The sequence below is a fragment of the Aulonocara sp. 'chitande type north' Nkhata Bay genome, linkage group LG23 (assembly GCF_057382095.1).
Source record: "Aulonocara sp. 'chitande type north' Nkhata Bay isolate Kocher_YH1m ecotype deep benthic linkage group LG23, A_spYH_male_GT1.1, whole genome shotgun sequence".
Taxonomy (NCBI): domain Eukaryota; kingdom Metazoa; phylum Chordata; class Actinopteri; order Cichliformes; family Cichlidae; genus Aulonocara; species Aulonocara sp. 'chitande type north' Nkhata Bay.
Window position 1 is genome coordinate 20,305,326 of NC_141365.1, and position 142,253 is coordinate 20,447,578.

The 142,253-nt window shown below is 42.4% G+C and overlaps 4 protein-coding genes, 3 long non-coding RNA genes, 20 other non-coding genes and 1 pseudogene across 31 annotated transcripts in view; 13 read left to right on the forward strand and 15 right to left on the reverse strand.

The window, feature by feature from the left end:
• The first annotated feature begins 6,058 nt into the window (after nt 1-6,058).
• On the forward strand, nt 6,059-29,570 carry LOC147301592 (hydroperoxide isomerase ALOXE3-like). 2 transcript variants are annotated; one of them, XM_086283400.1, is made up of 14 exons: nt 6,059-6,205; nt 6,296-6,498; nt 6,661-6,738; nt 6,979-7,101; nt 7,196-7,299; nt 12,981-13,147; nt 13,278-13,421; nt 15,015-15,218; nt 17,579-17,665; nt 17,776-17,945; nt 25,160-25,281; nt 26,563-26,663; nt 29,105-29,275; nt 29,391-29,570. In XM_086283400.1, exons 1-14 carry the CDS (start codon nt 6,059-6,061, stop codon nt 29,568-29,570), a joined length of 2,001 nt encoding a protein of 666 aa, XP_086139526.1. The 2 variants fall into 2 exon arrangements, with proteins under 2 accessions (XP_086139526.1, XP_086139525.1); XM_086283399.1 differs by having other exon boundaries at nt 6,296-6,494; nt 6,654-6,738.
• Nucleotides 29,571-37,865: 8,295 nt separating this feature from the next.
• Nucleotides 37,866-37,937, reverse strand: trnaw-cca (transfer RNA tryptophan (anticodon CCA)). The gene has a single exon. It is a non-coding gene; the product is annotated as a tRNA-Trp (tRNA).
• Nucleotides 37,938-39,715: 1,778 nt separating this feature from the next.
• trnas-uga (transfer RNA serine (anticodon UGA)) lies at nt 39,716-39,798 on the forward strand. The gene has a single exon. It is a non-coding gene; the product is annotated as a tRNA-Ser (tRNA).
• Nucleotides 39,799-40,425: 627 nt separating this feature from the next.
• LOC147301595 (uncharacterized) lies at nt 40,426-41,914 on the forward strand. Its single transcript, XR_015127156.1, has 3 exons — nt 40,426-41,201; nt 41,287-41,398; nt 41,479-41,914. It is a non-coding gene; the product is annotated as an uncharacterized LOC147301595 (long non-coding RNA).
• Nucleotides 41,915-43,703: 1,789 nt separating this feature from the next.
• trnam-cau (transfer RNA methionine (anticodon CAU)) lies at nt 43,704-43,775 on the reverse strand. Its single transcript has one exon. It is a non-coding gene; the product is annotated as a tRNA-Met (tRNA).
• Nucleotides 43,776-45,080: 1,305 nt separating this feature from the next.
• trnaw-cca (transfer RNA tryptophan (anticodon CCA)) lies at nt 45,081-45,152 on the reverse strand. Its single transcript has one exon. It is a non-coding gene; the product is annotated as a tRNA-Trp (tRNA).
• Nucleotides 45,153-45,911: 759 nt separating this feature from the next.
• On the forward strand, nt 45,912-45,994 carry trnas-uga (transfer RNA serine (anticodon UGA)). The gene has a single exon. It is a non-coding gene; the product is annotated as a tRNA-Ser (tRNA).
• A 918-nt stretch (nt 45,995-46,912) lies between these two features.
• Nucleotides 46,913-46,984, reverse strand: trnam-cau (transfer RNA methionine (anticodon CAU)). Its single transcript has one exon. It is a non-coding gene; the product is annotated as a tRNA-Met (tRNA).
• A 1,305-nt stretch (nt 46,985-48,289) lies between these two features.
• trnaw-cca (transfer RNA tryptophan (anticodon CCA)) lies at nt 48,290-48,361 on the reverse strand. Its single transcript has one exon. It is a non-coding gene; the product is annotated as a tRNA-Trp (tRNA).
• A 759-nt stretch (nt 48,362-49,120) lies between these two features.
• On the forward strand, nt 49,121-49,203 carry trnas-uga (transfer RNA serine (anticodon UGA)). The gene has a single exon. It is a non-coding gene; the product is annotated as a tRNA-Ser (tRNA).
• Nucleotides 49,204-51,498: 2,295 nt separating this feature from the next.
• trnaw-cca (transfer RNA tryptophan (anticodon CCA)) lies at nt 51,499-51,570 on the reverse strand. Its single transcript has one exon. It is a non-coding gene; the product is annotated as a tRNA-Trp (tRNA).
• Nucleotides 51,571-52,329: 759 nt separating this feature from the next.
• Nucleotides 52,330-52,412, forward strand: trnas-uga (transfer RNA serine (anticodon UGA)). Its single transcript has one exon. It is a non-coding gene; the product is annotated as a tRNA-Ser (tRNA).
• Nucleotides 52,413-53,330: 918 nt separating this feature from the next.
• Nucleotides 53,331-53,402, reverse strand: trnam-cau (transfer RNA methionine (anticodon CAU)). Its single transcript has one exon. It is a non-coding gene; the product is annotated as a tRNA-Met (tRNA).
• Nucleotides 53,403-54,707: 1,305 nt separating this feature from the next.
• Nucleotides 54,708-54,779, reverse strand: trnaw-cca (transfer RNA tryptophan (anticodon CCA)). Its single transcript has one exon. It is a non-coding gene; the product is annotated as a tRNA-Trp (tRNA).
• Nucleotides 54,780-55,538: 759 nt separating this feature from the next.
• trnas-uga (transfer RNA serine (anticodon UGA)) lies at nt 55,539-55,621 on the forward strand. Its single transcript has one exon. It is a non-coding gene; the product is annotated as a tRNA-Ser (tRNA).
• A 918-nt stretch (nt 55,622-56,539) lies between these two features.
• trnam-cau (transfer RNA methionine (anticodon CAU)) lies at nt 56,540-56,611 on the reverse strand. The gene has a single exon. It is a non-coding gene; the product is annotated as a tRNA-Met (tRNA).
• A 1,305-nt stretch (nt 56,612-57,916) lies between these two features.
• On the reverse strand, nt 57,917-57,988 carry trnaw-cca (transfer RNA tryptophan (anticodon CCA)). The gene has a single exon. It is a non-coding gene; the product is annotated as a tRNA-Trp (tRNA).
• Nucleotides 57,989-58,747: 759 nt separating this feature from the next.
• Nucleotides 58,748-58,830, forward strand: trnas-uga (transfer RNA serine (anticodon UGA)). Its single transcript has one exon. It is a non-coding gene; the product is annotated as a tRNA-Ser (tRNA).
• Nucleotides 58,831-59,741: 911 nt separating this feature from the next.
• trnam-cau (transfer RNA methionine (anticodon CAU)) lies at nt 59,742-59,813 on the reverse strand. The gene has a single exon. It is a non-coding gene; the product is annotated as a tRNA-Met (tRNA).
• Nucleotides 59,814-61,118: 1,305 nt separating this feature from the next.
• trnaw-cca (transfer RNA tryptophan (anticodon CCA)) lies at nt 61,119-61,190 on the reverse strand. The gene has a single exon. It is a non-coding gene; the product is annotated as a tRNA-Trp (tRNA).
• A 759-nt stretch (nt 61,191-61,949) lies between these two features.
• Nucleotides 61,950-62,032, forward strand: trnas-uga (transfer RNA serine (anticodon UGA)). The gene has a single exon. It is a non-coding gene; the product is annotated as a tRNA-Ser (tRNA).
• Nucleotides 62,033-65,039: 3,007 nt separating this feature from the next.
• Nucleotides 65,040-65,111, reverse strand: trnag-ccc (transfer RNA glycine (anticodon CCC)). Its single transcript has one exon. It is a non-coding gene; the product is annotated as a tRNA-Gly (tRNA).
• Nucleotides 65,112-77,368: 12,257 nt separating this feature from the next.
• On the forward strand, nt 77,369-82,585 carry LOC147301614 (uncharacterized). Its single transcript, XR_015127076.1, has 3 exons — nt 77,369-77,477; nt 81,953-82,109; nt 82,362-82,585. It is a non-coding gene; the product is annotated as an uncharacterized LOC147301614 (long non-coding RNA).
• A 7,751-nt stretch (nt 82,586-90,336) lies between these two features.
• On the reverse strand, nt 90,337-93,710 carry LOC147301615 (uncharacterized). Its single transcript, XR_015127238.1, has 4 exons — nt 93,544-93,710; nt 92,431-92,522; nt 90,821-90,978; nt 90,337-90,394 (listed from the first exon to the last, which is right to left on the reverse strand). It is a non-coding gene; the product is annotated as an uncharacterized LOC147301615 (long non-coding RNA).
• A 7,775-nt stretch (nt 93,711-101,485) lies between these two features.
• LOC147301616 (hydroperoxide isomerase ALOXE3-like) lies at nt 101,486-106,673 on the forward strand. The gene is made up of 10 exons (XM_086282438.1): nt 101,486-101,632; nt 101,851-102,055; nt 102,214-102,298; nt 102,441-102,557; nt 102,642-102,745; nt 103,389-103,485; nt 105,181-105,299; nt 105,386-105,486; nt 106,177-106,347; nt 106,494-106,673. The coding sequence occupies exons 1-10, from the start codon at nt 101,486-101,488 to the stop codon at nt 106,671-106,673; spliced, it is 1,326 nt and encodes a 441-aa protein (XP_086138564.1).
• A 9,625-nt stretch (nt 106,674-116,298) lies between these two features.
• On the forward strand, nt 116,299-135,864 carry LOC147301617 (polyunsaturated fatty acid lipoxygenase ALOX15B-like; annotated as a pseudogene). The gene is made up of 14 exons (XR_015127216.1): nt 116,299-116,445; nt 117,176-117,380; nt 118,068-118,152; nt 118,435-118,548; nt 121,939-122,039; nt 122,260-122,426; nt 122,594-122,741; nt 126,906-127,109; nt 127,303-127,389; nt 127,473-127,642; nt 129,889-130,010; nt 130,087-130,187; nt 134,844-135,014; nt 135,155-135,864. The product of XR_015127216.1 is annotated as a polyunsaturated fatty acid lipoxygenase ALOX15B-like (transcript).
• A 588-nt stretch (nt 135,865-136,452) lies between these two features.
• LOC147301618 (uncharacterized) lies at nt 136,453-138,642 on the reverse strand. 2 transcript variants are annotated; one of them, XM_086283050.1, is made up of 3 exons: nt 137,633-138,642; nt 137,044-137,240; nt 136,453-136,954 (listed from the first exon to the last, which is right to left on the reverse strand). In XM_086283050.1, the coding sequence occupies exons 1-2, from the start codon at nt 138,486-138,488 to the stop codon at nt 137,233-137,235; spliced, it is 864 nt and encodes a 287-aa protein (XP_086139176.1). In that variant the 5' UTR covers nt 138,489-138,642; the 3' UTR covers nt 136,453-136,954; nt 137,044-137,232. The 2 variants fall into 2 exon arrangements, with proteins under 2 accessions (XP_086139176.1, XP_086139175.1); XM_086283049.1 differs by having other exon boundaries at nt 137,044-138,642.
• Nucleotides 138,643-139,907: 1,265 nt separating this feature from the next.
• The window catches only part of LOC147301619 (T-cell surface glycoprotein CD4-like), a 33,505-nt gene continuing 31,159 nt past the window's right edge, over nt 139,908-142,253 (forward strand). For both annotated transcript variants that reach the window (XM_086282184.1, XM_086282186.1), the window contains exon 1: nt 139,908-140,063. The gene's annotated coding sequence lies outside the window, so the exon portion shown is untranslated. The remainder of the gene's footprint in view (nt 140,064-142,253) is intronic.

Below are 142,253 nucleotides of genomic sequence, written 5' to 3' on the forward strand. Positions count from 1 at the left end.
ATTAATATTAAATAAATTCTAACAACAGCTGATCAAGCTTAAACGTGCTGCTGTTGTTTAGCGCGACATCCGCTGGTTTCCTCTTTCTGGCGCAAAGTGAGCGATAAACAAACAAGAGAGCCGATCAGCTGATCACTGATCAGTTTTCATGATTAAAGTAGAAACGGGAGAGGGAGGGGGGAGAATGAGAGAAGAAGAGGCAGCTGTGCAGCGTAAAGACACAGAATAACTCCAGCTTTGTGTCTTTTTCATTGTAGCTGAATTACGGGACAAACTGTTCCTTTTTACCTCAATAAGAAACGCGTAATATTTTCTCTGAATACCAGACGGGACGGTTGGCAACTCTAATAACTTATGAACAAAATAAAGTTAAAACATCATTAACTTCATAGCACCCACCCAGCTGTATAGAAACTCCGTCATGCTAGCTAGCACGCAGTACGGAAAAAGTCATAATAACGAAAATAAACTCCACCTAAACTTGGTTCATATCTGACCCAGAGAGACTGCAGGTCATAACTTCTTACCTGAAGTTCAGTTCACACTTGGACCGGAGGCCGCCTCGGGTCTCTTTTCCTTCTGCGTCCCTTTTCCTTCATCCACCTGCTGGCTTCCACCACTTGCTAATGTTACTGAATCTGTGGAAGCTCCGCGATAGCCACCACACGAAGTAACGAGTAACGAGCCTATCTAAATCCCAGTAACGAGTAACGCGTTCCTGATTTTGGCATAATAACTAGTTACCGTGCTCGTTACCACAATAATAACGTAGTTACTGTAACGCGTTACTTAATAACGCGTTAGTCCCAACACTGCTTATAAGACCCCCTTAAATCATATGTTCCATCTCTTAGTTGAAATATACTTAAAATACAAATTGGAACATTCTTTTTCATCACACGATATATAATTTCTAAAGTTTTAGAATATATAATGTCCATGAATTTTAACATAGATGATCCTACAAAAAACTGGTTGGTGGACTCCCTATATCCAACTTTATTTATTATTCTAATAGCTCTTTTTTGCAATTTAAGTATTGAATCCAAATATGTTTTGTATGTGTTCCCCCAAATTTCTGCACAGTAGGTCATATAAGGCAAACAAAGGGAAGTATACAATAAATAAAGGCAGTTCTTATTCAAAAAATCTCTTGTTTTATAAAGAATAGAAATAGACTTGGATAATTTTCGTTTCACATGTTCTATGTGGGGCTTCCAACAAAGTTTATCATCAATAATTACTCCTAAAAATTTTGTCTCAATTTTACTTTAATATTACTTTTACTACCTCCAAATAACATAAATTTTGTTTTACTTTCATTCAATGATAGTTTATTAAATACAAACCATCTATTTAACTTCATGAGTTCTGTTTCCACTGTTTTCAGTAATTTCTTTATGTCAGGGTTCCTCTGCCTACCCGGTCGGCTCAGTATGGCTACATATGTTTTGTATTCTTTTTTTATTTTTTCCCTGCTCTCTCCCTTCCCCTCTTTCCCTCCTCCCTCTGCCTGGGCGGAGCTCACCTGTGGGCTCCTGCCCTTGGCCCACGCACCTGTGGCTCATCACGAGTGATCCAGCTCCTTTATAAGATGACAGCCCCGTGTTTCTCGTCGCTGGACCGTTGCCAACCCTCGTCAGTGTAACCCCAGCTCAATTACTTCTGAAGTGTTTTCACAGCGATTTACCTTACTATCCCTTCGTGTCTCTGTGTACAGATTCCCTGGACCTACCTACCCCTGTGTTACCCGAGTGAGTGGAGTGTGAAGAGGAGTGGACGGAGTGTGTGTGTGTGTGACTATCGGCGTCTTTCCCATTCGTGTGTGGACCCCCGGAGCCCGGCTTTCCCCTCACTTTTGTAAATAATCACCTGGTGTATCATAATAAAGACTCTTGTGCTTTCAAGACCTAGAGCCTGCGCGTGAGTCCGTTCAGTCCTGTTGTGACACTTTATGTCTTTTCCAGAGCAAAATAAGTTTGTATCATCAGCAAACATCACAAATTTTAAAGTATCACTGGCTGTACAAATATCATTTATATAAAGTAAAAATAACTTAGGTCCCAAAACAGATCCTTGTGGAACTCCACAAGTTACTTTTCTAAGTTTAGATTTCATGTTATTAATACTCATATATTGGAACCTATTATTCAAGTAACTATTTAACCAAAATTGTACAACACCTCTTAAACCATACCTTTCACACTTCCGTAAAAGTAAAGAATGATCTATTGTATCAAAGGCTTTACGTAAATCAATGAACACACCTATTCGAAACTGTTTTTCATCCACAGCCGTTGCAATATTTTCAATAAATTCCATCACAGCTAGAGATGTTGAGCGATTTCTTCTGAACCCATACTGATGATCATTCAATAAATCATATTTATCAATAAAAGAATCTAGTTTGTTTGCAAATAGTTTTTCAAGAATCTTTGAAAACTGAGGCAGTAAAGATACTGGTCTATAGTTTGACACAATCTGTTTATCACCAGTTTTATATAGTGGGATCACTTTGGCAATTTTCATTTTATCTGGAAAAATTCCAGTTTGAAATGATTTGTTACAAATATATGTTAACGGCTGAAGGACACTATGAAGAACTTCTTTAATTAGTGACATGTCAAGGTCGTCACAATCCATGGATTTTTTACTCTTGAATTTACTCACCACTTCTACAATGTCAGTCTCACAGACTCCACCAAGAAACATTGAGTTACATTTACAAGAAGTAGAATCTAGTTTATCATAATTTCCTCCTGGTACAGAAATTTCTTTTGCCAAGTTGGGACCTACATTAACAAAGTAATCATTAAATTCATTATCTTTGCTCTCAGTATTCTCAATCACTACATTACCTCTTGTTACAATACGTGTTGGAGAACATGTATTATGTTGATTTTTTATTATCCCATTTAATACACTCCAGGTAGCCTTAATATTACTTTTATGTTTTTGAAGCAGCTGTTCATAATATCTTTTCTTTTCATATCGCATAATAGATGTTAATTTATTTCGATATTTTTTATATTTGTCTTCATTTTCCTTTGTTCTATGTGCCAAAAAAATCCTGTATAACCTTTTTTTTTTTTTACAGGCTCTTTCCAGACCTTGTGTAAACCATGGTTTTTTCTTTTTATAATTTTTAGAAAACTTTTTAATTGGACAATGGCTGTCATAGATTGACAAAAATATATCCAAAAACGCATTGTATGCATCATTAGTGTCTTCCACATAAACTTTTTGCCAGTCATAATTTTCTAAGTCTGTTTTAAAAGCCGCAATTTGTTCTGGTGTTTTTATTCTACCACTGTAATCCATTTGCTTTTCCTCTTGAAAATGAAGTTGATTGTTCATTTCAATCACTGAAAAGACAGGCAAGTGATCACTTACATCTGTGACTAACAGTCCACTATGTATCTTGCTGTTTATCTTATTGACAAAAATATTGTCGATCAAAGTGGCACTATCCATCATTATTCTGCTCGGCTTTAGAATCAACGGATGGAATCCAAAACGAAACATTTTGGATTCCACAATAAATTCTGAAGTCTTATTATGGTCGTTTGCCTTCAATAGATCGATGTTAAAATCACCACAAAAAAAAAGTCACCTTCTCCTTGTGTTTTTCCAATATTACAGAAATTTCTTTAGTAAACTGATCTATACAGGATGCAGGTGTACGATAAATGCAGCTAACTAATATGTTTTTTGAGCTTTCAACCTGAATTTCAATGGTTAAACATTCCATCAATCACAGCAGTCATATTGTTAACAACTTTACATTTAAGATGTGAAAAAACAAACATAGCAACACCTCCTCCTCTTCTATTCTTCCTATTTTGCCAAAACATTTCATAGCCCTCTAGTCCATCTTGCAATTCTTTGTCGTCATTCAACCATGTTTCTGAAATTGCTACCACTGCAAACTTATTTTGAAATTGATCAAGATACGCTTTGATTTTAGAAAAATTACTGTAAAGACTCCGACTGTTAAAGTGGATTAATGAAAAACCTTTTATCTTGGGATCCAACTCTTCCCCATTATAATATTCACATGTCATATCAACATTCTGATAGAGGTGGATATCTGGATCAATACTGTTGTCCAACTCATAAAATTTATAATCATGAGATCCAAACTATTCCATTTTTTGCCTTTTTTTGTTCACACATTCACATGCATAGTTATTTTTCTCACACTTATCAGATATTGTTCATATCACAGTCAGCAACACAATTCTTTTCTACATTGAACTCTATTTCTTTTGTTTAAATCTCTCAAGATCTGCAATGTCTCTGACAACAATTACTTTAGCTTGTTCTGGTGTCCCATTAAGTCTTATGAATACCTTACAGTTCCTGGTCCAGGTATCTTGGATGTGCCTTTCCTTCTTCAATAGTCTTGCCTGTCGTGCAATTTCAGCATTTCTCTTGGTGAGATGCTCATTCACATATACGCCGGTTCCCTTTAACTTCTTTCCCATCTTTAACAGTTCAACTTAATATTTCCTGTTCACAAATCGTAGTATGATAGTTGGCATCTTGGTATGTTTTTGTGGAACAGTATGACATGCAGCTATGTTTTTGCTATCCAAAAGAATGTCTTTGTCTTTGAAAAACTGAATAACTTGCTGCTCAATCAAACCCTTTTCAGCTCTTGGTGCATCTTCCCCCTCCTTGTCACCTGCTGTACATACACACACACACACACACACACACACACACACATATATATATATATATACACACACACACACACACACACACACACACACACACATATATATATATACATACACACACACACAACCTTTTTAAACTGGTGATATGTTGACGATTTGTCACCTAGCGTAAAATGTGACGCTTTGAGAGTGAGAACGTGTTGTCTATCGCTAAACGACAATAGTATAAGTGACAGAACTGATCATATCAGCACCACACTTGAACTATGCAGCTGATGTTTTTGTTTGTCATTGTTATCCTGCTCGCATACTGTTACTGATATAAAGAGTGTCAGCCCCACAACTAAAGCAGACATCTTATCTGCACTTAATGTTAGTCTAAGAAGCCAAGTAAGATAGTGAGATAAGATAATTATGATAAAATGCAATAAACAAAAATATTCCTTAAAAAATAAAAAGAAACACCTCAGTGGTTGCTTGGACTCCTGCACCCACCACTTATCTAACTGCACTGACTTCACCTATTAAGAATACGTCTATGAACCTGACCTTGCCACCATAGCCTTATCCCATCATTAAAGAAGCTGTTCAACTTGAAATCTGTCTCAGGTTTGAATGAGATAAAATGGCTCAATAAATTAAGACTTTCACTGTTGTTCAGCTACATTCACAAGTGCAGTTACCATATTGAACATCCCAAGTTGTTCAGAAATGTCTCTTGGAGCCATAATGAACTCAATAAGAAGAGGAAGTCAGGCATTTGGATTTTACAGAATAAAATTAATACGATTTAATAATTTTTCAGGATTTTTACTTATCAAACTCCTTCTGGAACATCAATATTTCAAAATACAGATCAACGTAAAGATGAAGGGAATAAAAACTAACTTAAATGAAAGGGACCTCTAACAGGACTCAGGAAGGAGCAGCCATCTGCAGCAACCAGTGGAGAGATGAGAGGGGAAGAAGGAGAGAAAAGAGACAAGGATAAAATGCATAATTCATTCTAATTTAATAAAACAGTCCTTGACGATAATTCCCTTCTAACTCTGTAGTATGCATAGTTTTTGCAGGTTCTGCCGGTTCATACTTTTGTGATCAGCAATGACTGATGCAGCTTACTGAGCAGTCCTATAAAACATAAAGATATTAGTGGTGACTTTTTTCATATCAACATTTCTTCAGAGGATGTTCTTGGTCTCATTTGCTGAGATAAGGCAGATTATTTATGAAACTATTTCAATCTGCAATAATTGGACTGCAACTTATGATGGAATAAAGTACTAATTTGAATTAAATGTTCGGTCAAATGATGCTGAGAATGGTTATTAAAATTCTCTCTTCATCTGGGTTTTTCTACTTTAAGGGTGACAATGATTAACTATGAAGTGACCGTGTTCACTGGCAATCTGGCCTTGGCCTCCACTTTCAATAACGTCTACATTACACTGGTCGGGACAGATGGAGAGAGCAAACGCATTGATCTCACAAGCTGGAAACCATCTTTCTTCAGAGGGCAAGTGAGTCTGAAACCCCTCTGCATATTAAAACTATTTAAAACTACATGTGATGTGGATCTTTTGTTTTTATTTTTGTTTTGTTTTTTCCAGGTATCTCATTTTATTGTGTCCTGCCCCAAATCCCTTGGAAAGCTGGTGATGATAAAGTTAGACAAACAGAAAAGGTTTCTCCAAGACTCTTGGTATCCTGCCAAGGTGGAAGTGAAATCCCCTAAAAACAAAACCTACCACTTCCCCATCTACCACTGGATTACTGACAGTGAGGTCTATTGCTTCAGAGAGGGGACAGGTTTGTGGAAATGTGCTTGTCTTATTTATACGTTTCAATGACACCCAAAAAGATAACCAATAAAGAGGCAATAAAGGTGATCAAGCAAAACTGCAATGATACTGTATTTTAAAAGATGATAATATACTATTTTTTATCTTTTTCAAATCTTTTATGAAGCTCTCAGAATCTTTGATGACAGCAACAGTCATCTTGGTGGGTGCAGTCGGCAGCAGGAACTTAAGCAGCGACAGAAAGTCTTTTGGTAAGAAATTAGAGTATTTTTACATTTTGCATCTTAACATTAAGTTGCCTGAAATCAAAATTTGGTGTATATTAATGAAATATGGAAACAAATAAATATCACATAAAATCCACCAGGATTTATAAAAAATATCATGTAAAATTTAAGTGTGTTAGGTTTATATATAATCTTCATTGAGACTGCAGATACATTGGTAATTAGGCTCTCCACTCACCACTCTGTTATCGCTATCGTGCCCAGCTGGGATGTATATGCACAGGGGATACCGCACTGCATTAAGGGAAACAGCATTCAGTCTCTGCCCTATGATGTCCATTTTTCCTTGACCAAGACAGCAGAGATGAAATACACTGCAGTCACAGGGTGAAGTATTCATGTCCTGTTACACATCTCTTTTTATCTCTACACATCTAATGAAATTATAAGCATCATAATAAGTAATGTTTTTCTTTTCTAGACTGGTAGAGTTGGAACTGATTGAAATGGCTGAGTTAAAGAAAAACTGGACTCACATAGATGATATTAGTCATCTTTTATGCGCTCATCGAACTCAAGTAACAGGTAACAAATCATCAGAAGTTCATTCACTCAAACATTGCTCATACTTCACGATGTTATATAATAATAATAATAATAATAATAATAATAATAATAATAATAATAATAAATTTTATTTATGAGCGCCTTTCAAGTCACCCAAGGACACTTTACAATAGGATAAAACACTTAGTAAAACAATGGCAGAATAAGAACAATAAAATAAAAGCACAAGATGAAATTAACAAACAGTGGATTCACAGTGAATATTCAGATTTGGACAGATGAGTTTTGAGTTGGGATTTAAACTGGGGGAGAGAACCAATGTTTCTTATTTCTGGGGGCAGAGAGTTCCACAGCCTGGGAGCAGAGCAGCTGAAAGCTCTGCTTCCCATGGTGGTGAGGCGGAAGGAAGATACAGTAAGCTGGATAGAAGAAGAAGAACGAAGTGAACGGGCAGAACAGGTGGTGGTTAACAGGTCAGAAAGGTAAGGATGAGCGAGGTTATGAATGACCTTGAAGGTGAGCAGAAGAAGTTTGAAAATTATCCGGAATTTCACAGGCAGCCAGTGAAGTTTCTGAAGAACAGGGGTGATGTGCTGGTAAGAGGGGGTTCTGGTGATAATGCGAGCAGCAGAGTTCTGAACCAGTTGAAGCTTATGGAGGGATTTTTGGAGGAGACCATGCAAAAGAGAATTGCAGTAGTCAATACGGGAGGTAACAAGACTGTGGACAAGAATGGACGTAGACTAGGTGGAAAGAGAAGGAAGCAATCTGTTAATGTTACGTAGATGGAAGTAGGCAGAACGGGTGAGATTATTGATGTGAGATTTATAGGAAAGTGAACTGTCTAGGATGACACCAAGGCTCTTAACCTGAGTAGAATGGAAAACTGTGGAGTTATCGATGGTAAGTGAGAAATGGTTTGCCTTCAAAAGGTTGGATTTGGTGCCAATAAGGAGGATATCAGTTTTATCCTCATTGAGCTTTAGAAAATTAGAGGTACACCAGGATTTTAACTCGGATAGACACTCTGTAAGGGAAGAAGGTGGGAGGGAGGAATCAGGTTTGCAAGAGAGATATAACTGGGTGTCATCAGCAAAACAGTGAAACTGAAGATCAAATTTGCGGAAGATGGTACCTAGAGGGAGGATGTATATTATAAAGAGAAGAGGGCCTAAAACTGAGCCTTGGGGTACACCAGAGGTGACGGGGAATAGACGAGAGCGGAATGATCTTAGTTGAATAAACTGGGAACGGTCGAGGAGACATGATTGAAACCAGGCGAGGGGTGTGTCAGAGATGCCGAGAGAGGAAAGTCTGCTTAGAAGGACAGAGTGAGAAATGGTGTCAAAGGCTGAGCTCAGATCTAAAAGGACGAGAATGGTGAGAAGACCAGAGTCAGCTCCGATTAGAAGATCGTTAGTGACTTTAAGTAGAGCAGTTTCGGTACTGTGACATGAGCGAAAACCAGATTGAAATCTCTCGTAGATGTTATTATTAACCAGGTGTAAATGAAGTTGAGCTGCAACCACTTTTTCGAGTATCTTAGAAATGAAGGGTAGATTGGAAATCGGACGGAGGTTGCTAAAGTTGTTAGGATCTAAAGAAGGTTTTTTCAGTATAGGAGTGACTAGAGCAGTCTTCAATAAGGAGGGAACGATACCGGTGGTGTGAGAAGAGTGAATGATAGCAGAAATGAGTGGGAGTAAAGAAGAGAGGCAGGATTTCACAAGCCCTGTGGGCATGGGGTCAACATGACATGTGGCAGGCTTTGATTTACATATGAACTCGGAAATATCAGATAAATCAGGAAGATGAAAAGTGGAAAACGGCTCAAAAAGGAGAAAAGGTTCTGGAGAGGGCGTAGACACAACATTTGATCTGAGTTGCTGGTGGATGTTATTGATTTTCGTAGTCCTGAACAGCATCAAGGAGTTGCAGGTTTCAGAGGAATAGAAGTGTGGTGGTAAAGCGTTGGGGGGTTGAATTAGTTTGTTGAGAACTGAAAACAGAGTCCTTGTATTACCCTCATAAGAACTGATAATACCAGAGTAGAAGCTTTGTTTGGCCTTGTTGATGGAGTCTTTATACTGAAGTACGTGGTATTTATAGATTTCTGAATCAACAGTTAAACCAGATTTCTTATATTTACGCTCTATCTGCCGAGCTTTGGCCTTCAGAGCTCGGAGGTCAGAGGTAAACCAGGGAGCAGAGCGAGCGAAGGAAACAGAGTGGGTTTTTACAGGAGCCAGAGAATCAAGGACAGTGCATAGACAATTATTATAATATAACAACAAATCATAAGGAGTAGAATAGAAGTCCGGAATCTGAACATTGTCCAAACTGGTAGTGAGAATGTCCATATCAATGTTCTTGATGTTGCGGAACAAGATGAGACGGGTTGGCTTGGTAGAAGAGCAGCAGAGAGTAAGGTTAAATGAAAGGAGGAAGTGGTCAGTTATGGGGATTTCAGTAGCAGAAAGATTCAAGGGAGTAAGACCAGAACAGCAGACCAAGTCCAGGGTGTGTCCTTTAGAGTGAGTGGGAAAGTCGATAAATTGTTTAAATTCAGAGCCTTCGAGACAGAAGGAAAAGTCTCTGGTGAGCAGAAGGTCATTATTGTCCATGTGAATGTTGAAATCTCCCACCAAGATCACATTTGGGGAGAGAGATGAAAGATGGGTTAGTAGATTAGCAAAGTCACTGAGGAAGACAGGGTTAGGTTTGGGGGGGCGGTATACAGTAGCTATGATGGTGGGAATGGGTCCAGTCAGCTCACATGCAAGGACCTCTAGAGAACTAAAGGTATCAACGTTAACTGGCAGGACTTTCAAGTGCTGGCGAAAAAGGATTGCGAGACCACCCCCACAACCTGAGCAGCGGGGTTTAGAAAAGTAAACAAACCCCAGAGGAGCAGATTCTTTTAGCTGAGAAAAGTCATCAGGTTGTTGCCAGGTTTCAGTTAAGCAGAAAAAGTCAAACTTACGGTCAGATAGGAGGTCTTGGGTGAGAGGTCCCTTACTTGTCAATGAACGAATGTTTAGAAGACCGAAGTTGAGTGGAGTATCTTCTTTTTTGCTAATCGCGGTGGGCGCCCTGGGCAGGTGGGCTAGAGATCGATGGTTAACAGCCCGATCAGGGTTCCTGCGAGGGCGGCAAGTAGCAGACCAGAACGATTTAGTTCCATTGGAGTTATGGAAAATCCTGCGGGACCCGCGATGGATGTATCTCCGGCGAGGCTGGAAAGTGATGCCGGGTGGTAGTGGAGCTCCGCCGGCGACGGGAGCGATAGCTGCCCGCGAAGGCGCAGGAGCTCAGCGGCTGTATAGCGGAGCAGTCCAGCCGTAGGATGGTAGACGAGCATCAGGAGAATCCAAAATAGTGCCGACCAGCTCAGGAACATCTTGGTCCACATCTTCGATTATGTGGAGGAAAAGGAGCCAAGCCGGCCCGAGCAACGAACAGGTAGGCTAAAATAGCTCAAACAGTTACGCTAGTGCAGCTCACTGAGAAGAAGACGTGAGAACACATTCAGCTGAAATAACAGAAGTTGAGGACAAGCGTTGCAAGTCAATCTCTGGCAGAGATCGATCTGGTCCTGAGTGTGAATGTTCCTGTTCATTCAAATCTGAATCCAAATAATCCAATTAATCCAAATAAATCCAAATAATCGAAAAATGTACCGGTGAGTACACCGGAAATCAAATATATTCAACTACACTTAAAAACAAGAATGGTTTCTAGTCTGTTTCTTGTGTTGATTTTTGGACTCTTAGTCAATGTATGTCAGTTTCCTGTTTATTATTCTAGTGTTTGAACGTTTTGATCATTTTTAGTCTTTTTCAGTTGTGCTTTTATCATACAAGTAAATCTGAGCATTAGTTCTTGTTGTATTTTTTGACTTCCTGTTCACAGTTCAGTTTAAAATGAGCTTTGAGTACAAACCTAGATTGCTCTACTGTTAAAATATTAGTTTTGAATTCCTTATTTGTATAGCCTGAGAAATGAATAACCTCACAGGACACAATTACTGGGGTTCTTAATGTGCAGTCTTTTGTTTTCGGTGAAGACAGAATAATCAAAAATGGACCAGAGAAATAAAAGAGGTAAAATAAATGAAATATATACAAAGAAGAAATATGGCAGTGGCCTCTGGATTCCACAGCAATATTTCAGCAAACCTGGATACTGGAGAACACATATGATATCACAACTTATCCCCTACACACAGAAAATAGCCGCCCTAAGGTGCACGTGCAGGTCCTTTGCATCATTGATTTCTTGCCAATGATATCACCTTTTTGTAAAAAACAGTAATTCCCAAGATGCATTTTTTCTAAGTTTTGGTAAAACTGCAGTAAACTCTTAAGCACTGCCCCCTGGTGACCAAAATATGCAATGACACAAATCACCAAAATGAACAAATTAAAGTGCACACTACATGCAGAAAACAGGAAACTGTGTAAACAATGAAATTAAACTACTCAATAACATTTTTGTTTTAACATAAATATAAACAAAGAACATGCATTCAAAGAAATTTTTAGAGCTCTTTTTTCACCTTAAACTGATATTTTTTTAAACTAAAGTAGAAAATATTATTATCTGTATACTTGTACACTTGGCTACATTTGTATTAAACCACAGTTTATTGTTTGAGTTTGTAATCTTTTGAGTGTTCAGCTCCCTCAGTGTGTTATTATCCGCCCCTCCTCTGCCTTCTGTTCATCCTCAGACTCTTCATGTTTATTTTATTCTGTACTTGATGTTTGGCCATCTGAATTCAGGTTTGGGTTGTTCCTTTTTTTTATTTTGTTTTCATTTGTGTCCAACATCAGTTTGACTTCCTGCATATGCTTTGTGTTAGTTTTCACTTGTTATGTGTGTTTATGTGTGTGCTTGTGCATAAATAGGCCTGACCTCCCTGTAGACTTTGCTGGATCATCTGCTGTTAATCCTCTGTGCGTTTCTTTGCATGTGATTTTGAAGTTACCTCTATCTTCATCTTAATGCAGTGATCTGTGCAATCCATCCTTTTCTGACTGTGAACTATGGTTTCAGAGTTGGAAGTTCCAATTCTGAGCCCAACCCCTTTGTACTAAGCTGTAGACCACCCCAGTGCAACTTAGTGTTTGTTCCAGCTAGAAGTTTTTTAACAACAGACAAAGGTTTTTGGAGATCAAAAAACTTCCTTCAGGGAAATCCCCAATTGTCCCTGTGTCATCGGAGATTTCTGGGCACTATGTTGTCTTTAGGTAGGATCAAAAAGTTGATTCTGTTCATCTGGACGTAGCGTTTTCAGTGGGAGAAATGTTTCATCACCCATCCAAGTGACTTCTTCAGGCTCAGCTGACTGCAGATTTCCACAAACTTATAAACAGTACTTTTGCACCGCGACTGTTCATTAAGTGGTCATGACAATTTGCATAGTAATGATCATGATCAAGGAACTGAGTCAGCCAATTGTTCATTCAGTGGTGCTAGTTTCAGTTATTGTGCAAATGTACTGTTTAGTTGGGGAAACCTGCAGTCAGCTGAGACTGAAGAAGTTATTTTGATGAGTGGTTAAACGTTTCTCCCACTGAAAACGCTATGAACAGATGAACAGAATCAACCTTTTGGGGATGATATAGCATGCATCAAGACTCTTTAGGTGGTGATTCCTGTATTCCAAAATCAAGTAAAAAATATTATTTTTCCAGACTTTGTTCATAAACATTGGAAGGAAGACTCTTTATTTGGCTATCAGTTTCTCAATGGTGTCAACCCCATGTTGATCCGATGCTGTAAAGCACTCCCAAAGAACTTTCCTGTCACTGGTGACATGGTCTCTCTCCATGGTCGGGGAAGTCTGGCAGACGAAATGATGGTAAGTGTTTAATTCTCTTGAACTAATGATGACTGGCTGATCTTACTGGTACATTCACTTCATAATTGTAATATTCAAACTGCATGCATGACATAAAATCATCAGTAATGCTTTCTGGAATTCCAAACAGAAGGGCAACATCTTCCTGTGTGACTACAAGCTTCTGGATGGAGTGCAACCAAACACCATCAACAAAAAGAAGCAGTATCTGATGGCTCCTCTTATTCTGCTTCAGAAAACCCCTGATAATAAGCTGATGCCAATTGCTATTCAGGTGAGTTCAACACTCAATAATACTAATGCTTGACAAAGTTGACAAAGTCAAAGGGTGCATCTTTCATCATCTTACAGTGCTGTGATTCCATTCCCCAACTCCCTGAACAGCAATCATGGCTGTAATTCAGTGGTCACGACACTTTGCATATTAATGATCAAGAAACTGACCTCGCAGCCCATCGTTAGTCAGTGGTGCTAGTTTCAGTCATTGTGCAAATGTACTGTTTATAAAGTTGGGGAAACCTGCAGTGACTGAAGAAGTCACTTGGATGAGTGATGAAATGTTTTTTCAGACCTGAATGATTTAGCATGCATCAAGAGGGCACACTTTCTTCTTAAGATGCAAAAAAACCCATAAAAGGCAAAGCAAAAAAGAACACAAATGGATTTCTAAAAAGAAACAGAACACACGGCAGAAAACTAAACAGCAGCAATGTTTGTAGCATTATTGAAATTGGGCTAGCTGGCATATAATGGTTTGCTACGTGGTGGCTACCTATAGACCTATGGTTAGAAAAATATAAACAATAGCACATTGAGGATGGAGGATGAGCATCAGCCCCCCCCCCCCCCAAAAAAAAAAAACAAAAAAACAAAAAAAACAAAACAAAAAAAGACAATGTGAGGGTCCCCGATTTCCCTGCTGGGAGAAGATACTGAACATTGCCTAAATTTGAGTCAAGAGAACATCTGAGATTATCCATGCCCAATCCAAGGTTAGCCAGTAATATCTAACTACTACATATTTTGGATGACTCACTATGAGAAATTGAAAAATTGCTGATCCTGAGCTCTGACTCTTCTCTGAAGCATTCAGATATTTGGTGTATTGGTAAACTGTTAGCCCATTGACTGTAGTTACATCATAAGGTTTTAAAAACTGAGCTTGAACATGTGCTGCATATAAATGATGCTAATAAAAAACCAGAGAGGTTGCCAATTACCCCAATGATGAGGCTTCATTATATTAAATAAAACAAGATACAAAGTGTTACAGCACATTAAAAAGAGCAGCCTGAATGAATGCATTAAGACCTTGGGCCCAGAAGTAGGGAAACTTACAGAATCAAGGGGATAAACACCACATCTTACTGAGACACATATTTCTGAGAATATAAGCATCCGCAGGAAGTTTCTACAAAAGCATGAGCAGAATCAATCAGCTACAGTGTAACCAATACAGACTGAGGAAGCAGCGGCATAAACATGACTCCTACCTGTGACAGCTACGGAAGCCACATGAGCAGAGACCTGGATGTATAGGGCAACAGGTAAGTAAGAGAGGGATGCTCAGATAGCAGCTATTTATAATGTGACTGCATAATTTAATTGGCCATCAAAAAAGCAATCAGCAATACATTATTAAACGAAAAATTAATTCTGCTAAACTCAAACAGTATGGGATGAGTTTAACTATATGCCAAGCGTCCGGAGCGGGACACAGACAAAAACACTTAACCCTCTGAGTCAAGACCCAGGAACATGACAAAACTCACCTAAATAAGTAACCAAAATATGGTTATTCATCAAATAATGAGGATAATAGATCAAATGCAATGAATTAAAAGCATATCTCTTCCTTCTTCTTCAGCTAAAGCAGAAACCAGCAAAGGACAACCCAATCTTCCTTCCTACTGATTCTGAGTATGACTGGTTGATGGCCAAAATCTTTGTGAGAAGTGCAGATTTCAACTTCTATGAAGTCAGTGTTCACCTGCTACGCACACACCTGCTGGCTGAGGTTTTTACAGTCTCACTGCTGCGTAACCTGCCCATGGTGCATCCACTGTACAAGGTAACTGAGGCTAAACAGTCTAAGTCTTTTGTGCCTTGGAGTTGAATATAGCACTAACTAGTGCCAGTCAATTTCTCAAAAAGGAAAAGATGTGGAAAGTCAATGCAGCAGCACTAATGTAGTGTCCAGTTCCTCTGGCTCATCACTTCTCCATCACTCTGCTTAACAGTTAGTACAAGGTCTTTGTGCTGACAATGCACAGCACCACATTTGACAAAATGTGGTGCTGTGCATTGTCATCAAACATCTTTACTTTAGTCTCATTTGTCCAAAGAACATTATAAAAATAACTCAAGTTGAGAAAAAAAAATCAGGAACTCTCAAACAGCCAGAGGGAGAACACAAGGCACCAGAGACAAAAGACCACCAAAATAAAATGGGAAAAAACCGAATGCATGAACAGAAACATAGACTTGAAACAAAAACAGAAAGGTAAACAAACACTGAGACGAGAGTGACTTCACAAGAATGCACAAGGAACACGGGAGGCATTATAACAGAAATATGAGATCGAATATAAACAAAACTAAGACCTGGATAACAAAACTGAGAAGTCCAGAGAAAACAAACAGGAAACACAGAGCTGTAATAAAGGACTGAACTAAAAAGAATTGCGACTATACTGAGACCAGAATCCTAAAACAAAGATAATCCAAAATACAATGCTTAAACAAAATTCAAAAACATCTCTCAAAACCTCTTGGCTTTGTGCATTTCATCAGCAGCAACTGGGTGCCACTGGCCCTCTTATTAAGAGGTAGTCAAAGTCAAAGTCAAAGTCAACTTTATTGTCGATTCTGCCACATGTACAGGACATACAGAGAATAGAAATTGCGTTACTCTCAATCCCTAGATAAATAGCAAATGAACATTTAAATATATTTAAATATAAAAGTGATTAAAAATGCAAGTAAAATAATTAAAAAGTAAAAATTTAAATAAATACAATTTTACATATAACAAGAAAGCTATACAATATACAATATAATGGGTAAGTGACATTGAGTGTAAACCAGGCAGAGTAGTGCAAATAGGCAAATAGTGCAAATGGAGATTTAGTAGTGTACGGTAAGAGAAAGTGTAACAACAAAGTCTTATGAGGTAATGGCAGTCCAATGCTCCACAAAGTGACTGGTAACTGGTGCAGGCCAGTGAGTGAGTCAGAGAGTGTGTGTGTTTGTGTGTGTGTGACAGAGTTCAGTGAGACCGTGGAGGAGAGAGGGGAGAGGGGGCAGAATCGGGAGGGAGTTAAGCTTCCTGACAGCCTGATGGATGAAGCTGTCCTTCAGCCTGCTGGTCCTGGCCTGGAGACTCCGCAGTCTCCTCCCCGACGGCAGCAGCTTGAAGAAGCTTTGCATTGGGTGCGTGGGATCAGCCGCTATGCAAAGGGCTTTTTTAGTGAGACGGGTGCTGTAAATGTCCTGGAGGGAGGGGAGAGAGACACCAATGATCCTCTCTGCAGCTCTCACTATGCGTTGGAGGGTTCTATGACAGGACGCATTGCAGGCTCCAAACCACACAGTGATGCAGCTCGACAGGATGCTCTCGATGGTGCCTCTGTAGAAAGTGTACATGATGGGGGCTGGTGCTCCTGCTCTTCTTAGTTTGCGGAGAAAGAAGAGACGCTGCTGTGATTTCTTGGCCAGTGCTGTGGTGTTGTACGTCCAGGAGAGATCCTCTGTGATGTGCACACCCAAGAACTTGGTGCTGCTCACTCTCTCCACAGACGCTCCGTCAATGGTCAGAGGAGCATGTTGGGTGTGCATTCTCCTGAAGTCCACAACAATCTCCTTCGTCTTCTCCACATTCAGAGAGAGATTGTTGTCAGCACACCACGTGGCCAGGCGTCTCACCTCACTTCTGTAGTCGGTCTCATCCCTGTTGCTAATGAGACCCACCACCGTTGTGTCGTCCGCAAACTTGATGAAGAGGTTGGAGCTGTATGATGGAGTGCAGTCATGGGTCAGCAGAGTGAAGAGGAGGGGGCTCAGCACACATCCCTGCGGGGCCCCCGTGTTTAAAATGATGGTGCTGGATGTGTTACTGCCGACCCGTACTGCTTGAGGTCTTCCGGTGAGGAAATCCAACAGCCAGTTGCACAGTGAGGTGTTGAGCCCCAGCTGGACCAGTTTTTGAATGAGCTGTTGGGGGATTATGGTGTTGAATGCTGAACTGAAATCTATGAACAGCATTCGAACATATGAGTCATTTTTGTCCAGGTGTGTGACAGTGTAGTAAGAATTTCACAAGACTGCATAGAAACCTGTTTAAAAATTCTTTTTCACATGACTGCGTTGAAATCATCAAATAAGGAAGGAAAAAGTTATTTTCTTACTAATAAATTTCTCCCTTTCTGCCAGCTTCTGATGCCTCACACTCGCTACACACTTCAGATTAACGTCTTAGCTCGGCAACTTCTAATATCTAAGACGGGAGTTTTGACTCGGGTACGAAAAGACCAACACACTGAACAGACCAAAACCTAAACAACATTTTCTTTTTTACTATTGTGTACAGTATTTGCTTCTCACTTGTATTTGTTGTATCTGTTCTCTAGTATGCAGCTTCTGGTGGAAAGGGTGTAATCACAATCCTGCAGAAATCGTTATCCTCCCTGACCTACAGCTCCCTCTGTATCCCAGATGATATTGCAGAACGTGGGCTGAAAGATGTACCAAATTTCTACTACAGGGATGATGGATTGAAGCTTTGGGAAATCATCTTCAGGTTCTCTAATTCTCCCTCTGAGTGCTTACTCGGGTCAACTTTATTTTTAGCGTTTTCCATTAGGTGGTATACCAGATACTTTGTTTAGTACCTACTCGGCTGGCGTTCCAAGCAACCTGAGTTGATCTAAAAATGTGACATCAGTAGACTGCAAAAATCAAAACTTCCATATTTGAAACCTGGAAATGAGGGAAAGGGCAACACAAAACCCAACACCGTGGTTTCCTCAGTCTGACAAAAAGAAAAGTCAGAGGGGCAGTATACCATCGCCTTGACATCCTCCATTGCTTTGTTTGTGTTGAATACATATTACATAATGGGAGCTTCTGCCACATTGCTCAACCCCCCCCCCCCCCCCCCCCACCCATCCACCCACACACTGTACTCATTTGCGAAGGAAAATGACCAAGACAGAGTAGAATCAAGTCGGTAAAAGGGGAAAAGAGGTATTAGTCTAACTATCAGGTTAGGCCTAATTGGTCAGTTTGTGGAGCAGTGGGGAAAAACTCACTTTTTTTTCAAATAAAAAGCCTTATCAGGATGCTCATGTGTTAAATTTGGGTCAAACAGTTTATTACAGTATGGTGGTAAATATAGAGCTATGTCTAGAAATATATGGAGTGTAACAACATTTTTATAATATTGTCTTACTACACCACAGCAATGGATTTTAAATCAGTCCATCAAGATGTGCAGACTTTCAGCTTTAACTCTAGGGGTTAAGCACAAAGTATTGAACTAGCTGTTTATACATATTTTATACATGTTTAAACATAGTAACTTGTTGTCAGGGGCTTAAAATTAATTTGAATAACTTAATTTTAAACACAGGTGCAGATTTTAATGCTTGGGTCCATTGCTGCCAATGACTGCCTGAAGATGAAAAGCCATGGAGATCACCAAATGCTACGCTTTCTCCTTGAGATGCTCAGGCCTTTACCACAGTGATCTTTAGTTGCTTCTTGTTTGTAGGTCTGTCTACATTCACTTTTGTCTTCAGTAACTAAAAAAGCATGCGCTGTTGGCTTAGGATCAGGTGAAGGCTGTGGTTAAGGAAGAAAATCTAATTTCTTTAGCTTAAAATAGTTCTGGGTTTCTTTTGTGATTATCTATTTACACTGTGAAACTGTCTGATCAGTTTTGCAGCATTTAGCTAAATCTGAGCAGCAAGCACAGCTTTATACATTTCCCAACTCATTCTGGTACTTCTATCAGCAGTCTTATCATAAATACTAGTGCTCTGGTTCGGTTGGCACCAAGGTTATTATTGTTAACGAATACTAACGAAATAACAAAAACTAGAAGTGAAAAAACATTTTCGTTAATGGAAATAAAACTAAAAACGAGACTTTGCGAAAAAAAGGAAAACTAACTAAAACTGTAATGAGTGTTCACAAAACGAACTAAAATTAATTGAATTTATAGCAAAAATGTGTTTAGTTTTCATTGATGTGTGTGTGTCATACAATAGTCAAGGGTGAAAATGAAGTTTAGTTTCCAGGTTTTTCTCTTGCTGTGTCTCATTATGCCAGCAGGTGGCAAGTACGTTAGTCAAATCGTCTGTGTTGCTGCTCCGTCCACGCGCAGAATCATGTCAGGAAAAGTCAGGAGAAAGCGCAGAGGTCCAATTTGGGATTACTTTGAATATGACTGTGTTTTGGATAAAGCAAGTGTCTTGTAGTGGAAAGCGACAAATTATGAGTAGGGATGGGTACCGGTGTCGGTTCTGACATAAACGGTAGTAACCAGACCGAAAAGCAGCGCACATTTCGGTGCTTTATTTCGGTGCTTTTTTTTCCTGAGCTGTGATACACTTCTAGCCAATCATTTTACGTTTCCGAGGATAGTAGGTGGGCCAGTTACGTACGTTCCTTTAGAGCAAAGCTACAGATTAAAAATGCCCAAGGCGAAGCGGTCAAAAGTCTGGCTGTACTTCACAGCAAAATATGCAAACTCAGCAGCCTGCAACAAGTGCTTTAAGGTGATACTGTGATACTGTCAAAGGAGGTAACACCTCAAATCTGATGAAACACCTGGCGACGCATAGCATTTTTTTTAAAAGCCCAGAAATGTGCCGTATTTGATAGCTTGCTACGAGACCTCACACCGAGCACATCTACTGCGGGTGGGTTGCCTGTTATGCAACATCCCCCAAAAACACGAAGAGGAGAGTCCTGGCCCCTAGTCCTGCCAGTGTAGCAGAAATGATGAGGATGATGATGATGATGGCAGCAGCAGCCGTTCTTCTCTGCGTGAGTAGCTTAATGTTGTTCGTGTGTAATTTACGTTGAGTAGGCTAACCACGTTATTACATTAATGCATGTAAGGTGAACTAGCAAACATCATCATAGCTACATGCGGCTGTCCTCTTGTTTGATGGCAGATACTCCCTTCACCCTGGCCAAAAAGGCTAAAATGACCAAAGAAAAAGTGGAAAACAGTTAAACATGAGAGGTTTTTGGACCAATTTTGTGTTCTCCATTCTTTAAGCACCGGTTTGAGCACCGTTTGAGCACCGGCACCGTTTAAAAAGTACCGATTTGGCACCGGTATCGGATAAAACCTAAACGATACCCATCCCTAATTATGAGGGACATTTCTATAAGGAAAAAAATCCCACAATCCTTAAACTGCACTTGAAAAGCTCGCACAAGAAGGCTAACCTAGCTTACCTTGAGAAGGTAAGGGAGCACACTCAACCCTAATCCCCAGAAACAGAATCTAACCCCAGGCCAGGCAGTGTGATGCATCCCGAGACAACAGGACGGGGATATCTACACAACTGTGTGAGCCTTCAAGAAGTTTATCAATTCACTTGAACCAAAATATGAACACCCGGTGCTGCAAGAGTTAATAGTCTCATTCGGGCTAAGATATACCTTTTATAGTTCAAATCAAATCAAATCAAATCACTTTTATTGTCACATCACATGTGCAGGTACATTGGTACAGCACATGTGAGTGAAATTCTTGTGTGCGAGCTTCACAAGCAACAGAGTTGTGCAAAATACAATAATATAAACAAGTTGCCTGGTATCAATGGTTGTTCATCTGCCCTAATTTATTTATTTATTTATTTAAAGAACCCATAGGTGGGAATGTGAGTTGTCTGTCTCTGCGTGTTAGCCCTGCGACAGACAGGCGACCTGTCCAGGGTGCAGGGTATGGTAGCTGGAATAGCAACATACCCAAGGATAAGCAGAAGAGCATGACTGATATGATGAAACTGGGATTTTGTTTCACTTAATTATTGCAAACAAAACTAAAACTATAACTGAAACTAATCAAAACTAAACTGAAACTAAGGATTAAAAAAAAAGACGAATCTAGCAAACAACTGGTAAAAACTAATTAAAACTGATATAAAATTGAAAATCTGAAGTCAAAACTAAATAAAATTAAAAACTAATGAAAATTGCAAAACTATTAAAACCCTGGTTGGCACCCATAAATGCCCATGCTACAACGCTGTCAATCAATCAATCAATCAATCAATCAAGGCTTTATTCGCCACGTGCAGAGTTCAGCTGAGACAGTGTCCTTCGCCCTGTTAGGCTAAGTAAACAGTCTTCCAGCCAGCCCAGGTGGCCTTGCGTGGACTGGGAAGGAACAGTCTAAACACAGTCATTATCAGGGTGTTTTTGTTTGGCTCCAGCCTTGAGACTGCAGCTGGCGCCGAAAGGGTATCCGCATGAAGTGATGGTGTTTTTTACTTTAGTGCGAACAACTCATATGAATTTCAAAGCTGTTCTAACAGTCCAACACTGGTCTCTCAATCTCCCGTTGGAGAGCCATGAGCTTCTCTATGATGTTATCAAACTTGCTCTCCTTGATGTTGTCATTCTTGTGCTCAAAGAGCCAATTCTGAGAACTCACGACCACAGTGAGCTTCTTCAAGATGTAATCCAGTTTGCACTCAGAGATCTTATTGTGAGTTCTCATTGAGAAAGGGGTGTCAATTGCATTTAGGGACCAGTTGATCAAATCCATGATTCCACTTTTAGGTTTTAGAGAACAGACTGTGAGAGAGTGTTCCAGGGAAAAGTAATACAAAAAACACGAGACTAGACAAGGACATAAGAGGCTAAGCAGGGAAGCTAAGGGAGAGGAGGAGAGGAGAAAAGTGCGACCGCCTTCGTCAAGAGCAAGAGCAGAAAATGTTTGGCAGATGCTTTGGATCAAGAACCGTTCCATTCCTTCTCTGAAGGCCATCTTGTAGTCTAATGCCCTGCTTTCTGATCACCAGCCTCTTCCTTGGCCACTGCATGGAGTATGCCTCAACAGCTGGTTCCTGGTTTTTCCTGCCTTGTTGTTGCTGGCCACCATGATAAACTGCCCCACTCCACCCACTGGCTTTTAGACCACCTGTGAAGCCTCTGCAACTAGCCATTGCCAAACCTCTGGAGGGGTCCAGTCTCCTTGACCGTCACTAGCCCCCTATCAAGCCACAGGAGGGGTTCCATCTTCTCTTCTGGTCTCTTGTCTCGAGGCCATCCACAAGGACTGTGTCTATTATTGCAAGCCTCTAGTGTGGCTTCCCCACCTTAGCTGGTCTCCTTCTCAACCTCCAGAGAGGTTCTCCTTTGCTACTCCTCCTTAAGGCCAGTCCCCAGAACTGTCTCTCACATTATTCCTCCTCCAGACCGTCCATTTGGGACTGCATTCAGACTCAATCTCCCTTTGTGTTTTTTATTTGTGGCTGTGTAACTGGATGTAGAGCAACATTTTGGAAAAAAAAGAAAAAATAGAACTCAAATCTATTTGTTGTGGTTGAGAATGGGTTCACTGGCATGCATTAAAAAATCCCTCAGGAGATTCTGATACACTTTTTATTACATTTTTTAAATCAAGAAGAAGATAGATGAGCAAGTATGGTTATTGAAGTTATAATTAGAAAACTAATTTCTTTCTATCCTTCTAGAGAAGTGGTTCTTAACCTTGTTGGAGGTATCAAACCCCACCAGTTTTGTATGTGCATTCACCGAACCCCTCTTTAGTGAAAAATAAAATCTGATTTTTTTTTTTCAAATTCAAGACATAGATGTGTTTTTTTACTGGTGCACACAATGATCCGTGCATGAACATCACCTTGTTCAAAGAACAATACCAACACAATGAACAAACTTACAACAAATTACATACCTGCAAATCAGTGTGACTTCTGCTGTTGCCTTTGAGAGACCAGTTCAGATATGCGTGGCTTTACCTTGGCAAGTGCCAGTCTCATGTCATTTTCACAGCAAAGTCTGTTCCTTTTCTTTGTTTTTATGTCCAGCATCCTCGAAAAGGATTGCTCGCAAAGATATGTTGTAACAAATGGCATAAAAAAATCCAGGGCTTACTTAGCAATAACTGGATACTTGTCCATTTGTCGACACCAAAACTTTGAGAGCGTTGTTGTTCTGAAGAGTTGCTGTTGAACCTGGCTCTGCTGAAATTTAATGATTTCGTCAAAGTATTTATCATTGACATCTGCTGTCTAATCAGCAAAAGTGAATGGCTGTCTCACCCATGCTGGATATGACTCTCTCGTAGGAAAATATCTGTCGAGAGACATTGCAAGCTCATCTAAGTGCGTTGCAATAGTTTGCTTCAGTTCCGTGAATACAGAAATATCTCCGATTCCAGACACATCTTCGATCTTACTTACACAGTTGTCCAGAAGGGGGAAGTTTGCGAAGTTGTTGTTCTCTGTTCGTCGTTTCCATAACGGTAGCTTTTTTTGAAAAGCTAATCCGGCTTAGATTAGCAACGTCTGTGCTCTCATCGAGTTGATGGCTGAATTTTGCTGGGCTTGAAATCAGATCTGCGAATACTTGAGCCAAGATGTCTTTACTCATGTCTTCTATTCTGTTGCTGATGGTGTCATTTGAAAGAGGAATTTGGAATCATTTACCTTCGGCCGCTGTTCAGAGTATCAGATTCGACATCTTTAATGCAGCTGGTTTCACGAGTGTTTCACCAATGGTGTGTGGCTTGCCCTGCTTTGCGATCAGGTAAGCAACTTCGTACGATGCTGTGAGGATCGGTTTGTTAACAGATACAAAATTCAAGAGCAGGCAGAGTGGGCCTTTCATCGAATCTGTCTCTCTTCATCCTTGAATTCAGCAAGTGTTGTGTTCTTGTATTCAATGTCTCCTTGCAGCTTCAAGAAGTGTTCCTTTAGTTTTGCTGGTGCGAGACTAGAGTTGTTCAACTTGGCGTTGCAAATCATGCAGAGAGGACGCTCACTCCCATCACGTTCCGTGATACATGTGAATCCATATTGTACATATTCGTCCAACCACTTTCTTCTTTTTCCCGACATAGTTAGTATGGATTAAAATATTAACAAAAAAATCACACGAACTACTACCACGACAGTCACACGTTGACTACTGCGCGCTAAATTCCGCCAAGCAGTGTAGCATGATCATCTGCAGCCAGTGATGGCCAAAAGGGGCCGTGTCATCACAAATTTACACGATAATTCGGGTGTGTCCGGACCCCGCGGTGGAGGCTCTGCCGAAGCCCTGAGACCGACTCACCGAACCCCTATGGTTCGATCGAACCCAGGTTAAGAACCACTGTTCTAGAGTTAAGGGAGTTTGATAAACAGGAATAGCCAGGCTGTTTTTCAGGCCTGTGGCAGCACCAAAACAACTGCTCCAAAATAGATGACAATTAAATCATTGGAGTCTAAAACGCCCTGAGTAACCTTTTCAGACCTCCAAAAAATAGTTAGAGTCCTTTCACACTACCATTGATCAATGGCAATGTCACTTTACTTCTTAATGATCATGAAAGTGACCTGACAGCCCCCAACACATGTGATAGTCAGTGGTACAAGTTTCGGTCACTATGCACAATTATTGTTTGGATGAGTGACAGAGCGATTCTCCCACTAAAAACGTCACAAGAAGATGATCAGAATCAGCTTCACGAGGGTTCTTATAAGACTTTTGTTTTTAGGTTAAGGTTAGGGTCTAGTAGACTTGAGGTACTCCCATGGCTTGGTTTTCTTGAAAACAACCTTAAAAAATTCATACCCTGCCTCCTTTACTGTCATCCATTACTATGTAGAAAATAAAAGTTTTCATATAAAAAAGATCCAAAGGTTGGGGAAAAAATAGCACATTTTATACACATTAACAAATTTTATGGTCTAGTGTGTTTAAGAAATCTGTATTTAAATTGGGATTGTGCTTCATTGCTTATGGCTCTATATTTCAAAGGTTTGTGAAAGAAATTCTCACCTCCTACTACAAGACTGATGCTGAAGTCCAGAAAGACTCTGAACTGCAGAAGTGGATTCAGGACATTTATGAACATGGATTCCTTTCACAAGCAAGCACAGGTGAGCTTTATTTTGGACTTACTCTGCTCATTTAAAGCTCTGTGATTTTAGATTTTAACTCTACTAGAATTTAAATGCCTGATTTGCAGTTCAAATATATAGATCCAAGTCGTTTGGTCCATGATCTATTCGAGTTCACAGGTTATTGTAATACCTACCAAAAAAATAACATCAAAGTACAGAAGCAAAGTTATAGCTTTTTTTCTGTCATTCACTGGCTATAATGCACAAACTAATGAGAAATAAAATCCTGTAAATCAATTTAGGACAACTGGTTCTCATTCACCAACTATTATTGACCACTAAGATATACTTTGTCAATGGTGTGGCCCAAGTTTTTGACCAGCTCTAAACTATCTTACATTTTTATACCATAACTAAACTTAATGATGGCATTTATGTTTCAGTGGTAAAGGGGTGCAAGAATGCATTCATTTTCTGAACATCACAGTCCAAACTAGAACTTTTATCAGTACAGATTTTAGTGAATGTGAAAAACTGCCTGTAAAAATGACAAGAAGATGACCTTGACATTGAGCAGAATTTGGGTGAAAACCCAACGTGATTTACGGTCCCACAAATGTGTCCGTCTGCGTACATGTTTCAGTTTAGAAACCACTGCAAATAAGCTCCCATGCAGTCAACCAAAATCCCATAAGCAGTTTGCTGAGCATGAATGGCCATGGTCAAATTCTGATTGGTTCACAAGGGGCTGGGAAACAGAAGGGGGAGACAGCAGAAATGTAGAAGAAAAATCAAAGACTAAAAATATAAAATGAACAATACAGACACTGGCTGTGGTGGAAACATTTTTTTTAACATTTTGATCCACTTCAGCATTTTGTATGTCATAACTTCACTTGTCTCTTCCACTGGCTAAAAGATCAACAACAGCAAAATCAGGAGTACCCTACTTCCTTGAAAACAACAGGTAGATGCAGGTAGATGGGCAGTCTGTTACTGCCTGTGGATTACCTTTGTGCTACTCCCACTTTAGCATTAAAAAAAGTGTAAGTAGTGTTTAGTTTAGTAGTGATCCCTACTATTGGACACTTTACCCCATCCTAAAAAATGTGTGAATCTGAGCATTTAGAGCAGTTTAAAGTTTTTGGCATATTTGGACTACCTATATATTATATACACTGACCAAAGCATGATGTGAGACTTTATTATGATAATAGAACTTTATGTGCACCTACAATATTGTAATTTTGATACAACTTTACTTTGGTTTCCCCAGTGTATTGAAGTAATGCCATTTCTTTTTGTTCTGATCATCAGGAATTCCACAGAAATTCAGCACTGTGGATGAGATGGTCAAGTTCGTCACCATGGTGATCTTCACTTGCTCTGCCCAGCACTCAGCTGTCAACTCTGGGCAGGTGAAACCTTCTAACATCATTTAATTTCATTTATTTAGGTTGTAATAGTTTAAGGCCATGCAAGAACCTTCAAGACCTTAAAGTGGTAAGATTAACCACCTTACAATATATCAGAAATAAACTACAATCACTTTACAAATTTCAATTGCTAAGCCCCAAAAGGTTGATTCTGTTCATCTGGACGTAAAGTTTTCAGTGGAGAAACGTCACTACTCCAAGTGACTTCAGTCTCAGCTACCTGAACACATCCTGGACAGGGAGGAACACAGGGAGTCAAGGAGGCCATTTACACAAGAAGGGAAAAAACATCTCTGAATCGAGAAGGAGGCCTAAGGGTACATCTTTCACCGCCTTACAATGCTGTGATTGAAGCCATTCCCCAACTCTCATTAAATAGTGCTCATGGCCATTGATCAATGGTCTTAGATCAGTGGGCTTTGAAAAGTTGCCTTTGATCAAAGGTCATGACAGTTTGCATATTCATGATAAACGAACTGACCTCACATCCCTTTCAGTTGCACTAGTGTCAGTAATTGCGTAAAGGTTGGGGAAACCTGCAGTCAGCTGAGACTGAAGAAGTCACTTGGATGAGTGACGAAATGTTTCTTCCACTGAAAATGCTACATCTAGATGAACAGAATCAACCTCAATTTACTTACCTGGATGATATAGCATTATTCAAGACATTAAAGGCAAAGGAGCATTGTTTAGTTAGCAAAATAAATTATTGCCAACTCCATGAATACTTTTCTCTCAATTTGGGAAAACACTTCAGTTAACAAGTGTTCCTTTGTTAGTGGCAGGATAATTTATAAAAGGTAAGTTTACTTAAGTCCTAAGAGAATATTAATTTTAGAGTCTGGCTTGACTGATGATCTCAGGTCCATCTTGCTTTTCACATTAAATTTTTAGTGATGGCTGAAGCTCAGGTGGTAGAGCAGGCTCCGTACTAGTTGGAATTTTGGTGGTTCAAACCCTGTCGAGTTCGAGTTTGTATGCCAAATATCCTTGGGCAAGATGCTAACCCTAAGTAACTCTATGATGCATCCAGTGGAGTGTGAATGTTAGAAAGCACTTATGGAGACATAGGAAAATGTGCTTTGAGTCTCCAGGAGAGTAGCAAGTGCTACATAAGAACCAGTGCCCACTCACATCCTGGGCCATTTGACCTAAGGCTATGTCCACACGAATGCGTTTTCAAACGAAAATGCATCGTTTTCCAGACTGAGCCGGCATTTTCCTCAAGGAAAAACACAGTGTTTTGGAAACGCTCTCGAAAATGGATACATTTCAAACTGGAGGTGTCCTGTCGCAGTGTGGGCGCTGGAAAACGCAGACTTTCTAAAACGATGACGCATTTTAGTCATGTGATGCAGTCATGTGACCAATTGAACAAAGGGCATTATACAGCAGTTGTTTTGATTGCTCTCAATTTTAACAGCCCTATTAAAGATTAATATCAGTATTTACATGCTCCAGATAGCTTTTCTTCAAATTGTTTAATTCTCACTCGCTTTTGTGCTTGAATATAGGCGTTTTTGGCCATTTCAATGTGGATGCACAACTCTTTGAAAACTACTGAAAACGGTAGTGTGGACACAGAGCGTTTGCTATATGTGGAAGGAAATCGTAACCTAGGACAAGCTGATGGCATAAAATGTAAGCACAACTCCTCCGGTTTCATATGCAAAAAAAAAAATTTGCGGTAGCTTACGTGTTTCCAGTTCTACAGGGATTTAAAAATAGTTAAGCAAAATGGAGCGTGCCCACTCTGACCAATTTAAGATGGTTAAAGTGTCTGGGAAGGAATCTCAAAATTGGATTATAGATGGCAGACAGTTGGTGTCATAAACCACCACCTCTGTTCAAGGATGATCATCCACAGTGGACAAAGATGAATTCTTTCATTACTCATCTGTCTTCTCTGTCCAAAATGCGAACATTGGCATCCTCAAAAGAGTGACCTTTGTTGTTCAGATGCAGAGGAACATCTTGAACGTCTTGCCTGTCGACGTGACTCTTCTATGTTGTCCCATGTGTTTATGAAGTGGCTGTAGAGATCAAAAGAGTTAGGGTTGATGGTATTCACATTTTGGACAGAGAAGACAGAGATGGTTTGAAAGAGGAGTGAAAGAAGCCATCAATGTCCACTGAATGACCAATAAACAGGGGTGGTGTTGGCTACCTACAATGCAATCTTGAGATCCCTTTCTAGTCCAGTCACCTTCATTCAAGCTCTTAAAGATCTCTTCATCAAATATTTCTAGTTTTTGGGTCAGCAATTTAAGGATGCACTCTTTTCCTTCATGTTTGTCCTTAATCAAGTTAGAGCCTAATGTGTATTACACCCCTTGACTCTCCAGGCTTGACCAAACACCAATATCACACTGCTATGTGCTTCAGAGCCTATTAATGACCTTTCCTTTACTCCTTCAATGTAGTATGACTTTGGGGCCTGGATGCCCAATAGTCCTGTCACCTTGCAGCTTCCCCCACCAACTAAAAAGGGGAAAGCAAGTGAAAAAAGCATGATAGATACATTCCCCAATATTCAAACAACAGTTCATGGCATGGCCGTCATGTGGCTACTCAGCAAGCAGTCCTCTGACTCTGTAAGTGTTCAAGTTATGTAATGTACATCAAAATGTCAAATTCAAAAGTCATACAACTATGCATTTTGAGTGGAAGAAGCAAAACATGCCAGTGATCTCATATCTATCTCATCAGATCTTTCTTGGCCAGTACCCAGAGGAGCATTTCACTGAGGAGGTTCCCTGCCAAAAAATAAAGGATTTCCAAGTAGAGCTCAAAAGGCTGAGTGCAGAGATCAAAGCCAGAAACTCAGTGTTGGACCTGCCATACACATACTTGGATCCTGACGTGACTGAAAACAGTGTGTCCATTTGAATATTAGAAGGCAGCTTCTCTTCCTTTAGTTCAGTAACAAAAACAGAAAAGAAAGTGAAGTTTGAGCTCTGCCTGAAACTCATTCTATTGATTTAACTTTAGTTTATCAGCAATTTCTAAAATATTCTTCTGAGTTAATACAATGACCAGGTTTTATGTTTCAGGTTTTATGTTTCATAATTAGAAAATATATCAGTGGAAAGAGTGTTTCTGATTTATAATGATTTCTACTTTTTTAATCATAATTTTAAAGCTGTTTCTCTCTTTGATAATGAAAAGGTAAATACGTAGATAGAAAGCTGCTAGGGTGAGAAGGGCTTTAAGAAATAAGGTCTCCTTTGCACTTCTCTGGTTTTTAATTCTCAATTTTGTTTCAATACAAGCTTTATATAATCAATATTTTTGTCTTATTGCAGTGTATTGCATGAATCCATAAAAAGTGTACCTACTTTGAAATAGGAAAATTAATAGCTATCTATATCATTTTTAGAGATCATAGAGATTTAACACAGATATAGACAGACATGAATGCATAACTTTATGATGTTTCATTTAAAATTCTTAGAAATTTCTGCCTGTGAATACATGATTTAAAGGGTGAAGAAGGAGCTTACTATGTTATTTTTCTGTGTGAACTATACTTAGGCCCTGTTTATATCAACTGATTTTTAAGCTTGCCTGACATAAATGATGATAATTTGATCTCTTTCTGAACTGTTTTCTGTATGTAAAAGATGGAATATAAACACTGACCCAGTCAAAATCCTCGTTTTATTGCAGATTGCTTTTGTCATATTTAGATGAAGGCGTGGAGTCCTAAGATATTAGTAAATACTAGCAGTAAGGACGAAATTAATAAGAATTTAGCGATTCTGATTCCATTATTGATATCATTTATCGACTGGATTCCTTATTGATTCTCACTGACTCCACTTTGAGAGTCACCACCACCACTAAGCAGAATATCAAAGACATTACTTACATTCATGCAAATTAATTCTGTGTGGTCAAATATTTGTGCATGTTGGAGGTATGTCCCTCTTTGTTGCGATCAGTGTTGGGACATTACTCAGTAAAGTAAAGTAAAAAGGTTCCTACACAAAACATTTTTCTTAAAAGTAATGCACTTAATTACACCCAGGAGAAAGACATTCATTATACTACCTGTTACATTACTTTCATATTGCTTAAAAAAAACAAAAAACCTGAACCACACTCATAATTACTATTTGACAGTATATACCTGAGGCTCCAGCCCCACACAACAACACAAATCCCTATAATAATGAGGACACACATGATTTTTCTCTTAGTACTTAGGTATGAAAACAAAGCCAACAACACTGTATTCAACACTGTATTAACTGTATTCTAGATATAAAATGGCAGAAAACTTTTTGCAGCTTAACCAGGGCAAAAACTGAAATTTTAATCATCGGTCCTGAGGCTCAGAAAGAGAAACTCTTGTCTAAATTACAGGCATTTTCACTATGTCCTTCACTACAAGTGAAAATGCCTGGGTGTTATTTTCGACTCTGAGCTTGGTTTTATCCCACATATTAAACATGTAACCAAATTTGGATTTTATCATCTAAAAAATATAGCCAGAGTCCACCCTATTCTCTCTCGGGCCAACACGGAGATGCTGATGCATGCTTTTATTACCAGTCGCATTGATTACTGTAATGCCCTGCTCTCTGGTCTTCCCAAAAAGAATATTTCACCTTTACAACTTTTACAAAACAAAATAATTCTGGGTTCTTGGCTAACTTAGCATTAGCAAGTGGAGGCGAGAAGCCAAAGTTGTGTTAACAGTATACTGCAGTTGTTTCTGTCCTGGAGCAGTCTCCACTTCATACTCTCATCCTTTTGTGCAATAAAAATAAAAGTATTGTCCATATCCACAAGCTAAAATATCCAAAGGCCACACAGGTTTGTTTGTTTGTTTGCTTGCTTGCTTGCTTGTTTGTTTGTTTGTTTGTTTGTTTGTTTAAACATGTCCTGCCAGTTGTAACAGGCAAAATTATGGTCTGAATGTTTTGTTGTGCCAGACATATTTGGTTTCCCTAGAGGAGCACCGTATACTTTCTGTAGACAAATATACAATTTTGCTGTGTGTGTGTGTGTGTGTGTGTGTGAGAGAGAGAGAGAGAGAGAGAGAGAGAGAGAGTTACAGACAGAGAGAGAGAGAGGATGTGTGTGAGTGTTAGTAGCAGAATGTACTAAAGGAGACGCCGGCCGCCCACAGCAACCAAGAGAGCTGAATAGCCACTACAATATTCTCCTGAACGATAGGTGTTGCCACTCAGAGAGTACCACCACATAAGCGCTGATATAGCAGGAGAAGAATCTTTTTTTCCTCTTTTCATCTCCCTTTGTATATTTTAATATTTCTCAGCTTCTGGAATGTCATTAAAATGGCTATAAAAACTGACATGATCACACCATAGGATGTGACATCATCTTCGCCATGCTGTGCTGTCCAACAGGGGCTCAGAGGTGAGAAATAAAACCCTACAAGGCTGCCACCTGAACTGTGTAGCATCAGTTTCACCCGCGATAGCTCTGGCAAAACAATCACTCTATAATAGAAAATGGCAACCAGAACCCAGGCCCCAGGAAATCTCTGGGAGAAAAGTCCCACCCCTAGCTGCTCTTTTCCAGAGAGGACAATGCAGGCAAGACAGCAGATCTGAGAACAGACTGCTGCAGGTTGTAAACTCTTAATTTTAAGTGTGGCCAGAATGCCAAACGGCATCAACACCAGCTGCCACTGGAGACAGAGTGCTAAAAATAAAATAGTCCTATTATTCTGCATTTAATGATTGCAACTGTAGGAATGATGTTTCCTACACAGCAGCTGGAATTAAGAGGCGGTTACACTATAAACCAAAGTGTGGGTAACCTACAATAAGGTGCAGACATGCAGCTTACCTGTAGCTGTTGTGAAACACAATCAAACCACCTGAGTTTACCACCACAAACTACTGACAGCTAACATCATCCTCCAGAGAAGGAGAGAGAAGAATCAAAGCAGAGAGCACAACCCACCCAACCACACTTATAATTCAGTGTAATTCATTTCAATGAAATCTCAGCAGAGGGTTGCTGAGCTAATGAACAATCTTTAGGGTGGATTCACTTGATTTGTGTGTGTTGCAGAATGTGGCATGGTGGAAAATTGAGAAAATCCCCCACTAAGCATTGGGTTGGTATTATTTTTCATTTTAATAATCGCATGCTGTGTTTTTGTGTGAGCTGTGAGGTGTGGGCCACAACCATGTGGAGTGGAGATTCTACTCTAGTCCAGCTGCCAGCTCTTTGGAGTGCACTGTTACAGCATGGAAGCCAGTTGACATGAGACATGAGAAAAGTGCACATTTCAAAGGAAATTATTTTTAACCTAACCTGGAAGTTTTTGCTTTTAAAATAATCAAATGACACTGGAGGGAGGACTCGTTTTAATCAGGATTCCTGTGGATTTGCTGTGATAAAATTACTGGAGTGGAGATGCTCGGTGTGCTGAGTTCATGGAGGAATAGCCTACTCTGGAATTAAAAAGTAACCAATGAGAGGAAGTTGGTAAAGACTTCAGCTCTCAAACTTCTGAAGTTTGAGAGCTGAAGTCCCAGGATCTGGTGTGGAAACCTACTCCTTAATAACAGAAGCCCTGATAAGGTGGATGGAAGGCCTTTCTCAGAAAAATGCAAGATTGATATGTGTTTGGCTGCTCTTTCCCTTGACGTACCACTTTTTCCTGTGTGTAGCCAGTCTAACATTTCTAACCATGGCAGCTTTGGGCCTTTGATTGCAGTCCAGAACTTTGTCTTCAGCCACTAGTCTGCTTTAGAGGAAAAATAAATCTTGCGTTACTCCATTTTCAGTGTGTGTGGTGGTTTCCTACTGGTCACTATTAGAACTTAACACATTCTTGTAAGGAGGCTGTGGCGGAGGTGTGGCCCTGGGCGCGGCTGCAGGGAAGGAGTGGTGCAGTGAGCTCAACAGGGTGGTTCTGGAGAGGCAGGTGAGAACACAGTTGATGGAGTTTGGGCTGATGACGGTTTCCTTCTCCTTTTTTGTGAGACGGGAGAGGAGCGGAGGGGAAGTGGGGATCAGCTGAGACGGGAGCTGTCCAGACGGTGGACTGTCAAAACGAATAAAAACTCAGAATAAACGTTGCATCTGGCAGTAACAAACTGTGTTTGTGTGTGTGTGTGTGTGTGTGTGTACGTGGGTGAAGTGCATCTCACAGAGGCCATTTTGTGGCATACATAACATGTGTTCATGCATCATTACAATGACAACAAATCTTTTGATCTTGCTTGCTTACTATGCTTAAAACTGATTCTCAGTCTGGGACTTTATTTATTGTAAACATCACTCTGAGGGGAAAAAATGTGCTGGACTGAATCTCTTTGTGAATTCAGAGTTTAAAAAAGCCCCTGGCTGGGCCTTGGGGGCTTTGGTCTTGGTTGGTGTGTTGCCGGGGTTGTAGGCGGGTGGGTGTATGGGGACCCAGCCCTGGCGCAGGGTGCCGCCGGTGCGTCGAGCCACCTGGGGGGCTCTTCAACTGGTGAGGGAGGTTGTCACATCTTGCAGGAGCTTTCCTCTCTTCAGGAACTCTCTCTGCAGGAGGGGGAGATACAGGAGAGGTGGAGGAAGATCTCAGCCTGGGCGTCTATTGTCTTATGTAGTCTGGAAGATGAGTGGATGATGGGGTGGGTGCAGTTTTCTCTGTGGTGGGGTTGGGTGGACTGTCCCGGGCTCTGTGGGGCCGGGAGGCGCTGCTGCACTGGGCCCAGGCCCATCTGGCGGGTCGCGGAGTATGGGGGTGCCTACTGGGGTCAGCGGGGGAGATGGCCCCAGGGAGGGGTCACTTGCCCCTCCCTTCCTTCCCTCCCCATCTCCAGCTGCCTCCCTCTTCCCGCTCCACCACAACCACCCACACATGCAGGGCCTTGGAGTAAAGGTGTGTCACCAGGGTGCAGAGGAGGCATCCCCCCCTCTGTCCCCTTCAGGCTGCCTCTGCCTCAATTTTATCCCACAACTTAGACATCCACATTACTCACACTCTCATTACACATACATATAGGATCTTGGGGGTGGGCACGAAACACGGAATCCAAATTACCATCAGGGTGTACACCCCACCCCTGGCGTCGTTGCCCACCTCTCAATTTTAAATACACGTAGACATTGAGGGCTGCTATCTGGCAGGTAGCTCCATGCCCTCCTGGGTTTTAAATGCACCCCCCCCCCCCCCCCCTGGCTTCTGCTCTGCGGCTGCTGAGTGACCCCTGGGACTCTCCTCAGCTCTTTCTAGGACAGTGGCGCGGCTACTTTACCAAATTACATGAAGGAACCTTTTGAAAAAAACAAGCGCGTCCATGCTCACAGGTGTACACACGGGTGATCACACACACAAACTACACCCTTTTTGGCTCCTACCTTAAAGCACACTGTGTGCTGTCGATATTACGTGCTGCACAATAATGTTTAAGACTTAGTATTTACTGTCATATTCTCATATATCATTGTGATGTTGTTTATTCTATTACTCTCGTTTTCTTCTGCTTGTTTTCTTTTTTTTTTCTCAACAGGTGATCCAGGTGTTTAAAAAAGTATAAAAACCTCACATCTGAGGTTAATCAAAAAAGATCAACAAAACTATAAAGCATACAGCATGTGTAATGCTTAAACAACGTGATATGATATATCAGGATAACACAAAAAATATTTAATAAACAAACACATAATCAGCCGAAAAAGAACTTTGGTTTGAGGTATCAATGCTTTCTTCTCATCAGCACTCACGTACACTATTTTGAAGTGTCTAGTTGCTCTTTCACTCAGCCGCATTTTTTCGCAGAGAAAAACAGGTGGCTGATTACCACCTGATCACCACCTGTTTTTAACATAGTGGGTGATGAAATTGAGCCCACATCTCCACCTAGTGGACAGAGAAAGAGCTACAGTTTTACATTGTACTACATTTACCCTTCCTCTTGTGTTAGGGTCGGCACTGACCCGTTTTAAATTTTAAATGCATAAAAGAATCACATAAATGTGTTTATTGTATCAAGGCTTTTTGACTTTGTCAGGAACCTCTATTTTTTTTTATATAGAATAGCATTTATTATTTACCAAAGTTTTAAAGATATTTTCTTAATTTGCATGTTTTTTATTCTTTTTTATTCTTTTTTTTTTTTTTTTTTTTTTTTTTTGCCTGTCCCGTTTGGTTCTTTTGCCATCAGAATTATTGTCTAAAGGCGAAGAAAGATGCTCAACCGATTTACTTTACCAAATTGACCATCCCAGTCTTGCCGTGATGGTCTATTTGATTCACCTTTTCTTGTTTCTTTTATTTATTTTTTTATTTTTGCTTGCTAGATACGGGACAGACGTGAATGAGGAAAAGAAAAGGGAGAAAGGAAGGGGGGGAAAAACTGCGGAGAAGAGGGACGGGGATAAAGGGCAAGAAAACAAAAACCAACTAAATAAGCAGACAAAAAATACATATATCAATCACCTGGATCACCTGTTGAGAAAGAAAAAAGAAAACAAGCAGAAGAAAATGAGAGCAATACAATAAACAACATCACAATGATATATGGGAATATAACAGTAAATACTAAATATTAAACATTATTGTGCAGCACGTAATATCGACAGCACACAGTGTGCTTTGAGGTAGGAGCCAAAAAGGGTGTAGTTTGTGGGTGTGATCACCCGTGTGTACACCTGTGAGCATGGACGCGCTTGTTTTTAAAAGGTTCCTTCATGTAATGATCTGCTAGAGGGTATGGGGGGGCCACAGCCCCGTCCTCCAGGGCATGAAGCAGGTATGGAGGAGATCAAGACTCCAGACATCCAGAGGCCCTCAGAACACAAGAGACCAAGGAAAACCAACAGAGGGGCAAACGCGCCACTATCCCAGAGAGAGCTGAGGAGAGTCCCAGATGCGTGGTCACTCAGCAGCCGTGGAGCATTAGCCAGGGGGGGTGGCAGTGACGTGCCCGTGAGCTCCGCCGGCAGCCAGCTGTGCCTGAGTGAACGAGCCCCAGGCCGAGAGGCTGAGGGCACCCCACCCCCGAAGTGGCCCGAGCGAGCCCCAGGCTCCAGGCCCCAATAAGCAGCCAACAAGGGGTGAGCCACAAAGAACCACCAACGCAATAATATCTGAGGGCGTCTGCCACTGGCAGGGGAAGTGGTAGGGGGAGATAGGCCTCCATACCTTTGAGGGCCTGAGATGTCCCCAGAGATGTGGCATCTGATACCCAACCTGACATATAGACACAGACATACAGGCACACACAGATACAAACATCCATTCCCACCCTCATGCTCTCATATGCAATTACTCAACACTCAACCAACGTGGAGACAGACATAGAGATACTGTACACACAGTTACACTCCCCAAGCATACTCTAAGCCCCGGGTCTAGGCCCCTGGAGGGGGAAACTGCACACAGACCCAGGTGGTGTTACCCTTTTCCCTGTGGTGGGGAGAAGCAGACCACCCCGACTCCGCAGCAGCAGAGATGCCCCACACTCCAGACCCCAGTCGGACGGCCAACTCCTCCTCCTGGCCCCCTGCTCCAGCAGGTCGCAGAGAGCGGGGGTGTGAGAAGACTCCAAACCTCCCTCCGCCCGCTCATATGTAGTGTTAATGCATGTGTGTTTTAAGGTGCATTTAAAACCCAGGAGGTAAGCGCATAGCCCCTCCTGATAGCCATCAGTGTCTACGTGTATTTAAAATTTAGAGGTGGGAAACGACGCCAGGGGTGAAGTGTACACCCTGATGGTCTGTGTGTTTTGTTTGCCATTTTTATTCAGTTCCATTTACAGAAGCCCTCTTATTCAGCTACTATTCACACCTATCCAATGTATTCACACCTGGTGCTTTCAGAAAACAATGGAACGTCCAGCTACCCGGGCCCCCTCCCCAGACGGTCAACACTTGCGGCTCCCCCATCACCTCTACCACTCAGTAAAGCTCACAAATTTCTCCATGTGCCTTCACACCTCTTTCCATACTTGAAAGGGATGTAAACAGACTCTCTAAGACACAGGACCCATGCAAAGCAGCTGGGCCAAATTCGGTGCCTCCATCCACCCTGAGGCACTGTGCTGATCAGTTGTCTACAGTGTTCACTGACACCATCAACAACTCACTGGAGACACGTCATGAGTCATGGACCTGAATTTCTGGACAGACGGACGAGTATGCCACAAGCAACTAAAAACCTCATATTGGAAGGGAATCACAGGCTGCAGTCCCCTCACTCTCGGCTGACCTTGACGTGATTTGAACACGCAACCTTCTGATCTGGAGTCAGATGCGCTACCATTGCGCCACAAGGTCCCACAAACCTGCCCCTCTGCTCAAAACTTCTGAAAATCTCTGAGAAGCCAGACCATCTTTCCACACAAGCAATTTTTCTGCAACTGGAGGTTGTTCAACTTGTGAATGCAAAGAGGTTGTGCCAAAGACGCATGTCATTTCAGACCATGCATGTCAACATGCACACGTAGAATCTCTCTTTATACTTGAAAGGTTCTCCTCTTTGAGAAAAGAATACAAATCGAGGTTTGAAGTGCGCTTGCAGTAGTCAATCAAAGGCCTAATATAGTGTCTGTCATTCAGTGCTCACGCTCTGATGAGCTTTGCAAGCCAGCTAGACAAATTCTTAACAATGCATATTTGTTACTGATGCTTGTCAGAGAAAGACAAAGTCCTTGGACAGTGTCTAAAAATAAAAGACCTTCCTCTCACACACACCTGAAAAGTGATTGCTCAGAAGGGAGTGCTTTTGTACGTGATGATCTCCTGTCTCAAACACAAGCTGCTCTGGAGAGGCTCCTTGTGCCGTCTGCACCAAAATGCTATTCATGGGGGTAGGAGACCAGTGCTGTCAGCCTTGAATGAAATCTTACCTGACTCCACCACTTCCCCTGCCGGTGGCGGACTCCCTCAGGTGTCGGTGTGTTGGTGGTTCTTTGTGTCTGGGGGTGGGCGTCCGGGTACACACCGGCTCACTCCTTGGCGGCCGCTTGTCGGGGCCTGGGGCCTGGGGCTCGCTCGGGCCCCTTTGGAGGTGGGGTGCCCCTGGCCTCTCGGCCTAGGGCTCGGTCACTCAGGCGCAGCTGGGGGCCGGCGGAGCTCACGGGCGCGTCACTGCAACTCCCCCTGACTTCTGCTCCGCGGCTGCTGGGCGAGCCCTCATCTGGGACTCTCCTCAGCTCTTACTGGGACAGTGGCGCGGCTGCCCCTCTGTTGGTCTTCCATGGTCTCTTGTGTTCTGGGGGCCTCTGGATGTCTGGAGTTTTGATCTCCTCCATACCCGCTTCACACCCTGGAGGACGGGGCTGTGGCCCCCCCACACTCCCTAGCAGATCATTACATGGAGAAACCTTTGGAATGCAAGCATGCTGATCCACACAGGTATGCACACATGGGTATTCACAGACGCGGACTAAAGCTTTCTTGGCTGCTGCCTCAAAGCACACTGTGCGCTTTCTATCTTGCGTGCTGCACAATATCGTTTATTACTTAGTAAATACTGATATCTATGACTAGCTAGTTTATTGTGATGGTGCTTTGTTTTCTCTATTATTATGTAGCTCTTTGTTGTTTGCTGTCTCCTCTGTTTGTTTTTGTTTGTTTGTTTGTTTTTTTTCTCCATACAGGTGACCCAGGAGTTTGTTTTTTTTTTGTCTCTCTTCCCCCCCCTTCTCACCGTCTCTTCTCCCCTTTGGTTTTCTTTCTTTCTCTCCCCCTCTCTCTCTCATTCATTCCCCCTGTCCTATTTATTAAAAAAAAAAAAAAAAAAAAAAAAAAAATGACAAAGGATGAACTGAAGCTCTGCCATCACGTAATGTCGCATACTGCTGTTTCTGATGTCATTTAGAAAAAAAAAAAAAAAAAAAAAAAAAAAAAAAAAAAGAAATCTTACCTGACTAAACGACCTTACACTTCACACACAATGGTCTCTTCAACGACTGTTAATGGTATTTACCAGAGAAGTGACTTCTGACTAGGGAGTGTTCTGGCATGTGATGATCTCCAAAAGAACCAGCGCTGTTGGAGCAGGGAGCAGGCATCTCTCACCACAGGCCAAAAGGTGCAGGTGAAGTGGAGGAGCTGTGATGGCCGAGAGGTTAAGGCGTTGGATTTGAAATCCAATGGGGTGTTCCCCGCGCAGGTTCAAACCCTGCTCACAGTGAAAATGCGTTATGGGTGATTCTTTTTCTGCTAAGATAAGGTTGCAATTAGTCGGAGGGGCTCATATACAAAAGTTGCAACGGTGCCCAGGAGCATTGAGTGATTGACAGTTCTCCAATCACCGGTTCACACCACTGTACTTACATACTAATCATTCATGTACAAAATGTGCTTGTCTCCAAGGAGAGTCCCTCTTCTTCTCTCCAGGCTTTATAAACAAAAACGGTGGGAGATGTCGATCAGTGGCATGTGCACAGACTTTGAGTCACATATTAATTCAAACAGGCTGCAGTCCTGTCACTCTTGGTTGACCTTGATGTGATTTGAACACGCAAGCTTCTGATCTGGAGTCAGATGCGCTACCATTGCCCCACAAGGTCCCACAAACCTGCCCCTCTGCCCAAAACTTCTGAAAATCTCTGCAAAGCCAATCCATCTTCTTTCCACACAAGACATCAAAATTGTTGCAGGGGGCTACTTGTTATCACTGCTATAGAAAGGCTAGAATGACAAATCTTAATCCTTTCTGGCTACGTTTGGTTTTCAGTTAGGCGGCAGTACCTGGGCCCTGTTTCAGGAAGCCGGTTTAGTGGAAAAACTGAGTAAGTATACCCTGAGTTAACGAAAACTCTGGGTTTTCGGTTTCACAAAGCGAGTTCAGCTGCAGCCTGAGTGAGTCACTATGACGACACACTCCGTGAAGCTAACCTGCCCCCTAGCAGGTTTACTACAACTAACCCTGACTGTCTCCGCCCCTTTGTCGGAAACCTGACAGTAGGAAGTGTCGGACATGGCGTGCCACTTCCTTGAAGAGCCAGTAGATCGTGAAGCCCAAATTCTCCGCAGAGCTCTCCGCCGGGAGAGAGTGATCAGAGCGCGTTTGGACATTTTATCATTTCCTGATGATTTTCTGTGCGAACGTTACCGTTTCTCAGCACAATCTATAAGTTATTTGAATAACATCCTCAGGCCATATATTACGCATGTGACACATCGCGGACATGCTCTCAGTTCTGTACATATTATTTGTATTGCACTTCGGTTTCTTGCAAACGGGAGCTTTCTGTATAATATTGGTGACGCTGAGCACGTTTCCAAGGCTACCGTCTGTCGGGCAGTCAGGAATGTTACAGTTGCACTGAAACGTCTCCTGTACTCGTTTGTGGTGTTCCCCGGTCACAGACCCACAAGATTTATCAAAGAGGGATGCCACAAAATTGCAGGTATCAGGATGACCAAAACTTAATTTATGATGTGGTGATACTTGGACTACTACTTAAATTTTACATTTATTTTCAGGATTCCCAGGCGTGTATAGATGGCACTCACATTCCAGTCATTGCTCCTTTAGTAAATGAAGGAGACTATGTGAACAGGAAGTCTTTCCACAGCATTAATGTACAGGTACATAGTTCCCTGTAGCATTTCAAACTAACAAATTATTTTATCATAGTAATGGATGCTAATTTGTGTTCTCTGCACTGTGAAGATCATATATGATGCTGCCAACATTATCACAAATGTGGAAGCCAAGTGGCCAGGCTCTGTCCATGACTCACAAATATTCCGTGAATGTACACTGAGCACAAAATTTGGACATGGTGAGTTGAGAATACTTTAAAATATATAAAGACCAATTGCTTCAGGGACATTTGAACTGAAGTGTATCCTTCTGTCTTAGGAGAGTTCACTGGCTACTTGCTTGGTGATAGGGGGTATCCATGTTTACCCTATTTGCTTACCCCTTACCCTGACCCTGAACCGGGCCCACAGCAGCGATATAATCTGGCTAATTGCAGGACAAGAGCCAGAATTGAAATGACTATCGGAATGCTTAAGGCCCGGTTCCAGTGCCTGCAAAGACTCAGGGTCACCCCAGAAAGGGCATGTGACATTATTGTGGCATGTGTGATTCTTCACAACATTGCCACAATTAGAGGAGAACACTGTCCTTCTGAACCAAACATCAGCAGTGATCCAAACCATGAACATCCTGACCCTCCCACGGACATACAAGATGGAAGAGCAGTCAGAGACACCATATGTCACAATCATTTCTTTTGACCCATCACCTCAACATGTTGAAAGAAGAATAAACAGATTTTTTGTTCAACTGGCTTTATTGGTCGCCTGTATTTCCTGTACACAAAGTATTAAAAGATGTACACCTCATAAAGTGTCTCTGTTGCTTCCTCCTCTGTAACAGCTGTCAATGTTTCTTCATTATTTTCCTGTAGTAAAGAAATAAACAACATTGCTGTTCTACTGTACACTCATATAATCTGTGGAGTATTACTCACAACTGCATGTTGGTCTGGCTCAACAGGAGGCTGCACCAGATGCAGTACACCATCACCATCAACTGATAGAATATGAGGTTTATACAGGTCACTTATAACTTACAAGGGACCAAATGGCAATTAACAAACATACCAATCACCTTACACTTCATTGTCATTATGCTCTCAAAGACAACCAAGCCTGAGGGAAGGCAAAATCAGTAGGAAAATAACTTCACTACAAAATAATCCATTATGGTAAAGAGTTTATCAAATGAATGAGTCGCACTGCAAAGGTGACTGTGAAGAAAGGATGTATGCACATCATGTATTATTTTGAATTTACCCCCTATGTAGGCACTTGTGTCTTGCGGGGTTATTGACTCAGAGGATGTCCCCGCAGAGATGCCTTCGGCCACAGGGCGCCCACTGTTTTGGCTGAGGGCCAACTGCTCAGCCTCTGTGAGTGGTGGTGGTGGAGGACCCCCACCTGTTTTTCGGGCCTCCGCTTTTTTTCTGTTGGCTATAACGGGCCACATTTGAGCATACAGAGTAAGCAAATATGTACTTGTAATGTGCTCAGATAATTTCAATAAGTGCTTACAGAAAGAAAATTAATGTAGCCTCTAACTGCAATTGATTTACATCGGACAAACAGACCAAGCACTATGGCTCATAATACAATTACACCTTACCTGTTTGGACTATATTTTTATATTTAATTTTTACTTGCTGCCAGGAACGTTTGGGGCCTGTTGGGTTGCACCTGCGCTCACATCACATCACAAAATAAAATGTATAAAATAACAAATAAAATAACATATGATAAAATAACGTGTTAAATGGGTGGAAATCCCTAGATCAATGTTTATATTAACACTCACGCATTGACTCTGTCGGCTATGTTTTGCCATGCATGCTCCCTTTCTTTCGCAGCTGTGGCTGTGTTACTTTTTTCCGCGGAATTTGCGTGTTATCGGCATATGCTGCCATCAGAATTTCGGCCTCAAGCGCTGTAAAATACATTGATCACGCCTTCTTTCCCTCCGTCTCCATGGTGACTCGCTTAATCTGTTCTCCGCTTATCAGGGCTTTATGTATCCTCGTCCGCGCGCTTCACTTGGGGTTAAAGCAACTCCGCGTTGACTGAACTAATTGTTATCAGCCTTTCTGAAACCGAATATTCCGAGTTGGACAGTTCGGGATTACTCAACCCTGCGTATCGTTTTTCACTCTGAGTTTTCTAAACCGGCTTCCTGAAACAGGGCCCTGGTCACTGGTCTCCCGGCAAACACAGCCAGCCATTTGGGTACACCCAAAGCAACACAGTGGTCCAACCGTTTACCGTCACTTTAGCAGCAGGTACACCGTTGCCTCCATTGTTGTTCTTGTGTTGCAAACAGGTGATGTCACGCTGTTGAGGTAACAAAGTGAATGGGCTTTGAAGAAGATGTGGCGAACAGGTTATATTCACTAGGATTTGCTTCTTAGTTAGGCAACTTCTGGGTTTAGTCTGTTTTGTCCAGTTTTTGGAAGGTGAATGGCTTCTTCCTGGAAACCTATCCCAGACTTGTAAGCAAGCCTTTCGGAGCACAGTTGTTTAGTACGTCCTGAAAACAGACGAGCCTAGCAGAGGATGGTTTCGATCCATCGACCTCTGGGTTATGGGCCCAGCACGCTTCCGCTGCGCCACTCTGCTCCACACGTACCACAAGACTAGCGCTGCTTAAAAGTGGGCCTTCAATAACATCTTGCATGAACAAACTGTGGGAATTCTGAAGGTGGACGGTACCCGTTTGAACACTGACTTTTATAAATCTTTGTCACCTCAGCGTTCAATGCTTCAAAGCTTCTTGGACTGCTTGTCAGGTCTCGTGTGCGGCCCAACAGATTTTAAGCTAGGGTCAGCCAACCATTTCCTCGTTAGCTGCTAACTCGAATCACTGAGCTTATTGTGTGAGCCACTGAGTCGCATAGTCACGTAAACGCTTAGACGTGAAAACACTGACACTTGGTGTTGCGTATGTTTACTTCCTAAATAAACCCATGAACTCTCTTCAATGAACCTTATTTTACCTTTAGTTAACTAAAATCGACGTTCTGTTACACGAACACACTCTGCTGATGCACTTCGATGCTCTTAATACTTCCCGCTGATTGTCAATGGTAGTTCTTATCGGTAGAGATGTAATACCGTCTGTAATCACAAGCACCAACATTAGACACGAAATCTGAATGTATCCAACACAGCGGACACAGTGACATTGTCCACAGTGAAAAACTATCCTGGATATGATGAGCTTGCTTCAGAATGCCAAGCCCAGCTCTGAAGCTGCTTTTAGATTTCATTATCATTCAAAACTGTTTGTTTGCTCGGAATGAAAAACTTATACTTGATATTTGAATGTTTTTTTCTTTACAATAATTTTGTGAGTTTCTCTTTGGTGCAGTCTTTACTTCTTTCAACTATGTGTTTACATGTATCTCATGGCATGGTTCTCTGTATACCTGCAGCATGCGAGTGTTTTGTTTGCCATTTTTATTCAGTTCCATTTACAGAAGCCCTCTAATTCAGCTAATATTCACACCTATCCAATGTATTCACACCTGGTGCTTTCAGAAAACAATGGAACGTCCAGCTACCCGGGCCCCCTCCCCAGACGGTCAACACTTGCGGCTCCCCCATCACCTCTACCACTCAGTAAAGCTCACAAATTTCTCCATGTGCCTTCACACCTCTTTCCATACTTGAAAGGGATGTAAACAGACTCTCTAAGACACAGGACCCATGCAAAGCAGCTGGGCCAAATTCGGTGCCTCCATCCACCCTGAGGCACTGTGCTGATCAGTTGTCTACAGTGTTCACTGACACCATCAACAACTCACTGGAGACACGTCATGAGTCATGGACCTGAATTTCTGGACAGACGGACGAGTATGCCACAAGCAACTAAAAACCTCATATTGGAAGGGAATCACAGGCTGCAGTCCCCTCACTCTCGGCTGACCTTGACGTGATTTGAACACGCAACCTTCTGATCTGGAGTAAGATGCGCTACCATTGCGCCACAAGGTCCCACAAACCTGCCCCTCTGCTCAAAACTTCTGAAAATCTCTGAGAAGCCAGACCATCTTTCCACACAAGCAATTTTTCTGCAACTGGAGGTTGTTCAACTTGTGAATGCAAAGAGGTTGTGCCAAAGACGCATGTCATTTCAGACCATGCATGTCAACATGCACACGTAGAATCTCTCTTTATACTTGAAAGGTTCTCCTCTTTGAGAAAAGAATACAAATCGAGGTTTGAAGTGCGCTTGCAGTAGTCAATCAAAGGCCTAATATAGTGTCTGTCATTCAGTGCTCACGCTCTGATGAGCTTTGCAAGCCAGCTAGACAAATTCTTAACAATGCATATTTGTTACTGATGCTTGTCAGAGAAAGACAAAGTCCTTGGACAGTGTCTAAAAATAAAAGACCTTCCTCTCACACACACCTAAAAAGTGATTGCTCAGAAGGGAGTGCTTTTGTACGTGATGATCTCCTGTCTCAAACACAAGCTGCTCTGGAGAGGCTCCTTGTGCCGTCTGCACCAAAATGCTATTCATGGGGGTAGGAGACCAGTGCTGTCAGCCTTGAATGAAATCTTACCTGACTAAACGACCTTACACTTCACACACAATGGTCTCTTCAACGACTGTTAATGGTATTTACCAGAGAAGTGACTTCTGACTAGGGAGTGTTCTGGCATGTGATGATCTCCAAAAGAACCAGCGCTGTTGGAGCAGGGAGCAGGCATCTCTCACCACAGGCCAAAAGGTGCAGGTGAAGTGGAGGAGCTGTGATGGCCGAGAGGTTAAGGCGTTGGATTTGAAATCCAATGGGGTGTTCCCCGCGCAGGTTCAAACCCTGCTCACAGCGAAAATGCGTTACGGGTGCTTCTTTTTCTGCTAAGATAAGGTTGCAATTAGTCGGAGGGGCTCATATACAAAAGTTGCAACGGTGCCCAGGAGCATTGAGTGATTGACAGTTCTCCAATCACCGGTTCACACCACTGTACTTACATACTAATCATTCATGTACAAAATGTGCTTGTCTCCAAGGAGAGTCCCTCTTCTTCTCTCCAGGCTTTATAAACAAAAACGGTGGGAGATGTCGATCAGTGGCATGTGCACAGACTTTGAGTCACATATTAATTCAAACAGGCTGCAGTCGTGTCACTCTTGGTTGACCTTGATGTGATTTGAACACGCAAGCTTCTGATCTGGAGTCAGATGCGCTACCATTGCCCCACAAGGTCCCACAAACCTGCCCCTCTGCCCAAAACTTCTGAAAATCTCTGCAAAGCCAATCCATCTTCTTTCCACACAAGACATCAAAATTGTTGCAGGGGGCTACTTGTTATCACTGCTATAGAAAGGCTAGAATGACAAATCTTAATCCTTTCTGGCTACGTTTGGTTTTCAGTTAGGCGGCAGTACCTGGTCACTGGTCTCCCGGCAAACAGAGCCAGCCATTTGGGTACACCCAAAGCAACACAATGGTCCAACCGTTTACCGTCACTTTAGCAGCAGGTACACCGTTGCCTCCATTGTTGTTCTTGTGTTGCAAACAGGTGATGTCACGCTGTTGAGGTAACAAAGTGAATGGGCTTTGAAGAAGATGTGGCGAACAGGTTATATTCACTAGGATTTGCTTCTTAGTTAGGCAACTTCTGGGTTTAGTCTGTTTTGTCCAATTTTTGGAAGGTGAATGGCTTCTTCCTGGAAACCTATCCCAGACTTGTAAGCAAGCCTTTCGGAGCACAGTTGTTTAGTACGTCCTGAAAACAGACGAGCCTAGCAGAGGATGGTTTCGATCCATCGACCTCTGGGTTATGGGCCCAGCACGCTTCCGCTGCGCCACTCTGCTCCACACGTACCACAAGACTAGCGCTGCTTAAAAGTGGGCCTTCAATAACATCTTGCATGAACAAACTGTGGGAATTCTGAAGGTGGACGGTACCCGTTTGAACACTGACTTTTATAAATCTTTGTCACCTCAGCGTTCAATGCTTCAAAGCTTCTTGGACTGCTTGTCAGGTCTCGTGTGCGGCCCAACAGATTTTAAGCTAGGGTCAGCCAACCATTTCCTCGTTAGCTGCTAACTCGAATCACTGAGCTTATTGTGTGAGCCACTGAGTCGCATAGTCACGTAAACGCTTAGACGTGAAAACACTGACACTTGGTGTTGCGTATGTTTACTTCCTAAATAAACCCATGAACTCTCTTCAATGAACCTTATTTTACCTTTAGTTAACTAAAATCGACGTTCTGTTACACGAACACACTCTGCTGATGCACTTCGATGCTCTTAATACTTCCCGCTGATTGTCAATGGTAGTTCTCATCGGTAGAGATGTAATACCGTCTGTAATCACAAGCACCGACATTAGACACGAAATCTGAATGTATCCAACACAGCGGACACAGTGACATTGTCCACAGTGAAAAACTATCCTGGATATGATGAGCTTGCTTCAGAATGCCAAGCCCAGCTCTGAAGCTGCTTTTAGATTTCATTATCATTCAAAACTGTTTGTTTGCTCGGAATGAAAAACTTATACTTGATATTTGAATGTTTTTTTCTTTACAATAATTTTGTGAGTTTCTCTTTGGTGCAGTCTTTACTTCTTTCAACTATGTGTTTACATGTATCACATGGCATTGCTCTCTGTATACCTGCAGCATGTGGGTGTTTTGTTTGCCATTTTTATTCAGTTCCATTTACAGAAGCCCTCTAATTCAGCTACTATTCACACCTATCCAATGTATTCACACCTGGTGCTTTCAGAAAACAATGGAACGTCCAGCTACCCGGGCCCCCTCCCCAGACGGTCAATACTTGCGGCTCCCCCATCACCTCTACCACTCAGTAAAGCTCACAAATTTCTCCATGTGCCTTCACACCTCTTTCCATACTTGAAAGGGATGTAAACAGACTCTCTAAGACACAGGACCCATGCAAAGCAGCTGGGCCAAATTCGGTGCCTCCATCCACCCTGAGGCACTGTGCTGATCAGTTGTCTACAGTGTTCACTGACACCATCAACAACTCACTGGAGACACGTCATGAGTCATGGACCTGAATTTCTGGACAGATGGACGAGTATGCCACAAGCAACTAAAAACCTCATATTGGAAGGGAATCACAGGCTGCAGTCCCCTCACTCTCGGCTGACCTTGACGTGATTTGAACACGCAACCTTCTGATCTGGAGTCAGATGCGCTACCATTGCGCCACAAGGTCCCACAAACCTGCCCCTCTGCTCAAAACTTCTGAAAATCTCTGAGAAGCCAGACCATCTTTCCACACAAGCAATTTTTCTGCAACTGGAGGTTGTTCAACTTGTGAATGCAAAGAGGTTGTGCCAAAGACGCATGTCATTTCAGACCATGCATGTCAACATGCACACGTAGAATCTCTCTTTATACTTGAAAGGTTCTCCTCTTTGAGAAAAGAATACAAATCGAGGTTTGAAGTGCGCTTGCAGTAGTCAATCAAAGGCCTAATATAGTGTCTGTCATTCAGTGCTCACGCTCTGATGAGCTTTGCAAGCCAGCTAGACAAATTCTTAACAATGCATATTTGTTACTGATGCTTGTCAGAGAAAGACAAAGTCCTTGGACAGTGTCTAAAAATAAAAGACCTTCCTCTCACACACACCTAAAAAGTGATTGCTCAGAAGGGAGTGCTTTTGTACGTGATGATCTCCTGTCTCAAACACAAGCTGCTCTGGAGAGGCTCCTTGTGCCGTCTGCACCAAAATGCTATTCATGGGGGTAGGAGACCAGTGCTGTCAGCCTTGAATGAAATCTTACCTGACTAAACGACCTTACACTTCACACACAATGGTCTCTTCAACGACTGTTAATGGTATTTACCAGAGAAGTGACTTCTGACTAGGGAGTGTTCTGGCATGTGATGATCTCCAAAAGAACCAGCGCTGTTGGAGCAGGGAGCAGGCATCTCTCACCACAGGCCAAAAGGTGCAGGTGAAGTGGAGGAGCTGTGATGGCCGAGAGGTTAAGGCGTTGGATTTGAAATCCAATGGGGGGTTCCCCGCGCAGGTTCAAACCCTGCTCACAGCGAAAATGCGTTATGGGTGCTTCTTTTTCTGCTAAGATAAGGTTGCAATTAGTCGGAGGGGCTCATATACAAAAGTTGCAACGGTGCCCAGGAGCATTGAGTGATTGACAGTTCTCCAATCACCGGTTCACACCACTGTACTTACATACTAATCATTCATGTACAAAATGTGCTTGTCTCCAAGGAGAGTCCCACTTCTTCTCTCCAGGCTTTATAAACAAAAACGGTGGGAGATGTCGATCAGTGGCATGTGCACAGACTTTGAGTCACATATTAATTCAAACAGGCTGCAGTCCTGTCACTCTTGGTTGACCTTGATGTGATTTGAACACGCAAGCTTCTGATCTGGAGTCAGATGCGCTACCATTGCCCCACAAGGTCCCACAAACCTGCCCCTCTGCCCAAAACTTCTGAAAATCTCTGCAAAGCCAATCCATCTTCTTTCCACACAAGACATCAAAATTGTTGCAGGGGGCTACTTGTTATCACTGCTATAGAAAGGCTAGAATGACAAATCTTAATCCTTTCTGGCTACGTTTGGTTTTCAGTTAGGCGGCAGTACCTGGTCACTGGTCTCCCGGCAAACAGAGCCAGCCATTTGGGTACACCCAAAGCAACACAGTGGTCCAACCGTTTACCGTCACTTTAGCAGCAGGTACACCGTTGCCTCCATTGTTGTTCTTGTGTTGCAAACAGGTGATGTCACGCTGTTGAGGTAACAAAGTGAATGGGCTTTGAAGAAGATGTGGCGAACAGGTTATATTCACTAGGATTTGCTTCTTAGTTAGGCAACTTCTGGGTTTAGTCTGTTTTGTCCAATTTTTGGAAGGTGAATGGCTTCTTCCTGGAAACCTATCCCAGACTTGTAAGCAAGCCTTTCGGAGCACAGTTGTTTAGTACGTCCTGAAAACAGACGAGCCTAGCAGAGGATGGTTTCAATCCATCGACCTCTGGGTTATGGGCCCAGCACGCTTCCGCTGCGCCACTCTGCTCCACACGTACCACAAGACTAGCGCTGCTTAAAAGTGGGCCTTCAATAACATCTTGCATGAACAAACTGTGGGAATTCTGAAGGTGGACGGTACCCGTTTGAACACTGACTTTTATAAATCTTTGTCACCTCAGCGTTCAATGCTTCAAAGCTTCTTGGACTGCTTGTCAGGTCTCGTGTGCGGCCCAACAGATTTTAAGCTAGGGTCAGCCAACCATTTCCTCGTTAGCTGCTAACTCGAATCACTGAGCTTATTGTGTGAGCCACTGAGTCGCATAGTCACGTAAACGCTTAGACGTGAAAACACTGACACTTGGTGTTGCGTATGTTTACTTCCTAAATAAACCCATGAACTCTCTTCAATGAACCTTATTTTACCTTTAGTTAACTAAAATCGACGTTCTGTTACACGAACACACTCTGCTGATGCACTTCGATGCTCTTAATACTTCCCGCTGATTGTCAATGGTAGTTCTTATCGGTAGAGATGTAATACCGTCTGTAATCACAAGCACCGACATTAGACACGAAATCTGAATGTATCCAACACAGCGGACACAGTGACATTGTCCACAGTGAAAAACTATCCTGGATATGATGAGCTTGCTTCAGAATGCCAAGCCCAGCTCTGAAGCTGCTTTTAGATTTCATTATCATTCAAAACTGTTTGTTTGCTCGGAATGAAAAACTTATACTTGATATTTGAATGTTTTTTTCTTTACAATAATTTTGTGAGTTTCTCTTTGGTGCAGTCTTTACTTCTTTCAACTATGTGTTTACATGTATCTCATGGCATGGTTCTCTGTATACCTGCAGCATGCGAGTGTTTTGTTTGCCATTTTTATTCAGTTCCATTTACAGAAGCCCTCTAATTCAGCTACTATTCACACCTATCCAATGTATTCACACCTGGTGCTTTCAGAAAACAATGGAACGTCCAGCTACCCGGGCCCCCTCCCCAGACGGTCAACACTTGCGGCTCCCCCATCACCTCTACCACTCAGTAAAGCTCACAAATTTCTCCATGTGCCTTCACACCTCTTTCCATACTTGAAAGGGATGTAAACAGACTCTCTAAGACACAGGACCCATGCAAAGCAGCTGGGCCAAATTCGGTGCCTCCATCCACCCTGAGGTACTGTGCTGATCAGTTGTCTACAGTGTTCACTGACACCATCAACAACTCACTGGAGACACGTCATGAGTCATGGACCTGAATTTCTGGACAGACGGACGAGTATGCCACAAGCAACTAAAAACCTCATATTGGAAGGGAATCACAGGCTGCAGTCCCCTCACTCTCGGCTGACCTTGACGTGATTTGAACACGCAACCTTCTGATCTGGAGTCAGATGCGCTACCATTGCGCCACAAGGTCCCACAAACCTGCCCCTCTGCTCAAAACTTCTGAAAATCTCTGAGAAGCCAGACCATCTTTCCACACAAGCAATTTTTCTGCAACTGGAGGTTGTTCAACTTGTGAATGCAAAGAGGTTGTGCCAAAGACGCATGTCATTTCAGACCATGCATGTCAACATGCACACGTAGAATCTCTCTTTATACTTGAAAGGTTCTCCTCTTTGAGAAAAGAATACAAATCGAGGTTTGAAGTGCGCTTGCAGTAGTCAATCAAAGGCCTAATATAGTGTCTGTCATTCAGTGCTCACGCTCTGATGAGCTTTGCAAGCCAGCTAGACAAATTCTTAACAATGCATATTTGTTACTGATGCTTGTCAGAGAAAGACAAAGTCCTTGGACAGTGTCTAAAAATAAAAGACCTTCCTCTCACACACACCTAAAAAGTGATTGCTCAGAAGGGAGTGCTTTTGTACGTGATGATCTCCTGTCTCAAACACAAGCTGCTCTGGAGAGGCTCCTTGTGCCGTCTGCACCAAAATGCTATTCATGGGGGTAGGAGACCAGTGCTGTCAGCCTTGAATGAAATCTTACCTGACTAAACGACCTTACACTTCACACACAATGGTCTCTTCAACGACTGTTAATGGTATTTACCAGAGAAGTGACTTCTGACTAGGGAGTGTTCTGGCATGTGATGATCTCCAAAAGAACCAGCGCTGTTGGAGCAGGGAGCAGGCATCTCTCACCACAGGCCAAAAGGTGCAGGTGAAGTGGAGGAGCTGTGATGGCCGAGAGGTTAAGGTGTTGGATTTGAAATCCAATGGGGTGTTCCCCGCGCAGGTTCAAACCCTGCTCACAGCGAAAATGCGTTACGGGTGCTTCTTTTTCTGCTAAGATAAGGTTGCAATTAGTCGGAGGGGCTCATATACAAAAGTTGCAACGGTGCCCAGGAGCATTGAGTGATTGACAGTTCTCCAATCACCGGTTCACACCACTGTACTTACATACTAATCATTCATGTACAAAATGTGCTTGTCTCCAAGGAGAGTCCCTCTTCTTCTCTCCAGGCTTTATAAACAAAAACGGTGGGAGATGTCGATCAGTGGCATGTGCACAGACTTTGAGTCACATATTAATTCAAACAGGCTGCAGTCCTGTCACTCTTGGTTGACCTTGATGTGATTTGAACACGCAAGCTTCTGATCTGGAGTCAGATGCGCTACCATTGCCCCACAAGGTCCCACAAACCTGCCCCTCTGCCCAAAACTTCTGAAAATCTCTGCAAAGCCAATCCATCTTCTTTCCACACAAGACATCAAAATTGTTGCAGGGGGCTACTTGTTATCACTGCTATAGAAAGGCTAGAATGACAAATCTTAATCCTTTCTGGCTACGTTTGGTTTTCAGTTAGGCGGCAGTACCTGGTCACTGGTCTCCCGGCAAACAGAGCCAGCCATTTGGGTACACCCAAAGCAACACAGTGGTCCAACCGTTTACCGTCACTTTAGCAGCAGGTACACCGTTGCCTCCATTGTTGTTCTTGTGTTGCAAACAGGTGATGTCACGCTGTTGAGGTAACAAAGTGAATGGGCTTTGAAGAAGATGTGGCGAACAGGTTATATTCACTAGGATTTGCTTCTTAGTTAGGCAACTTCTGGGTTTAGTCTGTTTTGTCCAATTTTTGGAAGGTGAATGGCTTCTTCCTGGAAACCTATCCCAGACTTGTAAGCAAGCCTTTCGGAGCACAGTTGTTTAGTACTTCCTGAAAACAGACGAGCCTAGCAGAGGATGGTTTCGATCCATCGACCTCTGGGTTATGGGCCCAGCACGCTTCCGCTGCGCCACTCTGCTCCACACGTACCACAAGACTAGCGCTGCTTAAAAGTGGGCCTTCAATAACATCTTGCATGAACAAACTGTGGGAATTCTGAAGGTGGACGGTACCCGTTTGAACACTGACTTTTATAAATCTTTGTCACCTCAGCGTTCAATGCTTCAAAGCTTCTTGGACTGCTTGTCAGGTCTCGTGTGCGGCCCAACAGATTTTAAGCTAGGGTCAGCCAACCATTTCCTCGTTAGCTGCTAACTCGAATCACTGAGCTTATTGTGTGAGCCACTGAGTCGCATAGTCACGTAAACGCTTAGACGTGAAAACACTGACACTTGGTGTTGCGTATGTTTACTTCCTAAATAAACCCATGAACTCTCTTCAATGAACCTTATTTTACCTTTAGTTAACTAAAATCGACGTTCTGTTACACGAACACACTCTGCTGATGCACTTCGATGCTCTTAATACTTCCCGCTGATTGTCAATGGTAGTTCTTATCGGTAGAGATGTAATACCGTCTGTAATCACAAGCACCGACATTAGACACGAAATCTGAATGTATCCAACACAGCGGACACAGTGACATTGTCCACAGTGAAAAACTATCCTGGATATGATGAGCTTGCTTCAGAATGCCAAGCCCAGCTCTGAAGCTGCTTTTAGATTTCATTATCATTCAAAACTGTTTGTTTGCTCGGAATGAAAAACTTATACTTGATATTTGAATGTTTTTTTCTTTACAATAATTTTGTGAGTTTCTCTTTGGTGCAGTCTTTACTTCTTTCAACTATGTGTTTACATGTATCTCATGGCATGGTTCTCTGTATACCTGCAGCATGCGAGTGTTTTGTTTGCCATTTTTATTCAGTTCCATTTACAGAAGCCCTCTAATTCAGCTACTATTCACACCTATCCAATGTATTCACACCTGGTGCTTTCAGAAAACAATGGAACGTCCAGCTACCCGGGCCCCCTCCCCAGACGGTCAACACTTGCGGCTCCCCCATCACCTCTACCACTCAGTAAAGCTCACAAATTTCTCCATGTGCCTTCACACCTCTTTCCATACTTGAAAGGGATGTAAACAGACTCTCTAAGACACAGGACCCATGCAAAGCAGCTGGGCCAAATTCGGTGCCTCCATCCACCCTGAGGTACTGTGCTGATCAGTTGTCTACAGTGTTCACTGACACCATCAACAACTCACTGGAGACACGTCATGAGTCATGGACCTGAATTTCTGGACAGACGGACGAGTATGCCACAAGCAACTAAAAACCTCATATTGGAAGGGAATCACAGGCTGCAGTCCCCTCACTCTCGGCTGACCTTGACGTGATTTGAACACGCAACCTTCTGATCTGGAGTCAGATGCGCTACCATTGCGCCACAAGGTCCCACAAACCTGCCCCTCTGCTCAAAACTTCTGAAAATCTCTGAGAAGCCAGACCATCTTTCCACACAAGCAATTTTTCTGCAACTGGAGGTTGTTCAACTTGTGAATGCAAAGAGGTTGTGCCAAAGACGCATGTCATTTCAGACCATGCATGTCAACATGCACACGTAGAATCTCTCTTTATACTTGAAAGGTTCTCCTCTTTGAGAAAAGAATACAAATCGAGGTTTGAAGTGCGCTTGCAGTAGTCAATCAAAGGCCTAATATAGTGTCTGTCATTCAGTGCTCACGCTCTGATGAGCTTTGCAAGCCAGCTAGACAAATTCTTAACAATGCATATTTGTTACTGATGCTTGTCAGAGAAAGACAAAGTCCTTGGACAGTGTCTAAAAATAAAAGACCTTCCTCTCACACACACCTAAAAAGTGATTGCTCAGAAGGGAGTGCTTTTGTACGTGATGATCTCCTGTCTCAAACACAAGCTGCTCTGGAGAGGCTCCTTGTGCCGTCTGCACCAAAATGCTATTCATGGGGGTAGGAGACCAGTGCTGTCAGCCTTGAATGAAATCTTACCTGACTAAACGACCTTACACTTCACACACAATGGTCTCTTCAACGACTGTTAATGGTATTTACCAGAGAAGTGACTTCTGACTAGGGAGTGTTCTGGCATGTGATGATCTCCAAAAGAACCAGCGCTGTTGGAGCAGGGAGCAGGCATCTCTCACCACAGGCCAAAAGGTGCAGGTGAAGTGGAGGAGCTGTGATGGCCGAGAGGTTAAGGTGTTGGATTTGAAATCCAATGGGGTGTTCCCCGCGCAGGTTCAAACCCTGCTCACAGCGAAAATGCGTTACGGGTGCTTCTTTTTCTGCTAAGATAAGGTTGCAATTAGTCGGAGGGGCTCATATACAAAAGTTGCAACGGTGCCCAGGAGCATTGAGTGATTGACAGTTCTCCAATCACCGGTTCACACCACTGTACTTACATACTAATCATTCATGTACAAAATGTGCTTGTCTCCAAGGAGAGTCCCTCTTCTTCTCTCCAGGCTTTATAAACAAAAACGGTGGGAGATGTCGATCAGTGGCATGTGCACAGACTTTGAGTCACATATTAATTCAAACAGGCTGCAGTCCTGTCACTCTTGGTTGACCTTGATGTGATTTGAACACGCAAGCTTCTGATCTGGAGTCAGATGCGCTACCATTGCCCCACAAGGTCCCACAAACCTGCCCCTCTGCCCAAAACTTCTGAAAATCTCTGCAAAGCCAATCCATCTTCTTTCCACACAAGACATCAAAATTGTTGCAGGGGGCTACTTGTTATCACTGCTATAGAAAGGCTAGAATGACAAATCTTAATCCTTTCTGGCTACGTTTGGTTTTCAGTTAGGCGGCAGTACCTGGTCACTGGTCTCCCGGCAAACAGAGCCAGCCATTTGGGTACACCCAAAGCAACACAGTGGTCCAACCGTTTACCGTCACTTTAGCAGCAGGTACACCGTTGCCTCCATTGTTGTTCTTGTGTTGCAAACAGGTGATGTCACGCTGTTGAGGTAACAAAGTGAATGGGCTTTGAAGAAGATGTGGCGAACAGGTTATATTCACTAGGATTTGCTTCTTAGTTAGGCAACTTCTGGGTTTAGTCTGTTTTGTCCAATTTTTGGAAGGTGAATGGCTTCTTCCTGGAAACCTATCCCAGACTTGTAAGCAAGCCTTTCGGAGCACAGTTGTTTAGTACTTCCTGAAAACAGACGAGCCTAGCAGAGGATGGTTTCGATCCATCGACCTCTGGGTTATGGGCCCAGCACGCTTCCGCTGCGCCACTCTGCTCCACACGTACCACAAGACTAGCGCTGCTTAAAAGTGGGCCTTCAATAACATCTTGCATGAACAAACTGTGGGAATTCTGAAGGTGGACGGTACCCGTTTGAACACTGACTTTTATAAATCTTTGTCACCTCAGCGTTCAATGCTTCAAAGCTTCTTGGACTGCTTGTCAGGTCTCGTGTGCGGCCCAACAGATTTTAAGCTAGGGTCAGCCAACCATTTCCTCGTTAGCTGCTAACTCGAATCACTGAGCTTATTGTGTGAGCCACTGAGTCGCATAGTCACGTAAACGCTTAGACGTGAAAACACTGACACTTGGTGTTGCGTATGTTTACTTCCTAAATAAACCCATGAACTCTCTTCAATGAACCTTATTTTACCTTTAGTTAACTAAAATCGACGTTCTGTTACACGAACACACTCTGCTGATGCACTTCGATGCTCTTAATACTTCCCGCTGATTGTCAATGGTAGTTCTCATCGGTAGAGATGTAATACCGTCTGTAATCACAAGCACCGACATTAGACATGAAATCTGAATGTATCCAACACAGCGGACACAGTGACATTGTCCACAGTGAAAAACTATCCTGGATATGATGAGCTTGCTTCAGAATGCCAAGCCCAGCTCTGAAGCTGCTTTTAGATTTCATTATCATTCAAAACTGTTTGTTTGCTCGGAATGAAAAACTTATACTTGATATTTGAATGTTTTTTTCTTTACAATAATTTTGTGAGTTTCTCTTTGGTGCAGTCTTTACTTCTTTCAACTATGTGTTTACATGTATCACATGGCATTGCTCTCTGTATACCTGCAGCATGTGGGTGTTTTGTTTGCCATTTTTATTCAGTTCCATTTACAGAAGCCCTCTAATTCAGCTACTATTCACACCTATCCAATGTAGTCACACCTGGTGCTTTCAGAAAACAATGGAACGTCCAGCTACCCGGGCCCCCTCCCCAGACGGTCAACACTTGCGGCTCCCCCATCACCTCTACCACTCAGTAAAGCTCACAAATTTCTCCATGTGCCTTCACACCTCTTTCCATACTTGAAAGGGATGTAAACAGACTCTCTAAGAGACAGGACCCATGCAAAGCAGCTGGGCCAAATTCGGTGCCTCCATCCACCCTGAGGTACTGTGCTGATCAGTTGTCTACAGTGTTCACTGACACCATCAACAACTCACTGGAGACACGTCATGAGTCATGGACCTGAATTTCTGGACAGACGGACGAGTATGCCACAAGCAACTAAAAACCTCATATTGGAAGGGAATCACAGGCTGCAGTCCCCTCGCTCTCGGCTGACCTTGACGTGATTTGAACACGCAACCTTCTGATCTGGAGTCAGATGCGCTACCATTGCGCCACAAGGTCCTACAAACCTGCCCCTCTGCTCAAAACTTCTGAAAATCTCTGAGAAGCCAGACCATCTTTCCACACAAGCAATTTTTCTGCAACTGGAGGTTGTTCAACTTGTGAATGCAAAGAGGTTGTGCCAAAGACGCATGTCATTTCAGACCATGCATGTCAACATGCACACGTAGAATCTCTCTTTATACTTGAAAGGTTCTCCTCTTTGAGAAAAGAATACAAATCGAGGTTTGAAGTGCGCTTGCAGTAGTCAATCAAAGGCCTAATATAGTGTCTGTCATTCAGTGCTCACGCTCTGATGAGCTTTGCAAGCCAGCTAGACAAATTCTTAACAATGCATATTTGTTACTGATGCTTGTCAGAGAAAGACAAAGTCCTTGGACAGTGTCTAAAAATAAAAGACCTTCCTCTCACACACACCTAAAAAGTGATTGCTCAGAAGGGAGTGCTTTTGTACGTGATGATCTCCTGTCTCAAACACAAGCTGCTCTGGAGAGGCTCCTTGTGCCGTCTGCACCAAAATGCTATTCATGGGGGTAGGAGACCAGTGCTGTCAGCCTTGAATGAAATCTTACCTGACTAAACGACCTTACACTTCACACACAATGGTCTCTTCAACGACTGTTAATGGTATTTACCAGAGAAGTGACTTCTGACTAGGGAGTGTTCTGGCATGTGATGATCTCCAAAAGAACCAGCGCTGTTGGAGCAGGGAGCAGGCATCTCTCACCACAGGCCAAAAGGTGCAGGTGAAGTGGAGGAGCTGTGATGGCCGAGAGGTTAAGGTGTTGGATTTGAAATCCAATGGGGTGTTCCCCGCGCAGGTTCAAACCCTGCTCACAGCGAAAATGCGTTATGGGTGCTTCTTTTTCTGCTAAGATAAGGTTGCAATTAGTCGGAGGGGCTCATATACAAAAGTTGCAACGGTGCCCAGGAGCATTGAGTGATTGACAGTTCTCCAATCACCGGTTCACACCACTGTACTTACATACTAATCATTCATGTACAAAATGTGCTTGTCTCCAAGGAGAGTCCCTCTTCTTCTCTCCAGGCTTTATAAACAAAAACGGTGGGAGATGTCGATCAGTGGCATGTGCACAGACTTTGAGTCACATATTAATTCAAACAGGCTGCAGTCCTGTCACTCTTGGTTGACCTTGATGTGATTTGAACACGCAAGCTTCTGATCTGGAGTCAGATGCGCTACCATTGCCCCACAAGGTCCCACAAACCTGCCCCTCTGCCCAAAACTTCTGAAAATCTCTGCAAAGCCAATCCATCTTCTTTCCACACAAGACATCAAAATTGTTGCAGGGGGCTACTTGTTATCACTGCTATAGAAAGGCTAGAATGACAAATCTTAATCCTTTCTGGCTACGTTTGGTTTTCAGTTAGGCGGCAGTACCTGGTCACCCGGCAAACAGAGCCAGCCATTTGGGTACACCCAAAGCAACACAGTGGTCCAACCGTTTACCGTCACTTTAGCAGCAGGTACACCGTTGCCTCCATTGTTGTTCTTGTGTTGCAAACAGGTGATGTCACGCTGTTGAGGTAACAAAGTGAATGGGCTTTGAAGAAGATGTGGCGAACAGGTTATATTCACTAGGATTTGCTTCTTAGTTAGGCAACTTCTGGGTTTAGTCTGTTTTGTCCAATTTTTGGAAGGTGAATGGCTTCTTCCTGGAAACCTATCCCAGACTTGTAAGCAAGCCTTTCGGAGCACAGTTGTTTAGTACGTCCTGAAAACAGACGAGCCTAGCAGAGGATGGTTTCGATCCATCGACCTCTGGGTTATGGGCCCAGCACGCTTCCGCTGCGCCACTCTGCTCCACACGTACCACAAGACTAGCGCTGCTTAAAAGTGGGCCTTCAATAACATCTTGCATGAACAAACTGTGGGAATTCTGAAGGTGGACGGTACCCGTTTGAACACTGACTTTTATAAATCTTTGTCACCTCAGCGTTCAATGCTTCAAAGCTTCTTGGACTGCTTGTCAGGTCTCGTGTGCGGCCCAACAGATTTTAAGCTAGGGTCAGCCAACCATTTCCTCGTTAGCTGCTAACTCGAATCACTGAGCTTATTGTGTGAGCCACTGAGTCGCATAGTCACGTAAACGCTTAGACGTGAAAACACTGACACTTGGTGTTGCGTATGTTTACTTCCTAAATAAACCCATGAACTCTCTTCAATGAACCTTATTTTACCTTTAGTTAACTAAAATCGACGTTCTGTTACACGAACACACTCTGCTGATGCACTTCGATGCTCTTAATACTTCCCGCTGATTGTCAATGGTAGTTCTTATCGGTAGAGATGTAATACCGTCTGTAATCACAAGCACCGACATTAGACACGAAATCTGAATGTATCCAACACAGCGGACACAGTGACATTGTCCACAGTGAAAAACTATCCTGGATATGATGAGCTTGCTTCAGAATGCCAAGCCCAGCTCTGAAGCTGCTTTTAGATTTCATTATCATTCAAAACTGTTTGTTTGCTCGGAATGAAAAACTTATACTTGATATTTGAATGTTTTTTTCTTTACAATAATTTTGTGAGTTTCTCTTTGGTGCAGTCTTTACTTCTTTCAACTATGTGTTTACATGTATCTCATGGCATGGTTCTCTGTATACCTGCAGCATGCGAGTTTTTTGTTTGCCATTTGTATTCAGTTCCATTTACAGAAGCCCTCTAATTCAGCTACTATTCACACCTATCCAATGTATTCACACCTGGTGCTTTCAGAAAACAATGGAACGTCCAGCTACCCGGGCCCCCTCCCCAGACGGTCAACACTTGCGGCTCCCCCATCACCTCTACCACTCAGTAAAGCTCACAAATTTCTCCATGTGCCTTCACACCTCTTTCCATACTTGAAAGGGATGTAAACAGACTCTCTAAGACACAGGACCCATGCAAAGCAGCTGGGCCAAATTCGGTGCCTCCATCCACCCTGAGGCACTGTGCTGATCAGTTGTCTACAGTGTTCACTGACACCATCAACAACTCACTGGAGACACGTCATGAGTCATGGACCTGAATTCCTGGACAGACGGACGAGTATGCCACAAGCAACTAAAAACCTCATATTGGAAGGGAATCACAGGCTGCAGTCCCCTCACTCTCGGCTGACCTTGACGTGATTTGAACACGCAACCTTCTGATCTGGAGTCAGATGCGCTACCATTGCGCCACAAGGTCCCACAAACCTGCCCCTCTGCTCAAAACTTCTGAAAATCTCTGAGAAGCCAGACCATCTTTCCACACAAGCAATTTTTCTGCAACTGGAGGTTGTTCAACTTGTGAATGCAAAGAGGTTGTGCCAAAGACGCATGTCATTTCAGACCATGCATGTCAACATGCACACGTAGAATCTCTCTTTATACTTGAAAGGTTCTCCTCTTTGAGAAAAGAATACAAATCGAGGTTTGAAGTGCGCTTGCAGTAGTCAATCAAAGGCCTAATATAGTGTCTGTCATTCAGTGCTCACGCTCTGATGAGCTTTGCAAGCCAGCTAGACAAATTCTTAACAATGCATATTTGTTACTGATGCTTGTCAGAGAAAGACAAAGTCCTTGGACAGTGTCTAAAAATAAAAGACCTTCCTCTCACACACACCTAAAAAGTGATTGCTCAGAAGGGAGTGCTTTTGTACGTGATGATCTCCTGTCTCAAACACAAGCTGCTCTGGAGAGGCTCCTTGTGCCGTCTGCACCAAAATGCTATTCATGGGGGTAGGAGACCAGTGCTGTCAGCCTTGAATGAAATCTTACCTGACTAAACGACCTTACACTTCACACACAATGGTCTCTTCAACGACTGTTAATGGTATTTACCAGAGAAGTGACTTCTGACTAGGGAGTGTTCTGGCATGTGATGATCTCCAAAAGAACCAGCGCTGTTGGAGCAGGGAGCAGGCATCTCTCACCACAGGCCAAAAGGTGCAGGTGAAGTGGAGGAGCTGTGATGGCCGAGAGGTTAAGGCGTTGGATTTGAAATCCAATGGGGGGTTCCCCGCGCAGGTTCAAACCCTGCTCACAGCGAAAATGTGTTACGGGTGCTTCTTTTTCTGCTAAGATAAGGTTGCAATTAGTCGGAGGGGCTCATATACAAAAGTTGCAACGGTGCCCAGGAGCATTGAGTGATTGACAGTTCTCCAATCACCGGTTCACACCACTGTACTTACATACTAATCATTCATGTACAAAATGTGCTTGTCTCCGAGGAGAGTCCCTCTTCTTCTCTCCAGGCTTTATAAACAAAAACGGTGGGAGATGTCGATCAGTGGCATGTGCACAGACTTTGAGTCACATATTAATTCAAACAGGCTGCAGTCCTGTCACTCTTGGTTGACCTTGATGTGATTTGAACACGCAAGCTTCTGATCTGGAGTCAGATGCGCTACCATTGCCCCACAAGGTCCCACAAACCTGCCCCTCTGCCCAAAACTTCTGAAAATCTCTGCAAAGCCAATCCATCTTCTTTCCACACAAGACATCAAAATTGTTGCAGGGGGCTACTTGTTATCACTGCTATAGAAAGGCTAGAATGACAAATCTTAATCCTTTCTGGCTACGTTTGGTTTTCAGTTAGGCGGCAGTACCTGGTCACTGGTCTCCCGGCAAACACAGCCAGCCATTTGGGTACACCCAAAGCAACACAGTGGTCCAACCGTTTACCGTCACTTTAGCAGCAGGTACACCGTTGCCTCCATTGTTGTTCTTGTGTTGCAAACAGGTGATGTCACGCTGTTGAGGTAACAAAGTGAATGGGCTTTGAAGAAGATGTGGCGAACAGGTTATATTCACTAGGATTTGCTTCTTAGTTAGGCAACTTCTGGGTTTAGTCTGTTTTGTCCAATTTTTGGAAGGTGAATGGCTTCTTCCTGGAAACCTATCCCAGACTTGTAAGCAAGCCTTTCGGAGCACAGTTGTTTAGTACGTCCTGAAAACAGACGAGCCTAGCAGAGGATGGTTTCGATCCATCGACCTCTGGGTTATGGGCCGAGCACGCTTCCGCTGCGCCACTCTGCTCCACACGTACCACAAGACTAGCGCTGCTTAAAAGTGGGCCTTCAATAACATCTTGCATGAACAAACTGTGGGAATTCTGAAGGTGGACGGTACCCGTTTGAACACTGACTTTTATAAATCTTTGTCACCTCAGCGTTCAATGCTTCAAAGCTTCTTGGACTGCTTGTCAGGTCTCGTGTGCGGCCCAACAGATTTTAAGCTAGGGTCAGCCAACCATTTCCTCGTTAGCTGCTAACTCGAATCACTGAGCTTATTGTGTGAGCCACTGAGTCGCATAGTCACGTAAACGCTTAGACGTGAAAACACTGACACTTGGTGTTGCGTATGTTTACTTCCTAAATAAACCCATGAACTCTCTTCAATGAACCTTATTTTACCTTTAGTTAACTAAAATCGACGTTCTGTTACACGAACACACTCTGCTGATGCACTTCGATGCTCTTAATACTTCCCGCTGATTGTCAATGGTAGTTCTCATCGGTAGAGATGTAATACCGTCTGTAATCACAAGCACCGACATTAGACACGAAATCTGAATGTATCCAACACAGCGGACACAGTGACATTGTCCACAGTGAAAAACTATCCTGGATATGATGAGCTTGCTTCAGAATGCCAAGCCCAGCTCTGAAGCTGCTTTTAGATTTCATTATCATTCAAAACTGTTTGTTTGCTCGGAATGAAAAACTTATACTTGATATTTGAATGTTTTTTTCTTTACAATAATTTTGTGAGTTTCTCTTTGGTGCAGTCTTTACTTCTTTCAACTATGTGTTTACATGTATCTCATGGCATTGCTCTCTGTATACCTGCAGCATGTGGGTGTTTTGTTTGCCATTTTTATTCAGTTCCATTTACAGAAGCTGTTACGCCCCAGTCTAGGGGTACAGGAACATAAGTTTGAAAAGACTGCCCGCCCTGGTCCCCAAAACCATACACAGAGGGAAACCAATTCCTTAGTGAATCGTGTTTTATTATCTACACTGCAAAAATGAAGCTCCAGGGTGAACAAAGGCCAAAATAACAAACAAAACAAGCTAAGTCAGGAGGAGGTGCTATCTAAAACCCTATGTGAAATCAAACATGAAACAAAAGACAAGCGCTACACCTAACTCCCTAACTGAAATAAACAGGAGAAAACAGTGCAAGGAAAAACAATACGGCAGCTCACCCCTTCTGTTGCAGTGCTATGTACAATGTGCTATTTACAATGAAAGCTAATATACACACTATATACAAAACTCAGAAAGGCCGCAAAAATCACAGGCACAAAAGTCTCAGGTTTTGGAGGCCAGGGTCAGGTCTGCTGCTGCTGTCAGTGGCTCCCCCGGGACAACTGCTGGTGAGGGATTTGAAGAAGATCACATGGCCAGGGGACCAATCAGCAGCCGTCAGCTCATCCACTCCGGGACCTGCAAAGACTTAAAGGCACAGACAACAACAGCCACCAAAACAGATTATGGACAGGGCCATAACACCCCCCTTCCCAAGACCAATCATCTCCCCTAAAGATGTTTGGCGCTTAGGGGTCCCGAAAACCACGTGACAGCGCATCTGCCAGTACATTCTCTGTCCCTTTTTTGTAACAGAAGCCCTCTAATTCAGCTACTATTCACACCTATCCAATGTATTCACACCTGGTGCTTTCAGAAAACAATGGAACGTCCAGCCCCCTCCCCAGACGGTCAACACTTGCGGCTCCCCCATCACCTCTACCACTCAGTAAAGCTCACAAATTTCTCCATGTGCCTTCACACCTCTTTCCATACTTGAAAGGGATGTAAACAGACTCTCTAAGACACAGGACCCATGCAAAGCAGCTGGGCCAAATTCGGTGCCTCCATCCACCCTGAAGCACTGTGCTGATCAGTTGTCTACAGTGTTCACTGACACCATCAACAACTCACTGGAGATACGTCATGAGTCATGGACCTGAATTTCTGGACGAGTATGCCACAAGCAACTAAAAACCTCCTATTCGAAGGGAACCACAGGCTGCAGTCCTCTCGCTCTCGGCTGACCTTGACCTGATTTGAACACGCAACCTTCTGATCGGGAATCAGATGCGCTACCATTGCGCCACAAGGTCCCACAAACCTGCCCCTCTGCTCAAAACTTCTGAAAATCTCTGAGAAGCCAGTCCATCTTCTTTCCACACAAGCAATTTTTCTGCAACTGGAGGTTGTTCAACTTGTGAATGCAAAGAGGTTGTGCCAAAGACGCATGTCATTTCAGACCATGCATGTCAACATGCACACGTAGAATCTCTCTTTATACTTGAAAGGTTCTCCTCTTTGAGAAAAGAATACAAATCGAGGTTTGACGTGCGCTTGCAGTAGTCAATCAAAGGCCTAATATAGTGTCTGTCATTCAGTGCTCACGCTCTGATGAGCTTTGCAAGCCAGCTAGACAAATTCTTAACGATGCATATTTGTTACTGATGCTTGTCAGAGAAAGACAAAGTCCTTGGACAGTGTCTAAAAATAAAAGACCTTCCTCTCACACACACCTGAAAAGTGATTGCTCAGAAGGGAGTGCTTTTGTACGTGATGCTCTCCTGTCTCAAACACAACCTGCTCTGGAGAGGCTCCTTGTATTGTCTGCACCAAAATGCTATCCATGGGGTAGGAGACCAGTGCTGTCAGCCTTGAATGAAATCTTACCTGACTAAACGACCTTACAGTTCACACACAATGGTCTCTTCAACGACTGTTAAGTAACACCCAAATACAATACTACAGCTAGAGCCCAGAGTCACAACTTATGATAAGAACAGCTGCATCCATATACAATCTCTTCATGAAGTTTTTTTGTCAAGTGAGTTCTCGAGTTTTCCGAGCTTTTTCCTTTAGTTTTGCTTTAATATTTATCGCTTTGAGTTAAGTTTCTTTCTTTCTTTAACCTCCTAAGACCCGAGCTCTTCCATGGCATGCATTTTTAATTTCTCTTTGATGTTTGAGGATATTGGGACCCGATGAATGTAAAAACAAAGAATTACCAGATTTGATTGGGGTTTTTTTGACAGATTTTTTTTTCTAAGAAAAATGAGAGCCACAAATGAGAATATTCATTCAAAATTTCAATAGAACAGTGGCATTATAATGCCCTCGTAAGTGGATATCATCCCCTTGTCTAGCAAAATTTAGTATTCTGGTCTAGACCAAGGGTTAGCAACCCTTAACACCGAAAGAGCTGTTTGGACCCAGTTTTCATAGAAAAGAAAACACTGGGAGCCGCAAATACTTTTTGACATCTAAAATGAAGATAACACTGTTATTGGTTTTTTTATCTTTATGCTTTATAAACAACTAAAGTTTGTTGCTTATGAAATACAAGAAGTGCTACAGAGAAATTTTTATTTTATTTATGTAATGAACAAATTTTGAACTCTTAAAAAATATAACAAAAAGGAAAGACACCCAGGTGAAGGTCTCTTTTAAATGAAAGCTGAAGCTGAAGTTAAATCATTCATATAGCAAACAAAAACTGTAGTGAGCCGTCACCCTTATATCACCTTTGGGATTTCGCAGCCTGTAGCGGAGCCTTGACCTGAATTTAAAAAATAATTGGAAAACAGCACTATACTACTAATAATTGGAAAATAATTATTTGCAAAATATCTGCATAAATATTTATTTTACGTGGTTAATGTGTGCGGCAGAGCGTGGTCTGCAGTGCTGCTGCAGGGGAGGCGGACGCACCTAAGCGGCACCCGCAATCAAGCCTCGCCGGCTTAAAGTTTGTGCTTTCTCTGCTGTCATGTTGGTGTGTACCGGGCTGTGAGCTGCAAAACCACAGCTGGCTGTGTGGGTACACCAACCATGTGTGAAAAGTGGTCAATAAAGAAAAAAGCATGTTCATGCAAACATTGTCGGGTCTGCCGTGGTATATTTACAATGGGACACCTGTTCCTGAACCTCTGCGCAGGGCGCCTGCAGACCGGGGCTGTACGAAGTCTCTAGTAAGCTGTCATCTGTGAGGCGTGAGCTGTGTTTGTTGTTACCATAGTTCATGGAGGAGAATAGCTGCTCACATATGTATGTGGCTCCGAAGATCCATCCTTGGCCTACCTGGGGTTGAAAGTCTCGATAAATGCATGGCATTTCGGCGGGTATGGTTTATGCAAGTGTGACACTTATTTTGAGCGATGAAAAATAATAACATAATTTTACTTTTATGTTTCAAGATCACAATGAACTTCCAATTTGACCACAAGTTAAAAAAAAAATAACACAAATAAAATACACTTCAGTTAAATACTTATAATTATTTTCCAAACCACATGGAGCCGCAGTATAAGGACTAAAGAGCTGCAGGCGGCTCCGGAACCGCATTTAGGGTTGCCTAGACCCCTGGTCTAACACCGGATGAATGACAGTTTCCTCATATCTTCTCTGTTTTTAAGAGACCTTCCTGTTTGAATGTAACTCAGTTACTAGTTTGGGGTAGAGTGCTTTTGCAAAGTTTCCTTGTTTCTTTTTGTTTTTATCATTTATCGTTTCCTCATTTCTCCTCTTTAGAGTGGTTTCACCTGCTTCTACTTAGTTCCTTGTGTAATTATATTCCAAGTGTCATGACTTATTGCCAGTGTGAAGAGGTGAACTTCCCATCATTACAGGAAGAGTTTGTTTGTTATCTGCATTTCTTCAAACATACGACCCAAAGGACCACACCATCTCTATAGTGGAATATAAAATGGGACGTATAATATAATATAATATAATATAATATAATATAATATAATATAATATAATATAATATAATATAATATAATATACGTTTGTGGACAAGGCTCAACGGGCCGAACACTCTAAAGGAAAAGAAAGACAACGCAGGAAATTCTACACCTTGCTTTCAAGAACATTCACTCCTCAGTCTGAACCTACACAACTCAGAGAAGAACACACACCTGAGGACAGTCAGGAAAAATGGGTGAAGTACTTTTCAGACCGGAATCTCACTGAACCTGAAGAGAAAGTGTTAGCCATAGTCTTTTTACTTGGTTCATTCAAGTAAGAAGTTCAGTTCAGAAGTTTCTGAGCTAATTTTGTTTTCTCCTGAATTTCCAACAGCACCCCAAAGAAGGTGACAAGAAGACAGTCTACACACACTTCACAAACCAGCAACTGCAAAGTTAATTTAGAGGTGATTTTATTTAACTGCTGTATGACACAGTGTCTCAAGTATTTAAATACACTGTATATGTGTATCTGTGTATTCTACCAGTAAATTAAGAGGGCTTAAGTAGTGAGTGGGAGGCTGCCTGGTGGTATGAATCAGTAGTTTCTGCAAACAGAAACAACAAACTAACTATGAAATGAATGTGAACCAGCTCATTCTAATAACTGTGGCTTGAACACTAAGCTTTTTAAGTGAGAACCTTGTGAACACTGGACAGTTTCCTCATTACTTCATTTGACATCTTTACTTGTTACTTGTGTATCTTTTCCTTGTTCCTTGTAGTGTTCTGAATGTTAGTTCTTATCATAGTTTAACCCTTTAAAGCCTAAACCATGAGATAATTGCCAAAAAACTAAAATATTTTGCAAGTGTGTATTGAACCTTCAAAAAATTCAAAAAAATGAAATATCAGTTTGCATATATGACTTGTTTTGCTACATTTCTGTGGAATTTATTGCTCTGAATTTGTTTATTTTACACTTCTTCTATGATCTGTGAGCTTCCTTATACATCATTTATGAATAAGATTACATAGACAATTAGCATTGCTAAGAGTACAGCAAAATATTAAGCTGCAACCCAACAGAACAAATAAAGGACATGCTCTAAATTCAAACAGAGGTTTGAAGAAGTAACAACCCAGCAAACAATAGGCTAAATGAAAAATGAAGCTCTACCAGACTCCAAAATAACTTCCACATCTGGTTTGGGATCTATGGGAAAGATATGTCTGTGTAGGTTCTCAATCAAGTTCAAGTTCAAGTTCAAGGTTCTTTATTTGTCACATGCATAGTTATACAAGTATAACACACAGTGAAATGTAGCCTGACACGCTCCTTGACTTGTGCAAAAAATGGGGGGGTGTAGAGGAAGAACATTATATATATATATATATATATATATATATATATATATATATATATATATATATATATATATATATATATATATATATATATATATATACATATATCCTGCGCAGTATCTTAGCTGTTCCCAGGACTGCGCTCTTCTGGACAGAGATCTCCGATGTTGTTCCCGGGATCTGCTGGAGCCACTCGCCTAGCTTGGGAGTCACCGCACCTAGTGCTCCGATTACCACGGGGACCACCGTTACCTTCACCCTCCACATCCTCTCGAGCTCTTCTCTGAGCCCTTGGTATTTCTCCAGCTTCTCGTGTTCCTTCTTCCTGATATTGCTGTCATTCGGAACCGCTACATCGATCACTACGGCCGTCTTCTTCTGTTTGTCTACCACCACTATGTCCGGTTGGTTAGCCACCACCATTTTGTCTGTCTGTATCTGGAAGTCCCACAGGATCTTAGCTCGGTCATTCTCCACCACCCTTGGGGGCATCTCCCATTTTGACCTCGGGACTTCCAGGTTATACTTGGCACAGATGTTCCTGTACACTATGCCGGCCACTTGGTTATGGCGTTCCATGTATGCCTTGCCTGCTAGCATCTTGCACCCTGCTGTTATGTGCTGGATTGTCTCTGGGGCATCTTTACACAGCCTGCACCTGGGGTCTTGCCTGGTGTGATAGACCCCAGCCTCTATGGATCTTGTGCTCAGAGCTTGTTCTTGTGCTGCCATGATTAGTGCCTCTGTGCTGTCTTTCAGTCCAGCTTTGTCCAGCCACTGGTAGGATTTCTGGATATCAGCCACCTCCTCTATCTGCCGGTGGTACATACCGTGCAGGGGCCTGTCCTTCCATGATGGTTCCTCGTCTCCCTCCTCTTTGTTGGGTTTCTGCTGCCTGAGGTATTCACTGAGCACTCGGTCAGTTGGGGCCATCTTCCCAATGTATTCTTGGATGTTCCTTGTCTCATCCTGGACTGTGGTGCTGACACTCACCAGTCCCCGGCCCCCTTCCTTCCGCTTAGCGTACAGCCTCAGGGTGCTGGACTTGGGGTGAAACCCTCCATGCATGGTAAGGAGCTTTCTTGTCTTTATGTCAGTGGGTTCTATCTCCTCCTTTGGCCAGCCTATTACCCCAGCAGGGTACCTGATCACAGGCAGGGCGTACGTGTTGATGGCCCGGATCTTGTTCTTACCATTCAGCTGACTCCTCAGGACTTGCCTGACCCTCTGCAGGTACTTGGTGGTTGCAGCTTTTCTAGCGGCCTCTTCATGGTTCCCATTCGCCTGCGGGATCCCCAAGTACTTGTAACTGTCCTCTATGTCTGCAATGTTGCCTTCTGGTAGTTCAATCCCCTCAGTTCTGACTACCTTCCCTCTCTTTGTTACCATCCGACTACACTTCTCCAGTCCGAACGTCATTCCAATGTCATTGCTGTATAGCCTGGTAGTGTGGATCAGTGAATCGATGTCTCGTTCACTCTTGGCATACAGCTTGATGTCATCCATGTACAGGAGGTGGCTGACAACTGCTCCGTTCCGTAGTCGGTATCCGTAGCCAGTCTTGTTAATGATCTCACTTAGGGGGTTCAGGCCTATGCAGAACAGCAGTGGGGACAGAGCATCTCCTTGGTAGATCCCGCACTTGATGGTGACTTGTGCTATGGGCTTGGAGTTGGCCTCTAGTGTTGTACGCCACATCCCCATTGAGTTCCTGATGAAGGCTCTTAGGGTCCCATTGATCTTGTACAATTCTAGGCATTCCAGTATCCAGCTGTGGGGCATTGAGTCATAGGCCTTCTTGTAATCAATCCAGGCAGTGCACAGGTTGGTCAGTCTGGTCTTGCAGTCTCGGCTGATTGTTCTGTCTACCAGTAGCTGGTGTTTTGCGCCTCTGGTATCCTTGCCAATTCCTTTCTGTGTCTCGCTCATGTATTGACCAATGTGCCTGTTCATCTTAGCCGATATGATGCCTGACAGGAGCTTCCATGTAGTACTGAGGCAGGTTATTGGTCGGTAGTTGGAGGGGACCGGTCCCTTCTTGGGGTCCTTGGGGATCAGGACCGTCCGGCCTTCAGTTAGCCATTCCGGGTGTCTCTCGTTAACTAGCAGCTGGTTCATTTGTGCTGCCAGACGCTCGTGGAGTGCAGTCAGCTTCTTCAGTCAGTAGGCGTGAACCATGTCGGGCCCTGGTGCTGTCCAACTCTTCATACTGGAGACACTTTCTTGGATATCTGCCACTGTGATGGTTACTGGACCCTGTTCAGGGAGGTCGCTGTGGTCAGCCCTCAGATCCTCTAGCCACTGAGCATTGCCGTTATGGGTTGCATCCTTCTCCCATGTGCTCTTCCAGTATTGCTCCGTCTCCAGCCTTGGTGGTGCTGTTCTCTTATTGTTCCCTTGCCACTGAGAGTACACCTTTGCTGGTTCTGTGGAGAACAGCTGGTTTATTCTCCTGCCTTCTATCTCTCTGGTGTACCTCCTCAAGCGGCTGGCCAAGGCTGTGAGTCTTTGCTTGGCAGTTTCCAAGGCCTCAGGTATGGACAGCTTGCTGTATTTCTTAGGCACCTTATTTGTCGCACCTTTCTGCAACTCCGTTAGTTGGCTAACCTCCCTCCGTGCTACTTTGATCTTGCCCTCTAGCCTCCTTCTCCATGGAGGGTACTGCCCCTTGTGGCTGTTCAACTTGTAGCCAAGCATCTCACTGATCACTGCTGCCGTATTGTAGATCAGCTTGTTAGTGTCGGTAATCGTGGTTGTAGGTATTGCCCGTAGTGCTGCATTAACATCATCTAGCAGACCTTCTGAGGGTACTTCACGTAATCTTGGTAACCGGCTACGGGGGATCCAGGTTTCAAGCTTGGCCATGATCCTATTTTTCAGGTCAGTTCCTCTCGCACTCAACGATCCTTCTCCTATCGCACTTGGGGCTATGTACCCAATCTCGGGTGGGGGTGATGATATCGCCCCCCTGACCTGGCGTCCTGACTCCTCCTTGCCATAGCATTTGTGTTGTACCTCGTCAATCTCTAGCTGTGAGAGCAGTCCCTTCTTTCGAATGTTGGAACACTGAGCTACTAGTTGTTATATATATATATGTATATATATATATATATATATATGTATATATATATATATATATTAGGGGTGCAACGATACACAAAATTCACGGTTCGGTTCGGTTCAATACTTTGGTGTCACGGTTCGATATTTTTTCGATACAAAAAAAAATGTTCATGCCTTTTTAATTTGTCATTTATTAAAATTATAAATATATATTTTAACACAAAAGTACAGTTTTTAAATTTAACCCTAACCCTTGTGCGTGTTGTTTTTTAGCTCGTCATATTGCAGCCACAGAAATTCTTTTGTCCATGAAACCATAAAGCTGCACTTTCTTTTTGCCTTATAGTCTGATTTGTCGTAACTTCTCCGTTTTCTGGTAAGCTTTTCTTTGGCTGTCACTTCTTCACCCTGACCTGTCTTATTTGGCTCAGCAGAACTAAAATATATATCTGTCTGTGAAGGTTCTCAGTCATCCAGGTCATCGTAGTGAAATATATATCCTGCCGCACTCACATAAGCTCAGCGATTCTCTGCGCGATCAACCTCTCACATGTTTAAGCTGCGGGAGATTTCACTTGTCATGTTTGCATAGTAAGCTAACAATTAATAAGACGATGTCAGAGGAATTGGTGCACAAATTATCATCACTCACAGATCAGTGCTGTCGCTCTCTATACACAGTTCGCGCGATTGCAAAGTGAAAGCAAAAAAACAAGCGCAAATTCAAACACGATTTCAATATGTCACATATTGACAGTGGCTCACCCAATGACATAATTACCCAGCTACATTTCTGAAAGAATGCAAAAGCAATGACATATATTTTTCCTTCCTACAACAGCCCGACAGGCAGGGCAGAGATAGCCCCGGGACGTCGGGCTAGCGATATTGCGAGCCCTGTATCTGATTGAGGAATCACTCATCTTTGGAAAAGAGAGTTTATTACAGAGAAATGTCTCTTTCCAAAATAAAAGCTATACTATCCGCTTCTTCTGGGCTATATTCTCAGCAGCATATTAAACATATCAGGTCTCCATAAGGAGAATCCTGTGCTAACAGCTGTCTAAATGACTCGGCTAAAGTTTGTAGCATGCATGCTTGTTGTTTTTGTCTTTGCACTAGGATGATGTCGGTGTAAATGTGCAGTCATATTCGTTGTGTTCCCACTAGTGCTTTCAGGTTAATCTCGTTGAAATAACCTTAACGCCACAACACGGCACATCTCCGTTAACGAGCTACCCTATACAGAGGGGCTAGACGGCCAACACGTTAACGAGCTAACTGCGCTAACACACTAGCTCCCACCCATGTAATTGAGCATTGCATGGCACATCCAACATACTGTTTTACTTTAGTCCATGACTCGCTTACCTTCAGGGTCATACGTCACATGAAAACCAAAATAATTCCAAACGCCAGATCTGAATGAGGGTGGGGAGGTCCACTTCTGTCTCGCTAGCTTGCCCTGCGCTCTTCCTTCTGACCATGCTGTCTGTGTTGAGTGCTCAGTGAATCTGCGTTCGACTACTCTGCCTAGGCTGCACTCTCGAGCCTAGGCGGAGTAGTCAAATGCAGATTCACTGAGCGCTCAACACAGACAGCATCGTCAGAAGGAAAGTTGATAAAATAAATTACAAATTTTGTATTGTTCTTTTTTTTTTCTCCCCTTTGGTTTTCTTTCTTTCTCTCCCCCTCTTTCTTTCATTCTTTCCCCCTGTCCTATCCCACAGTCATGTCTGTCCCGTTTGCAACTGAAAATAAAATAAATTCATAATTATAATAAAGGTCAATCAAATGGACCAATACGATGATCCACTTAAAATAAATCCTCTTGGCATCTTTCTTGGCCTCAAGACAACAATTCTGATGGCTATAGATCCAAACGGGACACAAAAAAAAAAAAAAAAAAAAAAAAAAATTGAAAAAAATTGTATTGTTCGATACATATGCGTACCGAACCGAAAGCACTGTATCGAACGGTTCAATATCGATACGAATATCGTTGCACCCCTAATATATATATATATATATATATATATATATATATACATATATATATATATATATACATTGGCTGAATGTGAAGTAGTAGCAGCAAGCAGGTGAATTCTGTACATTAATATGAATAGACATCTGACTATTTTACAGGATAGACAATATAAACATATTTAAAATTAAAGGAATTGAAATGTACATTGTGCCTTGGTTTAGTGTCTGGAAGAGTCCTGTCTCAGTCAATTATAGATGATGTGAGAGGGCGGGTGTGTGTGTTTAGGGCACGGATGGCTTGGGGATAGAAGCTCCTCTTGAGTCTCTCTGTCCTTGCCCAGAAGATGCGGAACCTTCTACCAGATTGCAGAAGTTGGAACAGTTTGTTGCCAGGATGGGACGGGTCCTTCAGTATCTGCGCTGCTCTAGTCCGGCATCTCCTCATCCAGGTCACGATAATCTACGAGCTTTGTTTAAGTTTCTTGAAGACATTTCACCTCTTATCTCAGAAGCTTCTTCATTTCTAAGAGCAAATGGTGGAGAGTCCCAGATATGTAAGCCCCATTGGGAGTGTCCCTTGAGATTGATCGTTTTGCCTAATCACACAAGCCAAGGTGTAAAAACGGGTGTGGGTCAGCCAAGGTTTCAGGTGAACCCAAACGTGCCCCACCCTTTATGTGACTTATCAACACATTCTCACTCCCAACTCGTCAAACGTGTGACGCATGGTCAGGCTCCCTCTGCTTCACTTATGGACGCGCAGGGTACCCCTCTCGCATCGGGAATTGACGTGAAGGGTCCTCCGATTGAAGAGATTGCCGCGGAAGTGCCTGTTGTCGGTATATTTAAACATTTTCCAAATCACATTGTAGTGACGTATACAGAACACAATAAATTATATAATGTAAACAACTACCGGTACCTGAAAAACAGGTAGAACGATACTTTTGTATCGTTTATTGCATTTACGGAGTGAGTGATGTATGCTGGGTAATGGCACAGCTAGCTACTGGGTGACTTTATTCACCCGCTTCGGCTGTTATCAGTCCATACAATGGGCGTTATTAGCACAAATCAGTCCCATAGATATGGACCATCTCCTGCTAGATTGTTCAGAAGGTTGTTCTCATCCATCCAGATGGAGGATCACTAACAGGAGAGTGGGAGACTCCAGAATCCACTCTGGCTGGAATCCGGTGGATATACAGTGTTTACTGGTAAGACCGTTTAAACGGACAGCATTTATAGAATGACTATTAAAAGTCAGCGAGTGTCAGTAATGTTAATGTGGTTATGTTAGTAATACACAGAGTGCTAATATAACAGCTTTAAGATGCATTTGTAGATATTATTACGTGTTTTACCGTCTTTATGGTGCTAGCTTAAAGTTACGGTGTAAACGTTAGCTTATATTGGAGTAAAGCTGTTACTGTTTAAACGATGTTAGCACAGAAATATTAGCTTCTGTCATGACTGATGAAGTTACTAGTTAATAAAGTTTCCAGTAAAGTGTTTAATCGCAGCCACAGATTGACAGCAAATATCTCGATTAGCTTCACTGCATCTATAATAAATATGTGCAAGTTTCAGTGCTTCATTTAAACTGTATGATACTTATACTGACCCAGGGTCAGTGTAAAATACAATCCCAGCTGTGTTCCTGAGAGGTGGACTGTGAGCACAGAAACACATGTTCATACATACAGCTGCAGCAAACTTACATTAATTTTAAATAGATTTGTTACTCTGATGTCTGTCTCTGTGTTAGTCCTCTGACAGACTGGTGACCTGTCCAGGTGTGTTCTACCTATGACTACTGGGACAGGCTCTAGCCTCTGTAATAGAAATTTTCTGTTATTCTCATTTAAAGTATTTAAGTGCTTATGCATATGCTTAGTTGTGACACTGTTATAGACTGTTCAGTGAAAGTTTCTAAAACTAGATGAACTTACTTCAGCGTCAGCAGTTTGAGAAAACAACTCCCTTTACAGGTGCTGATAAGGCCAAGGGCACAAAACAGCATAACCATTGATCCGTTGAAGTGTGGTAGGATCAGTTTGTAACTTCCTCCCTCTTCCTTGGAATGCATAAAGGAGGAGGAGCACCACTTCTGTGGCAGCGCTGACATGACTGAACTGTGATGTTTGATGTGTGTTGGCGCAGTAATAAATAGCTTGATCACAGCTCTTTCTGTGTTGCAGACTTTATTTAAAAAATTCCACGACACCCCCCCACTGTGAACCTGAATTTAATATTCAGAAGACATTTGTTTAAATAGTTCTACAAATCTGAGCTGTTGGTGTGTCCTTGGATTGTGTGGTAATAATATTAGAGCCTGCAATCTTTCTTACTGAATCTCTACTATGAGTCATGTTACCTGAGATTAATTCTATGTTTACCTGTCAGCCTGGACGAATGTGCTGTGTGAAGGAAATTAAATTAAATCAGATCTGAACTGCGCACATTTAAGGAACCTGTTCATATTTAATTGAAATATGAACCAGTGATTTTTTGATTGCTGATTCCAAGAGAGTCTTTGTGGAAATCCTGTTTGGCTTTTTGTTATTTTAATTCTCTTCTCTGTTTTCCAGAACAGTTCTCCACAGTCACTGTCCACATGGGTCAGTGGGACCAAGAAGCACTCTGCTAATGTGTGGACTCTGACCAGCAACATCCAGCAAGACCCAGACAGCATTTTCTATCTCCCAGCTGGAGGTTTTTGTTTGTCTGTGACTGGAGAGTCAGATTTTTGTTGAGCTTCACACTTGCAGAGGTAAGTCAGTTTGCAGAGATCCCTCCCACCCTGGCTTTTATGTGCTAGATTTCTTATCTGAAAGAGTAATATTTCAGTGACTGCTGCTTATACCACAGGTTAATACACGCTACTGATCCCTGATAGGAGAATCATCAATTTTGGCAACAAAGAAGCCTGGTGGATGTTTGTTTACAGTCTGATGATGGGACATCATGCTCTGCATCTTCAAAGTTTGCCTCCTCATTATTATTCATACCCAGTAATGTGAAGTATGCTTATATCTACTATAACTGAACCAACCTGGTGCTCTTCATTTATGGAGGCTGTTGAGTCTGAATGTTGGATGTTGTGTATCTCGTGTTCTCTGGGCTTTGTTGTCCTCAGTCTTTTTGCAGGATCAGAAAGCAAAACCAGGAGGCGCGTAAATGTTTCTTCTCCATGATGTTTCTTCAAATGTTTCTTCTGGATAATGATAAGACTGTGACACGAGATGCCACCTTTGGTCTTGTGATGACGCAAAGCTCAGGAAGAAGTGTGATTAAATGATACCCACATGTTGAGAAGGATGTACAGGGGCACCTGCAGCCAAATCCAAGCTTCAGGTTAGTTGTAGTTGCAGAATGCTATAGACTGAGACATCTGAGGCATCAAATGCTTGATTAAACAGATGAAAAAAAGAAGTTTCTTCCCTATAATTATCACTTCTTAAAATCTGTAGCAACTTCAAGTCTGTCAGCGTGCTGAGCATGCTCAGAATGTGACAATATATTTTTGTTCAATATTTAATTTCTTTCAGTTGCAATTGTTAAATGAATATATATATATATATATATATATATATATATATATATATATATATATATATATATATATATATATATATATATATTCTTATAATTTAGCAAATTAAATTATCAAAAAATATACATATATCTGTATTAGTTTTAATAAATTAATTTGACACCTGTATTGAAAATACCATGTATTCATACAGAATCAAAATCAAATCAAAAATCAAATCAAATCACTTTTATTGTCACATCACATGTGCAGGTACATTGGTACAGCACATGTGAGTGAAATTCTTATGTGCGAGCTTCACAAGCAACAGAGTTGTGCAAAATACAATAATGTAAACAAGCAAAATACAAGAATGGCTACATCTGAAACTAATAAATATATGTACAATATATAATAGTATATGCATTTCTGGATGTGTATACTAAATATTTTTCTACGTGTGTGTGTGTGTGTGTACACATATTTTACAAATTAAATAGAGTAAACAATAAATAAAATATATAAAAATATACAGAGTTGAATATGTGCAAAACAGTGGCATTACTGTACAGTATGGAGTGCATAATGTTAAAGTTCCAGTAGTGAAGCTGAGGTGTCTATGACGTGTTCAGCAGTCTGATGGCCTGATGGAAAAAGCTGTCTCTCAGTCTGCTGGTACGGGACCGGATGCTGCAGAACCTCCTTCCTGATGGAAGCAGTCTGAACAGTTTATGGCTGGGGTGACTGGAGTCCTTGATGATCCTCCCCGCTTTCCTCAGGCAGCGCTTCCTGTAGATGTCTTGGAGGGAGGGAAGCTCACCTCCAATTATCCGTTCAGAGCACCACACTACTCGCTGGAGAGCTTTGCAGTTGTAGGCGGTGCTGTTGCCATACCTGTCATGGTCCTGGGTCCCCTGACCCAGCGTTTTTAGTTCCTTGTGATGTTTGTAATATTGTACTTGTGTGAGTTATTTTATGGTTTCTAGTTTCGATCCCTTGCCCTTCATGTTTCTCTGTGTCCCCTCTGTTCTGTGTAAGTCTGTGTCTGCATGTTTGATTTCCCCTCTGTGTCTTTCGGTTCTTAGAGTCCTCTGCCTTATGGTTTATGTCTCTGTGTTTCTTAGTTGCTGTCTCCACTGTGTCAAGTTCGCGTCTCTATGTGATCCTTCCTGTTTTACTTTGAAGTTCCGTGTCTTATGTGAATGTGTCCTGCTTTGCTTGTCTCGTCAGTCCTGATTTCTCCCAGCTGTGCCCTCCTTCTGTGTCTCATTCCCTCGTTATCCCTCTGTGTATTTAAGCCCTGTGTTTCTCTTTGTCAGTGTCGTAGTCTCCCTCATGCTGTGTGTGATTCTCCCCGTGGTTCCTGGTTTACTTTATGTTTAGCTTTCCCAGTTTAGTGTAGTACTGTTTTTGTGTTTCACCCTTTGCCAGCATTAAAGCTGTGTTTTTGAGTTTACGTTTCGTCTCTGTGAGTTTGCGTTTGGGTCCTTCTCCTGCCTGCCACACAGCCGAATCATGACAATACCAGGTGGTGATGCATCCAGTGAGGATGCTCTCAATGGCACAGTGATAGAAGGTCCTGAGGATGCCGGGGCTCATGCCAAATCTTTTCAGTCTCCTGAGAAAGAAGAGGTGCTGCTGCGCCTTCTTCACTGTTTTGTTTGTGTGTACTGACCACGTAAGATCCTCAGCCAGATGTACACCAAGGAACCGGAAGCTGCTCACTCTCTCCACAGCAGCGCCGTTGATGGTGATGGGGGTGTGTACTTCTCTGCACCTCCGGAAGTCCACTATCAACTCCTTTGTCTTTGCGACGTTGAGGGTGAGATGGTTGTCTTGACACCAGTGGGTCAGGGCGCTGACCTCCTCCCTGTAAGCCGTCTCATCACCGTTGGTGATAAGACCCACCACTGTAGTGTCGTCCGCAAACTTCACAATGATGTTGGAGTTGTTAGTGGCTGTGCAGTCGTAGGTGTAGAGTGAGTACAGGAGAGGGCTCAGTACACACCCCTGTGGAGCACCAGTGTTCAGTGTGATGGGGGATGAGGTGATGCTGCCCAGTCTGACCACTTGGCGTCTGTCAGACAGGAAGCTAAGGATCCAGCTGCAGAGGGAGCTACTCAGTCCTAGATCCTGCAGTTTCCTGTCCAGCTTCGAGGGAACGATGGTATTGAATGCTGAGCTGTAATCTACAAACAGCATTCTCACATACGTGTCTCTCTTCTCCAGGTGTGACAGGGCAGTGTGTAGTGTCAGGGCTATGGCATCATCAGTGGACCTGTTGTGGCGGTATGCAAACTGTAGAGGGTCCAGTGAGTCAGGTAGTGCAGAGCAGATGAAGTCCCTGACCAGCTTCTCGAAGCATTTGCTTACGATGGGGGTCAGGGCTACAGGTCGCCAGTCGTTCAATGAGGAGATGGTGGAGGATTTGGGTACAGGGACGACGGTGGCCATTTTGAAGCAGGCTGGGACTACAGACAGAGAGAGGGAAAGGTTGAAGATGTGCGTGAACACTCCAGCCAGCTGATCCGCGCATGACTTGAGGACGCGGCCGGGAATCCCGTCCGGACCAGTAGCTTTGCGTGCGTTCACCTTCCTGAAGCACTTCCGCACATCCTCCTCAGACACAGTGTGCGCACTGACGTCATCCGCGGTGCGCACACTGTCCGGTCTCATGGTGTTCGCTGTGTCGAATCTACCGTAGAATACGTTTAGATCCTCACACAGAGAGGCCGTGGTCTGCGGTGTGCTGGTTTTCCCTCTAAAGTCTGTGATCGTGTTTAGTCCCTGCCCCATACTCCGAGGGTTGTCAAACTGTTGCTCCACCCTGTCCCTGTACTCACGTTTGGCTGCTTTGATCGTCTTCCGGAGTTGGTAATGTGCGTGTTTGTAGTCCGATGTGTTCGCGGAGGCAAAGGCGGTGCTCCGTGCCGCGCGAACATCTCCGTTAATCCAGGGTTTTTGATTTGGGAAGGATTTAACTGTTCTGGATGGGACGACATCTTCCACGCATTTTCTGATAAATCCGCAGACTGAGTCTGTGTACTCATCAATGTCCCTAGCAGCCACGTGAAACATTTCCCAGTCCGCGTGATCAAAACAGTCCCGCAGCGCAGACTCCGATTGGTCCGTCCAACAGTGCACCGCCCTCCGGGTTGGAGCTTCCTGTTTCAGCTTCTGCCTGTAGGCGGTCAGGAGCAGGATGGAGCGGTGATCTGATTGGCCGAATGGGGTGCGGGGGAGGGCTTTGTACGCATCCCGGAAAGAGGTGTAGCAGTGGTCGAGTAGCCGGTCTCCACGAGTGTTAAAATGGATGTGTTGGTGGAGTTTGGGTGAGACTTTCTTCAGGTTTCCCTTATTAAAGTCTCCGGCTGTGATAAACGCTGCCTCTGAGTGTGCGGTTTCCTCACTGCTGATCGCGCTGTACAGTTCCCTGAGTGCTCGGTCAGTGTCGGCTTGTGGGGGAATGTAAACAGCCGTAATAATGGCCGGCACTTAATCATCAGGTACTCCAGGTCCGGTGAGCAGAAGGATTTGACCGGGTGCACGTTCGCATAATCACACCAGCTGTTGTTGATCATGAAACATACACCACCGCCTCTGCTTTTCCCAGTAAGATCCTGTGACCTGTCCACGCGATGCACGGAGAACCCCGGTAGTTGTATTGCGGAGTCTGGTACCTTGTCCAATAGCCAGGTTTCTGTGAGGCAGATCACGCAGCAGTCCTGCATCTCTCGCTGGAATGAGATCCGTGCCCGAAGCTCGCACAGCTTGTTCTCCAGAGACTGCACATTAGCCAGTAATAAACTGGGTAACGGTGGTCTGTTAGTGCGCCGTCTCAGTCGAACCAGAACGCCAGATCTTCTCCCTCTGCGTCGGCGTTTGCGGCCTCCAGGGCCAGAGAACAAAGGCGTCTCGGTGAGATGAATGGGGGGTCTGCAAACGGAGCGTCCGTGTTGCAAAACGTTAACTCCGGAAAGTTATAAGAAAGACCGTCTTTTATGTCCAGTAAGGTTTGTCGGTCGTACACAAGGAGACATGTGCTACTCGAGAAAAAATGAAGGAAAAGTAAAATTAAGCACAGAAAAAAGCTGTTGCTTGGGGGAGCTCGCGACGAGGCTGCCATACTCGGCGCCATCTTGGATCAGCATGCCAGTTTGGTATCATTGTTTGTCTGCTCACTGATTGCTGAAGCTAAGAGCTGCTTTGATCTGTTTGGATCTAAAGTATCCAAAGTTGAGCTCTGATGTTTCTTCACCCCTGTGTGTGTGATATGTGATTTCCTACATGCTGGCAGAGCAGCAGTTTGTGCTCACAGATGGTGACGGTGTGGAGAGACGGTGGTGTTTCCTCAGAAGAACCAGCAGAGTCACAAAGGACACCAGTCCATCTCACCACCTTGACTTGCTGACTGATGCTCGTCTGCACTGCACAGAGGAAATCAACTGACCGAGGTTTGTCCAGTGACGTGTTATGAAATGTATATTTGTTTTATGCTTACAGTTATGTTTTTCTTGACAGAGGCTCTGCAGAGGTTAGACAAAGCAGAGAAAACATGTGCTTTACATTTTACTGTGATTTATTGAGATATTTGTTGCCTGATGTTCAGCAGGAATGGAGAAATAGAATCAAAGGGAGATGTTTTTGACGTTTTTGTAATGATGTAAGTAAATCTTCAATATTATTTATTTGCTTGGTTATATTAGGAGTGTTTCTGAGTGAGGGGGAGAGGAGTCATCATCCTGTTTAAGTGACGTAGATCAGTGGATACACTTGTCTCCCCTTTAAAGGAGACAATCCAAGTCATTCTTAAATGTTAGCGCTTTCAAATACACAAACATTTTTAAAGGACAAAAATGAACATCCAACTTTGACTGTAATACAAAATAAATCTTTGCATGTGTGTTTTCAAACTCTCAGATGGGCAGCATATCAGTCTTGGACTGTCTAACCTGCCGGAGCAGCATTGAATGACCACCGCACATGAGCATGTTCCTGCAACATTCAGCATCTGATCCTTCATCTGTGTGCTGCTGCTTTTGGTAAGTAGAGTTACCCAACTCCAGTAACTCTAAACACATGCCATCCATTTCTAACGGCCTGGTTACTTCCTGTCAGTTACTTTAGAAACCATGTGGTCACCTGACCTAACACTGTTTCTTCTTCTTCCCCTTAATGTTGAAGTGTCAAATGTCAAACAGCTGGAGGGGAAACTACACCAGTGTACTGAGATGTTTCACCAACACGTGCCAGATGCTGTTCCTTCATGGTGACATCACCAGAAACAGCCCCGCCCACCTCAGGACCTCACCATTGATCATGATGATTATAATGATGACAGCGAGCGGAACTAAGACTGTAAAAATCCACGACCAGAATTTTTCTTTCTAATTATTAATGAATACTGAGAGCCTCTTTCTGTGTTTTGTCTGTTTTGGGGTTGTTTTTTTTACCTCATCTGTTACTAACAAAGTTCAGCAAACTCACACAGTTTACATTCTGTATGTTTCCATCTTTACCAGCCACACTCCAACTGCATTTAAGAAAATAATCCTTAGAAATTGTCGTTTTTCTCTTTTGTAATTGATGATAATTCAGTGAATATACTGCGCTGCTTCCTTTTATTGCTTTAAGTTTTTCAGTGTCCAGTTATTTTTTACTGCCGTTTGAATTCTCTGTATGTTTGACCCTGTAGACTGTTTGATGGATTGCTTGTCTTCCTATTTGTTACCGCTGCCTGTTTTTGACTAAAGATTTGGATTTCTGACTTCAACACAGCCTCTGCGTGTCCTCTCTTTGTGTCCTCTTCCTCTGTGAATGTGTTGCATGTGTCACAGATTCATTTTATTAACAGCTTTCCCACAGTGAGTTGCATCAGCATTCATTCACAGCACATTTCAGAAGGATTCAGATTAATTCAGTGATCTTACAGTCAGAATGATCCTGACAGAGTGCCACTGTAAATGATCTTTCATCAGGTAAATTTTAAAGTTCAGTATTTCAAAGCAGGAGTTATGAAGAATCATACTGGCATTAGGACTAATAATATGTACTTATAAAGTCAAAGTTTTTTAATTATGCTAGAATATCGGAAGACAATCAACTTTTAGTGTTTTCTGCATATTAATTATTCTGAAATAGAGATGGTGACCCTCACTGTACAGAAGCACTAAACAACTGACAATCTAACAGACATCATTGGCCCGAGCTGTCATGCACAGTGAGTCTGATCCTTTGCTGTGAGAGTCTGACAAGCATGTTTCTGATCAGTCGCGCTAAACAACAGCAGCACGTTTAAGCTTGATTAGCTGTTGTTAGAATTTATTTAATATTAATTTCTAGTATCAGCTGATGTTTGCTGGAGCCACAGCTGTAAAACTGCTGGTCATGATATGGTTTGGTTATCTGGTGAGAGGGAAACATGAAGATGAAACCAGGAGATGTCCTTACTGAATCACCAGAGCTGAACAGGTGATGGAGAAACAGGTTTACCTTTTAGGTGACATGAATGAGTTGAAGGGAAGTTATGAACTGTTTCTGAGAGTGCGCATGCGCCAACCAGCGTGCAGCCTGTTACAGTCGCTCCTGCTTTTCTCTTAGTTTAGCTCTTTTTTCTTACGTATTCTTTTTTTTTCTGACTTGTATTTTCCTCCGTTTTCTATCTCTTACTCAATCATGTGGATTGAGAGAGTTTTTGTTCTTCTGGTGGCCGTGGAACTGTTACTTTTATCATGGAACGGGACCGCGGCACATCTCCTACACGCACGGACTGTTTACTCCAGAGATCAGCTGATCGCCCTGATGCCGGCCGGCTCGCTGGCCAGGCCCGCAGAAGTGCCCGCAGAAGTACCAGCTGAAATTTGGAGGAAAACACATCGGGGATGCAGAGGTCAAGGACAGAAGAGAAGAAAAAAGGTGACGGTGAGACAGCGGAGGCTCGAAGCGAGGAGGAGGTTTAAACCGTGTCTGCCGTCTATCGTGATGGGAAATGTGCGATCGTTGGCAAGTAAAATCGACGAGCTCTCAGCACTGGTACGGAGTCAGAGGGAATACCGAGAGTGTAGCCTGATGTGTTTCACCGAATCATGGCTGCACCAGGTCATTCCCGATGAGAATGCTTCCGTGGAAGGCTTCCACACTGTTCGGGCGGACAGGGACAGCATCGCTAGCGGTAAGCGTAAAGGAGGTGGGCTTGCTGTTTTAGTTAACAACCGGTGGTGTAACCCTGCCAACATAACAATCAAAGAAAGGATTTGTTGCCCGGACACTGAACTGTGTGCTGTTGGACTCAGGCCGTATTATTTACCCAGGGAATTCTCTCACGTCATCTTGGTGGCTGTTTATGTTCCCCCCTCTGCTAACCCCACAGCTGCATGTGACACTATCCACTCTGCCATAGCTCGGCTACAGACTCAGCACCCGAGTGCCTTTATTGTGATCTCGGGTGACTTCAACCATGTATCACTGGACAATACACTACCAACATTCAAACAATATGTGGACTGTCCCACCAGGGGAGAGAAAACTTTAGACTTACTGTATGCTAACGTCAAGGATGCATACAGCTCCTCCTCCCTCCCCCCACTTGGTAGGTCAGATCATAACCTGATTCACCTCACCCCCCGCTATGTGCCAATTGTGAGGAGGGAACCTGTGACCACCAGGACTGTTAGGAGGTGGTCAGAGGAGGCAATAGCGGAACTACAGGGCTGTTTCGAGGTGACCGACTGGGAAACACTCTGTGAGCCTCACGCCGAGGACATCAATGGGCTTACTGAGTGTATCACAGACTACATAACTTTCTGCACCGACTCCATTGTTCCAGCTCAGACTGTTCATTGTTACCCAAATAACAAGCCGTGGGTGACTAAGGACATCAAAGCCCTCCTCAACAACAAGAAGAGGGCTTTCAGAGGGGGCAACAAAGAGGAGGTGAGGAAGGTCCAGGTGTTACTAAAGGACAAGATCAGAGAGGCTAAGGACAATTACAGGAGGAAGCTGGAGTGGAAACTCCAGCAGAACAGCATGAGAGAGGTGTGGAGGGGCATGAAGACCATCACTGGATTCAGGCCAACCAACAGCAGGGGAGCTGAGGGAGGTGAGAATAGAGCCGACGAGTTGAATCTGTTTTTCAATAGATTCGACACCACAGTGTCTGCTCCCACCCCCACAACCTCACCTGCAGTCAGCCTGGAATCCAGAGCCACACCACTGTGCCAGCCTCTCTCTTCACATGTTGCCTCCTGTGAGATTCCTGACACCCCTCCCTCACCCATCACCTTCACTCAATACCAGGTTGAGATGCAAATGAGGAGACTTCACTCAGGCAAGTCTGCTGGACCAGACGGAGTGAGTCCCCTTGTCCTCAAGGCCTGTGCCCCCCAGCTGTGTGGAGTCTTTCATAAACTGTTTATGCTGAGTCTGAGTCTGCAGAGGGTCCCGGTGATGTGGAAGACATCATGCCTCGTCCCTGTACCAAAGACGCCTCGTCCCAGTGGCCCCCAGGATTACAGGCCCGTGGCACTGACCTCCCACATCATGAAGACCCTGGAAAGGCTCATCCTGGACCAGCTGCGACCCATAGTAAGACCACATCTGGATCCCCTTCAGTTCGCTTATCAGCCTCGTCTCGGAACAGAGGACGCCATCATCTACCTGCTCAATCGTGTCTACACCCATCTGGACCAGCCGGCGAGCACTGTGAGGGTCATGTTTTTTGACTTTTCCAGTGCTTTCAACACCATCAGGCCGACCCTCCTGGGTGATAAGTTAGCAGCGATGCAGGTGGATGCTTCTCTGGTGTCCTGGATTGTTGATTACCTGACAGGAAGACCACAATATGTACGTCTCCCACAGTGTGTGTCTGACAAGGTGATTAGCAACACAGGGGCACCACAGGGGACTGTCCTCTCCCCCTTCCTCTTCACCCTCTACACCACAGACTTCAGCCACTGCACAGAGACCTGCCATCTTCAGAAGTTTTCTGATGACTCTGCGGTGGTTGGATGCATCAGCAGGGATGATGAGACAGAGTACCGGGCTGTGGTCGACTCCTTTGTCACGTGGTGTGAGCAGAATCATCTGCAGCTCAACGTGGCAAAGACCAAGGAACTGATCGTGGACTTCAGGAAGACCAGGAAACACTTGACCCCTGTTTCAATCCAGGGGGTCAGTGTTGACATTGTGGAGGACTATAAATACCTTGGAGTACACATTGACAATAAACTGGACTGGGCTAAAAACACCACAGCACTTTACAGGAAGGGCCAGAGTCGTCTCTATTTTTTGAGGCGACTGAGGTCCTTCAACATCTGCCAGAAAATGCTGAGGATTTTCTATGAGTCTGTGGTGGCCAGTGCGATCCTCTATGCTGTTGCATGCTGGGGGAGCAGGCTGAGGGTCGCAGATGCCAACAGACTTAATAAACTGATCCGTAAGGCCAGCAATGTTGTGGGGATGGAGCTGGACTCCCTCAAGGTGGTGTCGGAGAGGCGGATGCTGTCCAAGATAAAGACAATGTTGGATAACACCTCCCACCCACTCCATGACATGTTGGTCAGTCACAGGAGCTCGTTCAGTGAGAGACTGAGATTACCGAAAAGCACCACTGAACGACACAGGAAATCATTCCTGCCTGTGGCCATCTCCCTGTACAACGCATCCACTTAACACACTGTTTGCTGCTACAACTACACATGTTTCTTTTCCAAATATTTATTTATAAGTGACTTATGTATGTATGTATGTATGTATGTATGTATGTATGTATGTATATATATGTATATATTGTACTATTCTTAGTTAGCGTATTGTCTGTCTTGTCTTAATGTTGGTTTAAAATGGAGCACTGTAACAAAAAATAATTTCCCCCAGGGATCAATAAAGTATTCTGATTCTGATTCTGATTCTGAGAGACAAATAACACCAGGATCCTTTTCTAAGTAGCTGACAGCTGGTAACTGTGCAGGTGCAGATCTAGCAAAGTGTTGCCAGGGGGGCATGTAGGGCATTAACAGGGAAAGGGGGGCACAAAGAAATACTTTTCTTTCTTATTCTCATTTAAAATGTCTCGCTTTTAAAAAATAATTATCTGAATCTTACAACAAACGATTGATAGATTGATGCATATATACCATCAGAACAGTGTACATCACTGTCACAACAGCGTTTGTTTTCATTCAAAGGCTTTATGATTTTTCCTATAATGGTGGGCCGGTCTCTAGTCAAAATGCCCGGGCTGATTTTCTGTCCCAGTCCAGCCCTGTAAGCAGCTCATCTGCAGTCTGGTGTTTCCTACATCTTCCTATTCAGAAGGCAGAATTTCCGAGTTGTGAGTACAATCGAAAGCACCACGACTGCAGTTTTTGTGTTGGATGTAAAAGGCTCACATGACGCTGTGACGTAGGCTAGAATCATGGCAGCAGTCAATGACGGTCCAGGTGTGGGATTTCTCTCGTGGAAATATGCACATTATCTTTTCCTTTCTATTGGTAGGTGGCACAGTGCACTTGTGGCAAGTAAGCAAGCTAGAAGACTGGCAAAGTTATGGAAGAAACACATTAACAAGAGAATTCTGAGTAAAACCAAAGTTACTTTCCCTAGTAACTAGTTACTTTGAAAGTAACGAGTAACTTGAAGTAACTGAGTTACTTTTGAGAGAAGTAACTAGTAATGTAACTAAGTTACTATTTTAAAGTAACTTACCCAACACTGGTCATGAACGGCCATAAAAGGCCTATAATTAAAGAACAAAGCGGGGTTTCAGTTCGAGTTGCGGCAGACTGTCACTACTTGTAAATGGAACGCAGCCTTCCTACGGCGGACAGCTAACAACAGGAATCGGACGCGGTCCACCCAAGTCCACAGCAACCACCATAGCAACCGCCTAGCTTGACCTTAAAAACATATTCTGTCTTCATAACTATCAAAAATGTGAAATGATTTGCAAAGTGTGAAAGTGTTACAGCTGCAGAGAGCTATGGCGGTATCTATGGAAGCTGTTTACATAGCTAATAATATACGATGTAACCATGGAGACAGTCAGTCACGTGAGCTAGCGGTGCACGTTTACTACAGTGAATAAGGTGATTGCGTGCACACGCTGCAGAGGGTAAAGACATTACTTCAGTATTGTTTTATATTGATATATATTTGCCTTCTGTTGACCATCACCTCAGGTTCACCATTACAGTTTCAGCATACAGATGCACACCGTCTAAATATGAACACATTCAAAAACTCATGTCTCAGAAATAAGCACAGCTGTTCATGTTTGTCATTAGAGTTTTATTTGTAAGAAAATTATGAACTTCATATTGTGCATCAAATAAAAGAACATTTCACAACTCTGAGTCAACAGAAACAGGTAACAGAAATGTCTCTAATGTAGACGTGTACAGTGTAGTGTAAGCATTAAAAGATCATAAAGGAAACACTAACATTTATGTGAAACTAATTGTAATAAAAAATGAACAGGTGGTTTATAGATGTAAAAGAAAGAATCTGAAAACAACACTTTTTTGGTCTAAGTGATCAAAGTAGAAAACAGAACTGATGTTCAAGAACAAACCGTAGCTGCACTAATATTACACATCTCCATTGTTGTGGTGAACAGACATGTTGCTTTTAAAACCACATGCAGTGTGTGACCGTGACTGTTCACTGAGACCATGAACGCCACTTCGCTGAAGCATTCTTCTTCTTCTTCTAAATTGGAAGCAGAAGGAGCACGAGCTGCTTTGATCTACTGAAAGGAAAAAGCAGAACATCTGAGCTGAAACCAGTCAGCTGAAATCATTAAGACAGGAACAAATTCAATGCAGTGTCTCAGGTGGCTTAGCCTGTTACAACTGTTGACACAAGCTAAATACGGTTAACACACAGTGTCAGGGAGCTCCAGTGTGGGAACTAGTGGCTTTAGGTTTGTAGTCATTTAACTTTCATCCATTCATTCATTTAATTCAGGAGGAAGAAATGTCAGGTTGATGCAGACATTTGGTCCCATGCTGTCTTTAACTAAATGACTTGGTTCATTTTATGGCTGGGCTGTATGTGGGGTTATATCATGTTATTTGGGCAGGAGTACCTGTCCTCTGTTAGACTTAGAAAGTTTCTCCATAAGTAGAGTTTCTAACTCTTATAGCACATCTGTGGCTGACAGCTTTTTGGTGGCTCTTTTTACCCCACACTGGCTGTGAGTGTGTAAATAGCCCCACTAGTTCTTTTGGGTTGCAGTTAACTTGGGAGGAAGAGGTAGGTCTGCCATGACTAGATGAATAACAATTATCTGGGATACATAAATTTCATAATGCATGCATATATCTCTATAAACCTGGCCTGAGGGCTGCCATTTTTACATTCAGTTATTTCTCTGTTGGAACTAAATAATGATTGTGTTACAGTTAAACTGACACTGGTCAGTGTAAATGGCTCATTGGGACACAGAAACCTTTAAATTAAACCCTATCACCTGATATCGAGTGTCAAACAATATCAAAGCTGTAAAAGCTGTTTACAGTCAGAATTTATAAAACTATGATTGTAAATAAATTCAAACAAGTGAGCTTTTCTCTTTGTGCTGAATATCAACACTGAGATTTCTTAGACTGTAAGCTTTACTTTAGCACAACCAGTTGTAGAAGCCGTCACTCCAAATGTCTTTTGATAACAAGACAAAAATACCTTTTCAGTCCACGGCCTGAAGTTCTTCTCTGACATCTTCTGCCATCAGCTTTGTCTGCTGGTTTGAAGACAATAAACCACAAAAAAGATGATTTAGTCACTTTGTCTGCGTCATGCAGCTCGAATGTGTCGTGTAACGATGTTGAATAGCCGTCGTTATCCCTCTGCTGTGTCAGTAGGATTGTACTGTACAGCATCTCATTGATATGTGAGGAATGCTAATGTAACACGATAACAGACTTACATCATTAAAACATAAAGGGCAGGAGATATTTAGATATTTTTATATTTATATTACATTTTATAGCTGACGGATATTACTAAATAGATAGAATTTACTAAATAGCTGGATGAACATGAAAAATATGTCTATAATAACAAATGACCATGAGAGCCAGTAGAATTAATTCAACTGGACACTCAAAAGACGTCCTTAAATGCTCTTTAAGTGGCAGAACAAACGAACAAACAGTTAATCGCTTACTTGAGATGAAATCTGCTCAGCTACTTTGAAAACAGCTTCTAACTGGTTCCTCCTTTAACAGGATGACTGCTCAGGGGTAAGGTCATCATGCAGTCCAGCAATCTTTATGGTTCTGCTTTGATTCACCAGGAACTATTAGGGAAACCTTCCAGCGCCTCCTGTGAAAGACACAGGCATAAACACACAAACATTTATTAACATGTTCCACAGTCTTCCAGCTTGATTTTCTCATCCTGTGGACAACAACGTACATGGATGCAGGTTTATTGTTGACTTTTGTAAGGTTTATTTAGTGAACATATCCAGCTGCAGCTCCACTGTGATCCTGAACTGGATAAGCACTTAAGAAAATGTGTCAATAAATGCACATACATCAACTTACTATATTTATCCAAACAGACGGGACCAATAATGCTTCACTGAGTTAGAGACTTTAATGTCTCTTCTATGTAAGAATGTCTCGTGCTGATATACCTGCAAACTTGACAACAAAGGTTTTTCAGACTACATGTAGCTGTCCTCTATGTCAGCTCACACATTTACATTTATGTCACACTTATTTCTGCTTTCCCATTTTATAATTATTACTTACATTTTGATTAGAATAGAACAGAATAGAATAGAATAGAATAGAATTCAACTTTATTGTCATTGCACATGCACAGGTACAGGGCAACGAAATGCAGTTTGCATCCATCCAGAAGTGCTTTAGTGATATAGATATATTACAATATATATTAGCAATAATATAGATATGTGAGTATATTACAGAAATGGGTCTATTATGGTATGTTATAATGTACACGGTATGAAGTATGTTGTGAATATTCTATAACTATAAGTATGTACAGGCTGTAGTGAGTACAAGCTATGTACAGGCTATGAACAGGATATAAATATGAAAAACTATACAGAATATGAAATGAAATAAATAACTTTACAGAATCTGGGATATACAGCTATACAGAAATGGGAACTATGCAAGTTGTAAACAGTTGTAGGATTAAAGATTATCGAATGTACAGAATGATTATTTACACAGAGCTATACAGTAGTGCAGTTAAGGTAAGTGAGGGTGTAGATAGTTTCTACAGAGGCTATATAAATTGCTAGTGGTTGTGAGTGGTGGTTCAGTCCATGTTATTATTGTGTTTGAGGGTACAGTTGTCCATTGTGGGTGTGTGTATGTTCAGTCCATGAGTTAACGTGGGTCAGATGTCAGGAGGCAGAGTTCAGGAGTCTGACAGCTGTGGGGAAGAAGCTGTTCCGGTACCCGGTGGTCTTAGTCCGGAGGCTCCTGTGGCGCCTCCCAGAGGGCAGGAGGGTGAAGATACCTTGAGTTTGTAAATGATCAGATTACATAACTGGAATACAATGTATCCAATTCAGGGTTGCGGGAGGATGAAGTCTATCCCAGCTGATACAGGACAAAGACAGGCTGCCAGTTTATTACAGGGCTAACACGATATGTGAAACAGAAAATCCACTTAAATGTTTGATATGTCTTATAATAATCATAATTATGACTATTATTTAAAGGTTTCTTTATAAATACATTTTGATTTTTTATAACCTCTAAAATATAAACCTGAGCTGTTTCAGATTCTGACCTCTGACCTCACTGCAGCGCCCTCTTGGAAGTACGTCTGCTTCTTGTCTACCCCCAGTGTTGACCGCCTGCCATTGATATCACGTACTGTACCTGAGGAACAAAAAAGGACAAACACTTGCCTTCATTTAAGAAGTACATTCATACAGAGGTAATCTATGGAAACACACTAGTTCAACCTTTGGGAGAAATGAGTTCTTCAGGTGACTCTGCAGTCCCACACTGACAAATGAAATCTAGTTAAACTATTAAGCATATTTGCTCTTCTGAAATCTGTGTTAAACAACAACAAACATAAATTAGTAACAAAAATACAGCTGAGTAGAGGCTTTACAAACCACCAGCAGCCATAATGCTAAATTGTAATCTTCAAATGTTTCTGAGCCGTCTTCAACCTGCTTTTAACACATTAAAGTCCCACAGTCAATGCAGCCTGACTCAACCCTAGATGTTCAGCACACAGAGAGACAGAGGTGCCGTTTAAAGTTTAGTGTTAACCTGAGTCACTGATCATTTGCAGTATTACAGAGTCTGGCAGTCTTTGCATGACGTCCACGTCACTGTAAGTTTCTAGCTGACTCTCAGGTGTGACAGGTGTGCCAGCAGGAAAGAGTAATAATAACCTGCATCCTGAGGTTTGTCATGCAGGATCAAATTTACAGTGGCTTTGTTCACACAGCTAGGATTGTATTTTACACTGACCCTGGGTCAGTATAAGTATCATACAGTTTAAATGAAGCACTGAAACTTGCACATATTTATTATAGATGCAGTGAAGCTAATCGAGATATTTGCTGTCAATCTGTGGCTGCGATTAAACACTTTACTGGAAACTTTATTAACTAGTAACGTCATCAGTCATGACAGAAGCTAATATTTCTGTGCTAACATCTTTTAAACAGTAACAGCTTTACTCCAATATAAGCTAACGTTTACACCGTAACTTTAAGCTAGCACCATAAAGACGGTAAAACACGTAATAATATCTACAAATGCATCTTAAAGCTGTTATATTAGCACTCTGTGTATTACTAACATAACCACATTAACATTATTGACACTCGCTGACTTTTAATAGTCATTCTATAAATGCTGTCCGTTTAAATGGTCTTACCTGTACACACTGCATATCCACCGGATTCCAGCCAGAGTGGATTCTGGAGTCTTCCACGCTCCTGTTAGTGATCCTCCATCTGGATGGATGAGAACAACCTTCTGAACAATCTAGCAGGAGATGGCCCATATCTATGGGACTGATTTGTGCTAATAACGCCCATTGTATGGACTGATAACATGAATAAAGTCACCCAGTAGCTAGCTGTGCCATTACCCAGCATACATCACTCCCTCCGTAAATGCAATAAACGATACAAAAGTATCGTTCTACCTGTTTTTCAGGTAGTTGTTTACATTATATAATTTATTGTGTTCTGTATACGTCACTACAATGTGATTTGGAAAATGTCTAAATATACCGACAACAGGCACTTCCGCGGCAATCTCTTCAATCGGAGGACCCTTCATGTCAATTCCCGACGCGAGAGGGGTACCCTGCGCGTCCATAAGTGAATCAGAGGGAGCCTGACCATGCGTCACACGTTTGCAAGTTGGGAGTGAGAACGTGTTGGACTTATTGAGACCAAATGACCAAAGAGGTGAGTGGGTGTTAAGACACGTGGGAAGATGTCTCAACTGATTTATACATGGCAGACAAATGATTTTGTAAGCCACTGCCTCTGTTCAAAGATGGTCGATCACGGTGGACATAAATGGCTTCTTTCACTCCTCTTTCAAACCATCTTTCTTCTCTGCATCCAAAATGTTAACATTTTGGACAGAGTGCAGATGGACAGCCAAGTGTTGTCCCGTGGAGGTGGTGTTAGGATGCCTGGGTCGTTGACCCAGGGTTTTTGAGTTCATTATATTATTTATAATTTCTAGTCTTTGGTTTCTTTGTTAGAGTTCTGTCTTTTGGTTTATGTCTCTGTGTTATCCTTAGTTGCTGTCTCCCCTGTCGGCTATATCCCCGTGTCCTGTCAGTGTCTGTGTCTGCCCTGGTCCCACGTCTCTGTTCCCTCTGTAGTGCCTGTCTGTGTGTCTAAGTTCAGTCTGTGTTATGTTTCCTGTTTTACTTTGAAAGTCCATGTCTCATGTTAATGTGTCTGGTTTTGCTTCCTTTGTCTCGTTAGGCCTGATTTGCCCCAGCTGTGTTTTCCTCCTGTTACTCATTCCCTGATTGCTCCCGCTGTGTATTTAAGCCCTGTGTTTCTCTGTGTCCGTGTTGCGATCTATTGTTTATTTTGCTGTGTGTTTTGTCAGTCCACCGGTGTTAGTTTATTTTGATTTTTTCCAGTTATGTTATGTTTGAGTTCAGCATTAAAGCTGTTTTGGTTTAAGTTTGTCTCTGGAGTCTGCACCTTGGGTCCTATTCCTGTCCGCACACAGCCGTTCCATAACAGGTGGCTCTTCTATGTTGTGCCATGCATTTATGAAGTGGCTGTCTGGTCTCTCCAAATGGAGTTCTGGGCATTCCTCACTACAATGTACAGCATACACCACATTATTAAGTTTGTTTTTAACAGTTATGTCTTTGGGATGAACCAGTTTTTCTCTAAATGTGTGGCTGGATCTGAAGTACACTTGGAGAGGACTCTACTGAGTTTCTCTGATAAACCTGTGTCAATTGAAAATTGTATTTAGTAGTCAGTATAATCTTTTAGTGATATAAGTTTGCATATGGTAGAATACTGCATGTAGTTATTTGTATTAGGAAATATTCAACCATGTATGCTTAGAGGCATATAATTAATTGTGTAGTGACAGGATGTGTGATCTCTAACAGGCTGCAGGCTTGGTGTGCACTCCAGGAATGCACCCCCACGTCCTGGGAGCATGAGAGTTCGTACCTTGTTTTATTGTTTTACGGTAGGATTAACGTAGCTATGTCTGTTTTAGTTTAAGTGCTTCTTTACATATAGATGAACTGCTGGACTTCCTCACCATGTTATTTAGGGTGAGGGGGAGACTACCCTTTCCTGACCAAGGATGTACCTTTTGTGCTTTCATGACCCTTTGATCAGCAGGACACACACACACACACACACACACACACACACACACACACACACACACTGAAATATAAATAAAGACCGGGGCAGTTTCTTAGTGCGAGTCTCAGTCTGGAGGCTGCCCTTGCTAGCAAGAAGTTCTGTGTGTTTCTCCTCTCTGAGTCTTTACTGAAGAAGTGTTTTAGAATATTTTCCCTAACAACCTGCTACATAAGGGATGACAATGTTGTTCATTTTGTCCTTCTGGTTCTCCTTAGTTGGTGTCTGAGCTTCTATACTGTGAATCTTTGCCAATTTTATGAAATCCCACTTGGGATAACCACATGTTTTAAGAACTTTGTTTACATGCGTGTGTTCCCTCTTTTTCCCTTTTGGCTTAGCGGGAACATTTTCTGCCCAGTCCGGAATACTTCAATTTTGTTCTCTATAGGGCGGTGATAGTCCAAGAGTAAGTACTAGTCTATGTGTATGGGCTTCCGATAAACTTCAATGTTGAGGTTTCCATTCGCCTCAATGCGTATGAATGGCTAACTATTATCTTCTGTGTCATCCGTTGTAAACTTTATGTTTCTATAGTAGTGAGTAGTGAAGGTTTCTACTTCTTGGGCTTTGATTTTGACCTAGGTGTCACTCACGTATCTGTACCAGTGGCTAAGGACAGCGCCTCTATTCTACACATACCTCACTGAACAACTAGCCTATAAATGTACTAGAAATGTACATTTAACTGCTTATTTTCCATAAAGTCACTAAGTAACCCTAGAATGTGGGCGAAATCAAGCTAACAACATATAATAGCTGAAAATAGTTGAGATGGGGCAGCACGGTGGCACAGTGGTTAGCACTGTTGCCGCACAGCAAGAAGGTCCTGAGTTCAATTCCACCATCAGAATCAGAATACTTTATTGATCCCTGGGGGAAATTATTTTTTGTTACAGTGCTCCATTTTAAACCAACATTAAGACAAGACAGACAATACACTAACTAAGAATAGTACAATATATACATATATATACATACATACATACATAAGTCACTTATAAATAAATATTTGGAAAAGAAACATGTGTAGTTGTAGCAGCAAACAGTGTGTTAAGTGGATGCGTTGTACAGGGAGATGGCCACAGGCAGGAATGATTTCCTGTGTCGTTCAGTGGTGCTTTTCGGTAATCTCAGTCTCTCACTGAACGAGCTCCTGTGACTGACCAGCATGTCATGGAGTGGGTGGGAGGTGTTATCCAACATTGTCTTTATCTTGGACAGCATCCGCCTCTCCGACACCACCTTGAGGGAGTCCAGCTCCATCCCCACAACATTGCTGGCCTTACGGATTAGTTTATTAAGTCTGTTGGCATCTGCGACCCTCAGCCTGCTCCCCCAGCATGCAACAGCATAGAGGATCGCACTGGCCACCACAGACTCATAGAAAATCCTCAGCATTTTCTGGCAGATGTTGAAGGACCTCAGTCGCCTCAAAAAATAGAGACGACTCTGGCCCTTCCTGTAAAGTGCTGTGGTGTTTTTAGCCCAGTCCAGTTTATTGTCAATGTGTACTCCAAGGTATTTATAGTCCTCCACAATGTCAACACTGACCCCCTGGATTGAAACAGGGGTCAAGTGTTTCCTGGTCTTCCTGAAGTCCACGATCAGTTCCTTGGTCTTTGCCACGTTGAGCTGCAGATGATTCTGCTCACACCACGTGACAAAGGAGTCGACCACAGCCCGGTACTCTGTCTCATCATCCCTGCTGATGCATCCAACCACCGCAGAGTCATCAGAAAACTTCTGAAGATGGCAGGTCTCTGTGCAGTGGCTGAAGTCTGTGGTGTAGAGGGTGAAGAGGAAGGGGGAGAGGACAGTCCCCTGTGGTGCCCCTGTGTTGCTAATCACCTTGTCAGACACACACTGTGGGAGACGTACATATTGTGGTCTTCCTGTCAGGTAATCAACAATCCAGGACACCAGAGAAGCATCCACCTGCATCGCTGCTAACTTATCACCCAGGAGGGTCGGCCTGATGGTGTTGAAAGCACTGGAAAAGTCAAAAAACATGACCCTCACAGTGCTCGCCGGCTGGTCCAGATGGGTGTAGACACGATTGAGCAGGTAGATGATGGCGTCCTCTGTTCCGAGACGAGGCTGATAAGCGAACTGAAGGGGATCCAGATGTGGTCTTACTATGGGTCGCAGCTGGTCCAGGATGAGCCTTTCCAGGGTCTTCATGATGTGGGAGGTCAGTGCCACGGGCCTGTAATCCTGGGGGCCACTGGGACGAGGCGTCTTTGGTACAGGGACGAGGCATGATGTCTTCCACATCACCGGGACCCTCTGCAGACTCAGACTCAGCATAAACAGTTTATGAAAGACTCCACACAGCTGGGGGGCACAGGTCTTGAGGACAAGGGGACTCACTCCGTCTGGTCCAGCAGACTTGCCTGAGTGAAGTCTCCTCATTTGCATCTCAACCTGGTATTGAGTGAAGGTGATGGGTGGGGGAGGGGTGTCAGGAATCTCACAGGAGGCAACATGTGAAGAGAGAGGCTGGCACAGTGGTGTGGCTCTGGATTCCAGGCTGACTGCAGGTGAGGTTGTGGGGGTAGGAGCAGACACTGTGGTGTCGAATCTATTGAAAAACAGATTCAACTCGTCGGCTCTATTCTCACCTCCCTCAGCTCCCCTGCTGTTGGTTGGCCTGAATCCAGTGATGGTCTTCATGCCCCTCCACACCTCTCTCATGCTGTTCTGCTGGAGTTTCCACTCCAGCTTCCTCCTGTAATTGTCCTTAGCCTCTCTGATCTTGTCCTTTAGTAACACCTGGACCTTCCTCACCTCCTCTTTGTTGCCCCCTCTGAAAGCCCTCTTCTTGTTGTTGAGGAGGGCTTTGATGTCCTTAGTCACCCACGGCTTGTTATTTGGGTAACAATGAACAGTCTGAGCTGGAACAATGGAGTCGGTGCAGAAAGTTATGTAGTCTGTGATACACTCAGTAAGCCCATTGATGTCCTCGGCGTGAGGCTCACAGAGTGTTTCCCAGTCGGTCACCTCGAAACAGCCCTGTAGTTCCGCTATTGCCTCCTCTGACCACCTCCTAACAGTCCTGGTGGTCACAGGTTCCCTCCTCACAATTGGCACATAGCGGGGGGTGAGGTGAATCAGGTTATGATCTGACCTACCAAGTGGGGGGAGGGAGGAGGAGCTGTATGCATCCTTGACGTTAGCATACAGTAAGTCTAAAGTTTTCTCTCCCCTGGTGGGACAGTCCACATATTGTTTGAATGTTGGTAGTGTATTGTCCAGTGATACATGGTTGAAGTCACCCGAGATCACAATAAAGGCACTCGGGTGCTGAGTCTGTAGCCGAGCTATGGCAGAGTGGATAGTGTCACATGCAGCTGTGGGGTTAGCAGAGGGGGGAACATAAACAGCCACCAAGATGACGTGAGAGAATTCCCTGGGTAAATAATACGGCCTGAGTCCAACAGCACACAGTTCAGTGTCCGGGCAACAAATCCTTTCTTTGATTGTTATGTTGGCAGGGTTACACCACCGGTTGTTAACTAAAACAGCAAGCCCACCTCCTTTACGCTTACCGCTAGCGATGCTGTCCCTGTCCGCCCGAACAGTGTGGAAGCCTTCCACGGAAGCATTCTCATCGGGAATGACCTGGTGCAGCCATGATTCGGTGAAACACATCAGGCTACACTCTCGGTATTCCCTCTGACTCCGTACCAGTGCTGAGAGCTCGTCGATTTTACTTGCCAACGATCGCACATTTCCCATCACGATAGACGGCAGACACGGTTTAAACCTCCTCCTCGCTTCGAGCCTCCGCTGTCTCACCGTCACCTTTTTTCTTCTCTTCTGTCCTTGACCTCTGCATCCCCGATGTGTTTTCCTCCAAATTTCAGCTGGTACTTCTGCGGGCACTTCTGCGGGCCTGGCCAGCGAGCCGGCCGGCATCAGGGCGATCAGCTGATCTCTGGAGTAAACAGTCCGTGCGTGTAGGAGATGTGCCGCGGTCCCGTTCCATGATAAAAGTAACAGTTCCACGGCCACCAGAAGAACAAAAACTCTCTCAATCCACATGATTGAGTAAGAGATAGAAAACGGAGGAAAATACAAGTCAGAAAAAAAAAGAATACGTAAGAAAAAAGAGCTAAACTAAGAGAAAAGCAGGAGCGACTGTAACAGGCTGCACGCTGGTTGGCGCATGCGCACAATCAGGCTGGGGTCTTTCTGTGTGGAGTTTGCATGTTCTCCCCGTGTTTGCGTGGGTTCCCTCCGGGTACTCCGGCTTCCTCCCACTGTCCAAAGACATGCACTTAGTGGGGATAGGTTAATTGGTTAATCCAAATTGCCCATAGGTGTGAATGTGCGAGTGAATGTGAGTGCGAATGGTTGTTTGTCCCTGTGTGTTGGCCCTGCGACAGACTGGCGACCTGTCCAGGGTGTACCCCGCCTCTCGCCCTATGACAGCTGGGATAGGCTCCAGCGCCCCCCGCGACCCTGAAAAGGATAAGCGGACGCGAATGGATGGATGGATGGATAGTTGAGATGAATCTAGCTAGGTTAATGCCAGTTATTGGAAATTGATAGAAATGATATGCTCACTGAAAAAAAGTAAATAAAGAAAGGAAAGTGAAACAAGTTAATTTTAATCTTTCACTTGAACATTGAATGACAGTATCCTTTTGGGTTTGAAGAGAGCCGTCTCTTCAAGAGATTAAGTACGTATCATTGTGCAGGCGTTTTGTAAAGTTTCCTTGTTTTTTGTTATGTTTCACTTGTGTGTGGTTCCCCAGGGTTTCAGCTGTTTCTTAGTTAGTTCTTCTTCATCTAAGGTTCATCTACTGTTCAATTGTCATGGTGAATCATTACCAGTGTAATACAGTGCAGTGCCTACTCCAGGAATAGTTGCTTTGTTAGTGTGTTCGTACTATCTGTGTTTTTGCAAAACAAAACAACTAAAAATCCACTCTGGATTTGCAATTTTAGGTAGATTTCTTAGATGCCAGGTATTCAGCCAGTCGTGTGCTGAGTCACTTTTCACTACCCACCAAGTCAAAGCCCTTGCCTGAAAATGTTGTGATAGCTGAAGCAAGTAGTTCATAAGAGATAACCCGCTGTCAGCCCTGAGCTAAAGTTTTTATTTTTCATAGAGAAGAGAACTTTAAATGTCAATAAAACCTGTACTTGTAAAGATAAAATAAATACAAATAAAAAAGGAGCATCATCATGTGTATCATTCTTTAAAAAATTAAGGCCTGAAGGTGTTTCCTCTGCAGAAGAGCTTCTCTTGGTCTGGAACCTTACAGCTTGTTTAGGATTCTAATGTCTTTTTTGAAACTACCTCATGTGGCTAAGTCATTCACTAGGTTTTGACAGGTTTTTTTTTTCCACAAAAAAATAAAAAGCTTATTGGGGGGGCCTAATAATTTTGTCCCCATCTGTAGTTGTTGACCTGAAAAAGAAATTTGTAGTTGCATACTCCTGCACTCTCTTACTGTATGTCTGTACCAGTATTTCCGTTGATAGAACGATTACAAAAACCTTAAAAAGCAGTCAAACAGATATCTGTAACAGAAAGTCAGTAATTTTTTTTCAGTGTGTAATTAGTTTCTAGACATAAGAAATATTCATAATCTTGTAAAATCAGGTGTAAAATGTATTGTATTGCATGTGCTGTTTTTTTTTTTTTCCAGGTCCCACTGGTTGACCATGATCTCACCAGAGATGACAGTTTCATTTCAAAGGACACTCCCACAAAATTGTGCATAAATAGAGACATCAGTACTGCTACATGAGCAGAGCAGTTCATCAAAGGAACTTCTTGGTGACATTAGAAGAGGTAAGATAACTTTTGAAAGGATTTCAGTCAGTGTCAGGTTTGGGATTAATTCATTGTCAAAAAAAAGAAGAAAGTCATAAAAAATATATTATTAGAATTCTTTAACCATCAGGATTTTTGTTTTACTTTCAGGGGTGAAAATGGTTGATTATGAAGTTATTGTGCTCACTGGCAGTCTGGGCTTTGCCACCACTTTTGACAATATCTACATTAAGCTGGTTGGCCTTAATGGATCGAGCAAACGCAAATGCCTGTGGAGCTCCATGCCATCTTTCTACAGTGGTGCAGTAAGTCAGAAATACCCATCTCCATGTTTAAATGTGTGTCATGCTTGCTGATCTTTGGCTAAATTAGATTAAATACTGATTTATTACATCAAATACATCAATTTTTTCCCACCATTAAAGTAAATGTTTTATAACGTTACAGCCTAGCTCCCGATTATAATATGTATGTAATCTTGATCACTTGTAAATGTTCCAAAGCTGGTGTGTCATTACTCTAGGTGTCACGTTTTACTGTGACCTGCCCAGTCTCCCTTGGAGAGCTTTTGCTGATCGAGGTAGACAAAGAACATCGGTTACTCCTCCCAGACATGTCTTGGTATGCAGCCAAGGTAGAAGTGACTTCCCCTGAAGGAGACACCTACCACTTTCCTATCTACCAATGGATCACCAACAGCGATGTTCACCGCTTCAAAGAGGGAGAAGGTTTGTGGAAACATGCTTGCCTGACATCATGCATGTAATTTACTGATAACATGAAAGATAAAAACAGAAAGATAAAGTATAAAGAATAATGACAAAATTCAAACCATACTATATTTAAAGGTAATTGCTGTAAAACAGTACACATTTCTATGTTTAAGCTCTCAGAGCCTCTCAAGAAAAAAACAGTCTTCTAGCCAAGTACAGTCGGCAGGAAGAGCTGGAGAAGCAACAGCAAGTCTATTGGTAAGAGTGCTGAGCTGTTATTTTAACATCTAATAACTAAAGCTAATAACATTATCCACCTCTGTGTTTATTCTCAGACACAGGCATTGTTTGTGAATGGGGACCACCCGCATCCTTTATGTCTTAAAACTTTTTTTTTCAGCTGGGAAAAAGAGGGAATTGCACACTGCATGAAGGCAGACAATGCCCAGTCACTGCCCTATGATATCCGCTTCTCTTTAACTAAGACTGCAGAAATGACCTACATTTCAGCCAAAGGGTGAATGCCTTAACTATCTATCTATAGATACAATGTAATTATTAAATTCATCTTAACACAAACTGTTGTATCTTTACTTTATAGACTGGGGCAAATGGGACTAATGCAAATATTGGAGTGGAAAAAGGAATTTACTCGTATGGAAGATATTAGTCTCCTGTTGCGTATCCATCAGACTAAAACATCAGGTAATGAAATGATCATTAAACTACAGGGAGTGCAGAATTATTAGGCAACTTCCTTTCCTTTGGCAAAATGGGTCAAAAGAAGGACTTGACAGGCTGGATTGTGGCTGGATTGGTAAAGGGCAGAGAGCTCCAGTCCGACTCAGACGCCAGCAAGGTGGAGGTGGAGTACTGGTTTGGGCTGGTATCATCAAAGATGAGCTTGTGGGGCCTTTTCGGGTTGAGGATGGAGTCAAGCTCAACTCCCAGTCCTACTGCCAGTTTCTGGAAGACCCCTTCTTCAAGCAGTGGTACAGGAAGAAGTCTGCATCCTTCAAGAAAAACATGATTTTCATGCAGGACAATGCTCCATCACACGCGTCCAAGTACTCCACAGCGTGGCTGGTGTGAGATTATTCTGTTATCATATGTTATCTTATATCTGTAGTTAAAGTAGTTGAATTATGTTAACTGCTGTAGGTCATATAATTTCCTTTAGTTTAGATGGTGTGCTGTGTATGTAGTTTAGTTCTCATTATACTTTTGGGTTAAAAGAACATATTCATTTTGTAGTTCAATAGATAAAGTGTGCATCACTTTGTATCCTTGATCTGCTGTGAATGTCTCACACTGTTCTTGACATGTTTTACTGCTGAATCATGAAAAGAAAGGTTGTATGCAGGAGACTCTGTGTCTAGGACAGGGGAGACAGACCACATTCCATGCCCCCACCTTTACAGAGAGCAGAAAGACAGGGAGTCGAGGTCATAACTTAGGCGCCGTAGCAGAGAAAGAATGTGAATGTTTAGGTTTTTACGACTAGGTGGGGGCCACTAAAGGCTATAAGAGCTTGAGTAACCCTCCACCATTTTGAGACATGCGGTAACCCTCTGCAAGCATCTCTCCCGTCCGGACGTTCTAATGCTCTTAAGTGTTGAATTGTATGGAAATAAATGATTGTTGATTGAGCATTTATACACTGAGTATTGTCCTTCCTTCAGCCCAAAGATTAAAAGAATTGGGAGATTTCAACACTGGCAAGAAAGGGTATAAAAGAAGAAAAACTAATGACATGGCCACCTTGTTCACCTGATCTGAACCCCATTGAGAACCTGTGGTCCATCATCAAATGTGAGATTTACAAGGAGGGACAACAGTACACCTCTCTGAACAGTATCTGGGAGGCTGTGGTTGCTGCTGCACGCAATGTTGATGGTGAACAGATCAAAACACTGACAGAATCCATGGATGGCAGGCTTTTGAGTGTCCTTGCAAAGAAAGGTGGCTATATTGGTCGCTGATTTGTTTTTGTTTTGTTTTTGAATGTCAGAAATGTATATTTGTGAATGTGGAGATGTTATATTGGTTTCACTGGTAAAAATAAATTATTGAAATGGGTATATATTTGTTTTTTGTTAAGTTGCCTAATAATTATGCACAGTAATAGTCACCTGCACACACAGATATCCCCCTAAAATAGCTAAAACTAAAAACAAACTAAAAACTACTTCCAAAAACATTCAGCTTTGATATTAATGAGTTTTTTGGGTTCATTGAGAACATGGTTGTTGTTCAATAATAAAATTATTCCTCAAAAATACAACTTGCCTAATAATTCTGCACTCCCTGTATATTTTATGTGTTGTCGGACAAAGTTGTGATATAACCTGTGGATGATGTCCCAAAGCTTGAGTCCATCATCTCTGTAGTAGAAGCTTGGTACATCTTTCAATCCACACTCTTCAATATCATCTGGGATACAGAGGGAGGTGTAGGTCACGGTGGCCAGTGATTTCTTCAGGATTTCGGCGGCACGCTTTCCACCAGAAGCTGTAAACTAGTGAATAGTCAAGGCACAATTAGAGGATACTACATGATACTTAAAAAGAAGATATATTGGACTATTTATACCTTAGCAAAAGATCCATTCTCAGAGATCAGAAGGTCCCGAGCTAAGTAATTGATCTGAAGAGTGTAGCGAGTGCAAGGTCTGAGAAGCTGACGGAAAGAGGAAAATTCATTAAGAAAAAATCTTGTTCCTTTCTTTTCGGATGATTTATACTGTATAAAAAGGAAAATAACTCCTTCCCAGTTTGTTCTCCACACACAGGAAAGGCCTTGCACTTTGTGCTTGGTTTGTACTTTGTAATTATATGCAGTTATTCATGCAACCATGTTTGCTATTCATCCATTCACAAAGGCTTACCAAAACAAAATAGTTCCTCAGGCCTTCCCAGTAAATAGTTTCCCTTTACATACCAATCTCTCTCTCAATGTCAGTGGTGGGAAATAAACTTGATAAGAGGAGTAAAAACTCTAATTACAGAGTGGAAATGATTTTCACACATTTTATATACTTGATAATCATCTGTTATTATAGTTCTTTTTTTAATTAATGTGCATAGAAAGCTACAGGGAAACCAAAAACAATGTTTGAATGTGTCCCCATTTGTCCAAAGGTTTGTGGAGCCAGTACTCACCCACTACGAGATTGATGCTGATGTCCAGGAAGACCATGAACTGCAGAACTGGATCAAAGAAATTTTTGAACATGGATTCCTTTCAAATAACAATTCAGGTGATGATAATGTGAATGTTGAATATTATCATGAAATAGTTTTAATTGAATTTATGTGTTGACAGTTTATTCTTTTGTATTTATAGGAATTCCACAGAAATTCACCACTAAGAATGAGATGGTCAAGTTTGTCACCATGGTGATCTTCACTTGCTCCGCCCAGCACTCAGCTGTCAACTCTGGACAGGTGAAGCCTTTTAATTTACCTCAGTTAAAAGTGATTGTGTATTGTTCAGAGAGTGTGGTTGACCTTGTTTTTCGGTGAAAACACAACATCCAGCGCAGAATCAGCTTTCTGGAATTTCCTTATCTGGATGATTGAGCATATATCAAGCAGTGAATGGTATTTGACTTTTCCCCAGTCCCCAGTCTGCCCTCTGTCTGGCCAAAAGCTCAGCCAGTGATTCATCAAAGACAAAAGTGACGTGTGAATGTTTTTGCTACAAATTTGTCTGACTGGGATTGAAATTTAAATCGACATTTTACACCTTCATTTTCTTTGTCCTGGTGCCTATAATAGTTCAGCCATCAGGCTAGTTGACATCATGTAATGTTAGCTACCCCAAATTCACTAACTGTTCAAGCATTGGTGATATTCAGCTTTGCATCTTCATTTAACAGTCTAGCACTGCTGCACATTTTTGCAGGGTTTTTTTTCTCAAGATAGGAACTTGCCAGCTGATTTTCTGCTACCTATTTAAACCTCATAAATCAATTATAAATACTGGATTTTAAAGAACTTAACACATGGGAGAGCAGCCACATTTTATTGTATTGTTTTTTTAATGTGATGGTTTTTAATGTCACATTCTGGTGTTTCAAAGCTATACTTCACGCCTATTAATAGATATATTTATCCATTACTTTCTCAATGCAGTATGACTTTGGTGGCTGGATGCCCAATAGTCCTACCTCCTTGCAGCTTCCCCCACCAACAACAAAGGAGACAGCAACTGAGAAAACAATGTTGAACACATTTCCCAGTGTTAACACCACAGTGCATGCCATGGCCACCTTATGGCTACTCAGCAAGGAGTCATCTGACCGTGTAAGTGCTCTGCAAAGGCTTTATAAAAGACAAAGATCATCATGCATGTGTGTATTTTATGTAATGCACAATAAGAGCAAAGAAAAAAAATGCCCATAGTTGAACAAAAAGTAATTGGTTAGTTGATCTAATGTCAATCTTACCAGGTCCTACTTGGCCACTTCCCTGAGGAGCATTTCACTGATAAATTTCCTCGCAAAAAGATAATGGAATTTCAAGAAGAGCTCCAAAGGCTGAGTGCAGAGATCAAAACCAGAAACAAGGATTTGGACCTTCCATACACATACCTGGATCCAAAAGTGATTGAAAACAGTGTGTCCATTTGAATATTAGAAAGTGTGTTCTCCTTCATTTTCATATCAACAAACAGGAGGAGAGGGAGAGCGGTGATTCTTCTGGTTTGGCTTTTGTTTCACATCATAATCTAAAAACAGCTTTTAAGCTTATGAACAGGAAAACTATGTCAAGATTCGAGTTTTTGAGGAGGAGACAAACGACTGCATGGTCTCAGTAGATGTCAGAATAGTGATTTTTATTATACATATGTACATATGGGGAAGATGAGCATCACAAGCCTTTACGAGCTGATCTCCCCCGAACAGTCTCTTCACAAGGTTTTTATTGCAATGTTGACGTCAAGTCACATGATAAGTATCAGTCAGTTCTCACTCCTATGTCCTTCTATGGCTAAGAACAACAACATCTTCCAGATGTTTCCACTCCGGTTTTCTGGGAACTTAACCAATAGTGTGTTCATGAGTGTGTATTTTGTGAGTGTATGTCCAACAGGGATCATGTCCTGAGACGACCTCCCTTTCCTTAATAAGTGTGTATGTGAACGTGCGTGTTTTACATAACTCTGTATGTGCATGTTTGTGTAAGCCTGCCAGTGACTGCAGGAGGCCCAACTGGACCCTCTAGCTCGAGAGGTGCTTTCGCCACATGATAGAGTATTACATCTAGAATGGGTTTTATCCTACGTGCTCTGAAATAAACAATAAATGATACATGATAAACTGAAGATAAGTAATACAGACTAATGAAGTAATGATGAAATAATGACAGTGCCTGTAAATGATAACCAAGTAACAGTAAAATAACAGGTTTTCCTCGACAACTAAAATAATTGACCTGATAGTCACCATGTTAGTGAATATATGTATATATATGATAGGCGTTACATAATACTGTATAACTGACACATTATGCCACACATCTTGGCAGATGCAGTGAATAAATTATGTGGGGAATTTGCATGTTCTCCTTGTATCTGCATGGTGTCCTTCTTCAGTCCAAGAACTTGCATGGTAGGTTAACTGATGACTCAGCGACTGTATGTTTAAATTTAAGCCTTCTTTTCCTTGTGTTAGCCCTGTGATAGACTACCCACCTTCTTAGTATGTATCCCTGTATCTCGCCCTATACAGGATAGGCACCAGTCCCTGCAACTTTAAAAAGGATTCACATGAATTGTGTACTTACAATGCCCTCCATAATGTTTCTTCCAAAGACACAGTTGCTATCGTTCTTCGTCTGTACACCATCACAGTGGAATATGGAGGCTTTTGGTGGTGCTTTCACTTGGTGTTGACTCTCTCTGCAGCTGAATATCACTTCTTGTTCTTATGGTTTTTCACTTTAAAAAAAACACAGACATGTTACTGCAAGGGCAAGAGGCCTTGAACACCCAAAGTAAAGATATTAGGTAGAAAGCAAAGACTTGGCTAAATCAACAATGTGATGGATTGTTAAAGAAAATGAATGCACTGATTAGCTCAACAACACAAAACGTCCTGAAAGACCACAAAACAAAACTGGGCATGGTGACAGAATTATTCCACAGTAAAGAAAAACATTTTTACAACATCTAACAAAGTCAACAACATTCTTGAGGAAACAGGTGTATCACTGCTACAGCCAACAAGGTTTTAACCACTGGTTACATTTAACACCAGGAAATTTAGATTAGACTTTGGAAGAAAACATCTAATATAGCTGGCATTGTTCTGTAAAACAATCTCTGGAGAGGTGAAACCAAGGACAAGTTGTACCAGAATTAAGAGAAGAGAAAAGTAGAGAAGAACAGAAACTGTTTATGAGAGAAAGCATACCACATGATCTGTCTAACATGATGGTGGCAGCATGGTGGAATGGGGAAATGTGGCTGCCATTGAAACTGGGCCACTAGGGCGCAGTTTATAATGTGCACATTATAAATAACAATGTCGGAGTCTGATCGGACAACGCAGACAAAGGCTGCGAAAGTTATTAGATGTTGCTTAGCAGTGCAAATGGATAATGACTCAAAACATCCTGCAAAAGTAACCCAATTTTTTTTAAGATAAAGAAAAAGCATATTCTTCAATGGTGAAATCAGTCAACTCATCTTAACCCAAAAGAGCAGCTTTTCCATGATTAAATACAAACCTGAAAGTAGAAAGACCCACAAACAGACAGCAACTCAAACGGGATCCAAAAAGGTTCTTGCAGAAAAACTGTCCTCACATTCACTATTGTGTTAATTTCTCCAGTTATTTTTGAATTGTGTCTGCAATTGAGTGACTGTGTATAAAAATGACTGTAATTCCTAAAAGTTGATGAAGAATTAACACAAAACTGCTTGAATTATAGCTGAAAATATGAACTTCAATTACATTTTAATTGTTTGATTTACATGTGGTGGTGAATGTGGTCTACAGAGGCAAAGCTCTCACTGCACCTCACAATAACACACACAGTCCTGTGGAGGAGTATAGGAGGGGAAGCAGGGACAGGACTACATACGTTATAACCACACAGATAGTATTGAAGACAGAACAGAGAGAGAGCAGGTGGACATGGAGACATGACCGGAGGAACAAAGGTAAACAAACATGGGAACAGTGATGGCAGAACAGAGACAAGACTAGGACAGACTGGACACAATATAAGAACATAATCGAAAACATAATCACTCAAGAACTCGAAATATAAATAATGAAAACTAAGAGACTCTAGAAGAAACTGAACTCAAGACTAACTAATAGAGAAAACTAATACACAACTAGAACATGAAAATCTGTCCATTCCAAGAGAACAAACTCTCCCCGCCTTCCTTAACATGGCCTTTGGTAAGTAGTGCTAATGTTTATATTCTCTTGTTCCTTTTTTTTAACTTTATATCTTTTACTTTTTGTCCAGATTTTTGTAAAGTTTGTTTATAAAAAGACTTGAGTGGTTTAGAGACTGTTTGGCCAGTTTGTCACCAACATGGGACTGAATTATACCGTGTATAAAGATCTTAGCAGTATCCACGGGGAGGCAGCCTCTGATGATGATACTTCAAACTGAAATGTGAACAGAGAATAATATACATTTTTAAAGCTCACCTTACAATTTAAGTCATCTCAATGAAAATGTCTGTTCTAACAGATTATTTTGAATTATATTCAGAAGAGTAAACCTTTAGTCTTATATCAAGAGTAAGAGAAGACTGGTCAAGCCACCTCATGAATCTTCCCATTCCTAACATTATTATGTTCTTCACTTTGTGTGTTTTTTAAGTGTATACATTACAGTATCATTCATACATTTGCACATTTTTGCCATGACACACTCATTGATGTAGAGGCTAAATAACAGAAGGTCTAAGTTTCATCTGAGCTTTCATGACACATGTAGTGCAAAGATTTGACACCAAAGAGAGGCAGAGCAATCGAGACACAACATGAGGACTGGGAGACCATGACATGTCCTGTCAGGTATAAATTCAATCTGACTGGAAACTTTAAAAAATATGTATTCATAGCTGCTAAGTTTATACTAATAGGAAAGGTTTATGAGCAGCATGAATGGTAGTAGGAAGTTCTCCTAACAGAGAAACAAAGTGCCCACTAAAACTGGGCATACACTGTGCAATTTTTGGCCCATTTTGACCAGATTTTTCAGTCATGTCTTGGCCTTAATCGTGTGTCATGCATCGTGTAGTATACATTCAATTCAAATTCAACTCAATAAAATTTTATTGATCCTGAAGTTTGACCCCAAAGGAAATTGGGTTAAGGCTGCCGACCGTTTGCCAGCGCCATCTTACCCTTCCAACCATACATACATTACACAAACATGACATGGGGAAGACAGGTCAGAGAGGTATAACAATGGAAAATGCACAACATGAGGAAAGACGAGGAGAAAAAAGAGCTCCCCCCAGACTGAGCTGCAACAGGGAGAACAGCTTAAGAACAGCAAAAAACACCTCAGCACATGAATCAGCACATCTCACAACAAAGAAGACATAAGCTTTGAAGGTCTGTGTCAGTGTACGTGCGTATGTGTGACTGTGTGTGTGTGTTCAATGTTCAGCTGGGAGAAAGTGTCCCTTCACTCAATTAGGCAAAAGTCAACAATCTTCAGCCGACGAGGGGGGCCTTGAATGAGAACGGAGAAAGTCACAACGCAGTCTTGTTATCTAAGGAGAATTTGTTATTCCCGTCAGCTTTTGCCTTGAGCATCCAGCTGGCGCCAGAGGGGCCTCATGAGATGAAGATCGTAGTTGTTTTGGTTAGTGCGAACAAAGTGCTTCCAATTTTACAGTTGGTCTAATGTCCGTCACTGGTCACCAGGTCTCTCAATTCCTGTTGTTCTTCTTCAGTATCTTATCCATATTGCAGAGCCATGAGCTTCTCCAAGATCTTGTCGATATTGCGTTTAATAAACACAGTCCGAGTACTTACAGCCCTGCCCATCGTCTATCGTGTCGGGCAGCCTTGTGGGATTTTGAGAAGAGAGAACATGGGGTAACAAAACACCTCACAACCGGCTCCCGGTCATCAATTGTATAGTCGCAAGAAAATCAAAGTGGTTGTCCCTCGTGAGGGTGTCAACGTGGCCTCTCACACTGCGCACGCACAAACTCAGAAATGAATGTGAAAAAGATGGAGTAGCATGGCAGTGCAGGGTGTGATCTGGACACAAGTGATGGATGCCCAACTTGTAGAACTTTGGCAAGCTCATCTCAGGCTTTTCAATGTGGCCTCAAAATTATCACGACTACAACAACTGTGAAAAGAGTTGGATGGACATAAGATAAGATAAGATAACCTGTATTAGTCCTACACGTCGGAAATTTGTTTTGTTACAGCAGTGGATGAAGTTACATGGAAAATTAGAAAAAAAGAAAAACACTGGAATAAGATATCAATAGATACTGTACACAACTGTACACAATAGAATAGCATAAAATTAAATAAAATACTATATACAATTGAATAAAATAGAATACAATTGCTGCTCGGTTGCAGTTGCCTGGTCAATGTTTTTCGTTAGAGTAAGAGACAGATTTTGTGTTATAAGTTTCATGTTATGGACGCACAGCGTGAGCACTCAGGTAGCATCACAGCATCGGGCCGTGTAGTGTGAGACCCTGCATCGTAACATATGAACTTCTAGCCCCTGTGATTCAGTGACACAGTTTGAGCAGGATTTAAACAACACGACTGAAAAAATCTCACAGTACAGTGGGATGCAAAAGTTTGGGCAACCTTGTTAATAGTCATTATTTTCCTGTATAAATTGTTGGTTGTTACAATATAAAAAGGTCAGTTAAATATATCATATAGGAGACACACACAGTGATATTTGAGAAGTGGAATGAAGTTTATTGGATTTACAGAAAGTGTTCAATAATTGTTTAAACAAAAAACAAAATTGTTTAAACTTTTGCATCCCACTGTATATGCCCAGCTTAAGGAAACTACAGCAGTCTATAACAAAATCTTGTTCTTTCCACAACGCTGGATGAATGACGATTTCCTCATAACTTCTCTGGTTTAAAGATAACTTCCTGTTGGAATAAACAATAACTTATTCGTTGCTTGTTTGGAGTACAGTACATTTGCTAAATTTCCTTGTTTCTTTTTGTTTTGTTGTTTATCGTTTCCTCTTTTCCTCTTCATAGTTTAATGGGGTTTCACCTGCTTCTTGTTAGTTCCTTGTGTAATCATTCACATGTCGGTTGTTATTGCAGTGTATTGCCAGTGTAATGAATTGTATTAACTAACATATCAGAAAAAGCTTAAACTATTAACATTTTTTCGTAATTCTGCATTAATAATTCTCATTAATAATTCTCATTAATAAAGTTACTGACTCCAAAGATCAAACAGGACATACAATAAGACAAACTGACATTTTTTTTATTATTATTTATGTCACGATCCTGGGTCTTATGACCCAGTGTTTTGAGTTTTAGTTCATTTTGATGTTTTAGTTTATGTAAGCCCTTCAGGTTCCTAAGTTCATTTGTTATCATGCTTAAGTGTTTCTAGTTCTTATTATTTCCCCCTCGTGTTTCCAACTATGGTAAATCTCCCCTGCTCTTCATGTGTTTCATGTCTGTGTCTTACATTGTGAAGTTTGGGTTGTCATGTCTACGTCTCATTATGTTTCCTGTTTTATTTTGAAAGAGGTCCTGTGTTCCTGCATTTTGTTTTACTCTTCCCCTGTGGCGTTGTTATGTTCATGTTGATCTACTGTGCCTTTCTGTTCCATGTTTCAGATCCCTATGTTCTGTCTCCCCCAGTCTGTTAAGTCCACATGTCTTGAGTTCCGTCAGTGTGTTTCCTGTTTTACTTTCACAGTCTGTTCTATGTTAATGTTTCTAGTTTTGCTTCCCTTGCCTCGTCCTGCCTAATTACTCTCAGCTGTGCTCTCCTCCTGTGGCTCATTCCCCCTCATTATCCCTCAGTGTATTTAAGCCCCATGTTTCTCTTTGTCAGTGTTGCGTCCTCCATCATAGCTGTGTGATTTTTCCCTGTGGCTCCTTGTGCTTTAGTTTTCCCAGTTTAGTTTATTTTGTATTGTTTTTCGTGTCCCACTCCACGCCAGCAATAAAGCTGTGTTTTTTGAGTTTACCTTTTGTCTCTGTGAGTTTGCGTTTGGGTCCTACTTTTGCCTGCACACAGCCATATTGTGACAATTTAGTTCACAATTTAATTTATATACTAGCAAAAACTGGTTGTAGCACTGACAGGGACCCTTTGTGAAATCACCAAAATGTTATCTGTACTGTATATAAACCGAATCACGGGAAGAAAAACAACCCCCTTTGTCTTTTTTTTGCTAAAGAACAATTGATGAAGAAGCTGAATACTGCTGAGAAACCACCAAGTCAAAGTCCCGACCTTTCAGTGGAATTTTGCAGCAGCTGAAGTACACTCAACAAAAATATAAACGCAACACCTTTGTTACTGCTCCCATTCCCCATGGGATGGACGTAGAGACCTAAAATTCATTCCAGATACACAATATAACCATCCCTCCCAAACAGTGGTCACAAATCAGTCCAAATGTGTGGTAGTGGGCACATCTGCTATATTGAGATAATCCATCCCACCTCACAGGTGTGCCACATCAGGATGCTGATCTGACATCATGAGTAGTGCACAGGTGTACCTCAGACTGCACACAACAAAAGGCCACCCTGGAATGTGCAGTTTTGTCTCACAGCAAAATGCCACAGATGCCACAAGCAATGAGGGAGCGTGCAATTGGCATGCTGACAGCAGGAATGTCAACCAGATCTGTCGCCCGTGCATTGAATGTTCATTTCTCAACCATAAGCCGTCTCCACAGGCGTTTCAGAGAATATGGTAGCACATCCAACCGGCCTCACAACCGCAGACCTCGTGTAACCACACCAGCCCAGGACCTCCACATCCAGCAGGTTCACCTCCAAGATCGTCTGAGACCAGCCTCCCAGACAGCTGCTGGAACAATTGGTTTGCACAACCAAACAATTTCTGCATAAACTGTCAGAAACCGTCTCAGGGACGCTCAACTGCATGCCCGTCGTCCTCATCGGGGTCTTGACCTGACTCCAGCTCGTCGCCGTAACAGACTTGTGTGGGCAAATGCTCACATTCGATGGCGTCTGGCACGTTGGAGAGGTGTGCGCTTCACGGATGAATCATGGTTCACATTGTTCAGGGCAGATGGCAGCTGAGAATGTCCCAGTTCTTGCATGGCCAGCATACTCACCGGACATGTCACCCATTGAGCATGTTTGGGATGTGCTTGACCGGCGTATACGACAGCGTGCACCAGTTCCCACGAATATCCAACAACCTCGCACAGCCATTGAAGTGGAGTGGACCAACATTCCACAGGCCACAATTGACAATCTGATAGACTCCATGCGACGATGTGTTGCACTGCATGAGGCAAATGGTGGTCACACCAGATACTGACCGGTTCTGGGTCCCCAGACCCCCAATAGCACAAAAAACTGCACATTCCAGGGTGGCCTTTTGTTGTGGGCAGTCTGAGGTACACCTGTGCACTACTCATGATGTCAGATCAGCATCCTGATGTGGCACACCTGTGAGGTGGGATGGATTATCTCAATATAGCAGATGTGCCCACTACCACACATTTGGACTGATTTGTGACCACTGTTTGGGAGGGATGGTTATATTGTGTATCTGGAATGAATTTTAGGTCTCTACGTCCATCCCATGGGGAATGGGAGCAGTAACAAAGGTGTTGCATTTATATTTTTGTTGAGTGTAAGAAGTTCCTCCAACATATACAGGGGTATACACTGGCTGATCATAGTTTGGATTAATGTAATTGTTGCTGCTTCTCGGCAGACAGGAGACATGATCTGTTTGGCTGGAGATCTGCTACAGAAATGAAATATACACTGTAATTTTAATAGGTTATCCTACCAAATTCCCTTTATTCATTCATCCATTCCTCAATTGATTAAAACCTCCAGGAACAAACATTTTGGCCTCAATGTTGAACTGAGAAACTTTTGAACACTGAATGAATGACAGTTTCCTCATAACATCTCTCCCTGTTATCTTCTATCGTATCTTTTCCTTGTTCCTCCTTTATCGTTTTTGTAGTTTAACTTATTCATACTGCCCCGTGTAATAGTCTAGTGTTCTGAAAGGTAGTTGCCATCATAACCTGGTCCTGTAAAGCCTAAACCATGAAGTCATGATGAGAAAATTGATTTTTTTTTAAACTTGAACTTTCTGAAAAACTCATCTCTAGAATAAGATTTTTTTAATTAAAATAAAATCTTCATTCCCTTAGAAAAAAAAAATCAATGATATGAGTAAAATTGAAAGTGAAATTAGACCTGTAATTCAAGTGCAAGGCCTTAATCTGTTTATTAAAATCTGATCTTTCACAACAGGTTTAAGGAAGTGTATGATTACTAGCACTGAGGCAGACAATAGATTGAAAGGTGTTTTGTTGATCCAACTGGCTGAGCAGGAAAACAATTTCATGTTTCATTGCTCATCTTTTGAACGAAAACAATACAGTGTTAATACCTACTGAAAAGCATTGCTTTTATTTATTATTTTTTACTTTTATTTATTTTTCTATTTGCAATAAAAGCATTAAAATGCAACTGCACTGATTCTGATTTCCAATGAGATCCTGCTCAGTTTGTTTCTGGTAACCTGCAGCTGATGCTCAGTCACACCTGTATTGAAATATGACCTTGACCAAAATCTTTACCAGCAAACACAATGAAACACTTCAAAATGCAGTGCAGATTGATTTTGTGTATATTCTTGGTGTAGCTAATTAATGTCACCCACAAAGCATCAATGGATTAGGACTTATTCTGTGCAGAGACACAGAACGGCAGAGATTTAAAATGAACGAATGAAATGAAACATTGAAAAGGTTGAACATTGTTGACAGATGCACCTTAGAGGACACTCCCACAAGTTCTGCATAAAAAGAGAAATCGGTTTTGAGTTGTTAGATGAACAGGGAAGATCTTCAGAGTAAGATCTTGGCGTCATTAGCAGAGGTAAGATAGATAACACTGACAGTTTCTGCACTGAAACTGATCGTAGATAGAGGACACATTTGAAATTACTTCTCATAATATCTTTTGGTTAATATAATTTTGTTCCCATCAGGATTTTTCTTCTTTCAAGAGTGAAAATGGGCGATTATGAGGTGATCATTTTCACTGGCAATGTCTCCAATGCCTCCACTTTTAACAAGATCTACATTAAGCTAGTCGGCACAGATGGAGAGAGTGAACGCACACACCTGTGGAGCTGTGTGCCATCTTTCTACAGGGGAGCAGTAAGTATGATACTCAGTTACTTTTTTTATATATATAAACTCAATTCACAATAACAGTCACCTCCAGGTAGTCTCTATTTTAAGGTAAAGAGCATACGACATTAGAGAAAGCCACAACAAACAGATAATCTGCTATGAGCAATATAAAGGCAGTAGGAAATCAACTCCCTTATAGAAGTTAAAAGTCTTCCAGAAGAAGCAAGTTCAGGGAGAGGCAGCCATCTGGAAGTAAGTTATTACTTGGAAGTAAGGTCAAAGAAAAGAGAGCATAGGGAGAGTGGATGGAACACAAACTGTGGGAGACAAGACAAAACCTGAGAGAGCTTAATAAATAGTGGTTTGATTACAGCCACCTTAAAAGTCTGTCGTACATAAACTCAACTACAGTTAGTCACATTCTGGAGTTTTTAATCAATTTGGCCATGTTATTCGAAACAAGGCTGTACTTTCCACAGTGGGAAGGGTGGTATCCTTCCTAATCAGATAAAATATTCTCCACAGGAAAATGGATGTTTAAATTTGTGCCATGGTTATATGAGATTACATCGTGATTTATAGCATTAAATACTCTGAAACTGAAATGTACATTTTAATTTTGCCTGTATAGTAACTGCACTGTGATTACTAGGAGGTAAAGACGTATGATAAAATACAATTGTCAGTTTAATACATGCTGACCTATTGTACATTTTTCAAAGGTATTCAAAGGTATATGCTACTTTTACTTCAGGTGTCACATTTTATTGTGTCCTGCCGAAAATCCCTTGGACATCTAGCACTGATAGAGCTAGAAAAAGAGAATCAGACGCTTGTCCCAAACATGGCTTGGTATCCTGCTAAGGTGGATGTGACGTCCCCTGAGGGAGGCAAATACAGCTTTCCTGTCTACCGCTGGATCACTAACAGCAAGCCGCACTACTTCAGAGAGGGAGCAGGTTTGTGTCAATGTTAGAAATGAATAAATTAAAAGCAAAAAATGATGTAGCTATTCATTTAGAAGAGATCATAAAGATTATAAAAATTAACTGAAAAATGACACATTAAGAAAGTCTTCTTTTTTTTCTGCCTGTCTTCTTTTTTCTTTTTTTTAAAAAATCTTTAAGAGAAATTTTATAGACAATAAAGAATTTGCTAATTGGATCTCCTCAGTGAGTGTTTGAGAGAATAGTTCCTGTCCACCACAAGACGGAGGAGCAAATCAGCAGCAAGTGTATTGCTCCTCCAGTTTTCCACCTGAAGACAGCGTTTACATTGCAATCTACCTTTGGTAGTTTTTTGGCCAGTATCTGTAACATTCCGGAGATTCCTCATTATTTTGACACGCCCACACACAAACTGAGTACACACTAAGTACACTACACGACAAAGTAAAAGTAAGAGTAAAAGTGCTGCAAGCACAGCAAAATTCTAGGAATAATGGATATAACTTATATTATAATTTATTATCAACTCTGACCACAAACATCTGGAGTTAATTGAAACAAAAACAAACAATATCATGAAAACCAGCAGGAACATCTGCAACTGGTAACCAGAACTAATGAAACAGACCAAGCAGGTAGATCAAATCCAAACCGTTCTGTCTTTTAAAAGAATTTTTACCTTGTGTGTGTTTTTTCTAGCTCTCACAGCAATTGAAGACAAGCACAGACTTCTTAGCCCGTACAGTCGGGAACAGGAGCTTCTGGAAAGACGCAAAATCTACAGGTAAGAGATGAGAGCATCATGAGAACCAATAGAATGAAGGCCTGAAATCCTTCTCCACCCCTGGCTCGATCAGTTGGATGTAAATTTGTGAAATACCAAGATAATTTAAACACTACATAATATCTGCTAGAATTTGATGTGCATGGTCGAAGCATAGATGTGCATATACAAACAATTAGTCAGTAATGCCATTTGTTTTCTGTACTATAATCCCTTTCCACTACACTTAAGTTATTTTGTTTTTGTATATTTTATATGTTTTGCCTTTATCTTCTTTTCCAGCTGGGACAAGCAGGGCATCTCCCACCTGAAGGCAGACAGTGTTTTATCACTCCCCTATGACATCCGCTTCTCTTTGACTAAGACTGTGGAGATGGTCTACATTGGGGCCACAGGGTGAACCCCTCATGTCATATATATATACACATATATATATACATATATATATATACATATATACATATATATATATGTATACATATAGATATACATACATATAGATATACATACAATACAATACATACATACATATATATATATATATATATATATATATATATATATATATATATATATATATATATATATATATATATATATATATATATATTATAAAACACCCAGCACGCCCCTGCGGGCGGTTTATCCTTCAAGCTCGGGTCCTCTACCAGAGGCCTGGGAGCTTGAGGGTCCTGCGCAGTATCTTAGCTGTTCCCAGCCCTGCGCTCTTCTGGACAGAGATCTCCGATGTTATTCCCGGGATCTGCTGGAGCCACTCGCCTAGCTTGGGAGTCACCGCACCTAGTGCTCCGATTACCACGGGGACCACCGTTACCTTCACCCTCCACATCCTCTCGAGCTCTTCTCTGAGCCCTTGGTATTTCTCCAGCTTCTCGTGTTCCTTCTTTCTGATGTTGCTGTCATTCGGAACCGCTACATCGATCACTACGGCCGTCTTCTTCTGTTTATCTACCACCACTATGTCCGGTTGGTTAGCCACCACCATTTTGTCCGTCTGTATCTGGAAGTCCCACAGCATCTTAGCTCGGTCATTCTCCACCACCCTTGGGGGCATCTCCCATTTTGACCTCGGGACTTCCAGGTTATACTCGGCACAGATGTTCCTGTACACTATGCCGGCCACTTGGTTATGGCGTTCCATGTATGCCTTGCCTGCTAGCATCTTGCACCCTGCTGTTATGTGCTGGATTGTCTCTGGGGCATCTTTACACAGCCTGCACCTGGGGTCTTGCCTGGTGTGATAGACCCCAGCCTCTATGGATCTTGTACTCAGAGCTTGTTCTTGTGCTGCCATGATTAGTGCCTCTGTGCTGTCTTTCAGTCCAGCTTTGTCCAGCCACTGGTAGGATTTCTGGATATCAGCCACCCCCTCTATCTGCCGGTGGTACATACCGTGCAGGGGCCTGTCCTTCCATGATGGTTCCTCGTCTCCCTCCTCTTTGTTGGGTTTCTGCTGCCTGAGGTATTCACTGAGCACTCGGTCAGTTGGGGCCATCTTGCCAATGTATTCTTGGATGTTCGTTGTCTCATCCTGGACTGTGGTGCTGACACTCACCAGTCCCCGGCCCCCTTCCTATGTCAGTGGCTTCTATCTCCTCCTTTGGCCAGCCTATTACCCCAGCAGGGTACCTGATCACGGGCAGGGCGTACGTGTTGATGGCCCGGATCTTGTTCTTACCATTCAGCTGACTCCTCAGGACTTGCCTGACCCTCTGCAGGTACTTGGTGGTTGCAGCTTTTCTAGCGGCCTCTTCATGGTTCCCATTCGCCTGCGGGATCCCCAGGTACTTGTAACTGTCCTCTATGTCTGCAATGTTGCCTTCTGGTAGTTCAATCCCCTCAGTTCTGACTACCTTCCCTCTCTTTGTTACCATCCGACTACACTTCTCCAGTCCGAACGACATTCCAATGTCATTGCTGTATAGCCTGGTAGTGTGGATCAGTGAATCGATGTCTCGTTCACTCTTGGCATACAGCTTGATGTCATCCATGTACAGGAGGTGGCTGACAACTGCTCCGTTCTGTAGTCAGTATCTGTAGCCAGTCTTGTTAATGATCTCACTGAGGGGGTTCAGGCCTATGCAGAACAGCAGTGGGGACAGAGCATCTCCTTGGTAGATCCCGCACTTGATGGTGACTTGTGCTATGGGCTTGGAGTTGGCCTCTAGTGTTGTACGCCACATCCCCATTGAGTTCCTGATGAAGGCTCATTGATCTTGTACAATTCTAGGCATTCCAGTATCCAGCTGTGGGGCATTGAGTCATAGGCCTTCTTGTAATCAATCCAGGCAGTGCACAGGTTGGTCAGTCTGGTCTTGCAGTCTCGGCTGACTGTTCTGTCTACCAGTAGCTGGTGTTTTGCGCCTCTGGTATTCTTGCCAATTCCTTTCTGTGTCCCGCTCATGTATTGACCCATGTGCCTGTTCATCTTAGCTGATATGATGCCTGACAGGAGCTTCCATGTAGTACTGAGGCAGGTTATTGGTCGGTAGTTGGAGGGGACCGGTCCCTTCTTGGGGTCCTTGGGGATCAGGACCGTCCGACCTTCGGTTAGCCATTCCGGGTGTCTCTCGTTAACTAGCAGCTGGTTCATTTGTGCTGCCAGACGCTCGTGGAGTGCAGTCAGCTTCTTTAGCCAGTAGGCGTGAACCATGTCGGGCCTTGGTGCTGTCCAACTCTTCATACTGGAGACCCTTTCTTGGATATCTGCCACTGTGATGGTTACTGGACCCTGTTCGGGGAGGTCGCTGTGGTCTGCCCTCAGATCCACTAGCCACTGAGCATTGCCGTTATGGGTTGCGTCCTTCTCCCATATGCTCTTCCAGTATTGCTCGGTCTCCAGCCTGGGTGGTGCTGTTCTCTTATTATTATTGTTCCCTTGCCACTGAGAGTACACCTTTGCTGGTTCTGTGGAGAACAGCTGGTTTATTCTCCTGCCTTCTATCTCTCTGGTGTACCTCCTCAAGCGGCTGGCCAAGGCTGTGAGTCTTTGCTTGGCAGTTTCCAAGGCCTCAGGTATGGACAGCTTGCTGTATTTCTTATGCACCTTCTTTGTCGCACCTTTCTGCAACTCCGTTAGTTGGCAAACCTCCCTCCGTGCTACTTTGATCTTGCCCTCTAGCCTCCTTCTCCATGGAGGGTACTGCCCCTTGTGGCTGTTCATCTTGTAGCCAAGCATCTCACTGATCACTGCTGCCGTATTGTAGATCAGCTTGTTAGTGTCGGTAATCGTGGTTGTAGGTATTGTCCGTAGTGCTGCATTAACATCATCTAGCAGACCTTCTGAGGGTACTTCACTTAATCTTGGTAACCGGCTACGGGGGATCCAGGTTTCAAGCTTGGCCATGATCCTATCTTTCAGGTCAGTTCCTCTCGCACTTAACGTGCAATCCTTCTCCTATTGCACTTGGGGCTATGTACCCAATCTCGGGTGGGGGTGATGATATCGCCCCCCTGACCTGGCGTCCTGACTCCTCCTTGCCATAGCATTTGTGTTGTACCTCGTCAATCTCTAGCTGTGAGAGCAGTCCCTTCTTTCGAATGTTGGAACACTGAGCTACTAGTTGTTTCGCCGTCATTGTGGATGTTGGGTATCGAAGAATCCATCCTATTCATGTAGCCCCTTCCGCCGGGGTTACTTGCGTAGTAGCATTCCAACAATGCCCTGTTATATATATATATATATATATATATATATATATATATATATATATATATATATATATGATTCTAATCATCTGAAAAAGCTACTGTGTTTTTTTCTAGACTGGGAAGGCTGGGACTGATGGGAATGCTTCAGTCTAACAAGTTTAATTGTATAGAGGATATTAAACAACTATTAAATGTCCACAAAACTCAGGTTTCAGGTAATGAACAATCATTAGACCATATTATATAATGTATAATAGCACATAAAGTAACATAGAATAAGTCATATTATTAGGACTCTGGCATTTATGTCCATGACATGATGAATTTTACTTTCCTGTTTTTTGCCTGCGGTCAAATTTTATGATATTAACAGTGGTTGAGAAGGATTGTAAAGCATTTTAAACACAGAGAAGTAAAATTATGTTTTATTTCTAGAATACGTCTCTAAATACTGGAAGGAAGATGCATTCTTTGGCTATCAGTTTCTAAATGGTACCAATCCCATTTTGATCCAACGCTGTACACAACTGCCCAATAACTTATCTGTCACGGATGAAACGGTTTTCCCTGATGGTCAGCATAATTTGGCAGAAGAAATGGAGGTTTATTTAATTTAAATTTCTATTAAATAAAGTTGACTGATATCTGGTTGCTCTTATTTGTATGTTGGTGAGGTATTTGTATTGGCAAATTTTACTTTGCAGTTGTAATACCCAGACTAAATGCATGGGGTCAAATAATTTGTCATTCCTTCTGAAATTTCAAACAGAAGGGTAACATCTTCCTGTGTGACTACAAGATTTTGGATGAAGTGGAGTCAAACACCATCAATGGGAACAAACAGTTCTTGATGGCTGGCCCCGCTTGTCCTACTTTGGAAAAACAATGCTGATCAGTTAATGCCAGTTGCTATTCAGGTGAGCTTAGAACTCAGACATTAATAACGTAAATTAACTGGTTCTTATATAGCACTTTTCAAGCCTACCTGAGCACTCAAATTGCTTTAGACAATGTGCATCTATTGTATATGGATTTTGTTTATCTTTTTCCTTCTGCATAGAGATTAGCTCTTGCTAAACCAATCCCTGTTGTTGTTGCCAATGTCTGTGCCAGAAAAAAGTTCTCAGTAGCTTTAGCTAGGGAATGAAATTAATAAGAATTTATTCCAATTCCAATATCAATATCACTCGTGGATTCCATTCATTATCAATTCTCTTATTGATTGTCTATCCGGTCTTTAAGGCTGACGTCATTAGCCGCGTCTGGGCCCAAACTCCGCTGCAGGTTCCTAAGTCAAAAGATCTCTGCAGCATTACTGAGAGTTTAAAAACTGTCTAAATTCATTCATCTTTAATAAAATGATCAGTGTTGCTGTTTTACCAGGTGCAATGATTAAGTTTAACATCCAGGCATCCATGAAAACTGAATTATTTATGAAATTTAACTGAAGTCGAAGTTAGCAGGGAGTTAGCTCGCTAGCTTCCATTTAAATATAATACACCATGTTCTGAATGAGAGACTTCTGAAAAAATTAAAACGTTACAGCTCTGCTATCACTCCCAACATAAATGAAGACAGAAAACTAAACAGCAGTGGCGTTTGTAGGATTACAGAACTTGGACTAGCAGGTATATAATGATGTGCTGCATGATCGCTAGCGACACAGCTATGTTAGCATAACATTAGCATGGCAGGATGCTGTAAACGGACCAAACTTCAGTCAGGGGAACAAGTGAGATAATCCATCCACAAAACAAGGTTAGTCATTAATATACTGCTGCATGGGCTGTGCTGTAGTTACATCGTAAGGTTTTAAAAAACTGAGCTTTAAAATGATTAGCGGAAATAAAAATAGAGAGAGGCCGACAGTGATCACTGACTGTTTTTAGGGGCTTGTTGAGATGAAATAGAACAAGATACCAAGCATTAAAATATGTTAAAAGCACAATAGCCCTATTAAAAGCAGAGTACTTTTGGACCGGAAGCAGGATTCAGCACATCATCGCTTAAAGGCTGGATAGATTCTGGTTGGCTCAGCTTTGAGAATAACCACTATCTCTAAGCAGCATATCAAGGAATGTCTCAGGAATAGGGATGGGTACCGGTATCGGTTCTGACATAAATGGTAGTAACCAGACCGAAAAGCAGCGCACATTTCGGTGCTTTATTTCGGTGCTTTTTTTTCCTGAGATGTCATACACTTTGAATTCTAGCCAATCATTTTACGTTTCCGAGGATAGTAGGCGGGTCCAGGTACGTACGTTATTTTAGAGCGGAGCTACAGATTAAAAATGCCCAAGGCAAGCGGTCAAAAGTCTGGCTGTACTTCACAGCAAAATATGCAAACTCAGCAGCCTGCAACAAGTGCTTTAAGGTGATACTGTGATACTGTCAAAGGAGGTAACACCTCAAATCCGATGAAACACCTGGCGACGCATAGCGTTTTTTTTAAAGCCGAAAAATGCGCCGTATTTGATAGCGTGCTGCGAGACCTCACACCGAGCGCATCTACTGCACCCGAAGAGGAGAGTCCTGGCCCCTAGCCCTGCCAGTGTAGCAAAAATGATGACGGATGATAATGGCAGCAGCAGCCATTCTTCTCTGCGTGAGTAGCTTAATGTTGTTCGTGTGTAATTTATGCTGAGTAGGCTAACCACATTATTAAATGAATGCATATAAGGTGAACTAGCAAACACAGTCGTAGTTACATGCAGCTGACTTCTTGTTTGATGGCAGATACTCCCTTCACCCTGGCCAAAAAGGCTAAAATGACCAAAGAAAAAGTGGAAAACAGTTAAACATGAGAGGTTTTTGGACAAAGTTTGTGTTTTTTCCATTGTTTAAGCACTGCTTCCAGCCAAGAGTGATACCATATATGCCCCATAGCTGCAGAAAAGGCTAACATTGTTATCTTTTTACAAAAAAAAACAGCTGAACATGAGAGGTTTTTGGACCAATTTTGTGTTCTCCATTCTTTAAGCACCGGTTTGAGCACCGTTTAAGCACCGGCACCGTTTCAAAAGTACCGGTTTGGCACCGATATCGGATAAAACCTAAACGATACCCATCCCTACTCAGGAATATCATCTAACAATATCAAACTGAAGTTAAAATCTCATACACCTACACTAATCCTATCCTAATGAGGAGTCACATGTGATCTTTCTCTTAATATTTAGATATGAACAAAACGCCAACAACACAAAGCAAAGATAAAAACAGCAGACAGAAACTTAAAACAATCACAACAAGATCATACAAGATTCTCAAAATTCTCATCTTGTCAATTTAGCTATTGGGATTTATCTGTTAGCTTGTAGCATGGGAGCCAATGCAGCAGGGTCACACAAGACCGGCATCAAAGGTGATGGCAGAGATTTGTGGAGTGACTCTGCACATATTGCGATCTGTCTGTCCTTTCTTGGCCACCTGCCTCATTCAACCTAAAGAAAGTGCCAACCTCCAAATGTGGCGGTACTGGTAAGCGGTGTCTTCTGGACTCGAAGGTCCCCACATGCAACAACCTGTCACTGGCACTCTTTCTTTTTAAGTGATTTTAAACTCTGGTGCTGAATTTAATTGACAGTTCCCATATGGAAAAGATATATATAAATCTTATAAAGTTTGTATCTGTCTTGTGTGAAACTTGTATGAAAAGCATATAAGAGTAAAAACAGATATAAGATCCCTTGAAAAATTATATAATGAAACTTGTATGTTTTGGATACTTACTAAAACAATGTATGAAAGTAATGAGAAAGTGGCCACTTTCATGAGTAAATCATGTAAGCCTTAAATGATTTACTCATGAAAGTGGCCACTTTCATGAGTAAATCACATATAAGTTTTTACTATTTCTTTTCCGTATGGGTTAGCTTATGAAACAACTCAGTACGGAGGTTTGGCCCTTGAGGCTCCTGTGGAAGTAACTGCCAGTTACTCCCCACCATCATCATCACAGGGTTTTTGATCAGCACGTTCTGTTTGTCACACTTCTTACAATTCACCATCCCTTCAGCCCCAAATTGGGTCCTTAAACCTGACTTAGAGACTGCAGATTTATCTTTAGTTCCCTAGTAATATTTTGACACAAACAGCAGTGGCTCCTTCCTCCACATGACCCCTAAGACTCTCGGCTACTAGTCTCTCCCCTTTCAATTATCTATAAATTACATTACAAGGGCGAAGAGACTGAAATCACAGTTCCCTCCATGCCTTAACACCTACATCACAGCCAGAGGATACGAAGGCAGACTTTTCTGTGACGTAGAATCATTGATTTGCCAACCAGGGAAAAGGAGGACTGGTACGATCCAGCGTGGATGGGGTTTACCTACCGCTTTCTGTTTTGCTTTTCAGGAACAGTTGGGCAGCTGGGTGTGACTGTGGTGTACATGGTTTCTCTGGCACAACTAGGGCCATTTGGTTCTGTCAACCTAGTGTATTTAAGTAGCAACGAGGCAGATATCCTACGCCTGATTGTTGTCTCTGCTCTGGTGGTTTTGTTGTGACTTGAATTTTGGGAAAGTGTCAATCTGCAGTTTCTACTTTTGCTTTTCGGCAGTCCTCCTTCCAGCTTGCCAGTTTTCCCAGGATCTTTCAGAAGAATATCAGCCATGACCCTTCTCCACTTTCATCAGACTGTCCTGCCACCGTAAATCCTGCACTGTGTGCTGCTTACCTGAACACCTCTATGCCTCTCACACACCACTACTCTTACCTTTATTCCTCTCTGCCTCAGCCACCTTTCCTCAAACTCCTCACACAAGACCTTTTTAACTTGACAAATAATCTCTACTCACCTTTAAATTCTTTCATTCAGTATCCAAATCTTTTCCTAGTCATGTGCTTTCCAGTCACTAACTGCCATTTCTCTGTCTCCCTGGATTATCAAAGATCCTCGGTCTGTTTCTTTCCTGCGTCTTTAATCGTTATTTTTACAGTAAATAAAGCTTTTCATTGCAGTTTGTGTTTGAGTTGGTCTGCTCAACATCTATAAAAGTGTTTGATGGTTAGCAGTTCGTAATGATTAAAAAAAAGGTAGTATAAGTAAGAAAACACATTTATTCCTTCTCCTGCAGCTGAAGCAGAAACCAACAAAGGACAACCCGATTTTTTATCCTAGTGATTCTGAGTACGACTGGTTGTTGGCCAAGACGTTTGTGAGAAGTGCAAACTTCAACCTTTATGAACTAAATGCTCATCTGCTGCGCACTCATCTGCTGGCTGAGGTTTTTGCAGTGTCACTGCTCCGCAACCTTCCAATGGTGCATCCACTGTACAAGGTATGTAAAGTTGATTAATTGTTTCGAAGATGTAACACAATGGTAAATGGTACAGAAAGCAACAAAACTTGTGACTTTGATGTTAGCCATTTACATATATGTTATACAGCAGAATTAAACATTTGAATATAAAACATCAGACAAGAAAGGAAAAAGTAGTCTTCTTACAAATGAACTTCTCTGCTTCCCTCAGCTTCTCATACCTCACACTCGCTACACTTTGAACATCAACTTCTTAGCTCGGATGCTTCTGATATCTAAAGGAGGAACTTTTGCTAAGGTATAAACAAACAAAAAGGACAAACAAATGTTCTTTTTGACCAACATGTATTTTTTTGCCACTAAGATTTGACTGTTTCCTAGTTTACATCTTCTGGTGGAGAGGGTGCCCTCACAATCCTGAGAAGATCACTGACCTCACTGACCTACAGCTCCCTCTGTATCCCAGATGATATTGAGGAACGTGGACTGAAAGATGTGCCAAACTTCTACTACAGGGATGATGGACTCCAGCTTTGGGAAATCATCAACAGGTTCTATTACCACTTTGTCTGACACAACATACAGAATAACTTCAATTTATTTCGAAGTTCACCTAGGCCATTCTTCACACCCTGGTAAATTTAGTAATGTACTTTCAGATGCTTGCCGAAACAAAAACAAAATTCTTCCAGATGGCTTCCCAGTTATTATTTTAAATGAAAGAATAAATGAATGAAGCCTTTATTTGTGACATGCAGTTGCCTGCAGTGAAACTGACCCTTCTGACCATACATATATTACACAAACATCACATTGCGGAGACAGGTCAGAATAGATAGCATTTAAAAAGAACAGTGAAAATTCACAACATCAGGGACAGGAGGAGAAAAAAAGGACTCTACTCAGACTCACCTCCACTAGGAGAGCAGTTTAAGGACAGCAAAACAAAAACAACTCAGTGTCTGTGTCCGTTACATGAGTATGTGTGTGAGTGTATCCCGTGTTCACCCCATGCTTTATATTGTACAGCAGACCCTACAATAATAGATACAGAGAAAAACCCAACAATCATATGACCCCCTATGAGCAAGCACTTTGGCGACAGTGGGAAGGAAAAACTCCCTTTTAACAGGAAGAAACCTCCCACAGAACCAGGCTCAGGGAGGGGCGGCCATCTGCTGCGATCAGTTTGGGTGAGAGAAAGAGAAAAAAAGAAGGAGAAAGAAGATCAAGTCTCCAGTGGACCCAGGTGGCCTTGAAGGTCAGACAGAAAGTTCAGACAACAATCTTGTTATTAGTAGTGGTGCAACAGATCAAAAATCTCACGGTTCGGATCGGATTACGGTTTCAAGTCACGGATCGGATCAATTTTCAGATCGGCAAAAAAAAGAAAAAAATGAATTTTTAAAAAAAAATTTCTTATTAACTTAGTTAAATATTTTTTGCCTATTAAAAACATTCAACACAAGACTCATTCCACGCAATTATATAAAAACAAATTAAGGTGCAATACAAGGCAGTACAGGACTTTGTATCTACCACTCCGCTGTGATATAATCAGTGGTCACGGTCACGTAGCTTTCCGTTGACCTGGAGGTCCACCCATTTGTAGTTGGGCAACAGAAGATGTCTGTGACAGTTCAGCCATAACTTTAAACTTTTCCTGCTCGTAAATGCCTGGTTACAATCTTGTCACTGAAGTGGACGCGCAACGGGATATCATAGCGTGGCTCAAGCACATTCGTCATAGTTTAAACCCCTTGTTTAGCACAAGGGAATACGGCCTCCCGTCTGCAGCTAAACACTCCAGTAGCTTTTGTAATAGCTTTAGCCCAGTCGGATTGGGCAGCAAAGGGCTGCTTAAATGCCGCAAACTCCTCTGCTCCTCCACTTGGACCACTAACACTGGCCATAATTATCACTTGACAGACTGACGACGTGAACCATACACTTTTTTTCCTTCTTTTTCGAATCTTCGGATCACCTGCGTACAGAACTGTGGATTGGGATCAGTTCGGATTACGGATCAACCTTTATCCATTGCACCATTAGTTATTAGTGAAGAATTTTGTTGTTCCAGTCAACTTCAACCTTGGCAGGTCTCTATCTGTTGCCAGTGGGATAGCCGCATGAGTGAAGATGGTGGTTGTTTGTGTTTAGTGCGAACAACTGCATCCAGTTTTTAGAGCTGGTCTAATGTCTGTCACTGGTGACTAAATCTCTCAATTCCTATTGCAGAGCCGTGAGCTTCTCCAAGATCTTGCCCATATGCGTTCAATAAACACAGTCTGAGTACTCACAGCTCCACTCATCGTCTATCTTGTCGGCCAGCCTGGTGGGATTTTGAACAGCTGTGGCTGCTTCTTGTTCTTCGATAAGCTAGGTCCGAGCCAGATCCAATCACCCAGAACTCTGTTATCGAGGTTCCGAATTGGTAGATCTCATTCAATGTCCTCCATCGATAATGTCGCTAAATACACAACACAACCGGCCATAGAGTATCACACAGCAAACGTCTCTGCAGGCCAATTGGGCTCTCCTGAGCCCAGGCTTTTTGTCGAGAAGAGGATGTCAGTTCCGTTACGGGAGCAGTTGATTAAATCCATAATTCTTTAGAGTTTAACCCTCTCGAGGCAGGCGTTGCCGATTTGCAACAGTTAAAAACTAACAACCTGATTACCCAACATACATATTTTATATTTATTTTATCTGTTATGCATTATAGCTTTTTAAATGTGTTTTAGAAACCATCAATGGAAGTAGGAACATGTTTGAATGTGTCTCCATTTGGCCAAAGGTTGGTGAAGTCAACACTTGCCTTCTACTACAAGACTGATGCTGAGGTCCAAGAAGACACAGAACTGCAGAACTGGATTAAAGAAATTTTTCAGTATGGATTTCTTTCACAGGAAACCACAGGTGGTTCATTGTTTATTATATTATATTTAATTTCTGTGTTGACATAATTCATAATTTATTCTGCCTATTCTGTCAGGAATTCCTCAAGAATTTAGCACTATGGATGAGATGGTCAAGTTTGTCACCATGGTGATCTTCACTTGCTCTGCCCAGCACTCAGCTGTCAACTCTGGACAGGTGAAGCATTTTAATATATCCTGATTATCAGTGATGATGTTCACATCAGATTTTCTCAGTTCTCTCTGCATGGATCACTTTTGCATAGATAAATCCACTAAAATTTTGAGGTTTATGAAGGAGTTGATGCAACTCCATCAGCAGTGAATACAATACATTACTTAATGCTTATTGTATTCTATGATCATAATTGAACTTTACCTCGTGAACATGGAAGCAGAAATTACGTACAACTATTTCCAATCGGAATGCCATTTATTGTGCACTCATTCATGTACTACAGTGATGACCATTGTTGTAGGCCACAGCCCTCCTTTTAAGTCATAAGGTGATTCAAGTAGTTCATAATTTATCTTCCAATGTATTAAGAAATCTAAAAGTTGATAGAAAGTCATGCGAAGGATTTTAAATGTTTTTCAGTTTAATTCAATGGTAATTATAAAGGGCAGAATCATAACTCTCACTTCAAGGTGCTTTATATTGTATGTTAAAGACCAGTGTTGGGGTCCTTACTCAAAAGAAGTAATATATTATACAATACTTGTTGCTGCTCACTGCAGCATTGCATTTTTGTAATGCAAGTAACTATAACATTGAAACTGTAATCTAATTACAGTTTCTCAACTGAGACTGGGTGTACCAGTCCTAACCCAGCAGTCCTAAGTACAGTGTTTAAGACTGCCTGTACTGATAAACTTACACTTCATCTGCCTAATGGACAGAATTTTTTTTTAATAAAAAAGGTACGCTATACCTTCTAAGGATACTGCCTAAGAGAGGCATGTATAATGTAAAGAGTCCTAACATAAATTTGTTAATGATGAAACTCCATCATTAACAAATTCGAGTTACGTAAATATGATTCAAATCAGTATTTTTAATACCTAGAGCATGCTCTAATCACCATAATAAAATATTAGCCAGGCTGACAAAAAGTCAGAGCTCTTTTGAGCCAACCATCCCTTTAACGTTAACTAGTAATGACTTCATGAACTTCTTCACAAATAAAAATTACCAATAATCATCCCACAGATGTAATATTATCTACAGCTACTCTTAGTACCATTGATGTTAAGTTACTCTTTTTCTCCAATTGATCTTTCTGAGTTAACTTCAATAATTACTTCCTCCAAACCATCAATGTGTCTTTTAGACCCCATTCCTACAAAACTGCTCAAAGAAGTCCTGCCATCAATTAATTCTTCGATCTTAAATATGATCAACCTATCTCTAATAATCGGCTATGTACCACAGGCCTTCAAGGTGGCTGTAGTTAAACCTTTACTTAAAAAGCCATCTCTAGACCCAGCAGTCGTAGCTAATTATAGGCCAATCTCCAACCTTCCTTTCATATCAAAAATCCTTGAAAGAGTAGTTGTCAAACAGCTAACTGATCATCTGCAGAGGAATGGTTTATTTGAAGAGTTTCAGTCAGGTTTCAGAGCTCATCACAGCACAGAAACAGCTTTAGTGAAGGTTACAAATTATCTTTTTATGGCCTCTGACAGTGGACTCATCTCTGTGCTTGTCCTGCTAGACCTTAGTGCAGCATTCGATACTGTTGACCATAATATCCTATTAGAGCGATTAGAACATGCTGTAGGTATTACAGGTACTGCACTGCAGTGGTTTGTATCATATCTATCTAATAGACTCCAATTTGTACATGTAAATGAAGAGTCCTCTTCACCCACTGAGGTTAATTATGGAGTTCCACAGGGTTCGGTGCTAGGACCAATTCTGTTTACATTATACATGCTTCCCTTAGGCAGCATCATTAGAAGACAGCATAAATTTTCACTGCTATGCAGATGACACCCAGCTCTATCTGTCCATGAAGCCAGATAACACACACCAATTAGTTAAACTGCAGGAATGTCTTAAAGACATAAAGACCTTTCTGCTTCTTAATTCAGATAAAACTGAGGTTATTGTACTCGGCCCTGAAAATCTTAGAAATATGGTATCTAACCAGATTCTTACTCTGGGTGGCATTACCTTGGCCTCCAGTATCACTGTGAGGAACCTTGGAGTCATTTTTGACCAGGACATGTCCTTCAACGCACATATTAAACAAATATGTAAGACTGCGTTCTTCCATTTGCGCAACATCTCTAAAGTTAGAAATATCCTGTCTCTTAGTGACGCTGAAAAACTAGTTCATGCATTTATTACTTCCAGGCTGGACGACTGCAATTCATTATTATCAGGATGTCCAAAAAACTCACTGAAAAGCCTTCAGCTAATCCAAAATGGTGCAGCAAGAGTCCTGACAGGGACTAGAAAGAGAGAGCAGATTTCTCCTGTTTTGGCTTCCCTTCATTGGCTTCCTGTTAAATCCAGAATTGAATTCAAAATCCTGCTCCTCACATACAAGGTCTTAGATAATCAGGCCCCATCTTATCTTAATGACCTTGTAGTACCATATCACCCTATTAGAGCACTTCGCTCTTGCTCTGCAGGCCTACTTGTTGTTCCTAGAGTATTTAAAAGTAGAATGGGAGGGAGAGCCTTCCGTTTTCAGGCCCCTCTTCTGTGGAACCAGCTTCCAGTTTGGATTCGGGAGACAGACACTATCTCTACTTTCAAGATTAGGCTTAAAACTTTCCTTTTTGCTAAAGCATATAGTTAGGGCTGGACCAGGTGACCCTGAATCCTCCCTTAGTTATGCTCCAATAGACGTAGGCTGCCGGGAATTCACATGATGCATTGAGTTTTTCCTTTCCAGTCACCTTTCTCACTCACTATGTGTTAACAGACCTCTCTGCATTGACTCATATCTGTTATTAATCTCTGTCTCACTTCCACAGCATGTCTTTTATCCTGTCTTCCTTCTCTCACCCCAATTGGTCGCAGCAGATGGCCGCCCCTCCCTGAGCCTGGTTCTGCTGGAGGTTTCTTCCTGTTAAAAGGGAGTTTTTCCTTCCCACTGTCGCCAAAGTGCTTGCTCATAGGGGGTCATATGATTGTTGGGTTTTTCTCTGTATCTATGAAGCGCCTTGAGGCAACTTTTGTTGTGATTTGGCGCTATATAAATGAAATTGAATTGAATTGAATTGATTTACAGTCAGCAGCATCAAACACTAAATTGTAGCCTGGTAGAAAAAGCAAAGAAAAGAGTCTGTCTTTAAGTTGTTTTTTTAAAAACTTAGAATTCACTGCAGTCCATGGGCTTATGGTGTTATAGACACTAGATATTTGAGCAAATCAGCAAAGAATTATTTATTTACTAAGATTTCATTAAGTTCAAGATCAGGACTTTTTTCACAGTGAGTAATTCAAATCACCCAGCCACCAACATGTTACTCACTAACCTTGTGCAGTGGATATAAAAATATGTTCTCTTGGCTAAAATGTGATCAGTTTTCAGTACAGTGGTCCCTCACTGTAGTGCGGTTCACCTTTTGCGGCCTTGTTGTCGCAGATTTTTTATTTATTTATTTTTGGTGCAATATTAAATGCTTTTTTTAAGTGCAATATTAAGTGCATTGTGGTCTGGGTCCTGATTGTCTGTAGACTATTGTCAGTAAATCTCGTGCTGTGTCTCCTATCCAGTACAGAATCCATTCAGCTTGTCAAATATAATCACTAACACTGTGACTCTGAAGTGCTGTACTGTTTGTTTGTAAGTTTTCTCCCCAACAATGTCGACGAGACATTTTGCACCATCAAAGGCACCTGTGGTAGCACCCAAAAGGCAGAGAAAGATGCTAATCATTGCACAAAAAGTTGGACTTCCGCACTTGCTAAAGGAAGGTAGAAGTTAACGTATTTTTCAGCCCATTATGCTGGGCATACACTGTGCAATTTTGGGCTCATTTTGATTTTTCAGTCGTGCGACCGTTTTGGTGATTGGAAACCTGAGTTTCGCCTTCATCGTGTGTCATGCATCGTGTAGTATACGTGGGGTAACGAGATTAACACCTCATGACCAGCTCCCGATCATCAATCGCTTCGTCGTAAGAAAATCAAACCAGTTTGAAATCCTGTCAGCCGTCGTGAGGGTGTCACCACAGCCTCTCACACTGCGGACGCGCAAACACAGAAATGAAAGTGAAAAAACAAAGTAGCACAGCAGTGCAGCGTGTGATCTGGACATAAGCGATGGAGGCACAACTTGTAGAACTTTGGCAAGCGCATCCGAGCCTTTTAGATTTGGCCTCACAAAATTATCACGACTACAACAACCGTGAAAATAGTTGGATTTACATTGCTGCTCAATCACAGCTGCCTGATCAATGTTTTTCATTAGCAATTTAGCAAAGTTGATGGTGGTGGTGCGTGTCTGTGTGAGTGAAAGACAGAGAGGGAGAGCGAGGGACAGATTATCTGTTATAACCTTCATTTTATGGACGCACAGTGTGAGCACTCAGGTCACATCAGGGCATCGGGCTGTATAGTGTGAGACCCTGCATCGTGACCTACGAACTTCTAACCCCTGTGAGTCAATCGTGCAGTTTGAGCAGAAGCTGAATAACGCGACTGAAAAAACTGCACAGCGTGTGATGTTACACTTGATGGATAAATCTGGATGTGAAACACCTTAGAAATCATGTGGAATATTTGGTACATTTGGATCCAAAGGTTAATGCTATCAGACCTAAAAACTATCTCTCAAAGCCTATAAATAATGTATCAATTACTTCACCAATGCAGTACGATTTTGGTGGCTGGATGCCCAACAGTCCTACTACCATGGAACTTCCCCCACCAAAAGAAAAGGGGACAACAACTGAGAAAACGATACTGGACACATTCCCCAGTGTTAACACAACAGTGCATGCCATGTCCACAGTATGGCTACTCAGCAAGCAGTCCTCTGATAGTGTAAGTACTCACCAAAGATGTTATGTTTTATGTTGCTGTTTGTTTATTTTAATGTAAAATACATGAAAATTTTGCTAGAGTTACATATTTGATCAACGTGATAGTGGAACCAAAACTAAATGTACCATTGATCTCATCAGATTTTTCTTGGCAACTACCCAGAGAAGCATTTTACTGAGAGGTTTCCTCTCCTGAAGATAAAAGAATTTCAAGAAGAGCTCAAAAAGCTGAGTGCAGACATCAAAGCTAGAAACTCAAGGTTGGCCTTGCCGTACACATACATGGATCCAGAGGTGGTTGAAAACAGTGTATCTATTTGAATGAATATTGAAAGGCATCTTCTCCTTCAGCTTCATATTAATTTAACGGGGTAGGGGGAAGAGTGTGTGTCCAGATTTAAACTTTTTCCACTGATTTAACTTTTGTGTACATCATAATCTTAAAACTTCTTAATAGTGTATCGGTGATTATAACAAACAGGGAAACTGTAAGAATGAATGTAAAGGTGTTGCAGTCAGGAGGTTTTTATGAAGAGGGGGGTTTGTGTAGTCATGGCCTTTTTTGTCTCAAGATATGAATTATTTGATTTATATTTGTTCTTATTTCAGTGTGTATTGCATGTCTGTTGTGTAACAGTTACTGATCACTGAGTTTCTCCTTTCTCAAATTCTGATAATAAAAAAACTTAGCAAACAAAGCTTAATCCATATAAAATATTTACATTCCGTACAGATTAATAGAGTTTATGCATCTTAGGAATTGTGTGACAAGTGATGATAAAATACTGTGTAACTGCCGTGTTGTGATCACATGTTTAAACATTAAAGTCAAAGCTTGAAGCACCATGTTATCAATCTGTGTGACTTCAGTTATGACTGGATCCATTATGTTTTGTTACACAGCTGATTATTGAGGATGCATCAAATAAATGCTTATAGCTTAATTTTCAACTGAGCTGACAGGCAATACTGTATATAAAACATGGATGTGCACATTGTCACCCAATCAACGTTGAACTCATTTAATGGCAGATCTATGACCATCACCATGTTGGTTTCATGGAGCTTGAGGTAAGCATACTCGGAAAAGATGGTGGAGTGCTTAGTTATAAGCTAATGCTAGCTAGCTTGATTACTGTTAGGTTCATTTTTGAGAGAGAAGTCAAATATACTCAAAGATACAAACATTTGATGCTAAATATGAGATACAAACTGTGGAATATGACAGAACCCAACTCCTCAAGTATTCAACTTTAAGCCAAAATTCAGCTTTATTGTCAGTACTGGACTCCGGATTGATACTGTGTTAAGAGTAGAATAGAGTAGAAAATATCAAGTATACACATATACATCTCTCTCCCTCTGTCCATATATATATATATATATATATATACATATATACACACACACACACACATATATACAGACAGACAGACAGACAGATAGATAGATAGACAGATAGACAGATAGATAGATAGATAGATACATTCGCCTCCGCTTATCCTTTTCAGGGTCGTGAGAGGCCCTGGAGCCTATCCCAATCATAGGGCGAGAGACTGGGTACACCCTGGACAGGTTGCCAGTCTGTCGCAGGGCCAACACACAGGGACAGACAACCATTCACACTCACTCGCCCATTCACATCTAGTGGCAATTTGGATTATCCAATTAACCTATCCCCACAAGCTGGAGTATCTGGGGGGCACCCACTGTCACGGTCTCGCTGGCAGACCGTGGGGATGTGGGGAAAGGAGGACCCAAAATGCAGGACTCTACAGTGCAACAGTGTTTATTTACAGTGGTGACAATCCGAACAACAATAAATCCCCCCGTGCGATCCCAACTCCCGTTCCGTGTCTTCTCCTTTATCCCGTGCTCCGTGCTCTGTCTCCGTTCCCTGTGTACTCTCCGTGTGCTGCCTCCTGGTCGCCACAATTCCTCCTGAGGAAACACGCATACCAAAGGCAGCCGTGAGTACAAAACCTAAGAGTAGACTTGCACTAACCTTGCATAATACACTTAAGACTGACGGGAAGTCACTCAACGATCCAGCGTCGAGGAGCTCTCAGCCACACTGTTTTGAAGCTCCTCTGACGAGGCTTGATCGGCGCCAGGTGTGTGTGGATTCCTGGGTGGGACCGGTCAGCTGGCAGGGCCACACCCACCAGGCCTAAAAGTGCCTGCCACGACCGCACCCTCACATACACAAGCACACACCCCTAAACACCTGACAGTACACCAACACGGAAAAACAGGACAGCAGACACAACCATGATAACAACAACCACAATAATGATAATAATAATAATAATAATAACTACAATAGTAGTCCACACTGCTCACGGACCCCGAATCCCTGGAACTGGGTCCGTGACAGTACCCCCCCTCTAAGGGTCGGCACCCGACGACCCAAAAACAAAAACAAAACAAAAACCACAGTACAACCAACCCCAGGCGGGCGGCGGGGGGTCCCGGACGGAGGGCCCCAAAACCCCAGTTCAAATGTCCAACCACTGCCATGGTGGGAACAACAGTTCTTGCGGCCGACCCAGTGGACCGCAAGCAGGCAAAACTCGCTACGGGTCAGGCAGTGGTGGGAAAACAGTTCGGGCGGCCTACCTCCAACCCCATGATGGAAGCGGAACGCTTCAGGCGGCCTGCCACGGATCCGGTGGCGGCGGCGCTGCTCCTCCGGCGGCCTGCCACGGGTCCGGTGGCGGCGGAACGGTTCTGGTGGCCTGCCACGGGTCCGGTGGCGGCGGCGCTGCTCCTCCGGCGGCCTGCCACGGGTCCGGTGGCGGCGGAACGGTTCTGGTGGCCTGCCACGGGTCCGATGGCAACGTCGCTGCTCCGGTGAGCAACAGCGAGGCGTGGCACATGGTCTATGACGCGCCGGTCGCTGACGTGGACGCACTGGACGTGGATGGCGTGGAGGCCGCGCAAGACGTGGAGGTCCCTCCGGTTCGCTGACCTCCGGCTGAGCGGGTCCCTCCTCGGCTGGCAGCGAGAGCCCCTCCGCGGCTGGCAGCGAGAGCCCCTCCGCGGCTGGCAGCGCCGGTTGTTCCTTCCGCTCGCCGAGCTCCTCTGCTGGTGGCTCGCTGAGCTCGTCTGCTGGTGGCTCGCTGAGCTCCTCTGCTGGTGGCTCGCTGAGCTCGTCTGCTGGTGGCTCGCTGAGCTCCTCTGCTGGTGGCTCGCTGAGCTCCTCCGGCTCGCTGAGCTCCTCCGGCTCGCTGAGCTCCTCCGGCTCGGGCATGCTGAGCTCCTCCGGCTCGCTGAGCTGCTCCTGCTCGGGCATGCTGAGCTCCTCCGGCTCGCTGAGCTCCACAGCTAGCGACGCGGGCTCCTCCCGCTCGCTGAGCTCCTGCTCGGGCATGCTGAGCTCCTCCGGCTCGCTGAGCTCCTCCGGCTCGGGCATGCTGAGCTCCACAGCTGGCGACGCGGGCTCCTCCCGCTCGCTGAGCTCCCGCTCGGGCATGCTGAGCTCCTCCGGCTCGCTGAGCTGCTCCTGCTCGCTGAGCTGCTCCTACTCGCTGAGCTGCTCCTGCTCGGGCATGCTGAGCTCCTCCGGCTCGCTGAGCTCCTCCGGCTCGCTGAGCTCCTCCGGCTCGGGCATGCTGAGCTCCTCCGGCTCGCTGAGCTGCTCCTGCTCGCTGAGCTGCTCCTGCTCGGGCATGCTGAGCTCCTCCGGCTCGCTGAGCTCCTCCGGCTCGCTGAGCTCCTCCGGCTCGGGCATGCTGAGCTCCTCCGGCTCGCTGAGCTCCTCCGGCTCGCTGAGCTCTCGCTCGGGCATGCTGAGCTCCTCCGGCTCGCTGAGCTCCACAGCTGGCTAGAATGTGAACCTAATAAAGTGTCCAGTGAGTGTACATTCACTGGAAATTGTGAGGTTTTAACCACTGTCAGGGCCAGTGCCACTGAAAGACTTCAAAGAAAGAGATTGGATGGAGCTAGTTTATCACCATGTTATATGACAGTAATGTCCTTCACTCTTGAAGGCTATTTAACTCTCTGAGATCTCACGCTCTCACCGCAGTGAATTCTTACAATGAAAGGTCATATTATAGAGAATATGAAAATTGGGTTTCTGCAGTTAGAATTATACTTTTACTGAATTTCTTTTGTCCCTTGATCTCCAAAATGCAGGAGAGCATGGAGTCAGGGTGATGGGTTTAGAGTACAAAGGTCATCACTGATGTTGGCTCAGACCTCACAGGGATAAATCCAGGGCACCCACCCTGTGTTTCTCAGTTGTCACTGACCTTCCATGGTCTCTGGTGTCTGCTTTGCTGCCAGCTGCTTCCTCTGTAGTGATGGCTGTACATGCTGGGATTTTTTGTCCAGCTCAGCAGCTATATTGATCCACCATATAAGACCTAGAAGAAATGAAGGCCACTGTTTTTTTCTTGCCATTTATGTTGTTCGTCATGTATTACTTTGGGTTATTTCATGTTTTAATGCTCTGAATACGACTGGAGGAAAAGCACAAACACGAAGACAACACACAGCTGCTGTTTCACTCAGAGGATGGATTAGTTGAAAATAAAGGACCTTTTTTATATTTTGGGGTGTTGTATGGAAGGCTTTTAGATGCATAAGAATGATTTAAATGTTAATATGATCAGTTTAATGATGTTGAACTCTTTAGACGGGAAATGCGCTTCTCTTCTCAGACATGAGCATTCTGGTTCTCTGTGAAGACCGTTTGTAGTTGCTCTGTTTGTCCGGTAGATGAAGACAAAAATTCAGCTTTAAATTCGTGTTGTCCATGAATAAATGACAAGCGCGATTGAATATTTAAATATTTATTCTTTCCGGTGTCACTGGAGGCTGGACGAGTCACTCCCACCACTCCTCCTCCGCTCTCTGCTGTCACAAAGTTTCATTCTTCAGAGCGCCGCCTTGTCAGCAGAAGCACTCTCTGTAAAAATGAGGATCTGTCAGACGTCAGTGGGGCAGATGTCACGTGTGGAGAAGACAGTGGGGCAACGCTTTATTCTTGTGTTGAGGTGACAGGGTCCGCGGGAGTCCGCAGGTCCAGCTCCAGGCTCTCAAGGTGAGCTTCACATTTCACAATAGGCTATCCTCATCGGGAACGACCCAGATCCTACACTGACATGATGTGTCGTTTTTATTTCACGGTTTGCGCAATAATCGGTCTAGCTGACAGACATCGAAAACTATTCATACACCCTTAATAAACTGTCCGTGTTCCCTTTAAAATGTAGAGCAGATTTATTAATAACAATGAGTTCCAGCTCAGTATACTTAGTGTGGGGTAGGAGTTGGCAGGAGAGCGCAAATCTTGCTTAAATTGTGCAAGTTTGGAAGATATCGCAGCCAATTCTTATTGCATCAGCCCCGTCCCCCAGATTTCATTTCACCCTTTCGCTCAACTCTGTTCTCATTAAGCCAAGCCCCAAAAGTAAAACTGCAGCGCTAATGACATTTGGTGAAACCGGCAACAACTGGTCACAGTTTCTGCTGCTGATGTCATGGACAAAATCAGCAAGTCTGTCACTTCGGGCGAAAATGACTTGGAGGTTTGTTTGTTTTTTTATACCTGGAAAATCAAAGACGACATGATTCATACTTATTATAATTGTGTTGGAAACTGTGAAACGGACCTGTTTTCATGTTTCAGTCTGAGAGTCATAAGCACTGTTCACTCTATTTTTTTATGTGTCTGAGCGAACGCACAAACTCTCTGAGCGTCTCTTGTAGTGATGGGATTTCCGGATCTTTTTAGAGAGCTGGCTCTTGCGGCTCCGACCGACTCTTCAGGTTGTTTTTTGCTTTAATTCATTTATTATTAACAATAATATGACATTATGCACAAAAGGAATTACTAATGTATAAAAAAAGTGGTTTTATTGATATGTTTATATATAAATATATACAGTGGCCCCTAGAGACAAAGCATGTACAAACTCCAAAGCATGTACAAACTCCAAAACACATTTCTAGCGTTAACTGAACTTCAAAACAGAGCTACCTAGATCACTTAAATTACACAATTGAAAGCATATATGTATTGTTTGTGTATTTATACACAAGCACCATATATATTCAAATAATTTAAAAAAAATGTTCATTTACCTGTTAATACACCATACACAAGCCAGCAAGTCGTTGGTACTTGCTGGCTTGTGTAGCCTCTACACTGTTAGAAAAAGCATCTTGAAAAAATGGTAATATTCCGGCAGCTGAAGCCAAAATACGACCGTATAATTACAGAAAATAACTCCCGCATAAAAATACGGTTATTTCCAGTAATGAAAATACAATTAGTTGCGCTAATTTGACATGGGATCCCGCCTTTTTCAAGTGCCGCTAAACATTAAATTAGGAACATGTTAATGTCATTAAACAATGAAATCATCTGTAAATAGGAAAAAAAACCATCTTAAAAAAACGGTAATATTCCGGCAGCTGGGGCGCCAAAATACGACCGCAAAATAACAGAAAATAACTGTCCTATAAAAATACAGTTATTTTCAGTAATGAAAATAGAGTTTGTTGCTCTAATTTGACATGGGATTCTGTCTTTTCCAAATGCTTTTAGACATTAAATTAGGAACATTTTAACGTGATCAAACAATGAAATTACCTATAAACCAGGTCACTGAATGTGGAAATATGAATCATAATACGTAAATGTACAGAAATATACAGTTAACAGTTGGTTTAAATAATAATTGATTGCATGCCCTGGGACAGAGGCGAGGCTGCCATATCGCACCATCGGCCATCACTAGTAGGCGGTAGGTGAAGAGTCTTGACCACGGACACAGCGACGGAGAGTGTCTGAGCCGGGGCTTGGACCGACAACCTTCTGATCACAAGGCGAACTGCCAACTGTTGAGCCACGATCGCTCTAACTAGTGACGATAAAAATACTTATGTGATGTAACACAAGCTTATAGGGATCATGTTATATACTTTTCCATAGCATTACATTTGAATTCAACAGTTCAATCTTTCAAATAACGGACAGATATTTGTGAAATCATGATACATTTGTGAATGTATTTTTACAATCTAAATATGCATATGTACAAAAAAATTTATTTAAAAAACAAGTAAATTGTGTTTTATTACATTTACAGTGATGTTATGTTATTTTACATTTGACGTGTCAGATCACAGTCTACTTATGTAAATGTAATGATATTCTAGAAAAACAGTACACAACTGTAAAATACACTGTAAAATAATTTGACATTTCTATTTTTTGGAACAGTGC

Excerpts from the sequence above, each read along its gene's own strand:
- LOC147301592 (XM_086283399.1), top strand. The coding sequence starts at position 6,059 with ATGATTAACTATGAAGTGACCGTGTTCACTGGCAATCTGGCCTTGGCC. Across the intron at positions 6,206-6,295 it reads CATCTTTCTTCAGAGGGCAA|GTATCTCATTTTATTGTGTC; the intron begins GTGAGTCTGAAA and ends TGTTTTTTCCAG. Across the intron at positions 7,102-7,195 it reads AAATACACTGCAGTCACAGG|ACTGGTAGAGTTGGAACTGA; the intron begins GTGAAGTATTCA and ends TTTCTTTTCTAG.
- LOC147301618 (XM_086283049.1), bottom strand. The coding sequence starts at position 138,488 with ATGCCCGAGCGGGAGCTCAGCGAGCGGGAGGAGCCCGCGTCGCCAGCT.
- LOC147301616 (XM_086282438.1), top strand. The coding sequence starts at position 101,486 with ATGGTTGATTATGAAGTTATTGTGCTCACTGGCAGTCTGGGCTTTGCC. Across the intron at positions 101,633-101,850 it reads CATCTTTCTACAGTGGTGCA|GTGTCACGTTTTACTGTGAC; the intron begins GTAAGTCAGAAA and ends TCATTACTCTAG. Across the intron at positions 106,348-106,493 it reads GCAAGGAGTCATCTGACCGT|GTCCTACTTGGCCACTTCCC; the intron begins GTAAGTGCTCTG and ends CAATCTTACCAG.